Raw genomic sequence first — 144,179 nt, forward strand, 5'->3', positions numbered from 1 at the left:
GATTAACTTCAGCAGTCTGACACCTTTGTCCTCCTTGCACCACCAGTGTGACTAAGTACCAAGAAGTAAGATCTTCTGAAAAGATCAGTATAATCAAAAGATTCATTTATGCAGAGCTTTCAGGAATCTCCAGAACTACTTTGAAGCAGGGGATAGTCAACTCCCTCACATGATACCATTCCCATGAAACTGTCTACCATGATGGTGCCAGCCCTAAAACGCAGGGCAGCACGTTATCCTGACACTTGACCTTTTTAGTAAAGGGCACACAGATCATCAGGTTTGCACCACACAAAAAAGAGAGACGCTGGAAAAAATACCTACCGCTAACCCTATTAATTTCTGCACTGGACAATTCTTGCAACACAGAATAAGAAAGACTGACTCTATAGCCCAGCGATTTTACAGTGTATGGCTAATCACTAAGATAAATGTTTTTATGCAACAGGAATTGCTTTCCTATAAATTTGTTTTTTTCTTCTTTGTAAAGTTAATTTTCAAAAGCAGATATAAAGACAGAGGTATGCTAAAATCAACAAATCAATCAAGTAAATAAAGGAGTGACTAGTTCATCTAGGTTTGGGTGAGATATTGTCAAGGAAGCAGATAAAAAAAGATAATTTATGAGTTTGGGATTATTTAAGCTGAGGATATGTGTGCTTTCTAAAATAAAATTAAGTAAAGAAAGGATATCAGAGAAAAGGAGAGAATAAGGAAAAGATTAGAAAAAATAAGTAGAGAAGTAGGAAAATACAGAGAAAAGAGTCCAGAGAAAGTCAGAGGAGAAAAAAAGAGAAAGAAAAGAAAAGAATGAGTTCTACCAGGATAAAATCAGCAGCTTTTAATTGAAATACCTTGGTTCTGAAATTCCCGGGAGAAGATGACTATTAATGAGGCCAACTCGGGCTGCTGAAGTTCATACATTCTTTTAACACTCTGAGCAACTATTTTTTAATGGATTTCTAAAATTTAGAAACAATTGTTCAGCATACACTTATTGGTAATAAACATAAAATGCTTTTATATTTGGAATCGTTTTCCAATTCATCAGAGTGTTCTCCTTTGTGCCATTGCATCATATTGAGGTCCCACCCTCTCACCTCACCCCTATTTTTTCCTCTCTTTTCTCAGTCTCGGTAAATAACACCATCAATTACTCAGTTACTCATGCCAGAAACCAGCCCCGTCTTTATCTCCTCCTTCTATCTAACACTTGATATCAATTGTTGTACATTCTTGAAAGTGCCCTTTCCTAACTACCCCCACTGCGTCTGCCATAGTTGAGTAGGAGCACCATCATCTGTCCCCCAGGTGTCTGCATACCCTCAAGGGCAATCCTGTGCTCTGTTCTTTCTCTTCAGTCCTCACCTGCAGCCATGGTGATTTTGTTGTCGTTAATGCAAATATGATTATGATGTTCCCAAGTTTTATAGTCTTCAAAAAGTTTGCATTGCCTGGGAAATGAAAGCGAAGTCGTTGGCATGATGCACAGGTGCGCCATCAGCTGGTCCCATTTCTCTCTCCAGACATCTCTTTCCTCTGTTTTTGCCTCTCCCAGCCACACTGAGTTCAATTCCTTGAGAATGCCATGTTCTGTTCTCCACTGTGTGTATGTAAAGGCAACAGTAGACTCTGTCCACTTCACTTTGCCTAGCTCATTTCTATTCATTATTCCAGTGTCAGCTTAATGGTCATTTGGTCAGGGAGGACTTTACTGATACTGTCATTCATTTGTATATTATCCTTTACTTCTTTCTCATAGTGCCTTTATCTATGTGTGATTCCTTAATCAGTTAGTGTTAAATACATCATGCATGTTCTTCCTGCTAGTCAACAAACTACATAAAGGCAAGAATTACCTCTTTCTTGTTTACCAAAATAACTAAGTAACTGGAGCATGATATATTTCAATAAATATTTCTTTCCAAACTGACTTATAAAAACTACCAGATGTGAGAGAGATACATAAGAATATAACAAAACGAATAGATAAAATATGTCTGGTTTCCTTTAGGAAACTTGCAAAGCAACCCTGGGAACTTGATGGTGAGAGTACATGCCTCCCTGGTTTTGCTGGTTAGAGCACATACTACTAATAGAAATGAGAATGATCCCATTTATGTTTCAAAAATAAAAGTGACAAAGTATAAACAAATAAATACAAGTTGACGTGCAAATTTTCCTTGGCCAAAAAAAAATCTCAACTCTAGCCAGAGGTCTTAGAAATATCATGCAATAATCATAAGGAAAATGAAAAAAATAGGCTGGGCACAGTGGCTCACACCTGTAATCCCAGCACTTTGGGAGGCCGAGGCGGGTGGATCACGAGGTCAGGAGATCGAGACCATCCTGGCAGTGTGGTTAAACCCCACCTCTACTAAAAATACAAAAAGTAGCTGGGTGTGGTGACACGCACCTGTAATCCCAGCTACTCAGGAGGCTGAGGCAGGAGAATCACTTGAACCAGGGAGGCGAAGGTTGGCAAAGGTTGCGGTGAGCCAAGATCGCGCCACTGCACTCCAGCCTGGCAACAGGGTGAGACTCTGTCGCAAAGCAAACAAACAAACAAAAAACAAACAAACAAAAAATAAACAAACATAATTGGGTAACTTTAAAAACAACCATTATGTGCCAAAGTAAAATAGCTAATTGTGAGCCATATTCTATTACATATTGAATTGTTTGGCAGTTAACTACTATCTAAAGGCAGGTATCACACAATGACATGTGCTGCTGATTTACTATCCAGTGATTAACACATATTAGACTTGGTTAAATAATCATTAATTAAGAGTATGTTAACTTTAGCTCTAAATAACCAGGCTGAAGAATATCCTTCTAAAGCATTGTTTCTAATAAGCTTCAATTTCCTTGTGAAAGTTAATATCGATAATATTTTTCCTTAGCCTCATAAAAGTTTACTATATTGCTATTAAAAGCACCACAATTAATTCACTGCTTTTAAAAATTAAATGATGTCAGATTTAGTTACATAATGTTTGAATGAAATTTAGACATTTTACCAAGTGGCAAAGTATTGTGAATATCAATCGGAGACAAAATTTGACAGTAGATATGGATATTGATTTAGATGTACAGGTGGGTCAGTATATACAAAATTTTACACAGTATGTGAGATGCCAGATTATTTCTAAATGATCAAGTCTTGGAGATTCTAGTAAAAACTTTCAAATTTTATCTTTTTTCCTGAGGCTATGCTCAGCAAAACCAAATATTCTTAGTTGAAAACCTCTTACCAATTTAAAAATTCTTCAGATACTTAGAAATAATCAAGAAATAAGATTTCTTATTTTCTGTCCTAAGTAAAGAACATTTTTAAAAATTATGTTAAAAAACAGAAGTTTGTTATCGCAATTAACAAATTATCTAAACTGGAAGTATGAAGTATGATTTTATAACCAGGATCAGTGCTTGATTATCCAGTAGTCCAACTAAGTGTGTGTGTGATGCACCAGCAAAACAATGACAAGTAAAATAAGTTTAGTGTTTGTATGAGTTATATATTTTTTTAAAAATATCATAAATGGGGACATGACCACTGCCCTCTAAGCAATTGGTAGAGCTGCCAGACAGGAAATTATCAAAGATATAGAAGAACTGAACATTACCATCAACCAGTAAAAGGTGTAAAATGTAATTGGCATTTATGAAACAGTCCATGCAACAATAACAGAATACACATTCTTTTTAAGTTCCCATAAAACTTTTACCAAGAGAAATTGTCCTGGTCATGAAACAAACTCAACAACTATAAAGGAATTAAAGTCATTTAGTGTATATTCTCTGACTGCAATGTAATCAAACCAAGAGACAATAACTAAAAGAAAGCAATAAAATCTTCAAATACTTGGAAATTAAACAACACACTTATAAACCACTCTCAGATCAATAAACAAGCCTCAGAGGAAATGCAAAAATACACATAGCTAAATTAAAATAAAAACACAATATATTAAAATCTGTGGAATGCTGTTAAAATAGTGCTGACAGAGAAATTTATGTACCAAATACTTACATTAAAGAGTAAAGGTCTCAATTCAAAACCTACATTCTTATTTCAAGAAACAAGAAAAAGAAGAGAAAAATAAGCCCAAAGCAAGCAGAAGAAAAAAAAAAATAACAGTAATAAGAGCAAAAAAATCAATGAAGCTGAAAATCAATTGCAAATGATATTACAGTTTTAATTTTGGTTTATGTGTGCTTATTTTTAAACAACAGAGAATACCAAAAAAAACCAATAGCAGATTATTTGAAAAATATCACTAAAATTGATAGACATCTAGCAAGACTGATAAAGATTAAAACAGAAAGCAGAAAAAGACACAAATTATCAATATCAAGAATGAATCAGGGAATGTCACTACAGTCTTCCAGTACTTAAATGAATGATGGAGAATCCTACAAACAACTTGACGGTCATAAATTAAGTAAGTTAGAAAAAGTTAATCAATTCTTTGAAAATTACAATTTACCAAACTCAACCAAAAGAATTAAACAATCTGAATGATCTTATAACCATTAAAGAAACTGAATTAGTAATTGAAAAGTTTCCATAAATGAAACATTCATGCTAAAATGACTATACTGGAGAATTTTTCCAAATAGTTAAAGAAGAATCGACAATAGTTTTGCACAATCTCTCCCAGAAGAAGAAACGTGTGCCAACTCACTTTATGAGTATTACCAAATTCAGACAAAAATATTACCAGAAAAGGAAACTACAGATGAATGTCTTTCATGAACATAGATGCAAAAATCTTCAACAAAATATTAGCCAATTTTATCCAATATTGAATAAACAAAAATATACAGATAACCAAGTGTGATTTATCTCAGGTATGCAAGGCTGTTTGAACATTTGAAAATCAGTTAACATAATCTGTCACCTGAACAGGCCAAAGAAGGAAAATCACATGATTATATCAATAGATGCAGAAAAAGCATGGACAAAATCCAATATCTATACCAGCTGAAATAAATGAAAGACTCTCATCAAACTGGGAATAAAGGAAAATCTCCTCTCCTTGATAAACAATATCTACAAAAAACCTACATTTAATATCTTAATGATGAGAAACTAGAAGTTTTCTCACTAATATCAGAAAGAAGATAGAAATGTCCCCTCACCACTCATTTTCTACATTGTACTGGACTCCTAGCTAATGCAGTAACATAAGAAAATGATGTAAAAGGTCTACTGAATGAGAAGGAAGAAATAAAACTGTCTTTGCGGCTGCATGATGGCCTGTGTAGAAAATGCAAAAGAATAAAAAAAAAAAAAAAAAAAAACTACTGGAACTCAAAAGTGATTAAAGAAAGGTTGCAGGATACAAGGCTATTACACAAAAGCCTATTGTTTTCCTATATACCACTGATTAATAAGTGGAATTTGTACTTAAAAACACATTATCATTTACAATAGCACCCACAAAATAAATGAAATATTTAGGTCTAAATGCAACAAAAAGTGTAGAAGAGGCCGGGTGTGTTGTCTCACGCCTGTAATCCCAGGACTTTGGGAGGCTGAGGCAGGCAGATCACGAGGTCAGGAGTTGAAGACCAGCCTAACCAACATGGGGAAACCCCGCCTCTACCAAAAATACAAAAATTAGCCTGGCGTGGTGGCAGGCGCCTGTAATCCCAGCTACTCGGGAGGCTGAGGCAGGAGAATGGTTTGAACCCAGGAGGCGGAGGTTGCAGTGAGCCTAGATCGTGCCACTGCACTCCAGCCTGGGCAACAGAGTGAGACTCCATCTCAAAAAAAAAAAAAAAAAAAAAAAAAAAAAGAAAAGAAAAGAAAAAAAAGGGATAGAAGCTTTATATGAGGAAAACAAAAGAGTTCTGATGAAAGAAATCAAAGAAGAGCTAAGTAAATGGAGAGATAAAGATGTTAGTTTTTCCCAACTTGATCTGTAGATTCAGAACCATCCCAATCCAAATCCCAGCAAGTTATCTTGTGGGTATTGGCAAACTGATTCTAAAGTTTATATGGAGAGGCAAAAGATCAAGATTAGTGAACTAAATATTGAAGAATAATAGTCAGAGGACTGATATTATCTTACTTCTAGACTCACTAGAAAGCTACTGTAGTCAAGATGGTGTGTATTGGCAAAATAGATCAACGGAACAGAACAGAGAGCCCAGAAATAGACCCACAGAAATATAGTCAACGAACCTTTGACAAAGGTGCAAAACAACAGAGTGGAGCAATGATAGTCTTTTCCACAAGTGGTGCTGGCACTGGATATCCATATGAAACAAAAAAAGAATATTGACACAGACCTTATACCTTTCACAAAAATTATCTCACAATGGATCATAGGCTTAAATGTGCAATACAAAACTATAAAGCTCTTTGAATATACTATAAGAGAAAATCTAAGTGACCTTCAGTATGGTGATTTTTTTTTTTTTTTTTTTGAGACAGAGTCTCTCTGTCACCCAGGCTGGAGTGCAGTGGCATGATCTTGGCTCACTGCAACCTCCACCTCCCGTGTTCAAGTAATTCTCCTGCCTCAGCCTCCCAAGTAGCTGGGACTACAGGTGCGTGCCAACACACCCGGCTAAGTTTTTGTATTTTTAGTAGAGATGGGGTTTCACCGTGTCAGCCAGGATGAGTATGGTGATATTTTTTAGAGATAAAACGAAGGCACCTCCATGAAAAAATTTGACAAACTGGACTTTATTAAGAGTAAAATTTTCTACTCTTCAAAAGACACTGTCCAGAGGATAAAGATACCAGACACAGACTGGGAGAAAATGTTTACAAGAGACATATCTGATAAAGGACTATATCCAGAATATACAAAACACTTATAAATCTCAACAGTAAGAAAGTGAACAATTCGATTTTAAAAATTGGCAAAATATCTGAACATCTAACCAAAGAAGATATACAGATGGCAAATATGCATATGAAAAGACGCTCCACATCCTATGTCATTAGAGGAATGCAAATTCCAGCAACAAATGAGATACCATCACACAGCCATTAGAATGGCCAAAATCCAGAACAGTGACAACACCAAATGCTGATGAGGACACGAAGCAAAAGCATTTCTCATAAATACAGTCAATATTCATTGCTGGTGGGAACGCAAAGTGGTACAGCTACTTTGGAAGACAGTTCAGCAGTGTCTTACAAAACTAAGCACACTCTTACCATATAATCCAGAAATTGTGCTCCTTGATATTTACACAAATGAGATGCAAACTCATGTCCACACAAAACCCTGCAGTACACAGATGCTTAGAGCAGCTTTGTTCATAATTGCCTAAACTTGGAAGCAACCAGGATGTCCTTCGGTAGATGAATAAATAAATAAACCATAACGCATCCAGACAATGAAATATTATTAAACGATAAAAAAGAAATGAGCTATCAAGTCACAAAATTCATGGAGAAACCCTAAATGCATATTACTCAATGAAAGAAGCCAATCTGAAAAGGCTGTGATTTCAACTATATGACATTCTGGAAGAACCAAAACTATGAAGACAATAAAAACTTCAGTGTCGCCAAAGGTTGGGGTAGGAGAGGGATAAATAGGCATAGCATAGAGGATTTTTATGGAACGGAAATTATTCTATATGGTACTATGATTATGGAGACATGCCATTGTATATGTGTCAAAATCCATAGCATGTACAGCACCAAGTGAACCCTAATGTAACTATGGACTTTGGATGATAATAGCATATTAATGTTGGTTCCTCAAGTGTAGCAAATGTATCACTCTGGTGTGGAATATTGATGGTGAGGGAGGCTGGGTACTTACAGTTGCAGGAACATATTGGAACTCTGTCCATTCTGCTCAAATTAGTGATGAACCTAAAGCTGCTCAAAAAATAACGCCTATTAATAATTTGAAAAGAAGATATCATTACACGTTTATCAAAAGGCTTAAAATAAAAAATAGTGACAGCACCAAATCCTAACAAGGATGCAGAGAAACTGGATCATTCATACATTGCAGTGGGGATGCAAAATGGTAGTGCTACCCTGGGAAAACAGTTCGGCGGTTTCTTTTTTTTTTTTTTTTTGAGACGGAGTCTTTCTCTGTCCCCCAGGCTGGAGTGCAGTGGCGCGATCTCGGCTCACTGCAAGCTCCGCCTCCTGGGTTCACGCCATTCTCCTGCCTCAGCCTCCTGAGTAGCTGGGACTACAGGCGCCTGCCAACACGCCTGGCTAATTTTTTGTATTTTTAGTAGAGACGGGGTTTCACCATGTTAGCCAGGATGGTCTCGATCTCCTGACCTCGTGATCCGCCCGCCTCGGCCTCCCAAAGTGCTGGGATTACAGGCTTGAGCCACCGCGCCCGGCCTTTGGCAGTTTCTTTATTTAAAAAAAACTAAACGTGCAATTGCCTTATGACCTAGCAATTGCATCCCTTGTTTTCCTGGATAAATGGCAATTTATATTTATATAAAATCCTATACATTAGTATTCTTTTTTTTTTTTTTTTTTTTTTGAGACAGAGTCTTGCTCTGTCACCCAGGCTGGAGTGCAGTGGTGCGATCCCTGCTCACTGCAACCTCTGCCTCCCAGGTTCAAGCGATTCTCCTGCCTCAGCCTCTGAAGTAGCTGGGACTACAGGTGCCCACTACCACGCCTGGCTAATTTTTTGTATTTTTAGTAGAGACAGGGTTTCACTGTGTTAGCCAGGATGGTCTTGATCTCCTGACCTCGTGATCCACCCACCTCGGCCTTACAAAGTGCTAGGATTGCAGGCCTAGCCACCATGCCTGGCCTACATTAATATTCTTAATAGCTTTATTCATAGTAGTGAAAAAAAACTGGAACTGATCCCGATGTTTTTCAATTGACAAATGGTTAAACAAGCTGTGGTATCTTTTTGTCACAGAATATTACTCAATAATGAAAGGGAACACCCTATCGACACAGCACACAACTTGGATGGAGCTCCATAGAGTTATGCTGGATGAAAAAGTCAATTTCAAAAGGTTACATATAAGCCTGGGCAACAAAGCAAGACCTCATCTCTAGTAAAACAAAAAAATTAATTAGCTGGGCATGGCAGTGCACACCTGTCATCTCAGCTGCTTGAGAGACCAAAGTAGGAAGATTGCTTGAGCCCAGGAATCCAAGGCTTCAGTAAGCTATGATTGCACCACTGCACTCCAGGCTGGGTGACAGTGAGACCCCAACTCTGTGATTCCATTTATATAACATTCTTGAAATAAAAAAATAGAAATGGTGATGAGAATAGTGGTTGACAAGAAAAGAGGCAGTGGACATAGTGGCAGGAAGGCAGAGCATATGTGTCATACAAATGAGCCAAGGGTGGCCTCTGTCTATTGACCCCTAAGTTGTTTATTTCTCCATGTTAGGCCAAGACCCATTAGCACGACAGTCCACCGGCACCAAATTTAAATTTTTACACACTCAGCAGCTTTAAACATCATTCAAATAAGCAGATTTTGAGTCATTTACAGCCTGCCTGCTTTTCATACCCCATGAAACTGCATCCAACGTCTGCTAGTCACAGATAAGATAAACCTCTGTGTCATAAAGATCCCAAGCCACTGTGACTTTCAGAGCTCTGTGACCTGCAGACTCCCTCTTTGCTGCTAAGGGACATCAGCTAGACATGCAGCTCCCTTACAATTCCACTTTTCCAATGGAGTTCCCTTGCCCTCCTCCCCTTTTGAGTACTAACCCTCATGTCCTAGCGTCTAGACAGGCTCTTGCTGTGAGGGAGCTGCCCAATGCACAAACTTGCCTAATAAAGTCATTTACCTACTAAAGCTTGTGTGGTCTACTGTCTCGTGGTCATGCCTTTTCCCTGATCAGCCTGCAAATCCCTGGAACCTCCTACAGCGTGATTATAAAAAGGCAATGCAAGGGATCATGGTGGTGATAAACTGTTCTGTATCTTGACTCTGGTGGTGGATGCACAAGTCCACACATGTGATGAAATTGCATAGAACTGAATATGCATACACAGTGGAGTACAAGTAAAACTGGAGAAATCAAAACAAGATCAATGCACTGTATTAATATCAATCTCCCGGCTGTGATAATGTACCATGGTTTCACAAACTATTATCATCAAAGGAAACCAGAAAAATAACATGCAGGGTCTCTCTGTGTTATTCTTATGAGTGCAAGTGAATTAACAATTATGTCGAAAGAATTTAACTGTTAAATATCATCATGAATAAATTTGGGGAGTACTTCTGATAGTTTAGTATTATTTTAATTTTTTTTTTTTTTTTTTTGAGACGGAGTCTCGCTCTGTCGCCCAGGCTGGAGTGCAGTGGTGCAATCTTGGCTCACTGCAAGCTCCGCCTCCTGGGTTCATGCCATTCTCTTGCCTCAGCCTCTCCGAGTAGCTGGGACTACAGGCGCCCGCCACACGCCTGGCTAATTTTTTTGTATTTTTAGTAGAGATGGGGTTTCACCGTGGTCTCGATCTCCTGACCTCGTGATCCGCCCACCTCGGCCTCCCAAAGTGCTGGGATTACAAGCGTGAGCCACTGCGCCTGGCCTAGTATTATTTTAATTTTTGAGGTGCTTATGTTAGGAACACTACAGTTTTTTTTTTTCTGTCTTTTATTAATATACTTTAAGTTCTGGGATACATGTGCAGAACATGCAGGTTCGTTGCATAGGTATACACGTGCCATGGTGGTTTGCTGCACCCATCAACCCATCATCTACATGAGGTATTTCTCCTAACGCATCCATTCCCTAGCCCCCCGCTCCCTGACAGTCCCCAGTGTGTGATGTTCCCCTCCATGTGCCCATGTGTTCTCATTGTTCAACTCCCACTTATGAGTGAGAACATCTGGTGGTTGGTTTTCTGTTCCTGTGTTAGTTTGCTGAGAATGATGGTTTCCAGCTTCATCCATGTACCTGCAGAGGACATGAACTCATCCTTTTTTATGGCTGCATAGTATTCCACAGTGTATGTGTGCCACATTTTCTTTATCTAGTCTATCGCTGATGGGCATTTGGGTTGGTTCCAAGTCTTTGCTACTGTGAACAGTGCTGCAGTAAACATACATGTGCATGTGCCTTTATAGTAGAAAGATTTATAATCCTTTGGGTATATACCCAATAATGGCATTGCTAGGTCAAATGGTATTTCTGGTTCTAGATCCTTGAGGAATCACCACACTGTCTTCCACAATGGTTGAACTAATTTACACTCTCATCAGCAGTGTAAAAGCATTCCTATTTCTCCACATCCTCTCCAGCATCTGTTGTTTCCTGACTTTTTAATGATCGCCATTCTAACTGGTGTGAGATGGTATATCATTGTGGTTTTGATTTGCATTTCTCTAATGACGAGCAATGAGGAGCTTTGTTTTGTATGTTTGTTGGCCACATAAATGTCTTCCTTCGAGAAGTGTCTGTTCGTAGTCTTTGCCCACTTTTTGATGGGGTTATTTGTTTTTTTCTTGTAAATTTGTTCTTTGTAGTGTGGCAGGACAAGCCACAGACAAAAACCCTCAGACACTGAGTTAAAGAAGGAAGGGCTTTATTCGGCTGGGAGCTTCTGCAAGACTCTCATCTCCAACAACTGAGCTGCCCAACTGAGCAATTCCTGTCCCTTTTAAGGGCTTACAACTCTAAGGGGGTCCGCGTGAGAGGGTCGTGATCGATTGAGCAAGCAGGGGGTACATGACTGGGGGCTGCATGCGCCGGTAATCAGAATGGAACAGAACAGGACAGGGATTTTCACAATGCGTTTCCATACAATGTCTGGAATCTGTAGATAACATAACCTGTTAGGTCAGGGGTCAATCTTTAACCAGGCCCAGGGTGTGGCACCAGGCTGTCTGCCTGTGAATTTCATTTCTGCCTTTAGTTTTTACTTCTTTCTTTGGAGGCTGAAATTGGGCATAAGACAATATGAGGGGTGGTCTCCTCCCTTAGCAGATTCTGGATATTAGCCCTTTGTCAGATGCATAGGTTGCAAAAATTTTCTCCCATTCTGTAGGTTTCCTGTTCATTCTGATGATGGTTTCTTTTGCTGTGCAGAAGCTCGTTAGTTTAATTAGATCTCATTTGTCAATTTTGGCTTCTGTTGCCATTGCTTTTGGTGTTTTGGTCATGAAGTCTTTGCCCATGCCTATGTCCTGAATGGTATTGCCTAGGTTTTCTTCTAGAGTTTTTATGGTTTTAGGTCTTACATTTAAGTCTTTAATCCATCTTGAGTTAATTTTTGTTTGTATAAGGTGTAAGGAAGGGGTTCCGTTTCAGTTTTCTGCATATGGCTAGCCAGCTTTCCCAACAGCATTTGTTAAATAGGGAATCCTTTCCCCATTGCTTGTTTTTGTCAGGTTTGTGGAAGATCAGATGGTTGTAGATGTGTGGTGTTATTTCTGAGGCCTCTGCTCTATTCTATTGGTCTATATATCTGTTTTGGTACTAGTACTATGCTGTTTTGGTTACTATTGCCTTGCAGTATGGTTTGAAGTCAGGTAGCATGATGCCTCTAGCTTTGTTCTTTCTGCTTAGGATTGTCTTGGCTATACGAGCTCTTTTTTGGTTCCCTGTGATCTGCCTGCCTCAGCCTCCTAGAGTGCTGGGATTACAGGCATGAGCCACCACGCCCAGCCCACTACAATTATTTCAAGACTTGGGGCTCTCTGAAGGTCCTAATATAGCTCTAGGTTGTCTAGGCAATTTTGTGGGGAAGCAACACACACACACACACACACACTGTGATATTGTGTAGTATATATCCTCCTTCAGTACCACTTTCCTGCATGCATACAACTCCTACAATCCTTAGAACCTCTTAAGTGATGTCTTTTTGTATGCTAATGATTAACTGATGGCTAGCAGCCTCTAGGTAGCTTCAGGATGGGGGCTGGTCACCAGGAAGAACAAGGGCTGATTAGAGGATTGGGACTTCCAGCCCCACTCCCCAAACCAAAGGAGGGGGGGAAGGGCTGAAAGTTGAGTTGATCACCAATGGCCAATGATTTAATCAGTCATGCCTGCTTAATGAGGCTTCCATAAAACCCCAGAAGGTCCGGTTTGGGACAGCTTCCAGACAGCTGAACACGTGGAGGTTCCTAGAGGGCAGCACACCCAGGAAGGCATGGGAGCTCTGCGCCCTTCCCCCATACCTTGCCCTATGCATCTTTTCATCTGCATCCTTTGTAATCTCTTTCATCATAAACTGGTAAACGTTAAGTAAGTGTTTCCCTGAGTTCTGTGAGCCACTGTAGCAAATTAATCAAACCTAAAGAGGAAGTCATGGGGGCCCTAACTTGAAGTCCGTCAGAAGATCCAGAGGCCCCAACTTTTGACGGTGGGGTGAGGGAGGGACAGTCTTGTGGATCCCAGCTCTCAAGCTGTGGGATCTGACGCTATCTCCAGGCAGGTAGCTTCAGAATTGAATTAGAGGATGTCCAGCTGGTGTCTGCTGCAGAAATGATTGCTTGCTTGGTGTATGGGAACCACCTGTTCAACATTTGGTCACAGAAATCTGTGTTTGTTGTTGTGGTGTGAGAGCTGAGGAAAAATAGTTTGAGTTGTTCCACATACACACACACACACAGACACGCACGCACACAGGGTATGCACACACATGCACACACCCCTCACACAATCCCTGAACTCCAGCGCAGATAACATAGCAGGTTGATTTTTGCCCACTAAGCCTCTTGTGTCCCTCTGAGGCACAGGTTACATTTATCACTTCTTTGCTCTGCGGGGCCTCAAGTATTCAGCCACTCTTTTTTTTTTTTCCTATTGTTGTAGCCATCTGTTTCCTTAACTTGGTTATTTCTTCCCATACCCCCTGCTCCTCCTCCCCAGCCCCGCCAAATTCTCTAGAATAGGATGAAGATTCCAAAATTGGCTCTTATCCTGCTATTTTCAAAGCAGGCCCCTTTGTAGTCCCCCTATCCGCCCCCCCACCCCACCCAAGACCAGATCCAGGCAATATTCTCTACATCACCTGCAGCTGAGATGGATTTTGATACGATCACTTACACACTCTTAGTCCCCAAGCCCAGCTCAGGTTCTGGAAGATCACATCCTCAAGCAGCAGGATTGGCACAATCATTTCCATGAAGTCAGTATTCCAATTTGATTCCCAGAGCAGAATCCTTCAATGTTCAGCCCATTTCTTTTCCTCACATTTTGTCAGGAGAACAACAATAACAACCTAAACAAATCTGGGAAACAAGATCATTTCAAATGGTGATAGTTGTTTGAAGGAGACATAGGGGGAAAAAAGAATGCATGGGTGACTCTACACAGCATATGAGTGTGTCTGGGAAGACCTGGGATACGACATTTAGCATTCGAATGCAGGCCTGAAAATTTAGGAGCCAATCAAAAGAAAATGAACAGGGAAAAGGCAATGAGAAAGGAGGAGTAGATCCCCTTTAGCAAATACACAGGGGTAGGATCTGAACCAGGATTACCGTTAATATAAGGTATCAAGGAAACTAAATGTATTTGGTTGGTGCAAAAGTAATTGCGGTTTTGCCATTGAAAGTAATGGTGAAAACCTCAATTACTTTCGCACTAATCTAATAAAAAGTCACTCACCTTGGGGGCTGACCCTGCACTTGCAGGAGCCTAAGAGTGAGCACCTCCTTACACTTTGCACCTGGGCACCCTACTCTTAAGGAGCACTGAGCCCCAGGACTGTGTGAGTGTAGAGCCAGCCCCTGAAAGTAAGCACCTTGGTGCTTTACATTTCGTGCCCTCGGGACCTCATTCTAGTCCCAGCCATGGGCAAGAACAATCAGGTGGCTTTGAGGAACAGATATAAAGCCAACGTTTCTGGAGAAAAACACATTGCTAAAGACTAGGCAGGGGCAAGTTGAGTATGGGTTAATGGACCAGAGAAAAAGTTGCTTTTTACTTTATATGTGATGTGAATTTACTGGAGGGTTTTCAGCAGGGAAATGTCATGATCTAGTTAATATTCTAAAAAGTTTACAGTAACAACCCATCTAAAAACAGACATGTCACCCAAGAAGGTATGCAGATGGCAAATAAGCCCATGAAAACATGCAACAAATCCTATGTCATTAGAGAAATACAGATTAAAACAATGAGATCCCACTACACACATATTAGAATGGCCAAAATCTGGAACACTGACAACACCAAATGCTGGTGGAGAATGTGGAGCAAGAGCAACTCTCATTCATTGCGGATGGGAATGCAAAATCGTACTTTGGAAGACAGTCTGGCAGTTTCTTGCAACACTAAACACCCTCATCATATAATTTAGTCATTGCATTTTTTGATATTTATACAAATGACTTGAAAACTTATGTTTGCACAAAACCCTGCAAATAGAAGTTCATAGCAGCCTTACTCATAAGTGCCAAACCTTGGAAGCAACCAAGATGTTCTTCAGTGGATGAATGGATAAATAGACTGTGACATCCAGACAATGGAATATTATTCAACGATAAGAAGAAATGATCTATCAATCCATGAAAAGACATGGTGCAACCTGAAATGCATATTGCTAAGAGAGTAGGCAATTCAAAAAGGCTGCATATGGTTCAATTTCAGTATATGACATTTTGGAAAAGGCAAAATTATAGAGACAGTAAAAAGATCAGTAGTTCTCAGGGGTTAAGGGGTAGACAGGCAAAACTAGGCAGAGCACAGAGAGTTTTTTAGGTCAACAAAAATACTGGGTAAGATACTAGTGGGGGACAGGTCATTATATTCTTATACAAACCCATATCATGTACAAAACCAAGAATGAACCCTAATGTAAACTATGGACTTTGGATGAAGATGGTGTGTCAAAGTAGGTTCATCAGTGGTAACAAATGTACCACTCTGGTGGGGAATGTTGATAATAGAGGAGGCTCTGCATGTGCAGGGGAAGGGGGTAGGTGGGAAATCTCTCTACCTTCCTCTTAATTTTGCTTTGAACCTAAAACTGCACTGAAAAATGAAGTCTTTAAAAAAAAAGGTTCACACTAAATGTTCTGAGAATTTAAATGGGAAAGTGTAGAAACCAAGAGACCAGTGGGAGGCTACCACTGGAGTCCAGGCAGGAGCCTGGAGGTGGACAGTGTAACAGCAGAAAATGGAGAAAAGTGTACAGGTTAGAAAAAATGTTGGTATCACATGAGAGTGACCACGTGGTTGAAATTGGTGTTGTTCTAGGGAAAGTTGCAGGTGGGGAGTGTGGGGGAGGACTGTGAAATAGTGGATTGTATTTTTATCATGATTTGAGACTCAACCATGGTTCTATGGGGACTATAGTTAGAATATACAGGAAGGCAGACTAAAACAAGTGCAAATATCTGTGAGTTCCCTGTAGACATCTCCTTGTGCCACGAGAAAAATTTAGCTTGGATAGGAAAAAAAAAGCCTGTGTCAGCTGTGTTGTAGTGTTGTTTGCTTCAACTTCACTGGGCACTGAAAATTTGCACTACAGAGATTATACTGACCTTAATGTCCAAAAAGCATTACTAATTGCTTTGTATCAAACATAGTCTTCTATTGGTATCCTTAAAGAAAGGATTCTGGCTGGGTGCGGTGGCTCACGCCTGTAGTCCCAGCATTTTGGGAGGCTGAGGCGGGTGGATCACGAGGTCAGGAGATCGAGACCATCCTGGCTAACACAGTGAAACCCTGTCTCTACTAAAAATACAAAAAAATTAGCTGGGCAAGATGGCGGGCGCCTGTAGTCCCAGCTACTCGGGAGGCTGAGGCAGGAGAATGGCATGAATCCCAGGGGGCAGAGCCTGCAGTGAGCCGAGATCACGCCACTGCACTCCAGCCTGGGCGACAGCAAGACTCTGTCTCAAAAAAAAAAAAAAAAAAAAAAAAAAAGAAAGGATTCTGTAGAAAATGCATTGTCCTCAAGCCTCAGTTGGGCCATTTTTACTTAGGGCAAGTTTGGACTTCTCTCTGCTGCTCCTTTCTGATGGTTTCTCTATTCTCTTGCCCTCTTCTTCCATTTCTCCCCTACTCAGCATACAACCTGCTTATACTTCTTTCTGCACAGTAGACTGACTGGATTTGAATCTTTTTATTTTCACTTACGTGCAGTGGAATCTTAAGTAACTTACCTAACTGGCCAGGTTTTAGTTTTCTCACTTGTAAAATGAAGATAATACTAATATTTACATGTGTCTTTAGGCATGAAGAGTCAATGTGTTAATATATGAGAAGCTCTAACAAAATGATCTGGCACATACTATATGTGGAATAAATTGTTTTAGTTCAGAGTAAAAAGTGAAGTCATTAGATAATAAACTTCCTTTATTTCAGCCTAGAAGCTGTCTGACACATGCTTATGTTTACTTTCTTTACCTCTGGAAGGTGTTGCTCTTCTGATACAGGTTAATCCTCCTACTTGTATCTGAATCCCGACCTTCCATCCTCCTTTGGGACTCTGCTCCCTCAGATATTCTTTCCTTTTCTGCACTATTAGCCTCTCTCAATTAATGTTGCTCCCAGACACAAAAAATATAAACATTCAGTTGCAACCTTCAATTTCTCACCCTCTCTAGCTCTGTCTTCCACTGCAAGAATTATCTCTTCAGCTGTGTCTAATCTGTTATCTTATGTTAGCTACAGTTTTTAATTTAAAGTATTATAATTTTTAAATATTATATTTGGTTATTTTTCAAATATATCTAACTATGTAATATATTGTTGCTTTCTCATACTCCTCTCTCTGATGTCTTTAATCATGTTAAGCATGTTTATTTTATAGCTTCAAATCATTTTATTATTTGAAGTTCTTGGACCTATAAGCCTGCTATTTACTGTGTTTGCTGACTTTTGCTCATGCTATATTATTTATTTATATTTTTAATACCTTCCCATTGTAAGCTCATCTTTAGTAGAATTTTATCTGTGAGATTCTTGGCTGGCCTAACTTGAGGAAGTGAGGTTTACTTTTGGTTTAGGGTTATCATTGACTTGGGATCATGTTTGTATTATTCTCTGCTTTGGAATTCTGAGACAGTGACAAGCGTATAAATTGGAACTCAAAGTTATAGGAGGTCAAGGTAATAGCTACAAATTATCAGGAAAGGATTTTTCCCCACCTGCTACACAGAATAAGATGAGCTTTTGTTCCTTTTCACTATGTATCCGTAAGAAGATTTTTCACACTTTTATATATGCTTTAATCATCTGGTGGTCCTGACTTTGTGTGAGGGTATAATTCCCATCAACTCTTTTCAACATGTGTGGGCCCAAGCCCTTCTCTTCCACCCTATGTGTCTCTTAGGCCTCAAAGACTAGCAAATGTAGCTGGAGTGGTTGCTTTTGTTTTGTTTTTTTATTCCCTTCCCACCCTCATTTCATGCCCCATGAGAATTTATTTATTTTGCGGGGAGCTCAGATAAGGGTTTAAATGGATTTTTAAATATATATATAATAAGTAATTATAGATAGATAGATGATAGATAGATAGATGATAGATAGATAGATAGATAGATAGATAGATAGAGATATATATATCATCCAGAGTTCGTAAGTATTTTAGCTGGAGGTGTTTTGGATGATCTGGTCCCTTGGTACTCAGAGTGCTGTCCTCAGGTTAGCAATACCCCTTGGGTGCTTATTAGAAATGCAGGATCTCAGGCCCCGCCCCAGACCTGCTGAATCACAATGTGCATGTTAAAAAGACCCTTAGATAATTTAAAGTTGAATAAGACATCGCCAAGCAGACACAATATGTTTTTAAGATTAATCATTACTGGATCCTACACAAAAAGCAGCAATGTCCACCCTTCCCAGGTAGTAAAAAGTTTGGATCTGTAACATGTTCTGTCTGTAAACTCTGCTCATGCTGCCCAAGCTGTGTTCTCCTGCTCTCCCCTTGCCTCAGTCTCTAAGATACAGCACAAAGGTTGCTGTCTCTGGGGGCCCTTCCTGCCGCTGCCTGAGGCCTCCTCCATGCTCTCCCACAGCATCCTGCACAAGTTTTCCATGTCCTATCACACATTGTGATGATCCCCTCCCTCCCTAGTCAGCGCAGACTCTATAAGACATGAACTGCCATTCCTCTAGCACAGAGCCTGGAACATTGCAGGCATTTGAGCAACATTTGCTAAATGATTTAATTCATGACTAAAGAAATAACCTATAGGGAATATTAAACAGTAAGTATATATAATAGCCTCAAGTTAGCTAACCCTCTGTGGTTGGTAATATAATAATGTTATGTCAATCCACTTCTGTACCACAGCTATATCCAGGAAGGATAACTTTGAATATAACATATCCTTAGAAAATATTTACTGAAAAACTATTTTTAAAAAGTTTTTGTAGAAGCAGGGTCTTGCTATGTTACCCAGGCTGGTCTCAAACTCCTGGCCTCAAGTGATCCTCCCACCTCAACTTCTCAAAGTGCTGGGATTATAGGTATAAGCCACCATGCCCAGCCTAAAACACTACTTTTAGTATTTTTTCTTTGGTATACATTTGAAAAGGTGTGAAATGAGGATGTGTGTGTCAGTGGGATGGAATAATGCTGCTTCCATGTTACTCTACTTTAATGCAGGTGTACGGGGGGGACTTGGAATCTGCAGTAAGAAAGAAAGGAAAGATGGAAGTTCCTCCCTCACAAATATCCCACCTCGTCTGCATGCATCTCCAAGAAGACCTTCTGTTTCACAAGTCACCCTTCCAGCAATGGGACGAGCAATGGCAAATAATCATTTTTTTCTTTTCTTATATATTTTTTCAACTAGAGCATATTCTAAATCCTTCTAGAAAACCTTTCTAGTATTGCTCTCTAATTTGTATTATTGCTTTGTGTCAGGATATTGATTTTCATTTTCATTTTTACTGAAAGTGAAGTTAGACATTGTGAGCTGTGAGCACTCAATTATAGTTTAATGACTGTTTTGCAATGAGATAATATTCCTGTTTCCCTCCTCTGGGAAAACCAATTCTGTAAGATGTACAGAACTCAGTCCTCACCATGGCTTTGTGTCGTCTCGTTTTCCTCACCCTGTCACTGTATTTGGCTCTGTTGCTCAGCACCCTAACTCCGTGTGCCAAGGTAAATAAATCACACGTCAGGATACACAACTGCTCTAGTTAATAACCATGCAGCCACCTAATTAGAGAAACACTATTTACCAGACATGGCAACTCACTTTTTCTTTTCTTTCTTTAATTTCCTTAAGGTCTTTGGCAGTTCAGTCTGGAAAAGTAAACGCTATTTACCCAAAAGACAGTTAGTAATTTTAAACTCCCCTTTCGGATGGTCTCCAGTGAGAAATGAAGCTGAGGAGGTGGAGAGGCCAGGAGGGGCTCTTCCTCCAGCTGTTGGAAGCAATCTTGGCTTGGAGAAGAATGTCTGATCCAACCATAGCACACTGGAAACGTTGGAGCCGTCGGTATCCGGGGAGCAATTCCAGAGAAGGCCTAACTTCCAACTGCCCAGGCTTTTCGTGAACTATTCTGGTCGTTGTTTCTCTGTTTAGGGAGTTCCCTTTGGCAGGAGCTGCGATTTACACAACAGAAGGTGACACCACTGGCAGCAGAGCCTGCCTCTTCGAATCCCCTACCCAGGCAGTGCTCAGCTCCCTCTTCTGCTTCATGCTCCAAAGCTAGGAACCCACTGAAAACCCCTGCTATGCAAGCCCGTTTATTTAGATTCAGGCGGCTTTATTTTCACTTCCTTCCCTTCGACATGCAGGATACTCTTTCTCAAAGGCAGATTAGATGTTCAACACTCTGACTACATTCAACTAAAACCCCAGGCGATCCCCATTAAAAACCAGTCAGGCTTTGGGGGAGATGCCAGAGGGGGTGTTGTTGTGACTTGTTCTTTCTGGAAGCCTAAGCCAGTGTCTGGTCTCTTCTATGTCTGGTGCGGCCCAGCTGGTGAGGGGGCCTCTGCCAAGCACTGAGAAGTTAGCATATTACGTCCTTATTACCTTCAACTATCTCTCTCTCTGTGTCTCTTTTTTTTTTTCAGTCATGCAACTTGAGTGTGTTTGGGACTGTAAGTCCTTGAGTTTCTGCATTCTGTGTCTTCTATCAGCTGCTTTCACTCTCACATTTGTGACACCCAGCATTGCAACTGGGGCCTCCTGGGTGAGACTGTGCATCCCTAGGAAGCACTGTTGTGATGGAGCCAAAAGGCCTGTGTCTTCCGGGGACATGAACTTCCCAGCCGAGTGTTACCACAGCCAGTAACAGACGTAAAACTCATCTCTTCCCTCTAGGGTCCAACAAAAAAGCAAAAATCCCATAAGCTGAGCTGCCTTTTCACCCAGCTCAGCTAGAATAGACTGCTGTGCTCAAATAGACAGAGGACTCCATGGAAAATGTGTTTCCCAGTCCTTTCTCTCCTAATATCCCTGACAGGAGAGAGATCACACCTCCACATGCATAGAGGCAGAGAGAGAAAAGGAAAGAAAAAAGATGGTATTTTATCTTGCAAGTTCTCCTGCAGCCAAATTGTTCCCCTTTTAAGAAGCTGGGGAAAGCCAGGAAAGTGAGAGTAGAGAAAGAGCATTTACTGAGTGTCAATTATTTATTCATCAATTATTAAGTGTTTGCCCTGTACCAGGTAGCGTGCTTCGTGTATGTTTCAGGGATTTAATGGTGATTATATATCTAATCTTTTTTTTTTTTTTGAGAGAGAGAGTCTCGCTCTGTCGAGACTGGGCAGGCTGGAGTGCAGTGGCGCGATCTCGGGTCACTGCAACCTCTGCCTCCTGGGTTCTCGCCATTCTCCTGCCTCAGCCTCCCGAGTAGCTGGGACTACAGGCGCCCGCCACCACGCCCGGCTAATTTTTTGTATTTTTAGTAGAGACGGGGTTTCACTGTGTTAGCCAGGATGGTCTGGATCTCCTGATCTCGTGATCCGCCCACCTCAGCCTCCCAAAGTGCTGGGATTACAGGCGAGAGCCACCGCACCTGACTTATGTATCTAATCTTTAAAGTAACTATATATTTTTGTCTTGGGGCAAGGCTGATTATAACCTCTACTTTTACAGTTGAGAAAACTGAGGCCTCTTTCAGGCTGCACAACTTGTATGTGGCAGAGCAAAACTCTGAAGCCAGGTGTATTTTGACTCCAGAGCCTGTGCAGTTGGTACCCACTCTGCTCCTCTTACAGGGTCATGTGAAATGATGTGGAATAATTAAGTTTATTATATCATGGCATTGAAATACCAGTTAAGCACTAAAATCATGATGATAATATAATTCCAAAGAAAAACTTGGTGTTAGGGTTACGGGCAGTTTATGTGTTCAACAATTACATACTTTTTGATATTGATATACAAGTAAAATAAAGGAAAAATGGTTTATTAATAATGTTCGCTCTGGATCTGCTTCTGGGAGGGAAAGAACTGCTTTAAGTAGCCTTGGTGCTAAGACAATAAACCAGGGAAAGCCAAGGACACATAGCCTCATGCATAGTCACAAAATCATCTCATCCAAAAGGATGATCAAATCAATAGTGACTATAGGAATATTTCTAAGTTTGGGTGCATGTAATTATGCAATCTTAATAAATGATTTTACAGTCTTTAACAGAGGAAGACATAAAATATGCATTTAAATGACCAAATATTTCATGAGAATGTACTTCATATCAGAAACTATGTTTGGTCCTGGAAATATAGAGATTAAAAATACTCTTCTTACTTCTAAGGAAATTATAACTTATGAAAGGCTTAACAACAAATTTGCTTTAGGTGGTCTTTAGTAATTGGGTCCTGGTTTGTCACAAGCACTGTGACCCTTGGCAGATCAAGATAGCATGGTGGAAATGCTGTCAAAGCCAGGGAAATTAGGGCTTGAACACTGACCTCAATCGTTACTAGCATTCAATAAATGCGACAATTCTAATGGCTGAAAGTAGATCTGTTTATGTGTCAGATCTTCATTTCCTCATCTATAAACCAAGAGGTCTGGTTGATAGAAGAAAACTCTTGTAGCTCTGATATCTTTGACTCTATATTTTGAAAAATCTGATTCCACCATAACGGATATGGGAGATTGTGTCATGGTCAATCACAATATCAGGAAAAGAAAAGTAAGTCAAGACTAATTTTTCTACCACAGCTACTATTTCTCCCAAATATAGAATTCATTTTCCCTTCTCCGCCCATTGTACCTCCACTTGGCTATTAACCAGACTTCAACTTGACAGGTTTAAAATTCTATCTTATCTGTTGCCCACCCCAAGCTCAAGTAGCTAATGAGCAGAAAAATGACCAGAAGATGGGAAAGAGGATAAAACGTAGAGTACTTCGATATTAACAAAGAAAGTGACAGCTGAGAGCTGACTGCAATTTGTTGACCTTCTCAGGGAGCTTCTTGAATAAATACATGTGGTTTAATTTTTTAACAAGGTTTACTTCTCAAGACCCTACCCCACCAGGATAGCAAAAAAAAAAAAAGTAGAACACTATGATTTTATGAAAATAGTGTTAGGAATTCAAAGTCTGAAGAAAGAAAGATGAAAGACAAAGCATTAAAAAAAATCTGGGCACTTTGTCCACAAAGACAACAGATACTAAAGATTGAAAATCTTGAAGTCATGAAACTCCCTAGCATGAGCTCAAGCTGCTGCCCTCTGTGACAGCCCCAGTTCTAGGACCCCCAGGGTGGCACCAGCAGCACTTCTCAGTGTGTGGTCCTGAGTGCAGCCTCCCTGCAGCTGGTGCAGCTCTCAGCAGCTGCCTCTCACCCACGGCGCTCCTCCACGGTGACATCCATGGGTGGCAGTTCCCAGCTCCCCAGCACCTGTCCTTCCACGAACTGACACTTGGTCACCCACTGTCTGAAGCTGGGATGCTGCCCTGTGCAATTGTCTCCACATCTGCACCAACTCTGCAGAAGTGGCTCTTTTTTTTTTTTTTTTTTTTTTTTTGAGACGGAGTCTCACTCTGTCACCCAGGCTGGAGTGCAGTGGCGCGATCTTGGCTCACTGCAAGCTCCGCCTCCCGGGTTCATGCCATTCTCCTGCCTCAGCTTCTCCGAGTAGCTGGGACTACAGGCACCCGCCACCACGCCTGGCTAATTTTTTTTTTTTTTTTTGTATTTTTAGTAGAGACGGGGTTTCTCCGTGGTCTCGATCTCCTGATCTCGTGATCCGCCCGCCTCAGCCTCCCAAAGTGCTGGGATTACAAGCATGAGCCACCGCGCCCGGCCCCAGAAGTGGCTCTTTCAATCAACTTAAGATTTTAGAATGCTAGCCCTGAAAGGAAGCTGAGATCTACTTGTTTCTCACATCCCACTCCCACCACTGCTGCCCTCCGCCTCCCCCACACACACACTAGGAAGCCAAGGGTCAAAGTCCAGGGACTTAAAACATCTGAACTCAGAGCCGACTGCTGAACACATACACCAGCCCCGTAGTGGTCCTTCGGCCATGTGTCTCCCGAGGATGAGGATGGTAATTCAGGATCACATGGTACTGCCCAGCCTCACTCCTCACGCCCCCTTCCCTGTTATTTTGCTGGAAAAAGATTACCCTCACACTTGCCATAGGAAGCCTTCCAAGGAAATGTGGTGACAATTTGGTCACTTCACAATGGCTGTGTCTAAACTTGGGCACTAAAGGACAATGACAAAGGAGCAGTGGAAGGATCGGGGTTTTGGCAACAGCAGATGATGTCCTTGCTACTTACCAATCTCATAACTGTATACAGGTCATGTCAACATCCTCATGTTGCAGGGTTACGCTTGTTAGTGTGTGAAAATGATTGGTCCACAGTGAGTGTGTTAGGACTAGGGGATAAGGGAAAAGCCCCACTTTTCCTCTTGTGGATAATCCCATCCTGAGAAGAAACAAGGAGCGGACGTGAGAACAAGTTCAAGGAACAATCCTGAGGGTTCTACATGCCCAAGCTAACTAATCTTCTAAAGGGACCCTGAACTTTAAAAAAAGAATTTTTTTTTTAATCCTAGCATTTTGTCAAATGGACTTTAGTGATCATTTGGATTTACATTATTCTTTATAGTTTATAAAAAGCTTTTTCTTTAATGAATGACAGTCATAGAATTACTAAGCAGTGAATCTGAGTTTGAACAAAAATCTTCTAACTCATTCTAGTGTCTTTCATCAGTTCATCATTATCTAAAAAGTACTTTCTTAAAGAAGGAAGGGTGTCCATGGACTGTAATGGTTTTGAGAAAACCAAACCAAACAGAACATTAAAGGTAGAAGAGATCTTATACTATTAGGAAGCCAACGCCACATTTTATACACAAGACAGTGGAAAGGCCTGGAGCTTTCTTGAATTCATGAAGCAATCTGATGTCACATCCTTGGCTGGAATTTGGATATCCAGCTGCCCACACTCCATCTACCCAGGACACACGCACACTCTCCTGCAAGCACACAGATCCCTGATTTAATCAGACAACCCATTTTCTCCACGTGGGAGAGCTTTGTTGGCCAACTTACCTTGAAGATCTCATTCCCCTTCTTTCTTTAGCAACAATGAACAAGTGCATTGGTATGTGATGTAATTCAAACCAAGGAAAAGGGAGAGATGTAGTGAGAGGCTTCTGCATGAAATTCCCTTTCAAAGACACAAGAAAGAGGCAGCACGTTCTTTTGCCTCTGGATGTTGTTAGGTGTTGACATGATGCCTTGAACTGCTGCAGCCAGGTTGCAACCCTGAAGAACCAGCCTTAGAATGAACCCAATTTGGAGGAAATGAATTAATTGCCCCTGCCATATTTAAATGTAACATTTTGTCTAAGCAAAATAACATATTCTTATAATTTCAAACCACTTCCAGTTGTAGTATCAGGCATTGTGCTTAAATAAGGAATAATGAATGAAATTTCTGTATGGGTGATGGATATGTGGATTAATATAAGCATACAACTATAATCATCTATTATTTAATCCTTATGATAATCCAGGGTAGAAATTATTATTATGTGTGAATTACAGATAAGGAAACTTAAGCTTAGAGAAGGTAAATGATTTGCCCAAGGTCACACAACCTTGTGAATGGCACAACAGATTCCAACCCTCCTACCTGATTCAAAGCCCAAGAATTCATTTGCTTCCTAATGCCATTTAGAGATGTGGGGAATCTCTGGACAGTAACAAATTGTTTCCATTCCAAAGTCTGACAGTACTCATAGTAATTTAAGAACAGAAGTAATGGTGAAGACCCAGAGAAGGGCTTTGTGAACTCTCTAAACAAAAGCAAAGCTAATGTATCTATTTACCGAGCAGTTTCTCAACAGTCCAATGAGAGAGAGGTGGGATGATAGAGCAGTCTACCCTCTAAATCAGAGCACTTTTGAGAGTGAAAAACATGCCACTAATGATTAAGCCAGGACAACAGGCATCCACTCAGCCTCTTTCGGGTTAAACGAGATGTATGGTCAACCTAGAGATAGCCAAGGAGCATACCCCAAGTCTCCTTCTGTTGGAAACACTATCCTAAAGAAAAATGCTTATGAAATGCTGGAAAATGTCCCATCGTTTTCCTGTGTAACTCTTACCTATTTCTGTACCCTCTCATAATACATTTAATGATTAACAATCTGTTCTGAAATTAAGAGAAACAAATCAAGCTAGGAGTTGGAGAGTAACTTGGGGATTAGAAGCAAATAGCTCCAGATAGGCCTCAAGCTAGACGAGCAGTAATAAGGGTACTTATCATTTTACCAACTGACAGGCAAAGAAGAACAATGTGGGAGAGAGGAAACTGTGCCATGAAAAATTGAAATAAAGGAGAAAACAAAATAGAGAGGAAATACAAAAGAGCTGGTCCTGAAAGAGCGCTGGTATCCAGGAGCGTATTTTACTTGCCCTATTTCACCATAACCCTGGGATACTTTTAATTACTTGGCTCTTTTACAAACAGCGTCTGACTATTTTGTCAGAGGGTCAAGGATAACAGCAGGACCTGCCCTTTCCTTGTGCTTAAAGGGACACCACCCCCATATACTTTCAGGGACACCCAACCTAGAACGGCTCGTCAAGAAGCACACGCATTTTTCCTGAGCGATCTTTCCCCAAAAAAAGCCTCTCCCAGGGGCTGTGCTTGCTAAGCTGGCGAGAAGAAGTCGGCAGCATCAGACACTGTCTAATAACCCAGAATGAGATTTTGTCTGAGGTGCAGCAAATGCTTAGTTGATCTCCTATTTGGTACTCACACTGAGACATGTCCAGATAACGGAATTAGAGGACACAAAAAGAACAACCAATGAATACAATGTTGACAATAAAAAGAAATGAATTTTGGAGAAAAAGAAGGCTTGAGTTTTTCTTTTGCCTTCTTTCCTCTCAGTTTAGGAAACATGCCCTTTTTTCTGAAGCAACATTAATAATGGTTTGCTCATTAACCTATTGGAGCAAAACATTCACTAAATAAATTCCAGTAAGATTTAATCTGATAATTTATTATACACTACAGTTAATTAAACAGATGCTTGTGTGAAAAATCTGGCCTCTTACTACATAAGAAAAAAAATTCATGTCCAGAGTGGGGATAGAAATGATGAACATTTTCATATTTTAACTTGTTAAGTTTCATAATTCGCTTGTCTCCTTAACTGTAAATCTCTAAAATTGCTCAACCCCAATTAAGAAAAATAAAAAGCAAATCAAGAGTCAGTATTCATAGAGGAATGCTGTTGGCTAAGGCCCCAGATATTTTTTGTATCTCTGGTGAATTGCTTGTAAAATTTCCAGGAAGTTTGGGAAAACTTTGCATTGACATCACTCAGAAAAACTTGGAAAAGATTTACCAGGGGAAAGACTGGAGGTCAAACTGACTGTCTGGGGTACTGATCCTGTGATATTTGTAGACTCACTTAATGCTGATGAATTTTGCAGAAGTTTCCCTTTTCCCCTTCCTCCTTGCAGTTGCAGCCACTTTACTGTAGAATATCTTAATAATTTAACCACATTTGATTTTATCTTAGCTCTGGGCTTTCTCCCTTCTCAGGGTTTCTTTGTTTATCTTTATTAAAATAAATATTTGTTAAAATAAATACTTTCGAGGTATGATATGAAAAAGCAAGAAAAGTAGGCCGGGCGCGGTGGCTCACGCTTGTAATCCCAGCACTTTGGGAGGCCGAGGCGGGCAGATCACGAGGTCAGGAGATCGAGACCACGGTGAAACCCCGTCTCTACTAAAAATACAAAAAAGGTGGCAGGCGCCTGTAGTCCCAGCTACTCGGAGAGGCTGAGGCAGGAGAATGGTGTGAACCGGGGAGGCGGAGCTTGCAGTCAGCCGAGATCGTGCCACTGCACTCCAGCCTGGGTGACAGAGGGAGACTCCATCTCAAAAAAAAAATAAATAAATAAAGCAAGAAAACTAAATTTTAGTTTTAAAAAACTAAAATTTTTAGTTAAAAAACATATTTTCAGCCAACACACTTAATAGATTCGTACATTAAAATACTATAAATTGTTTTTTATATTTAAATTTACCATGATTTAGGGGGTTGCCTGTCTGACTTTAGTTTAAAAACAGTCACTTCAAAAAGCCCTTTTCACTGGATGGGAATTTCCGATTCCTGTATCTCCCTTTTAATGCATACAGATAAATTTATATATTTATATATATAAATTTAAATACATAAATTTATATATTTCCTGTTATATTTCACAGGAAATTTTTAGAAATTTATAATAATCAGCTGGACGCGGTGGCTCACGCCTGTAATCCCAGCACTTCGGGAGGCCGAGGCGGGTGGATCAGGAGGTCAGGAGATCGAGACCATCCTGGCTAACACAGTGAAACCCCGTCTCTACTAAAAATACAAAAAATTAGCTGGGCAAGGTGGGGGGCGCCTGTAGTCCCAGCTACTCGGGAGGCTGAGGCAGGAGAATGGCGTGAACCCCGGGGGGCGGAGTCTGCAGTGAGCCGAGATCGCGCCACTGCACTCCAGCCTGGGCGACAGCAAGACTCTGTCTCAAAAAAAAAAAAAAAAAAAAAAAGAAATTTATAATAATCTTATAAATTAATCCAAAATGATAAAGTATTAAAATAGTAGATTAAACTCAGAAAAATATATTTTCTTAGAGAAAAAAGTTGTCTCCTTTAAAATACTGCTTTTAAATGTGAATCCCACAGACACATGCTGTATTTGTAGGAATATATATTTAAGAAGAAACGTGGGGCTGGGCACGGTGGTGCATGCCTATTGTCATAGCTACTTGGGAGGCTGAGGCAGGAGGATCACTTGAGCCTGGGAAGTTGAGGCTCCAGTGAGCTGAGATTGCACTACTGCACTCCAGCCTGGGTGACAAAGTGAGACCCTGTTTCAAAAAAGGAAGGAAAAGGAGAGAGAGAGAGAGAGAGAAAGAGAGAGAAAAAGAAAGGAAGTGTTCACTACATTGTACACTTAGCTGAACACTTTTTTGGTCACATCTTTATTGAGATAGAAGTCACATATCATACAATTCTACCATGTGAAATGTGCAGTTCACTGCCTTTTACTATACGTGCCCATATGCACAGACACATTCAGCTATCACCAAAGGCAAATTTTCATGACCTCAGAAAGAAATCAAATAATATCTGGATTTAGATACTTTGTATTCCTTTTTATTAAATGGTTTAAAATGAGATTCTGATAAACATCTTTTCATCTTGCTGTACAATAACTCCTAAAAAATTGCTTTTAAATTATTAACCTTGAAATTATTCTGTACCTTGTGAACACTTTCTTTACAACAGATAATGTATCGGTCAGGTAAGATATCTTCTCATTCTAAAATCAATGATCAAAGAACTAAGAGTTCAGTAAGAATATGCATGACTATTCATTCAATATAATTATTATTTTTTAGGAAGAATGAATCAGGGAAGATTTATTGCAGATATTCTGGTAGAAAACTTTTACAACTGATAAGGACTCCAGGCATGTTCTCCGTCATTTCATGGTAGTTACTGTTTACTGAAGACTCACTGTACAGCATTTGTGTGTAAGGTGCTTAGTAATGGGTCTCACAGACAATGAGAAGAGTTCTTTATGTATTCATGTTTAATTAACTCTCATGTTTATTTATTCCACAGTTTATAGATTAGATGTCAATATCTCTTCCAGTTTTCAAATGGAAGCACTGAGGTTTGAGAACATTCTTGAAGTTTCCCCAGATCACACAACTAGGGAGTTTCAAACCACTAGCCTACTTTTAAAGTTAGTTTCAAGACTCCAGAGCTTAAACATTTGTTCTCCAAGATTTTACCATAAAAAAACTTTAGAGGGAATCTTAGCCATCTGGATTCTCCAATTATATGGTATTTGGTTTATCACATATCTACCCATTATCCTTCCCTCTATCCATTCATTAGCCCGTATCATTTTTAAAATTTATTCCAAAGTAACAGACATCAGTACACTTCCCCAGTGTATTCTGCATAGCCTCAGCGTTTATTATTTGTTTACAATTATTTTGTTTTCTTTTTAGGTAAAATTGACAATCACTGAAATGTATAAATCTTAAGTGTACTAACAAACACATCTCCCTATTTAGACCTAGGACATTACAATCTCTCCATGACTGGACTCTTAAACTTCATGACTCTATAATGCTAGGTGGTGGTTTGTTACTCTAGTTGATAGATAGGGCAATTAGTCTGCTGTCACAAACACAAACTTTGGAACTATCTTCATACCAACCTAAAATGTCAGGGCAGGCATTATTCCATTCATGAGAAGGGAAAATCTCAGGTTAGAAGAGTTCACCTGAATGTAGCACAATTTAGAGAATGATGAAAAAGCATTGTTAATATTGTTAGGGAGAGGCAGAAGAGCAGACCCGAGGTTCTGACGTCAGGCAGCTCAAACAGTAAGTCCTGGCTCACATACTTTACAGTCTTTCAGCCTATGCTCCCGTGTCTTCATCTATAAAGTGGAAGTAATAATAGTATGATGGAAGATGATTTGTGAAAATGAGCACAATAGTCTTCCTAGATCTATGTCTTGTTGTAATGTGACTTCACAACTCCTCCATCACAAGGTGCAGTCTACTTTCCCTTTCCTGAATCTGGGCTGTCCTGTGACTTGTGACTTGCTATAGGCAACAGAAATGCAACAGAAATCATGGCCAATTCTGAACCCAGACCTCAAGGATCTCGTGTGCTTCCACTCCTGCTTTTAGAAAGCTTAAGATGGAATGTTACCAAGGAGACACCACAGGGAACCAAAAAAGCTAATATAGCTGAGGCCACTCTAGACCAGCCAGCACCCCACCTGGATAGCAGCTGTCCACGGACTCATGAGGGAGTCTGGATGAAGCCTCCTCCCCACAATGAACTCAAGCTTGAATTGCCAACCCACAGAGAATCAGGCACTAAATAATTGGTGGTTGTTTTAAGCCACCAAGTTTTGGGATATACAGCAATAAAAAACTGTCACAAGTCTCTATTTCACAGAGGTATTGTGAGGATTTTTAAAAGGTAATACATGTGAAATGCTTTGAGCTGTGCATGCCCATATAGGAAGGAAGTGACCAGTAAACATTAACTATCACAGTCATCATCACAGTCCTCATCAGTGTTCTTAAGGCAAAACTGCTCTAGCTTCTTAATGGTGACACTGAGATCCACTTCCTCCTCCCTACAGTGTATTTTCCTTACCTTCTTTCCTTAGAAATGTCTAATCATTTAGCTTACATGTTATATGCTTGGAAGAGTCTCCTTTGGGTTACTTACCAAAGTAGCTTTGTCTTCTTGTAAGCGCTTTATACATTTCAGTCATCCCATACTGTACTGTATATATCAATATCAGTGTCTCTCCCCACCCCACACTGTATGAATCCAAGGTGTATCTCATTCATGTTTGCACATAGCACAGTACTCAGCTAACATTTATTGAATAAACAGTCAAAAATAAAAGGCACATGACATTTTATTCCAGGAGCTCAAGGACCATGTTTATTTTGGTGTCCTCATTTTATTCATATTGTGTATCAGCTTCATCAGCTCATTTCTACTTATTTTCAGGCCATATACCTTCTTCAAAATAATGACATGTAAATTTCACATCTATTCCTGGAACCCTGCATTATAAAAATATCACAGCCTCTCTAAAATCTCTTCATCAGAGCCCATCCATACTTTAAATTGCTTTAAGTTACTTTTCTATGAGATTTATGCCATAAAACCTAACACTCATAATTGAAGGCCTTTAATTATGGGAGGAGCATATTCATGTGTTGTTAAATGAAGCTGTCCACTCAGATCTAGGCAAATATTAATTTATTTACAGTTAGATTCAGAGTCCCCTCTCTGTAGAAAGAGACAACTTGGTTATTTGGGAAGTATGTAGTGATAAAATAATTAGGAAATAAAAAATATGGCCCAGGTCACTAAGGCCCCAGGAGAAAATATTATAATTACAAATCACACAAAACTCAGGGATTTTCTGACTTGTCCATTCATCCATGATTATTGGTCTTTGCTTCCTTCTTCTTTTCCTACTCTGCTTGGTCACATTTAACCAGGTGGCCCTGCAAATCACAGAAAGCACAGGTAGAGCAGGAATTAAATGAGGAGGAGGGAGGGTGAAGGGCAGGCTCTGTTGTCGATTTTAATTAACAACTTTTGAAGGTAAATTTTGCAATGCTCTTATATGGAATGTGTGCTCAGTAGCTGTGTTTCATCAGGCTACTCAAAAGAGATGTTTGATGAAACATGGGTATAGTGGAAAGCAGAAATGTGGAGGCGAGACGTGTACTTCCAGCTCCTAGGCTGGCTTTTCCCATGGGCCCGGAGAACCATGACTTTTCTATGGCTTCATTTCATTGCCCTCCCTTGTCTGGCTCCTTTTACTCTTCTTTTGGGAGCCATTTGGGAAGTATATCCCCCAAGAAAACTATTACTCAAATATTCTAGATTGAACAAGTCTCTCCAGTTCATATTTGTCCCTACTCAAGGATCAATAGGACTGTAACTGTTTGTCTCTGCCAGTAAAGTAAGGGATGTTGTTTTGGCTTTGGTAATAATTTTTCATTTTTGGTTTTGTACCCTGCATCCAACGCCTCAAACAGAAAAATTATTCAGTAAAGTGTGGGGGAATGAACACGTAAGGAATATGTCACTATGATGAGCTTTGTGAGGGATGCAGAGTGCTGCCATGTGCCCCCTCAGGACTGTCACTGTCACCTTGGGGAGATATGGCATGCACATACCTAGAATCAACTCGTTTCATATATGCAAGTCTTCTCTAGCTTGATGTCTACCTATAATGTTGTCGAGGATCTAATTGTTTCGACAATTGTGATAGGGAGATAATAGTAACAGAATATAAAGTTTTAGGAGACAGACTTAATTGGTTCTAAAATTGTAGTCAAAATCTGCAGTCTACGTTTAAGTGTGCAAATTAATTATTTAACTGGACCTACTTTATTTTTAATGTAGGTTATTGACTGTTAAGTGAGTCAATACAGTCAATATGGTTACAGCAGGTAGCCTAGTCTCATGGTCAATATGCAGCTCCAATCCCCAACTCACAACAATAAAAACTGAATCGATAAGCATGAGCTGCCAAAGCAAGAAAAAACAAATGTCTCCAAAAAATGTCCTGTGTATCCTTTCTTACATTTTAGAAAGTCTTTTTGATACCTTTTAAATTATCCAATCCAGTGGCATTCATCAATCTCCAGAACTTTCTCATCATCTCAAACTGAAATTTTGTACCCATTAAACAACAGCTCCTCATTTTCTCCTCTCCCTCAGCCGCTGGCAACCACCACTCTGCTTTGCTTCTATGAATTTGCCTCTTCTAGGTACATTATATAACTGAAATCACACAATATTTTTCCTTTTGTGTCTGGCTTATGTCACTTAGTATAATGTCTCCAGGGGTCATCCATGTGGCAACGTATGTCAGCATTTTATTCCCTTTTAAGGCTGAATAACATTCTATTGTACGTTTATGTATTTTTGTCATCTGTAGATAGACATTTGGGTTGTTTCCACCTTTTGGCTGTTGTGAATAATGCTGCTGTAAACACTGGTGTTTAAGTATCTGTTTTAATCCCTGCTTTCCAATATTTGGGACATATGGCTAATAGTGGAATTGCTGGACCCTCTAGTATTTCTATGTTTAACATTTTGAAGAAGTGCCATATTGTTTTTTACAGTGGCTGAAATATTTTACACTCCCCCCATCAATATACAAGAGTTTTAATATCCCCACATCCCCACCAACACTTTTTATTTCCAATCTTTTTTAACATAGCCATCCTTATAGATGTCAAGATGGGTATCATTGTGATTTTGATTTGCATTTCACTTGTGGCCAGTGATATTGAATACATTTTCATGTACATATTGGCCATTTTTATATCTTCTTTTTTATTTTTGTTTTTTAATTTTTTATTCTTTTTAGAGATGGGAGGTTTCCCTATGTTGCCCAGGATGGTCTCAAAATCCTTCCCTCAGGTGATTCTTCCACCTCAGTTTCCTGAGTAGCTGCAATTACAGGTGCAAGCCACTGCACCTGACCATTTTTATATCTTCTTTGGAGAAACATGTATTCAGATAGTTTGCCCATTTTTTCAATGGAGTTATTTGTTTTATTGTTGCTGTTGAGTTGTAGAAGTTCTTTATGTATGCTGGATATTAATATCTTACTATATATATGATTTGAAAATATTATCTTCCATTCTGTGGATTGTCTTTTCATCCTCTTGATAGTGATCTTTGATACACAAAATTTTAAATTAAGTTCAGTTGGTTTTGCTGTGTCCCTACCCAAATCTTAACTTGAATTGTATCTCCCAGAATTCCCATGTGCTGCGGGAGGGACTCAAGGGGAGGTAATTGAATCATGGGGGATGGTCCTTCCCATGCTATTCTCATGATAGTGAATAAGTCTCATGAGATCTGATGGGTTTATCAAAGGTTTCTGCTTTTGCTTCCTCCACATTTTTCTCTTGCCACCGTCATGTACGAAGTGCCTTTTGCCTCCTGCCATGATTCTGAGGTCTCCCCAGCCATGTGGAACTGTAAGTCCAATTAAACCTCTTTTTCTTCCAAGTCTTGGGTATGTCTTTATCAGCAGTGTGAAAAAAGACTACTATATCAGTACATTTATTTTTTTGTTGTTGTTACACGTACTTTTGTTGCCATAACAAAGAAATGATTGCCAAATCCAATGTCATAAAGATTTTCTTCTATGTCTTCTTCTAAGAGTTTTATAGATTTAGGTTTAGATTTGTTGCCATAACAAAGAAATGATTGCCAAATCCAATGTCATAAAGATTTTCTTCTATGTCTTCTTCTAAGAGTTTTATAGTTTTAGGTTTAGATTTGTTGCCTATGTTGAGCTAATTTTTATATATAATGTATGGTAACAGTGCAACTTTATTCTTTGCACTTTGATATCCAGTTTTCTCAGTACCATTTGCTGAAATGACTATCCTTGCCTCATTGAAAGGTCTTGGCACCCTCATTGAAAAACATTTGCAATTACAACAGGGTTTATTTCTGGGCTGTCTGTTCTACCTGTATCCTTTTTGACTATTTTTCATGCACTCAGAAACTGTATATGCTGGTACTATATACTATGCAAGAAAAAAAAAAATCAGAGAGGAAAATTAGAACCTTTAAAAGATGTAGACCCAGAAAAGTAGTGAGAAGATGGTATCTGTTACTTCTTGCTGAATAGTATACCCACAACAGGATGAGCAGCTACTTTAAGAACTAGAAGCAAAAAAGTGACTCTCACTTAAAATGAATGATTCTTTAAGAATGTATTGAGCATTGCCAAGTATCCGACCCTTAGTGTTGAACTGATTGCGCTTCCTACATTACTTTTTGATTTTCTCTCATGGACAGTTATCCATAAAAAAAGTTCCCAAAATTTTCTCTTTTATACCATTTCCTTACTATATTGGTTGGCATCATAAGAAATCTTGTGCTGATTGATTATTAAGATTTCCAATAAAAATAAAATACATACGAAAGAAGCTGCACATTTATATGTATATGGATATGGATTTATTTCTCTCCCCACCATTGAAATGTTTATCCATTATATATTTTAAACAGTTGTGATTGCAGAGAGAAGAAAAGGCAAATTTTATTCAGCCTAATATAGCATATTTCCTCTAAAATCCTCAACGTTATAATTTGGGAAGAAAGTGATTTCTCAGAGTTCCCTTTTGTAGAGAAATGTTGACTCTTAACATATTCACTAATGTCCTGCACCACCCACCAGATTGGGAGCCGTAGCCTGGTTCATCGAAGCCAGCCCTCATGAGGTTTCTGCTGAAGATCTGCATTGTTATCCACAGAATCTCTTTCTCAATGTCTGAAGAACATCTTACTATTTAATCAGCACTTGTACAACATTAACAACAACTTCATCCTTGTGTACTGATCATAAGTGCACACACATCACAACTGTTGTCCTTCAAGTCTTACCATCAACTTTCCAACCTTTCAGAAGAATTTCTCCAATACTTCCCAGCCAAAGCCATTGTTCCAAACCCGCAGGTGGCTTGGCACTCAGCACCCAGTGGAATTCTAGATTCTTCAGCTCACTTCCTTCCCTTGGCCGCACTCTTGACCCAAGCCTAAGCAGAAAGCACCTCGAGGCAGAGATTGTATTCATCTTTGGCACAATTTCATCCATTGTGCTTGGCCCTAGATGTCTCTTCCCTTAGATAAATATTAAATAATAACAAGACAATGACTGTTCTTTCCTCTGGAGGGAAGGGGATGTTTTCCACTATTTACTTTCACCTTCCTCTTTTTTCATTTGGACATATCAACCGAAACCTTAAATTTAAAAAATAACTTTAACAGTGCATATACAAACTAAACTTAATTTTCTGTACATTGTTGTAGTGCCTTAAAGAAAATTTCTGATTTCTATTGCACTCTAGCAGATTATTAATGCTGCTTTGGATACTTAGGAAAAAATTATTAGAAAAAAAGGAAAGAAAACTTTAAAAATGAAATGAAGCGTGTTCTAACTGCACTCCATGAGCACTCCATTTATTCTCAAAAGCCCTGCACATAGGCTATGGCAAGTAGGGTAAATGTAAAATTATGAGGTGTAGTGTTCACTTTGTTAACTATCAAGAAAAAAAAAAAGCAGGTCCAAATTCAGGGAGGAAAATATGAGCACTGTGAAATGCCATGTCTTCCTGCCCCTGGGAGATGTATTTATTGGAAATTATATTGCAAGGAAAAGGTCTAAATAAATTAAGGCCATAGTTATTATGTCACATGTAACTGCATTGTAGAATATAGCCACAATTTTGCAGTTATGTAAACGAAGCTGTCAAGCACTTGTTATTTTAAAGCTGGATCCAGGCAGCTCCCCTGACAGCCCTGTGGTCCCAGCTCCCAGCCTGATTCATGGCCGGCGCTGAGACACAGGAAGTTCATGTCTGCTCTAATCTAAACATGGTGAAAATGGAACATAAGAAGCAGTGCAGAAAGGTAAAAATAGGCTAAACCCCATAACCCAGACAAGAACCATACAACACACTTGGAGGAAAGAGAAGAGAAAATGTAAGCCTGTGAGCCACAGCACCAGCTTATGTACAATTAGGGATACCCAGGACAGGCCCCAGTGAAAAATGAAAATGAAGGGCTCCTTGTCCGAAAATTAAAAGAATTCCAAGACAGTGACAGCAGAGCATCAAACCAAGTGCAGGGACAAAGTGTGGGGCCCCGAGTGACTGTACAAGTCACAGCCCATGAAGCTGGTCTTGGAGGTATCTTTTAAGCAACTGAATAGTTATACAGCAATGAAACATCAATTGCTTCAAATAGAAGGAAACTGCGTTCCTCATCTGTACTATTTCTTAACAGCATTGGGCATTTAAGTTGTAAATGTGTAAAGATATTTTGTTTTTACACTTTAAAAGGTTTTGTTTTTAATGTGTGGTTTTATAGCAAATGCTTGTGGTCATTGTAATTCTTTCCATATTTTTCTACTGAGACATAGTAATCTGAATTGTGTCCAGCAATGAAATCTGGACTCATTGTTTAGCTGGGACTATGACAGTCTTGACTGCTCCAGGGACAGCCACGGGGGAAAAGGAATATTTAAAATATACCACTATAACTGTTTGTTTAGGGGCAGGGGAGGAGTTTGACCATTCCTACCCTAAATAAAGATAAGCTATGATTTATCTCCTATAACAAAAAAAGTAAATTTAGCTGTTCATATTTCTCATTTTAGAGGAAATTACACTTTAGCCTTATTATTACTCTGTATAAACAAAGAAAAGGCACAAAACCTTGTCTTCCATCAAAAGCAATAATTTACAATAGAGAAGAGTCTACAGAGGCTGCAGATTTGAGCAGCAAATCTGGCTCTCAGAGTGCCTTCCTTTTTAGCAAGAGGATGAGTGTTTGTCAGGAGACCCAGAGCCACTCCCTCTGGGCCCTCTTTGTAGCTCAGCTCAGAGCAGAGACCTGGGTGTACCTCAGGAAGCTCTTTGGACCCGTAACATTATCTGCCATAATTGGCCTGCACCAGAGCCCTGTCAATAGGCAATGGTAGGCCATTCTGCTTAAACTGAATTAAATCTCTCTGCTCTCATAAAAATAAAGTAAAATAAAAATACAACTGCCTGCTGCCGGTCAGTGGAATTACAATGAGTGGAGGTAAATTTTAATTTCGTGGTGCAAGTGTTAAATTATTGCCCTCTAAGCTGACTGCCAATTCTGCATGAAATCTCACCACATTTTAATAATTCGCCTTTTGTTTATAATGGAAAGAGACTTAGAAATAGCACATGTGTTATGATTTGGAAGGAGATTTTATGTGCAATTAGGGTCCTGAGAACCACAACAACATAACCACGTTCAGGTTCCCTAATTGGGCCAAGAGGAAACCATCATTTCTGAAATGATTTGGGAGCCTTAACCTTTGTTCAACTTCTCTAAAATACTTGGAATTATTTTAGTAGTGTCTGCTTATTCTCAACATTTCCATTTAATTTTAAAGCTATGCACTTTAGAGATGTGTATCTCTGTTATGCGAACACTGTTAATGACCAACCACTTTCATTACATTATGAAACTGTCAAAAAAAATTGCCATTTATAAGTGATTCTATGTGACAGTTTTTAAAAATTGTTTTTAATGTAATCTTAACAGAATTCCACTCTCTGCCAAGGATCAGAGCCAAATAACTATCAATAGGGAAATTATTTCTGTACAACCCATCAATAGAAAGCTGAACTTCTAGAAAAAGTCAATTTTGAAATAATAGTAAGTCTCTTAGGTTCTTACTGATGGTCATTGGATGATCTCTAAATAGTCTCAAATATTCCTCATATTTATTGCATACCACTACTAACTAGTAAAATCTAAATGTTAAATAAAATACCTTTAAATAAAGTAGAGAAAAATCACTTTAGTTTGTTTTAATCAATATTTTATTTCTTGCAAAGTACTATGACTGCTGTGTTCAAAATCAATGATTCAATGCATCCCTTGTAGTTCAATTGACTTGCTGCTCTTACACATTCTGCATTGCTATTAACGTAAAATGGAATTAAAATAGAGTGCTGTGCAGTCAAACCTGAATAATCCATACACAGTTTATCCCACACCCCAGGGTATCTGCAAACACTGCTTAGGGACTGAAACAGCTTGACATTGTCCATATGCTATTGACTTGTTGAATCCCAAATTCTTCAATCTGAATAAAAATAGCATTTTCAAACTGACTCACATTGGAGTAGCCCAGCTACATCCAAATCAATAATTCCTTAGAGATGGAAGAATGCATACTAACCCAATAGCACATGGTACATAGGCAGAGCTGAAGATAGATAGATAGATAGATAGACAGACAGCAAGGTTTATATATATTGCAAGAAATACATATTCCAATTGCAAGGTTTCAGCTCTGCCTGCATGGTACATACATATATATGCCAAGAATAAAAATCCAGATAACCAGAATTAAATTTATAGAAAATCTGCAATTGGAATCAGAAGATGAGAAGAAAATATGATAAGAATGAGGAGTGGAACAGTAGGTGAAACCTGGTAAATCAATTCAGAGTAAAATTCTTCAACTGTATGATGGGTTTATTCAGAATTTTAAATTTTCAAGCAAAGAATCATAACTTGTACTTATTTCAGATATTCAAACTGTATCTGGAAAGCAGTTTCCATTTTTATATATACTCACTTAAATAATTTTCTTTTTTACTGTGAGATTTTGTCCGAATTAACTTTGTTGCTTTTTTTTGCCAGTTTTACTGAGAAAAATTGCATATACTTAAGGAATACAGTGTGACGTTTGGATTTATGTGTACACTGTGAAATTATTACCACAATTAAGCTAATAAACATATGTTACCTCACATAGTTATGATTTTTGTGTGCATACGGTGAGAACACTTAAGAACAACTCTTCTGCCAAATTTTAAGTACACAATGTAGTATTATTAACTACAGTTGTCGTGCTATATACTAGATCTCCAAACATTCATCCCACGTAACTGACTTTTTGTGACCTTTTACCAACATCTCCCCTGCGTGGCAACCACCATTCTACTCTCTGCTTTTATGACTTTGACATTTCTAGATTCCACATATAATATAAGTGAGACCTTATAGTATTTATCTTTCTGTGCCTGGCTTATTTCACTTAGCGTAATGTCCTCCAGATTCACTCATGTTGTCACAAATGGCAGGATTTCCTCCTTTTTAAGGCTGGTAACATCCCATTGTATATGTCTGCCACATTTTCTATATCCAATCATCTGCCAATGGGCTCTTAGGTTGAACTGATATCTTGGCTATTGTAAATAGTGCTGTAATAAACATGAGTTCAGATACCTCGTCAAGATACTAGTTTCCATTTCTTTGAATATATACTCAGTAGTGAAATTTCTGTGTCACACTGAATAGGACAAAATATTTGCAAACCGTATATCTGATAAGAAGCTAATATCCAAAATATGTAAGAAACTCGAACAATTCAATAGCAAAAACCCCAAACCCAGTTTTTAAAAGTGGGCTAAGGACTTGAATAGAGATGTCTCAAAAGAAGACTTGTAAGTGGCCCACAGGTATATGAAAAGGTGCTAATGTCACTAATCACCAGGGAAATGCCAATCAAACCCACGGTAAGATATCACATCACACCTATTAGAATAGCTATTCTCGAAAAGACAAAAGACAGCAGGGGTTGGCCAGCACTTGTAGAAAAGGGATCCCTTGTTCACCGCTGGGGGGAATGTAAATGGGGACAGCCATTCAGGAAAACAGTCTGGAAGGTCCTCAAAGTGTTAAAAGTAGAATTATCTTTCCCTGGATGTGATTTTAGGAAATTTAAGAACAAAAGCGCTTAGAATAGTCACAATCTTACATCTAATGTAGCTCCCTGAATCCTCTGTCTAGTCTTCACTTCCTCACAATAAAATTGGCCCCACAGAATGCAAATGCAAACATACACATATGCACACATAGGTATGTATGTGTTTATAAACATGCATCTCCATCTATATCTCTCTCTATATATGCATGCATACCTGTGTGAATGAATACATATACATAGTACTCTGTATATGTATGCATGCATACATATGTGAATGAATACATATATACATATACATTCAATGTTCGCCAAGGTAACAAATTTAAAAATCTTAGATCCAGAAGAAACTTCAAGAAGTCTGCTAATCGTACACTCTGTCTATAAATAGGTCCCATTCTTTGACCATTTCAAAAGATATGGACATCAGACTAATATTAGTAATTATGAAAGCTAGATTAAGTACTTGGGGATAAACTGCTCTATTTTTTCTGCTAATGTGCATGTGTTAAATGTTTGCAATAAAATGTTAAATACAAGAAATTGTGGCCTAGTTTCTATTATAGTTTTTTTCTTCTTTCTTGTTTTGTTTTTGCTAATTATTTTGCTTCATTCACAATAAAAAATACCACAATTTCCAATGCGCATGGATATTCCCTGGCATATAATTTCATAACAATTTGTCAGTTTATACTGTTAATGGTATTATTAACACTATTACCACCAATTCATTCTGCAAAATAATATTATTCTCTGTTGTCATATGACACTCATGAGTTCACTACTCCATACACAAATAAACACAAGAATTGTATATTGCAGATATTTGACCAAATTTTATTCAATCTAAGCTGCTGTCACTACAAGATACACCATTATTTTATGCATTACTAAGAAGGAACCTTTTCCAATTAAACTATTGAAAATGTTCTCTCATCCCTTTATATTTTATTTTATTCTATGTATATTTTATTTCATTAAAAGCTCTTTTAGGATTAGATTTTTTTTATCATATAATGCTTTTTATATAAAAATGAAAATAGAAGCAAAATAAATTGGTGAATGGGTTTGTAACTTCAAAATACTTTGTAAAAATGTATTTCTAAAATTTTTTCACCTTCTACTCTGGTTAAGAGTTGTTGTCTGCCAGGCGTGGTGGCTCATGCCTGTAATCCCAGCACTTTGGGGGGCCGAGGCAGACAGATCATGAGGTCAGGAGATTGGGACCATCCTGGCCAACATGGTGAAACCCTGTCTCTACTAAAAATACAAAAATTAGCTGGGTGTGGTGGCACGTGCCTGTAGTCCCAGCTACTTGGGAGGCTGAGGCAGGAGAATCGCTTGAACTAGGGAGTCGGAAGTTGCAGTGAGCCAAGATTGCACCATTACACTCCAGCCTGGGCGACAGGATCCATAGGTTTGCTTTGACAATTATGAGACAATACATGTAAAATACGTGGATGGGCAACTCCGTCTCAAAAAAAAAAAAAAAAAAGATTAGTTGTCTGTGATTCTACACACAATGCCAAGCCTCACTATCATGAAGAGCTTTGGTGACACAAGAGTGTTCCACCACTGTCTACAAGATTTTCTTTCAAGCTCCTGACAGCATTCAAGTCCATATGCATGTATCTGTGTGTGTGTGTTCTACATGTATAATATTACTTTTCCCCAGCTTTTCATGTTGAAAATTAGCAATCCTACAGGAAAGTTAAGGGAATTATACAATGCACACCCATCAACCTCAGTATGTTGCGTATGTTGCACAGTTGCTTTACCTTTCTCTTTCCACTTAAAGTTTGATGAACCATTTGAAAATACACTTACAGACACCATGGCACATCATTCCTAAATATTTTAGTGTGCATCCTTTATGATGAGAATATTATCCAACATAACCACAACACCATTATCCTCCCTAAGAATATTTACATTAAACCAGTAGTACATGAAATCCATATTAAATCTTCCCCAGTTGTTCCAGAATGGTTTTGGTAGCTTTCTGTTCCCCAATCCAAGTTCCAATCAAGTTGGTTATTATATCTCTGAGTCTTTTCTCATCTGGGGTAGTTTCTCATAGTGTGTGTGTGTGTGTGTGTGTGTGTATGTGTGTGTGTGTATGCCATTGATTTTGTCAGGAAGTCCAGGCCTGTCTTTTTGTAGAATGTCTCACATTATGGGTTTGTTTGAAGGTTTCTCATGGCTATATTTAGGTTAAAGATTTTTGGCAGAATGTTACATAGGTGATGTTGTATATGTCTAATTGCATAACATCAGGAGGCAACTAGTATTAGTTTGTTCCACTATTGATATTGGTAAGCTTAATCTCTTGATTAATTAGATGATTAATCTTTTAATTAACTTATTTATATTAGTCATTTAATATAAATTAATAAGTACCTATTGAGAGATGCTCTAAGACCTTGTCAATGTTCCATTCCTTCATAAACATATTACTCAATGCTTTTAGTACTCACTAATGCCCTCTCTCTAAATCAGCTATTAAGTTAGAAGTTACAAACCCATTCACTAAGTTTTGATACCGATGCTTTCTTAATCTTATCAAAAAAATAAATAAAAGTATATAGTGAACAATGAGTAATCACGTATTTACAATAGTCTTTAAATGGTATATTAAACAGATTATTAGGAGGTTTCAATTTTCCAGTTGGCCATCAGGAGTAACAATTTGTACTTTCATAGTGACAATTACTGTGTAATATAAATTTGGCCAATAGAGATGATAAAATTCCATCAACTATAAGATGTATTCTCAGTTCAAAGATAGTATAATGTGAAAAAAAACAGTTCATCTCAGAATGAATGAAATGGGGCAATTCTGATTTTAGCCAAGCAGTATTAGAGTTGTTTTTGACAGGGTCTTGTTCTGCCACCCAGCCTGGGGTGCAGCAGTGCAATCATAGCTCACTGCGCTTTGAACTGCTGGGCTCAAGCAGTCCTTCTGCTTCAGCCTCCCAAGTGCCTGGGATTGCAGTTGTGCACCACTACACCCAGCCAATTTTTAAATTTTTTGTAGACAGGGAGTCTTGCTATATTGCCCAGGCTGGTGTTGAACTCCTGGCCTCAAGTGATCTTCCTGCCTCAGCCTAATTTTCATTTAAATACCAGGTAAAGTCACAAAAGAAGAGAAGAATTAGTGAATCACGTTTTGTTTAATTCTGTTGGGCACTCACTGATTTCATTTACTTCGAGAACATAAAAATACAATTAAATTAAGCTACAGGTGTAGACAGTCTTCAGTTTTATTTGGTTATTCCGAATGCATTCATTCACTTAAAAAACATTCTCTCAATATACTAATGGGCCATGTAAATGCTAGGGACTGAAGATACAATAAGAACTAAATTAAGAGAGAGAGATCGAGCTTGGCAAAGCAACAATGAAACAAAAAGTTGGATCAGTGCAATGGCACTGGGTGTGTAGAAACACAAAAAGGAAGCATTAAGATCAACCTGGGGGTGGAATGAAAGCTTCCTAAGAAGTTAACATCTTCATTGATTCTTGCAGGAGAGGAGGAGTTAGCCATGAAAAGAATGTGGGAGGGGAGGCAGAGGGAAGAGCACATGGAGAGAATAAGCACTGATGAAGCATTCTCCGTATTTCAGACACCCATCCACGTATTTCACATGTATTATCTCATATTTGTCAAAGCAACTGTATCAATCATATCCTATATTTATCCTTATTTTATAGATGAGAGTACTGAGACTTAGAGAAGGTAAGGCATGAACCCACAGGCACACACAAGAAAGTAGCAGAGCTGGGGTTTTCACCGTGAGGAGATAAAGAGGTATGAAAGGACATTGCAAGAAGACAGTTGCCAGCTTGTTATGTCTGATGGCACAAGAGAGAATGTGGGAGAGGATCAGGAAATAAAATTCAGGAGGGAGTCTGAAACCAAATCACAGGGAATCTTTATGTCAAGTTAATGAGTTTGAACTTTATCCTGAAGAAGAGTGACAAGATTAGATTTGCATTCTAGGAAGATTACTCTGACGTCACTACAGAGAACACATTAAAGTGGTGTGAAGTCTAAGCTGTAAGTGATGAGTGTTGGAAATAAAGCAGTGGCAGACATAAGGAGACAAGGAGGCAGATTTTAAAAATAATTGAGCTCTGAAATCAACACCACTTGGTAGCCAGTTAGCAAAAGAGGGCAAGTTGGAAGGACACAGTCTTCCCGAGCCCCAGCTTCCTGGCTTGGGAAACTGAATGGATGGATGAATTCCCTAGATAACCTAAGCACCAATAGAGCCTGCAAGGGAAATTATTCTTAAAATTTTTAAATGTTATATCCTAAAAATAACAGTCTTTTACCTAGAACATCAATGGTACTACTTCTTGAGATCCTTCTACATCATTTAAATTTGAGCCCAAGTTTTCTATTTTCATTAATATTTTCCCATGCTTCAATGTGTTGCAGATCTTATTTCTTTGGGTTTTTTTCAATCTTTCCCCTTTTTCTATGTTTAATACTATCATGGAATATTGGAGTTGTAAGAACTTTTCTGATAAAACATCTCTCCTTAGGTATCAGTTATCTATTAAAGGGAAACAAATTATTCTGAAACCAGAAACTTACGTAATCATAGACATTTATTATCTTACATAGTTTCTGTAAGTTATGAATTTGGGAGCAGCTTTGCTAAGTGGTCTGGCTGGGCTTCTCTCATGAGGTTTCTGTCAAAATGCTGGCCAGAACTGCAGTCATCTGAAGGCTCAACTAGGGCTGGAGGATCTGCTTCTAGGATGGCTCACTCCCACTGCTGTCAGCAGGAGGCCTCAGTTCTTTGCCAGGTGAATCTCTCCACATGACTGCTTGACATGGTGTCCCCATGACTTGGTTAGTTGGCTTCTCCCCAAAGTGAGTGAGCCAGGAGAATAAGCATGGAGGGAGATACAATGCCTTTTATAACCCAGTCTTTTTTTTTTAAATTATACTTTAAGTTTTAGGATACATGTGCACAATGTGCAGGTTTGTTACATATGTATCCATGTGCCATGTTGGTGTACTGCACCCACTAACTTGTCATTTAACATTAGGTATATCTCCTAATGCTATCCCTCCTCCCTCCCCCCACCCCATGACAGGCTCCAGTGTGGATGTTCCCCTTCCTGTGTCCATGTGTTCTCACTGTTCAATTCCCACCTATGAGTGAAAACATGCGGTGTTTGGTTTTTTGTCCTTGTGATAGTTTGCTGAGAATGATGGTTTCCAGCTTCATTCATGTCCCTACAAAGGACATGAACTCATCCTTTTTCATGGCTGCATAGTATTGCATGGTGTATATGTGCCACATTTTCTTAATCCGGTCTATCAGTGTTGGACATTTGGGTTGGTTCCAAGTCTTTGCTATTGTGAATAGTGCCACAATAAACATACGTGTGCATGTGTCTTTATAGCAGCATGATTTATAATCCTTTGGGTATATACCCAGTAATGGGATTGCTGGGTCAAATGGTATTTCTAATTCAAGATCCCTGAGGAATCACCACACTGACTTCCACAATGGTTGAACTAGTTTACAGTCCCACCAACAGTGTAAAAGTGTTCCTATTTCTCCACATCCTCTCCAGCACCTGTTGTTTCCTGACTTTTTAATGATGGCCATTCTAACTGGTATGAGATGGTGTCTCACTGTGGTTTTGATTTGCATTTCTCTGATGGCCGGTGATGATGAGCATTTTTTCATGTGTCTTTTGGCTGCATCAATGTCTTCTTTTGAGAAGTGTCTATTCATATCCTTCGCCCACTTGTTGATGGGATTGTTTGTTTTTTTCTTGCAAATTTGTTTGAGTTCATTGTAGATTCTAGATATTAGCCCTTTGTCAGATGAGTAGATTGCAAAAACTTTCTCCCATTCTGTAGGTTGCCTGTTCACTCTGATGGTAGTTTCTTTTGCTGTGCAGAAGCTCTTTAGTTTAATTAGATCCCATTTGTGAATTTGGCTTTTGTTGCCATTCCTTTTGGTGTTTTAGACATGAAGTCCTTGCCCATGCCTATGTCCTGAATGGTATTGCCTAGGTTTTCTTCTAGAGTTTTTATGGTTTTAGGTCTAACATGTAAGTCTTTAATGCATCTTGAATTCATTTTTGTACAAGGTGTAAGGAAGGGATCCAGTTTCAGCTTTCCACATATGGCTAGCCAGTTTTTCCAGCACCATTTATTAAATAGGGAATCATTTCCCCATTTCTTCTTTTTGTCAGATTTGTCAAAGATCTGATGGTTGTAGATATGTGGCATTATTTCTGAGGGCTCTGTTCTGTTCCATTGATCTATATCTCTGTTTTGGTACCAGTACCATGCTGTTTTGGTTACTGTAGCCTTGTAGTATAGTTTGAAGTCAGGTAGCATGATGCCTCCAGCTTTGTTCTTTTGCCTTAGGATTGTCTTGCTAATGTGGACTCTTTTTTGGTTCCATATGAACTTTAAAGTAGGTTTTTCCAATTCTGTGAAGAAAGTCATTGGTAGCTTGATGGGGATGGCATTGAATCTATAAATTACGTTGGGCAGTATGGCCATTTTCATGCTATTGATTCTTCCTACCCATGAGCATGGAATGTTCTTCCGTTTGTTTGTATCCTCTTTTATTTCATTGAGCAGTGGTTTGTAGTTCTCCTTGAAGAGGTCCTTCACATCCCTTGTAAGTTGGATTCCTAGGTATTTTATTCTCTTTGAAGCTATTGTGAATGGGAGTTCACTCATGATTTGGCTCTCTGTTATTGGTGTATAAGAATACTTGTGATTTTTGCACATTGATTTTGTATCCTGAGACTTTGCTGAAGTTGCCTATCAGCTTAAGGAGATTTTGGGCTGAGACGATGGGGTTTTCTAGATATACAATCATATCATCTGCAAACAGAGACAATTTGACTTCCTCTTTTCCTAACTGAATACCCTTTATTTCCTTCTCCTGCCTGATTGCCGTGGCCAGAACTTCCAACACTATGTTGAATAGGAGTGGTGAGGGAGGGAATCCCTGTCTTGTGCCAGTTTTCAAAGGGAATGCTTCCAGTTTTTGCCCATTCAGTACGATATTGGCTGTGGGTTTGTCATAGATAGCTCTTATGATTTTGAGATACGTCCCATCAATACCTAATTTGTTGAGAGTTTGTAGCATGAAGTGTTGTTGAATTTTGTCAGAGGCCTTTTCTGCATCTATTGAGATTATCATAAGGTTTTTGTCATTGTTTCTGTTTATATGCTGGATTACGTTTACTGACTTGCGTATGTTGAACCAGCCTTGCATCCCAGGGATGAAGCCCACTTGATCATGTATCCACCAGAATGGTATCATATGGAACAGGCTCACTGCCCTAAAATCTCCTGCACTCAACCTACTTAAGTCTCCCCACTCCATCCACAACACACTGAACCCCTGGAAAACACTGATCTTTTCTCAATCCACTTGATCATGGTGGATAAGCTTTTTGATGTGCTGCTGGATGTGGTTTGCCAATATTTTATTGACGATTTTTGCATCAATGTTCATCAGGGATATTGGTCTAAAATTCTCTTTTTTTGTTGTGTCTCTGCCAGGCTTTGGTATCAGGATGACGCTGGCCTCATAAAATGAGTTAGGGAAGATTCCCTCTTTATTGATTGGAATAGTTTCAGAAGGAATGGGACCAGCTCCTCCTTGTTCCTCTGGTAGAATTCGGCTGTGAATCCATCTGGTCCTGGACTTTTTTTCGTCAGTAAGCTATTAATTATTGCCTCAATTTCAGAGCCTGTATAACCCAGTCTTGGGAGTCACTCACCATTACTTCCACCACATTCTCTTCCCTAGAAATGAGTCACTACATCCAGTCAACACTCAAGGGGAAGAAGAATTAAGGATTACCAAAGCATTGGCGGATATATTTTAAAACTACCACATCTTATAAATAAGTATTTTCATTCTATGCATTCATTCATTAAAAGTAGTTATTAGGAATTAAAGTAATAACTCAAGGAATAGCATTGCAGTGGAAATTTTTCTCCTACATCATTAGCTCAACACAAAGCTCAAGTATTTTGCAATTCACTTGTACCCATTTATGCAACAAGGGGTCCTGGAGACATTATAAATTTTGGAATCAAACAGAACAGATTAAGTACCAGCTTTGTGGGTTGCATCTTTTAAATGTTAGAAAAATCTGCATTGTAGAATTACTGTAACATGTAAGTGAGATAATTCACATAAAATGTCTGGCTTGTATTAGTTATTCAATTGATATCATTTTTTTCTTCTTTCCATTTTCAGTTATTCTTTTTGTGTGGGGGAGAATAAAAACCCAAATAATTTAGAAAATGGATCCCTTTGTGTGGTTATGTATTTATACTATATCAGCTCTAAAAATAATAATATACAGATGTGTTGGATTGACATGGATAGAGGATCATGTTATATTGACTCAAAAAGCAGATCATAAAATATGCTTAGTATGATTTCATTTTTATAAATACATGTTTATGTCCATATTTACATATATACATATATGCATTAGTTTCCTATTGCTACCATAACAAATTAACACAAACTTATTGCCTAAAGAAATACAAATTTAGGCCCAGTGCAGTAGCTCATGCCTGTAATCCCAGTGCTTTGTGAGGCCAAGGCAGGAGGATTTCTTGAGTCCGGAAGCTCATGACCAGCCTGGCCAGCATAGCAAGACCCCATCTCTACAAAAAATACAAAGTTTAGCCAGGCATGTTAGTGTATGCCTATAGTCCCAGGTGCTTGGGTAGCTGTGGTGGGTGGATCTCTTGAGCCAGGGAGGTTGAAGCTGCAGTGAGCCGTGGTCATGCTGCTGCAGTCCAGCCTGGGCAACAGAGCAAGACCCTGTCTCAAAAAATAAAAATAAAAAAGGAAAAAAGAAACACAAATTTATTACCTCACAGTTCCAAAGATCATAAATCCGAAATAAGTCTCATTGCTAAATTGAAGGGATTAGTAGGACTACATTCCTTCTGGAGATTCTAGGGAGGAATCCATTCCTTTGTCTTTTACAACTTCTAGAGGCTGTTCTCAGGCTTTGACTTAAGTTCCCTTCCCTCATCTTCAAAGCCGGCAGCACAATCTTGCCAACTCTCTCTGATCCTGATTCTTCTGCCTCACTCTTTTACTTACAAAGACCCTTGTGATTATATAAGGCCCACCAGATCATCTGGGGAATTCTCCCCATCTCAAAGTTAGCCAGTAGCAACCTTAATTTCTCCTGAAAACTGAATTCCTTCCTGCCAAGTAACATAACATATTTATAAATTTGGGGGACTAGAATGCAGACATCTTGGGGGGCCATTATTGTGCCTACAATGTATATATGTGTTTGTATATCTTATACATACAAATATATTAGATAATATATCAAAATATTATCAATGGCTTTCTCTAGTAGAATTTAGTTTAAAATTAAGTATATATTTTTTTTAATCTGAATTTTCTGTTTTTCTGTTCTATGCAAGAATTAATTTAATGGAATGACAAAGAACAGATTTTTAAGACACTGAAAAGGCAAGCCACATACTGAGAGGAAAAATTTGCAAAACTCGTATCTGATAAAAGATGACCAGTATCCAAAAATATACAAAGAACTGTTAAAGTTCAACAATAAGAAAAAAAGCCCAATTTAAAAATGGACAAAAGATTTGAAGAGATACTTCATTAAGAAGATCTACAGATGGTGGATAAGCACATAATAATGTCCGCTGTGATGTCTGTAGGGAAATGAAAATTAATTCAACAATGGCATTCCACTACACACCTACTAGAATGCCAAAAATCTGGAACCCTGCAACAACCACACGCTGGCGAGGATGTGGAGCAGCAGGAAGTCTCACTCATTGCTGATGGGAATGCAAATGGCACAGCCACTGTGAAAGACAGTTTAGCAGTTTGCTGCAAAACTGACCATTCTCCTGCCATGTGATCCAGTAACTATGTTCTTTGGTATTTACACAAACGAGTTGGAAACTAACATCCACCCAAAACCCTGCACACAAATGTTCATAACATCTTTATTTGTAATTGCCAAATACAAATCTTGGAAGGAGCAAAGATGTCATTCAATATGTGAGTGGATAAGCAAACTATGGTACATCCAGGCAGTGGAATATTATTCAACAATAAAAATAAATGAGCTATCAAGTCACAAGAAGACATAGAGAAAACTTAAGTACATATTGCTAGATAAAGGAAGCCAATTGGAAAAGGCTACATACTGTATGACTCAACTATATGTTATTCTGAAAAAGGCAAACCTGTAGAGATTGAGAAAAGAGCAGTGTCTTCCAGGGGTTCAGTGTGTTGTGGATGGAGTGGGGAGACTTAAGCAGGTTGAGTGTAGGGGATTTTAGGGCAGTGAGCCTGTTCCATATGATACTATTCTGGTGGATACATGTCATTATACATTTGTCAAAACCTGTAGGATGTATGACAGAAACAGCAGGGTTTCTAAGGCCAACTATAAGCTTTAGTGAATGCAACAATATTGGCTTAACAATGTTATCAAATTTACCACGCTAATGCAAACTGTTTAAAATAGGGGAAATTGGTGGGTGGGGGCGATTAAATTTCTAGGTCCACAGTCAAGACTTTTCATTTTAAGATAGAAGATACTAAAAACCCAGGAGCTATGAATTAGTAATGTCTCTCACTACCCCACATAGACCTACTTGGCTTATATTAACTATTTTTACTAATAATACGAAATGCAAAGGCCATTAATGCCTTCATCTAAAATACAACTGGCTAAGTTTCCATCTCTGCACGACTTTTTAAGATACCAGACATGCATCTTACTTTTCTGGAGCACTCAAAAGAGCTTAATAATCCTTTGCAAACTGAGTTGCCAAAGCTGCGCCAGAATTTTGATGTTTCCATTAATAAAAGATATATGCCTGCAGGAGGTACAGATTTGTGATCTCAGGATCCAGAGTTTAGGGGCAAAGGGAAAACGGCTCGCATCTGCACAATGATTAAATGCATGTTCAGGGAGAGGAACTCTGAAGTGTCGCTACAGATCTCACAAGACCTATTTGGACCTGGGGCTTGCCCCTGCGGGATATTTTTGATAGCTTTATCTGTGTCAGACACTGGGGCCCCATCCATTCTCACTTATCAATATGACATAGTAGCTTCAGAGATGAAAATAAGATGAGGGGCCACAGGAAAAAAAATATAAAGGTCGGGTAACCATTTCAGCAAGCCTACACGTGGCCTGACCAAAATGCAGTGTCAGGGAAAGAAAGATAAATCATGACAACCAAGCCCAAAAATAGAATCTATAAATAGTAAAGAACTGAAACTGCTCAAAAGAAAACTAGATGTAAACATACTTAAGGGCCAAATGTTAAGTCCTATAAATATGTCAACTAGATAGGCTGACAGAGAGAGCACTGTGAAAATACAGGTCTGGGCATTTATTAATAAGAAGCTGGAGAAACTGTCAGTCATTCCATGAAGGTTCATTGTGTTTTTAAGAGTCACTTGACAAAAACGTGTCAACTAATACAATCTGGTCTTTAAATGTTTTAATCAATAATTTTTTATTGTCTTTTCTATGCATAAGATACTACACTAGATGTTGCAGTAGAGAAACAAGAATCAATTGAGTACTGAATTTTTTTTTTTGCACATTAAAATAGCTTTATTTTTGTTCTTACAAAAACTCAAGATAATTAAAAATATCTATACAAATATACTAAAAATTAAAATTACTATCTAGAAAAAGCAATTCTTGACATTGCAGGCTATGTCATTCAGTTCTTTAAATATGTATAAAAACATTATGCAGTGTATCTATAATAAACATACAGTCTCGTGCTATATAACAGCATTTCAGTCAATGAAGGATCATATATACAATGGTAGGTCCCATAAGATTGTAATGGAGCTGAAAAATTCCTATCACCTAGTGATGTCCAAGCCATCAGAACATAGTAGCACAACACATTCCTTGTGTGTTTGTGGTGATGCTGGTGTAAATAGTCACCTCCTGTCCTGGTTTGTAGCCTAGGGGGCATAGGCTATGCCATACAGTCTAGGTGTGTAGTGGGCTACAACATCTAGGTTTGCGTAACTGTACTCAATGTTTGCACAGACAAAATCATCACCTAATAACACATTTCTCAGAATATATCTCAGTCAAGTAACTCATGACACATTTATACATACATATGTACACACACACATCCTTAGTACTGGTCTGCTAGGGCTGCCATAACAATACACCACACTGGGTGGCTTAAACAATGGAAACTTATTTTCTCACAATCCTGGAGACTGAAAATCCAAGATCAAGGGGTCTGTATCTTGCTACCAAGATCCAGCAAGTTTGTTTTCTTTTTCTTTTTTCTTTTCTGGATCATATGGTAATTTTATTTTTAACTTGTTGAAGAAATGCCAGACATTTTCCATAGTGCCTGGGCCATTTTACATTCCCACCAGTGATGCACAAGAGTTCTAGTTTCTCTACATCCTTGCCAACACTTCTTGTATCTTAGTAAACGCACTTCTTGTAGCATTCTTCTGAGGCCTCTCTTCCAGGCTTGCACATGGCTGCCTTCTCACTGTGACCACACCTGATCTTTTGTCTGTGCTTGAGTGTTTCTGGTGTCATTTTGTGTGCCCAAATTTATAAGAACACCAGTCAGATTGGATTAGGGCTCACTTTAACAGGCTTATTTAACTAAATCATCTATTTAAAGCAGGGGTGTCCAATCTTTTGGCTTCCCTGGGTCATATTGAAAGAATAATTGTCTTTGGTCACACATAAAATACACTAACACTAACAATAGCTGATGAGCTAAAAAAAAAAAAATGGCAAAAAAACTTCAAAATGTTTTAAGAAAGTTTACACATCTGTGTTGGGCAACATTCAAAGCCATCCTGGGCCATGTGCAGCCCACAGGTTGTGAGTTGGACAAGCTCGCTTTAAAGCCTCCATCTCCAAACATAGTCACATTCAGAGATACTGGGGACTAGAGTTTCAACATGTAAGTTTGGTGGGAGAATACAATTCAGTATATTATATATATATATATTATATATAGTCATATATATAATTTCATATATATAATCTCATATATAATGTCATATATAATGACAAATATAATACATTTGACAGATTTTTTAGTTTTATATAAGGATGGGATCATGTTAGGCATTCTGTTTTATAATCTGTTTGCGGATCCACATCCATTGACTATGTACTAGGTATGAATGTAAGGTAATCTATTTACCAAACTGCTCTTATTGAAATCTTAGATTGTTTATAATTACTTAATATATGTATAAATATTTATCTATATATCTGAACTCTATGGTGAATACCCTACTATACATACTCACACATTTGGGGTTTGGGGTTATTTGCTCCTAGGAGAAACTTACAAGTAGAATTGCTGGATTGAAGGGCATGCATACAATACTATAACTTGCTCTTAGAAAACCTTTATCGGTTTAAAAAAGAAGTTTGCTTGCTTTCCAACATCCTATATATACTATTAGTATTTATTTTAGACTTTGAAAATATAACAGATGGGAAATTCCATCTTGATTTTTAAAGTTCGCATTTCTTTGCTTACTACTGAAACTGAACATCTTCTTTTATCAGTTTATTGTCCACTTTACTCATTTTTTAAAATTTCATGCTATGTTTTCCACTAAGTTATTCCTTTTTTTATTGTTGATTTGTACATATCAGAATTAGTAATTTGCCTATCATATTCACTGGAAGCTTGTTATTTTTTTCAAATTTGTGCTTTGCCTTCTAATACTGTTTGTAGTGGTTTACCGCCATGCTGAATTTTTTCGGTGGCGTGGGGGGGGTCTCCTTCTGTTTTTTATATAAGGTTTTTTTGTTATGGTTGTCAGCAAGCTATGAACATTTTCCCTATAGTTGTATAGTTGGCCATGCATGGAAAGGTCTGCCCCACAGGAAAACTATTACATTTTCACCCACCTCCATCCAGTACTTTACGGATTATTTTGTATTTTGTTTTTAATCACATTATTGTTATTTTAGATATACCTATGACATAACAATCTAATATTGTTTATCAAATATAAATAGCTTGCTGTCCTAACAATATTAAATGAAAAGCTTGCCTTTTATTTAACGGTTTGAGGGGCCACAATGATCATATACTATAGTCTTCTCTATGCTCATCTTCATAGATTTTAGTCTTTTGAGCTGTTTCTTCATTTATAAGAGAGTAAGCACTGAACTATGTCCATTTAATTTTTGAATTTGTCACAGTGGCCATGAATTTTTCCCGTCTATCTCACTAATGTGAGGAATCATGTTACTATATTTGCCAGTGTTTAATAAGATCACATTCTTGGCTCAGTAAACTTTCTTAGATATAATCTTCTTTTGTTTTTTCTCAATTATTTTTAATTAAGATGATATTTGAAACATAAAAAAGAACATAGGTAATATATATAAGTTATAAAACATAATGACAACAAGAACTCTCAAGAAATCTTGATCCAGCTTGGCAATACAAGCATTTTCATTATCTTCCATTCACTACTGTGTATCCCCCCATATTAGTCCGTGCCTATCCCCCACAAAGTTGACCCCTATCCTGACTTTAATGATATGATATTCCTTAAACTCGCTATGTGGTTGAGCATGCTAATGTTTTCTTTTCTTTTTTTTTTTTTTTGAGACGGAGTCTCGCTCTGTCACCCAGGCTGAAGTGCAGTGGTGCAATCTCGGCTCACTGCAAGCTCTGCCTCCTGGGTTCATGCCATTCTCCTGCCTCAGCCTCCTGAGTAGCTGGGACTACAGGTGCCCACCACCACGCCCGGCTAATTTTTTGTATTTTTAGTAGAGACGGGGTTTCACTGTGTTAGCCAGGATGGTCTCGATCTCCTGACCTCGTGATCCACCAGCCTCTGCCTCCCAAAGTGCTGGAATTACAGGCGTGAGCCACCGCGCCCGGCCAAATGTTTTCTAGAAATGTTTTTATCTAATGCATTTGTGAAAATGGTTTATACTTTTCTGCATTATCTTAGTAATGTTTAAAACGCCTTAGGAAATTGAAAAAATTTCAGTATTATCTTAATATCATAGTTCTTATCTGTTCCTTGAAGACTTGATGGAACCCATTCTTAAAGGCAAGGAGGGGCCAGGTGCACGTGGTAGCTCATGCCTGTAATCTCAGCACTTTGGGAGGCCAAGGTGGGTGGATCACCTGAGGTTCAGAGTTGAAGACAAGCCTGGCGAACATGGCTAAACCCTGTCTCTACTAAATATACAAAAATTAGCCAGGCATGGTGGCACATGCCTGTAATCCCAGCTACTCGGGAGGCTGAGGCAAGAGAATCGCTTGAACCTGGGAGGTGGAGGTTGCAGTGAGCCAAGATTGCGCCATTGCACTACAGCCTGGGCAACAGAGTGAGACTCTGTCTCAAAAAACAAAAACAACAACAAAAAACCCAAAAACAAACAAACGAACAAAAAAAGGGCAAGGAGAGTTTGGGGGAATTCTTTCACATCTTTTCCCATTCTTTATAGTTTTTATTCTGTTTAGGAGTGCTTTATTGTGTGATGTTTTGTTTTGTTTGGGGATTTTCATTTTAACTCTATCACTTTATTTTTAATTATGTATATTTTACATATACAATGCACACATGTGCAAATATTTCAGCCCAAAATTTAAATTAACATTTGCTTTTTGTTAATGATCTCTCTATAAAATAATTCCTGATGTTGGAACATGGATTTTTTTGTGGTTTTCTTGCTGAGTACTGAGGTTTTCTTGCTAGGTGCTGAGATTTTTCTAGGTACAGATTTTAGTTATCAACTTCATTATAATCCCCTTTTTAATCAATTACTTTTTTCACCTATAATAATTGTTTTATTTCTTTTTTGAATTAACAAATTGTCATTTCTAAGTTCTGGAGTTGATTTGTAGGAGAGGCCATTTATTCAAACAAATTTGTTATGAAGAACTTTAATATAGAAAAAAAAAAAGGCAGAGATGTGCTGGCAAGAACAAAATGGACCAAATCTAGAACCACACAGACAACACAGACTGAAAGAAAACAAAGGCCAAAGGTTACACTGCACAGTGTCCCAATGCTACGAATTTACAAATGGCTTAGTTATGTTCCAAATGAATCGTTTTGGCAGTTCCAGTGTTAGAGAACACAGTCTGTGCATTTGCGTAGATTGTTCTGTGTGAAGTTGCCGATCTTCAGCTGCATGTGATTTGTGAAAATGGCAGTTTTGCACGTTTCAAACTATACATTGAAAAATGTTTTCATGTTTTCCTTATCAGCAACTTTTGTAAATGTCTCATAAATATTTGAAAATAACATGTGTTTTTTTAATGAAGTAGTCTCTTTGTATGTTTCTTAATGCACTTGGCTGTATTATTCGGATGTTACATAACAGTTATTTTTCAACTTGTGTCCACAAACCCCTTGAAGAAATTTGAATTTTCTTCAAATTATAGGCACTGTTCAATGGCAGATCAAACTGAACAGCGCCTATAATTTGAAGAAAATTATATTTACCATCATTTTTATTTGCCTTAACAACAATTCAACTTATTTAAAATTTTTAGATAACACTTAAAGAACGTATAAAAGTTTAAGTTTATTACATGTGAGCATTTATTTTGAAAATGGCAAGAATTATTATTTTATAATTATTTTTGGTTACTCGATTGGTAATATAAGAGAAGTATCTGCCGGGCGCAGTGGCTCATGCCTGCAATCCTAGCACTTTGGGAGGCTGAGGTGGGCAGATCACGAGATCTAGGAGTTCGAGACCACCCTGGCCAATATGGTGACACCCCGTTTCTACCAAAAATACAAAAATTAGCTGGGCGTGGTGGCTCACGCCTGTAGTCCCAGCTACTTGGGAGGCTGAGGCAGAAGAATCTCTTGAACCCAGGAGATGGAGGTTGCAGTGAGCCAAGATGGTGCCACTGCACTCCAGCCTGGGTGACAGAGCAAGACTCTGTCTCAAAAAAACAAAACAAAACAAAAAACAACAACAAAAAAAACAAAGGCCAGGTGTGGTGGTTCATGCCTGTAATCCCAGCACTTCGGGAGGTCAAGGCAGCTGGATCACCTGAGGTCAGGAGTTCGAGACCAGCCTGGGCAACAAGGTGAAACCCTGTTTCTACTAAAAATACAAAAATTAGCCAGGCGAGGTGGCAGGTGCCTGTAATCCCAGCTACTCAGGAGGCCAAGGCAGGAGAATCACTTGAATCCGGGAGGCAGAGGTTGCAGTGAGCTGAGATAGAGCCATTGCACTCCAGCCTGGGGGACAAGAGTGAGACTTTGTCTCAAAAAAAAAAAAAAAGAAAGAAAGAAAGAAATATATTGTATCTCCTTAATATGAGATCTTGTTTCTGTTAAGATTTATATAAGTTACGGCTGTAAATAGGGTATAACATTTTAGGTTCATAGCAGTACGTGTATTCTCATCTCTATTGTATACATTCATACATTTTATCTTAAGACAATATTCTTTTACTTTGAATTCTTCTTTTATCTTAATATTGCTTATCTGCTTTCTGTTGGTTTTCATTTGCACAGCGTAGCTTGGCCTATCCTATATTTACAGCATTACTCTTTTGCTTTTGTTTTACGAGCTATGTCTTAGAAACAGAATACATCTAAACCATTTTTTCTATCAATCTAGAAGTCTATTTATTTTAATAGAGTAATATATTCTACTTGCATTCATTTTAATAGCTGTATGTTCTTTCATTTAAATCTTTTCCTATTCTCTTTATTAAGAAGTCTTGTTTACGTTCTTGGCTTTTTTTTTTTTTTTTTTTTTTGAGATGCAGTCTCACTCTGTCACCCAGGCTGGAGTGCAGTGGCACCATCACGGCTCACTGCAGTCTCTGCCTTGCAGGTTCAACTGATTCTCATGCCTCAGCCTCCCAAGTAGCTGGGACTACAGGTGTGCACAACCGTGCCTGGGTAATTTTTGTATTTTTGTATTTTTAGTAGAGACGGGGTTTAGCCATGTTGGCCAGGCTGGGTCTTGAACCCCTGACCTCAAGTGATCCACCCACCTCGGCCTCCCAAAGTGCTGGGATTACAGGCATGAGTCACTGTGCCCAGCTGGGCTCTGTCTTTTCTACCACACAGCAGAAACACAATAAACACTTGCGAACATTGTGTGGATGGATAGGCTTCCGATTTACTCACTTGATTTTCTGAAATGTCCAACCTGCTTCTTTGTTGCCTCTCTGGAGTTGCTTAGTCCCTTGATTGTTCTTCATCTCCTATTACTCTTTTATATTTTAGGTTGTTCCATTTGGTTATAGTTAAAGCTGTCGTTTGAATCTCTATGTTTGTCCCATTCCTTGAAGTGAGTGTAGTTCTCTTTTGCTTTGCATGGTCATACTTCTTTACAATATATACCTTATGTACTATCTGAAAACTGTGGCTGTCCAAAAGAACAGTTAAAAATAAAGATGTTCTACCTCTTTCTGACACTTATTAAATCAGGTGGTGTGGGAGGAAATGAGGCGTTTGTATTTTTAATAATACCACCAAGTGATAATGACCTACACTAAAATATTAGAATAATCACTCATATTAAATCATAAATAGAAAATGTTAGAAGGAAGTAAAAATTCAAGCCATTGCTGCTTCTTCTGCTTATAGAATCCGAAGTTTAGGATGACTATAGTTTCAGTTTTTCAGATACAGAAACATTTTGGGGAAAAAATAAAGCAGGATCAGGATACTGTCAGAATCTCACTATCTTCATTCCTTACAATAGCTGTAATTATAGGAGTCTAAAACAGAAACATTTGACAAATGTGTTAAGCCATAGTGAACTGTTTACTTTTCAAAAACCCTTTCAATTTAAGAGGGCATAAATAACGTTTACCATAAATTACAATGTGTAACTAAGATAAATAACATCTTTAAAATGAATCGTCTCCATTCTAGAATAATTTTATGAGAAATAATAAATACTTAGCATTTAATGAAATTTGGTTAACACCATTTATCAATTGTAACATAAAACTATTATATTAACCTAAAGGGATTAGTGGCCCAGTACAGCACACATCCTAGATGCAACAGGAAACTTTAATTGTCCTAGCAGTGAATGCTTACCTTAGCTAGCTTAGCCATTTCATTATATTAGCTTATTTTGCGTCTGCTCCCAGACTTTAATATAATTGATTATTTTATTTTATTTCTACAAGAAATTAGTAAACTGAATGGAAGATCCACTTCCCTCCAAAACCCGTATTACAGATTTGTTTTAAGAAAGACAATTGCTATGAACTGAAAGTTTGTATTTTTCCCCCAAATTCATATGTTGAATCTTCAGTCTCCAGTGTGATAATATTTGGAGGCAGGGCCTTTCAGAGGAAATTAGGTTTAGATGAGGTCATGATGTGGAGCCCCATGATAGAATCAGAGCCCTTATGAAAAGACAAAGACACCAGAGCCCCCTCTCTCTCCCTGCTATGTGAGGACATGGCAAGAAGGCAACCATCTGTTAACCAGAAAGAGAGCCCTCACCAGGAAGCAAATATGTAAGCACCTTGATCTTGGACTTTCCAGCCTCCAGAACAGTAGAAAATAAATGTTTGTTGTTTACACCTCCTAGTTTATGATATTTTGTATAGCAGCCCAAACTTTCTAATATAGCAATCTATTTAGCAACTCGAGTAATGTGAAACTACCTACTATTCTCTGCAAACAGCAATTCAGATCATCACGAAGGAAATATGTGTTCTCATTTGTGGTACTTGGGAGTACTGAGGCAATTCAGGGGCCAATAATGACATATCTTGACTAGTGGATTAGTGCCTTTATGAATATGCCCATAATAGACCACCACAACCATTTAGGTGTGTGAATTAATTATTATAACAAATTAGTGTTTCTACTATTTCTTGAGATTCTGCTATGTGCCTGGCTGCATTCCAGGTGGTAGAACTTCATGAATTCCTTTTAGAGATTAGATTATAATACATGAAACAAAAATGAAATAAAGAAATAAATAATAGACTGATAATCTAAGTATGGACATAGACATACCAGCCATGGCTTGTGTTCTTCATGTGTAGGTTATAAGTAGGGGAGATGCTGCAGGGCCCATAAAATGTGGCCCAGAAGAGCCTGAAGAAGAGACATTCGAACAGAATACTTAATGGTCCTATGAAAGAAAGAACAAAAGTGCACATATGGCCCTGGGGCAGAAGCGAGCTCCATGTGCATGAGGAATGGGAGAGGAGGCCAAAGGAACAGTGGAGGCCAAATCACATAGGACTTTGTAGAATGTGATTTTAACACACAGGAGGTTTGAATGTGACTTTTTTTTACAAGGAAAAGGCAGAGAATGTGATTTTGGAATACGCTGGTGGGAGATGGTGATGATTTGGAGTAGGGTACTGCAGAGAAGGCAATGAGAACTGGTTGAATCCAGGCTATAAGTTGAAAGCAGAGCCTATGAGGTTTTCTATATAGAGAATTATGTAATCTGCAAACTGGAATGGTTAGATTTCCTCTCTTACTATTCTGATGCCTTTTATTTCTTTCTCTTGACTGATTGCTCTGGCTAGGACTTCCAATACTATGTTGAATTAGAGTGGTGAGAGAGGGCATTTTCGTCTTGTGCAGGTTTTCAAGGGGAATACTTTCAGCTTTTGCCCATTCATTAATGTTGGCTGTGGGTTTGTCATATATGGCTCTTATTATTTTGAAATACATTCCTTTGGTGCCTAGTTTATTGGGGGGTTTTAACATGAATGGATGTTAAATTTTATCAAATGCCTTTTCTGTATCTATTGAGATAATCATGTCGTTTTATTAGTTCTGTTTATGTGATGAGTCACACTTATTCATTTACATAAGTTGAACCAGTCTTGCATCTCAGGAATAAAGCTTGGCCTATGTTCATCAAAGATATTGGCCTCAAGTTTTATTTTTTTTTGAGTGTTTGTGTGGTTTTGAGTGATTTTCTTAGTGTTGATTTCTATTTTTATTGCACTGTGGTTCAACAATGTGGTTGGTATAATTTTGGTTTTTTTGGAACTTGCTGAGTATTGTTTTATGTCTGATTATGTGGTCAATTTTGGAGTGTGTGCCATGTGGCAATGAGAAGAATGTACATGTTATTGTTTTGGGGTGGAGAATTCTGTAGATGCCTATTAGGTCTATTTGGTCAAGTGTTGAGTTCAGGCCCTGTATATCTTCATTAATTTTCTGCCTCAATAATCTGTCTAATACTGCCAGTGGGGTATTGAAGTCTCTAAGAACTTGCTTTGTGAATCTGGGTGCTCCTTTGTTGTGTGCATATATATTTAGGATAGTTAGGTCTTCTTGTTGAATTGAACCCTTTACCATTATATAATGCCCTTCTTTATCTTTTTTTATCTTTGTTGGCTTAAAGTCCATTTTGTCTGAAATTAGGATTGCAAACCCTGTTTTTTTTTTCTGTTTGCTGTTTGCTTAGTAGATTTTTCTTAATCCCTTTATGTTGAGTCTGTGGATATCATTGCATGTGAGATGGGTCTCTTGAAAACAGCATACAATTGGGTCTTGCTTCTTTATTCAGCTTACTATTCTGTGTCTTTTATTTAGGGCATCTAGCACATTTACATCCAAGGTTAGTCTTGATATGTGCAGATATGATCTGTCATCATGTTGTTAGTTGGTTATTATGCAGACTTGTTTTTGTGATTGCTTTATAGTACCACTGGCCAGTGTACTTAAGTGTATTTTTGTAGTGGCTGGTAACAGTTTTTCCTTTCCATATTTAGTGCTCCTTTCAGAACCTCTTGTAATGCAGGTCTGGTGGTAAAAAATTTAAAGTCATAAGATTTGGGTAAACATTTGAAAGTATTTGTTTCTATGCAAAGAGAAATGATACTACATGATGGACTGGAAGACCTGGACAAATTATTATTTAAACACTAGCTCTCACTAAGATACCTATAATCTCTTTAAGACAGTGTGACATAGTTTTGTTTAATGAAGCCGCAATAAATGTGTTGATGATGATATAAAAATATTTATCACTTAAATATTAACTATACGATAGCTTTAGATAATTCCATTGTACATAGAAGAAAACACAGAAAAGGGCACTAAATAATCAATTATTTGAGGTGCAGACATTGCTTTCTGCAGTTAGTAACCACACATCATTGCAATCCATCTCAGCACACATATCTTGGGCCACACTCCCCTTACATCACTGATTCACTCACTGTGACCATTGTACTCACCAAGACAATACTCTGTTCTGTTCTGATTTCTCCCAACTCATAAAAAGTAATTTATTGGTTCTTTTTCTCCTCCAACTCAATCACATGTCATTTATATCATTTTCTAATTGTTTCATATGGGTCATAGGAGCTCCATATTGGCCAGAATATTTTTGTTAACTAGACAAAGAATGTGGCCCTTTTAAAATTTCAGGTTAAGTACCCTGTTTGGGGTTGGTACAGAAAGAACAGGCAGGGAAATGCCCTCTTGGCTGGAAGGAGGGGAAAGAATTGAGTACACGTTATATAAAAGTAATTATTCTTTTGCTGTAGAGTATATAGAGAGAAAAGTAAGGCCAAAGAATTACTAAAAAGGAATTTGCTGCTTCAGTGACCCTGTTAGATACCTGTTAAGACCTTTAGCTTCCCCTATCATTTCCAACTAAATCTCAATGACAAAAAAGAGAAATCTAAAGAAACGGTGGGAATTATGTTAGAACTGGGCATTTTCGTCTTCAATGTCACTGTAGCTGTTATTCTCCGGCAGCTTAATTGTAACTAATTAGAATCTAGTTAAATAGAGAGACAGCATTAAAAACTTCTGCTTATTTTTTCTCCCTTGATGGTCACGGTTAGTGTTTATATCTTCTCAGAGAAAAGGAAGTTTGAGTTCTACAATCACTTGGAATTTTACTTTGATTTGTTTATTTTTGCTTCCAAATAATTTAAGCAGATTTTGACATTATGCTGTGGACTCTGCAAACCACTGTCAGTGCTCACTGCCAGGTCAGCCACTGAATCCACTCAAGGCAGGATAAAGCCCATCTATTACCCTGGTAGCTCTAATTGCAGGATCGCCAGAGGGTATCCATTTGGTCTATAATTAGGTCGTTTCTCTCTCATCCCCTGCAAGTGTCTATAATTATAAATTAATTTAAAATCCCACTGTGAGAAAAGAAATTTGCTGTAATATAAAAGGAAAGACAAAAGCTGCAGGAAGTACGTCTTTAAAAACATTTTTTTGGTGTTTCCTTCAAAATTGATCTTGGAAATTAGTTTTTCATTCTACTCTTCATTTTCCTAGCTAGGAGCTTTATCCTTGTATATTTAAATTTTGGTTTGTTTTACAGTTATGCTACAGTCTTAGGGTCTTGATACTTCCTGCAGAATTTATAGTAGAAGATCAAAACTATTCTTTGGGGAAGTAAAACCCATTGAGAGGCTGGCCTTTGAATGATGCTTAAAGGTGTGGTTCTGTGCAGGTCCTGACAGAATGACTTGTTATGTTCCACATTTTTCATTCTCTATAGGTGCCACGCTTGGGCTCTTTTAACACTTGCCTTTCTGTTTTCACAATAAAAAATATTATGTGTTATACCAGGTGAGTAAAACATTAAAAATAAAACAAAACAAAACCTGGCTCACTGTAGATCCTGCAGGAGCTGTTCTTTTCATCTGTTTGGCTGAGCTGCTATCCCATTTTACTTTCATTATTCAAAACTAGAGTTAAATGCATTGCCCTGTGCATTTTTGGAGAGATGCTGCAGGTGAAAACATGCATGTCTGACAACAAAATAACCTCCACCAAGCTTTTGAGGCAATGTTTTGACTTGCTAGACTTCCCATTTCTGTCAGGGAATCCACCTCTTTTGTGAACTCGGGGAAAACATGCCAGGTGTTACCTAAGTAAAAACAGTGCACATAAGAATTAAACTCCATATGTGAGCTTCTTAGGTCCCAAAGTCTGACGAAATGAGAGAGACATACAGAGATGAAGAAAGATATTTTGTCATCAGAAAAAGAGGAGGTGCTGTATTTGACTCATTTCTCTAAGAGTATTCTGAGGCATTCATTACAATTCTTGTAGAAATGTGAAAATTATTTTTTTTCAAAAAGTAAGATTATTTTATTATTTCACTAAGATCCTTCCTAGCTTCCAACATTCCACTTGGAGGATAACACTAGGAACATGTCACGCTTCTAAATTCTTTGTGTTCACCCTCTGAGGTGGTGCTGTTTTGATTCCTTTTTACAGATGAGAAAAGTGAGACCCGAGAGATTAAGCGATATGCGCGAGGCCTGCCTGAGACGTAACTGGAGCCCAGTACCCCTGATGTGGGAGTGTTGCTCTCAAGGCACAGTGTTCTACTATGGAAAGAGGAATAATGGAAGGCGAGGTGGGTGCCACACTTTGTCAGCCTGGGAACCTGACAGGGCAGGAAAGGCCTTGACTAATATTCTGTATGAGCTCACCAACTACTTTGTAGACTGGGTTTAGCAGTATGTTCTTAGATTTGGTGGTGATATATGCTTTAATTTTCCATTCAAAAGGGTATCTGTAACTACAGAAGCTTTAAGGATGTTTCACAGCAGCAAGAAATGTAATGGCTAAAAGCTGAAGAATCAACTTCTGATCAACTAAGTCTAGTTCTTAATTTTTGTTTATTTGGCAACCAAATGAAAGTTGGTAGAAAAGGGAATATTATTGAAATCATTCCCATCATTAAAGGCTTTAACTTAGTAGCAAGATAGCCTGTCATGAAAATAAGTGATAAAGAGAATTTTAACTAACACAGAGAGGAAAAAATCCATAAAACATCAAATTTTGAAAAAATTACATAGCCTTCAATTTTCCACTTTCAAAAAACCATAATTCCTACTTCTATTGTTGAAAACTTTAAAGACGTTTAGATTAAATTCCTAAATAACATCGAACCTTGTATTTTATAAGAAACAAATAAACCTAATGTATTTTCTTGAAATCCCTACCAATCAGGGATTGGCAAATTTCTTATGTAAAGGACCAGATGGCAAATATTTTAGGCTTTGTGGGCCACACAGTCTCTGTCAAACCTTCCCTATCATTGCAGCACAAAAGATGTCACTGGTGGTATGTTAACAAATGAACATAGTTGTGTTCCAATAAAACTTTGTTTACAAAAACAGCTGGTAGGCAAGATCAGGCAGGCAGAATATAGATTGCTAGCCTTGGCTTTACACCATAGAAAAATCAGATACATTTTTTACCTGCCTTCTAGGAAATAAGAATCTATTTATAAATCAAATTATTTCTTCAACATAATACTAACCTTCAATAAGACCATTTCTACTAATAACTCCAAGATTTTATCCAGTGGTATAACAACAGTTTTACAAATTCCCTCTAATTCCAATGTAATCAACATGAATTATATTTCTCTGTTTTAAATATATGTATATATATTCAGACATAACTACCGTTTCAGAAAACTAAGGGATGCTTTCTAGTCTTCTACACAACTGTGAGATCTAAATCATTCTAGATGCTACATTTGACTGCTTAAATGCTTTTATCACTGTGGCCCGTGAACACACTGACCATCACAGGCCAAGACAAAAATCACACCCATTTCACAATAAAGTAAGCTATTAAGAAAATAATAAGAAAGAGAAAAGATAGTTACCATTAATCAAGTGGAAGTGGATCATCATAAAGGTCTTCATCCTCATTGTCTTCTCACTAAGTAGGCTGAGAAGGGGGAGTAAGAGGAAGGGTTGGTCTTGCTGTATCCTGGTGGCAGAAGCAGAAGAAAGTCTGCATATGTGAACCTGTGCAGTTCAAATTTGTGCTGTTCAAGGGTCAACTGTAATTTTAGGTTACTTTAACTTTTGTTATTATGTATTTATTTGAAATGAATTACTTAACCAAATAAATTAATTAACTGGTCAATTCTCTCATTTAAAAATTAAATCACGGGCCGGGTGTGGTGGCTCATGCCTGTAATCCCAGCACTTTGGGAGGCCGAGGCAGGTGGATCACGAGGTCAGGAGATCAAGACCATCTTGGCTAACACAGTGAAACCCCGTCTCTACTAAAAAAAATACAAAAAATTAGCCGGGCACGGTGGCAGGCACCTGTAGTCCCAGCTACTTGGGAGGCTGAGGCAGGAGAATGGCGGCAACCCCGGAGGCGGAGCTTGCAGTGAGCAGAGATCTTGCCACTGCACTCCAGCCTGGGCAAAAGAGCAAGACTTCGTGTCAAAAAAAAAAAAAAAAAAAAAAAATTAAATCGCAGACAGCTGCATGCACAGCATCCAGCACTTCCTTTTCATCTTCCTGCTCCCTCCCTCGTAAAAATATACTCACAGTTAGTATCCAAGCCAAGGTCTAGTTCACACCAAACTAAACAGGCTAAAATGCATCTTATTAAATTATGTCCAGAGAAAGAATGGAGAGGAATGAGGTGGTAAAAGTGTCTGGGTCGAGTGAGCTTGCTCATTTGTCTGTAGCCAGCTTCAGATCTGGGACATCCAGGTTTCATGTCCTCCAAGAATGATTAAGAATTTAATGTCTTCTTAATGAATGGTTTGGAGAGTCCTGAACAAATTTATCAGACATAACACTGCTTTATGTCTAAGACAAATCTTACTAGTAAGTAAAATTCTCCCAGACAACTAGAAAAATCCACTAACGGCTATCAAAAAAACAGTCACAATGAAATATTCTGTTTAGAATGACTGACTGAAGTGCTTCAGTTCTCTTTTAACTAAATGAATTACTAAATAAGCATTTCCGAACATAAACTATTCCAGGTATAATAATGTACCCAATGACTACAACAAATTGGTTATAAAAATGGTTAATTGACCTTAGAATCATGGGGTTTTTTTCCCCCTTTTCTACCAAGCACATAGAATACTATTTTTCTACGGACACCTCAGAAAGTGTCTATTCATCTCAAATCACATCACAAGATTTTTGAAAAAATATCACTAGATTTTCACTTACATAATCAGTAAAGGCACTAAAAATAATGTAAAAACAAGCATAAATCATGACAGCTCCGAAGTGGGTAGGACTTATGCTCTCATATCATTTATGATTTCTTCTGGTGCTGGTCAACAACATATGTGTGCTCAGATTTAGGGCAGTTGTCTCTGGAGGATCATGACAAAAGCTTTGCTGCTGACGCCAAAATCTGCTCTTCCCTTCTTTTCACTCTGCCCTGCTAGACCCAAGCCACAGCAGCTCAAGAGAACCCAATAGGCTTGGAAACTCTGTAAATGTAGCAAGACACTCCTTGGACTGTTGTGAGTAAAAACGATGTCCGGTGCAGGTCAGAATTCTTAGCTTTGCAGCTCAGCAGAGCCAACGTGAAGCAGGGAGAGAGGATTTTAGAGGAAAAGGCTAATTATGCCAGCCTTGGCTCAATTTCCTACTAGATTCCCTGCTAATTAATATTCTCTTCTTCATTTTTATGCATCTAGTTGGTGAATTGGGTACTGTGAGTCACTTTCTGCTTTTCTTCTGTAACTATCAGCAACTTCTGTTGCTCCATTAGCAAACTGTCCTCCTGAGAATCCCTTTACTGAAGGTTGGCTGCCCGGGCCATCTCAGTAGTCTTGACCTGGGGAAGACTTTTCGCAAAAGGGCTCAGGGCAATAAGCTGCCACCAGTTAAAAACAACAAAATGGGGCCATAGTAATGAATAAGATTTCTTTTCTACTTCTTCCGTTTTTCACCCTTATAAGGAAAGAACATTATTTTTCATGACTCTGTTATTTTTTTCTGTTTCCTGAGCAGTTCATGTCAACAAGGCATATATCTAGGAAAAGTGCTCATCAGGGAAGTAAATGCTTGTGAATTTGAAATTAATAACCACACAGAGGGCTCATAGGCAGCACTGCATGATGAGAGGGAGAGTGGAGAAAATTTTAAATACAATTATTTAGATTTTATGAAGATTTATAAAGATATCTTATCTTAAGCAAATGTTAACTCCCTTGAATAGGTAAGAAAATGATGCAGGCTTGTTTCCAGCCATTATTTAATACAGCTAGAGAATTACTCTTTATGAAAATAGTAATAACTATGATACAAGTTTATCATGCCAGAATTAGCAAGGTAAACTTGTATCACAGTAGCACCCCTGAGCAATTTTTTTTTAAAAACTAAAGGGAAGGTTATTGACTGGTTTGTTTCAAAAATGCATTTCTGTGGCATGTGTGATGTGTTTCCTGTGTGTCCCTGCACAACATAAAACTCTACTCTTAGCCTTGTTGTGAACTGAATGTAATGAGTGCTCAGACATATGAGCTTTTCAACCGAAATTACATGGTTTTGAATCCAAGCTGTATTAAATTTACTTTCCAGAGCCAAAGTCTATGAGCCAATACATATCAGTTATGAATTTAGGATTAGAAGAAGTTGGAAAGTGGAGCAAGAAATTAATTAAAATAAGGCTGCAAAAATACAGAGGGGAAAACAAAAAGATGTTTTTAAATGCTAAGTCTTAAATACTGCCTATACAAACAAGCTCTATGGACTGCCCAGGGTAAGCCCTGTATAATGTCAGTAAAACCAGACAGACCGGATGGCACCATGCAGATCATGGATTTGTCCCATCCAGCACCTGGGACAAGGTGAGTGCCTGAAGACCTGCTACTCTGTCTAAAAATCAAAGTCCAGTAGTGGTGGGGGACATTTTCATGGGTTTGCCACAAGTCACTTATTTGGGCTTTAGATTAAATCTTTTTGTTTTTGTTTTGTTTTGTTTTACCATGAATGTCTTCCTCAGTACTCTTACTCCTGGGATCCTTAATACAGACTTCAGAAGGACATGGACATCTTTGGGGAAGTAAATGTGTAAAATTTGCAAGTTTAGGGGGAATTAATATATAAATATTAATGACACAGCTGCAATTAAGACAACAGAGCAAGGTTGTTCAGAACACAGAATGAGACTCTGTTTGGGAGAAAGCAAGGAAAGAGAACACAAGTCTCTGCCTGGTAATCCATAGAATTCTCCTGGATCTTGTCCAAGACCATCAAGGTGCTACTTCTATAAGTCTGCAAGAACCATAGCATTACTAGGTGTGGGGGTATCTCCTAAAGCAGACACAACTTAGATCACAACACCCAAGTCCTTTCAAATATATGGAAAGCCTACTAAAGAGGGACAGATACAAATAAGCCCAGACAGTGAAGACTACAATAAACACCTCACTATTCAATGCCCATGCACCAAAGAACATCAACTAACATCAACACCATCCAGGAAATCATGACCTCACCAAATGAAGTAAATGAGCCACCAGGAACCAATTCTGGAGAAATAGAGATATGTGACATTTCAGACAGAGAATTCAAAATAGATGAGTTGAGGAAACTCAAATAAATTCAAGATAACACAGAGAAGGAATTTAGAATTCCATCAGACACATTTAACAATGAGATTCAAATAATTTTAAAAGAATCAAGCAGAAATTCTGGAACTGAAGAATGCAATTGGCATATTGAAGAATGCATGAGAGTCCTTCAATAGCAGAACTGATCAAGCAGAAGAAAAAACTAGTGAGCTTGAAGACAGCCTATTTGAAAATACACAGTCAGAGGAAACTAAAGAAAAAAAAATGAAGCATGCCTACAGGATCCAGAAAATAGCCTCAAAAGGGCAAATCTAAGAGTTATTGGCCTTAAAGAAAAGGTAGATAAAAAGATATGAGTAGAAAGTTTATTCAAAGGAATAATAATGAGAACTCCCCAAATCTAGAGAAAGATATCAATATCCAAGTACAAGAAGGTTGCAGAATATCAAACAGATTTAATCCAAAGAAGACTAATTCAAAGAACTTAATAATCAAATCCCCAAAGGTCAAGGATAGAGAGAGGATCCTAAAAGCAGGAAGAAAAAGTAAACAAACAATGAAGCTCCAATATGTCTGGCAGTAGATTTTCAATGGAAACCTTATGGACCAGGAGAGAGTGGTATGACATATTTCAAGTGCTGAAGGAAAAAAAAAACAACAACTTTTACCCTAGAATAGAAACTCCAGTGATAATATCCTTCAAACATGAAGGAGAAATAAAAACTTTCCCAGACAAACAAAAGCTGAGGGTTTTCATCAACATCAGACCTGTCCTATAAAAAATGCTGAAGGGAGTACTTCAATCAGAAAGGAAAGAACATTCGTGAGCAATAAATAATGACCTGAAAGTACAAAACATACTGATAATAGTAAGTACACAGAAAGTCACAGAATATTATAACACTGTAACTGTAGTATGTAAACTACTCGTATCTTAAGTATAAAGACTAAAAAGAATAAACAATGAAGCAGTAAAAAATAATAACTGGCCGGGCGCGGTGGCTCACGCTTGTAATCCTAGCACTTTGGGAGGCCGAGGCAGGCGAATCACGAGGTCAGGAGATCGAGACCACGGTGAAACCCCGTCTCTACTAAAAATACAAAAAAAAATTAGCCGGGCGTGGTGGCGGGCGCCTGTAGTCCCAGCTACTCGGAGAGGCTGAGGCAGGAGAATGGCGTGAACCCAGGAGGTGGAGCTTGCAGTGAGCCGAGATGGCGCCACTGCACTCCAGCCTGGGAGACAGAGCGAGACTCCGTCTCAAAAAAAAAAAAAAAAAAAAAAAAAAAAAATAATAACTACAACAATTTTTTAAGACATAGTCAATACAGTAAAATATAAATAGAAACAACAAAAAGTTAAAAAGCCAGGGGATGAAATTAAGGCGTAGAATTTTACTAGTTTCCATTTGGCTTGTTTGTGTGTGTATCTGAACAGTGTTAAGTTGTTATCAGCTTAAAATAATTGGTTATAATGTAGTATTTGCAAGCTTCATGGTAACCTCAAACCAAAAAACATACAATGGAGACATAAAAAATAAAAAAGAAGAAACTAAATCATATCACTAGAGAAATCATCTTCACTTCAGGAAGACAGGAAGGAAAAAAAGAAGAAAGACAAGACCACAAAACAAACAGAAAACAAATGACAAAATGGCAGAAGCAAGTCCTTACTTATCAATAATGACATTGATATAAATGGACAAAACTCTCCAATCAAAAGACATAGAGTGGCTGAATTGATGAAAAGCAAGCCCCATTGATCTGTTGCCTACAGGAAGCACTCTTCACCTATAAAGATACACATAGACTAAAAATAAATGGACGGAAAAAGATATTCCATGCCAATGGAAACCAAAAAGTCACCAGAGTCTCTATACTTACATCAGATAAAATAGATTTCAAGACCAAAACTAGAAGTAGAGACAAATAAGGTCACCGTATAATGATAAAGGGGACAATTCACCAAGAGGATATAATAATTGTAAATATATGTGCACCCAACACTGGCACACCTAGATATATAAAGCAAATATTATTAGAGCCAAAGAGAGAAATAAGTACCAGTACAATGATAGCTGGAGACTTCAACACCCCACATTCAGCATTGGACAGATCTTTCAGACAGAAAATCAGCAAAGAAACATTAGACTTAATTTGCACTATAAACCAAATGAACCTAATATTTACAGAACATTTCATCCAACAGCTGCAGAATACATTCTTTTCCTCAGCACAGGTATCATTCTCAAGGATAGACCATATCTTAGGTCACAAAACAAATCTTAAAACACTCAAGAAACTTGAAATAATATCAAGCATCTTCTCTGACCGCAAAGGAATAAAACCAGGAATCAATAAGGAATTTTGGAAATTATACAAACACATGGAAATTAAACAATCTGCTCCTGAATGAACAGTGGGTCAATGAAGAAATTAAGAAGGAAATTGAAAATTTCATGAAACAAATGATAATGAAAACACAACCTACAAAAACCTATGGGATATAGCAAAAGCAGTACTAAGAGAGAAGTTTATAGCTATCATTGCCTGCCTACATCAAAAAAGAAAAGAAATTTCAAATAAACAACATAATGATGTATCTTTAAGAACTAGAAAAGCAAGAGTAAACCAAACCCAAAATTAGTAGAAGAAAAGAAATAATAAAGATCAGAGAAGAAATGAAATTGAAATAAAAAAATACAAAAGATCAATGAAACAAAAAGTTGTTTTTTTGAAAAGTTAAACAAAATGGACAAACTTTTAGCCAGAGTAACTAAGAAAAAAAAGAGAAAAGCTACAAATAAATAAAATCAGAAATTAAAAAGGAGACATTACGACTGATACTGCAGAAATTCAAAGGATCACTAGTGGCTACTATGAGCAACTATATGCCAATAAATTGGAAAATCTAGAAGAAATAGATGAATTCCTAGACAAATACAACCTACCAAGATTGAACTATTATGAAATCCAAAACCTAAACTGACCAATAACAAGTAATGAGATCAAAGCTGTAATAAAAAGTCTCCCAGTAAAGAAAAGCTCAGCACATAGTGGCTTTACTGCTGAATTCTACCAAACATTTAAAGAATGAATATCAGCCCTATTCTGAAAAATACAGGAGGAGGGAATACTTCCAAACACATTCTATGAGGCCAGTGTTATGCTGATACCAAAACTAGACAAAGACACATCAAAAAAAGAAAACTACAGTCCAATATCTCTGATGGATATTGATGCAAAAATTCACAACAAAATATTAGCAAACCAAATTCAACAATACATTAAGAAGATCATTCATCATGGCCAAGTGGGATTTATCTCTCGGATGCAAGGTTGGTTCAACATACACAAATCAATCAATGTGATACATTATGTTAACATAATGAAGGACAAAAATCATATGATCATTTTTATTGATGATGAAAAAGGATTTGATAAATCCAACATCTCTTCATGATAAAACCCCTAAAAAACTGGGTATAGAAGGGACATACCTCAACATAATAAAAACCATATATGACAGATCCACAGCTAGTATCATACTGAATGGAGAAAAACTGAAAGCCTTTCCTCTAAAACATGGAACATGACAAGGGTGCCCACTGTCACCACTGTTATTCAACATAGCACTGGAAGTCCTAGATAGAGCAATCAGACAACAGAAAGACATAAAGGGCTTCCAAATTGGAAAGGAAAAAGTCAAATTATCCTTGTCTGCAGATGATATGATCTTATATTTGGAAAAACCTAAAGACTCCACAAAAAAAAAAAACTATTAGAACTGATAAATCAATAAAGTTGCAGGATACAAAATCAACATAAAAATTGTAGCATTTCTATATGCCAACAGTGAACAATGTGAAAAAAATCAAAAAAGTAATCTCATTTACAATAGCCACAAATAAAATTAAATGCTTAAGAATTAACCAAAAAGTGAAAGATCTCTATAATGAAAACTATAAAACACTGATGAAGGAAAATGAAGAGGATACACAAAAATATAAAGAAATTCCATGTTCATTGATTGGAAGAATAAATATTGTTAAAATGTCCATTCTACCCAAAGCAATCTACAAATTCAATGCAGTCCTTATCAAAACACCAATGACATTTTTCATATAAATAGAAAAAATAATTATAGCCAAAGCTATCCTAAGCAAAACAGAATAAAAATGGGAGAATCACATTAACTAATTTCAAATTATACTACAGAGCTATACTAACCTAAACAGCATGATACTAGCATAAAAACAGATACATAGACTAAAAGAAAAATAGAGAACTCAGAAACAAATCCACACAGCTACAGTGAACTCTCTTTTGATAAAAGTGTCAAGAAAATATACTGAGGAAAAGACAGTCTCTTCAATAAATGGTGCTGGAAAACTGGGTATTCATATGCAGAAAAATGAAATAGATCTATGTCTTGTTATATATAAAAATAAAATTAAAATGGATTAAAGACTTAAATCTAAGACTTCAAACTATCAAACTACTACAAGAAAACATTGGGAAAATCTCCAGGACATTGGTTAGGGCAAAAATGTCTTGAGCAATACTCCACAAACAAAGGCAACCAAAGCGAAAATGGATAAATGGGATCACAGGAAGTTAAAAAGTTTCTGCACAGCAAAGAAGACAATCAGCAAAGTGAAGAGACAACCCACAGAACAGGAGAAAATACTTGCAAACTGCCCATCTGACAAGGGATTAATAATCAGAATATGTAAGGAGCCCAAACAACTCTATAGGAAAAAATATAATAATTTAGTCCAAAAAATGGGCAAAAGATTTGAAGACATTTCTCAGAAGAAGACATATAAATGGCAAACAGGCATATGAAAAGGTGCTCAACATCATTGATCATCAGAAAAATGTAAATCAAAATTACAATGAGATATCATCTCACACAAGTTAAAATGGGTCATATCCAAAAGACAGGCAATAACAAATGCTGATGAGGATGTGGAGAAAAGGAAACCTCTGTACACTGCTGGTGGGAATGTAAACTAGTACAACCACTAGTGAGAATAGTTTGGAATCTCCTCAAAAAAAAACCTAAAAATTGAACTACCATATGATCCAGCAATCCCACTGCTGGGTGTATTCCCAAAAGAAAGGAAATTAGTATATTGAAGAGATAGCCACACTTTTATGTTTGTTACAACACTGTTTACAATAGCTAAGATTTGGAAGCAACCTAAGTATCCATCAACAGATGAATGGATACAAAAAATGTGGTACATATACACAATGGAATAGTATTCAACCATAAAAAGGAATGAGAACCAGTCGTTTGCAAAAACACGGATGGAACTGGAGATCATTATGTTAAGTGAAATAAGCCAGGAACAGAAAGACAAATATTGCATGTTCTCATTTATTTGTGGGATCTAAAAATCAAAATAATGGAACTCATTGACATAGAAAGTAGAAGGATGGTTGCCAGAGGCTGGGAAGGGTTGTGGGGGCTTGGAGGAGAGGTGGGGATGATTAATAGGTACAAAAAGTAGTTAGAATGAACAAAACTTACTATTTGATAGCATAAGATTGTGACTATAGTCAATAATAACTTAATTGTATGTTTTTAAATAACTTAAAAAGAGTGTATTTGGATTGTTTGTAACTCAAAGGATAAATGCTTGAGGGGACAGATACCCTATTCTCCCTGATGTGCTTATTTTACATTGCATGCCTTTATCAAAACATCTCATGTACTCCATAAATATATACACCTACTAGGAACTTCCCAAAATTAAAAATAACAAAGCAATTTTAAAAAATAAATAAAAAGATTTTTTAAAAAGACAACAGAAACCGTTAGGTTTCATTATCCAGTATACTCTAAAAACAACCAAAATAAGTCATTTTGGAAACAGTAAGCCAGAATATTGACTTACATGAATAATTATAAATAAATATGGTATCATCAAAATAACTGCATATAATGCCATAAAGCCTGTAGATTTGTATAATTATGTTTATTTGACCTTTAAGAACAGGATATTTTCAATGCTATACAAATTACCCAGATTTGTCAATTCAACATAACCTAAAACAATTTGTAATATGTACTGATGGTATTTTGGAAGCTTTTAAATGAAGACACAATAAATGTAATGCAATTTTCATCAAAACATATTTAGAAATACAAATAGCCAATCAAACTCTGGTTTAATGTTCAGAAACCACTCGGTTCTGGCTCAGCTTATGGGAGACAAGCTGGTATTTGGGGATGGGAGTTGGAGGACTTCTGGAAGGCTGGAACAATCCTAAGTTATCTTCAAGGATCACATTTGCCCTGAGAATTTGTTTCAGCATTAAGTGGATCCAGACTGTTTAGGTTATTCAGATACACATGTCAGAAGCTAAGGGGTCTTAGAATGCCTATAGAATACTGGGAACTGAATAAATGCTTGACTCTCCTGAGAGATGACGATGATGATAAGATCCGATATTAATAGCAATAAAAAGCAAAAGCTGAAAAGCAAGTTTGGCAATATACCATGTATCTTGGTTAGTAAAGTATAGTTCACCCAGACTTCTCTGCTGCTAATGAGTCTTAGCATCATTCAGCTAAATGACATTTATCTATGGTCACTTGTAAACCTTTTCATGGTCATTATAAAATATTCCTGGAAAATAGAGATAAGTAATTTTGTCCTCTGTTATTATATAACCAAAAAAGAAAATATTTAGTTCATTGGATGTAGTTGGATCCTTACTTTGACACCTAAGCAAAAGACATGGTCCTACTAGCCTCAGAAATTAAGTAGCACAGGAGTAAGGACATTCTTTAGGACTTTTTTCTTGAAAACCAAAATGACATGGGCACTGAAGTCATGCATGCCTTGCCTTCAATCCCTTCTCATCAATTAAAATCTGTGCCATCATTGGCAACTCACTTTATTTCATGAGCTACAATGTCTTTATCTGAAAAGTAAATACAGTAATGTTTAACTTGCAATGTCTTTGTGAAGATTAAACAGTGTAATGTGTAATATAATGTCTAAGAAATAGTAGCCAAGAAAGGCCACATGTCTTCACATAATGGGAATAGACACCATAAAATTGGGGAAGAATTACATTTATATGTCAGAAAAAGACTTTTCTTACGATATTACTCAAAATATACTACAGAAGTTCTAACAGAGTAAGTTCTTGAAAGTTAATTGCAAGCTGCCCTGAGCTTAAACAAAGAATTTTTCAATAAAAGGGAAAATTTCACTTTGAAATAATGCAGACTAATGACACCATCTTTCCATGATTACTTAAGAACCAACTGAAATAATCAGGAGAAATCATACATGTGGGTGGGTTTATTTTTCAAAAAAAAAAAAAGATGAACATTTGCTTAAAATTGTTTATTTTTTAAATAAAAATATTTATCTCAGTAGTTAGGATATTAATGAGCATACTCAATGTAAGCAATTTTCTCCAGATTTCTATCACTACAAATAAAACTTTATTATTCTTCATTACATTAACTCATTTTTGTCTTACTATTATTCTTATTTTATCACTGCCACTACTGTGATTAATTTAAATAACTTGTAAGAACCTTGGAACACATCCTGAATATAGTTTCTTAATCATTTAATGAAAACATTTTAATAACTAAATATATCTAAAATTTTCATCAAATATGTTGCTCATATTCCTGAATTTTTGAAATGAATCTTCCCTTTGCAGTTCTAATTCTCCCCATTCCAAGCAAGGCTGCCCTTGCCCGTAAGTAGGGTGAGAAGCCATCTCCTCTCTCATGTAATAAGGAAACCTTCCGCCCAGGAAGGTCACTTTTGTCTAAAATTCTCCCCTAATGTTAAACTTTTGACTTGTGTTTTGATGGCGACTATGAAAGGACTAATGTTATCTACAAGGCATTACACATTGAGCCATCATGGGTCCTTTCCTACCAAAGTGTGGGTCCTGAGGGAATGGATTTGGGAGGGAAAGAAAGGCAGAAAGACCAGCACTAGATGCTGCAGGGGGTGGGCAGGGGCAGGTCCTGCTCGGGAGCACAGGAGTTCCTGCAGGAAGAGCACAGTACCACGTGATATGGCTAGAGGGTCTTGAAGCAAACCCAGTCTATTTCACAATTCAGCCTTGGGCCAAGGCAGAGCCACTGACGTCCTTCCTTCCCGCAGCCCAGAGAGCACCTTTAATTCATACACTTGCCTTTTCTCAGGCGGGTGGGAATGTGAATGCTACCTGTGTCTGCCTCCTTTTCCTGAAACGAAGCTCACAGCTTGGTGCTCAGGCTAATTATTTGACTAGGACTGTAAATCCTAACAGTTACTGTGGAGTTAACATCATTGAAAAATTGAGCTATTTAGCTGCAAGAAATCTATAACCTACTTTGTGCTCAGCCTCTAGGCATTAAGAGCCCACTGACAATTCTAAGTAGTAGTGTTGACCCTTTTCTCACAGTTTTAGGTAAGGAGATTTAAAAGCTTCTCTTTTCAGTCTTTTACGTCCTTATTTCCAGGAAAACATTAAAAAAAAAAACAAACAGACAAACAAAAAAAACACACAAAACCCTTCTGGTACAATTTAAACCAATTTCCTTTTGTCTGGCAGCCAGGTGAAACCAGGTGAATTGCTTGAGAGTATAAAGCTTATAGGCTTATGGGATGCTCATAGTATTGGGAAGATCCTTAGAGATCATTTAGTTCATCTCCTTTCTTTTGCAGCTAAGGATTAAAATACAGGGATGTATAGTAACTTGAGCAAACACACACAGTCAATTAATCATAGATCCTATGAGCTTTAATGATATGCAAATATAAATAATTCTAAGCATTAAAAGCTTCTTGGAATTATAAAGCTAGTAAAATAAAGAAAAATAGAGTAAAATAAAGAAAAATAGTAAAATAGAGAAACTCCAACAATCTGAGAAGGTTTGATCAGGACTCAGACTACCTGCGTTCTATTCCTGGCTCTGCCATTTATTAGTGTGATCTTGGGCAAGTTATTTCATCTGCCCTTCAGTTTCCTCATCTGTAAAATGATGTCAATGATAGCACCAACCTTAGAGAATTGTTATAAAGATTAAATGAGCTTACACATGGTAATAATAGCTAATGTGTTTGTATGTGTCCAGCATCATTTCAAATGCTCTGTCTGAACTAAATTTTCACAGCAAATCCTTGACATAGATACTATGGTTCTCCTCATTCTATAGACAAGAAAATGAAGGAACTTATAAAACCACCAGGTGCACAGTGAGTGATCAATAAACCTTAGTTGAGGACATCAACACCATTGCCATTAGCATTATTATTTGGTGATTTACATGAAGAATAGACTTCAAACTTTCTTAAGCAGATGGGTTTGCCCTTATGGTACTTCCAACCAGGGGTTGTTGGCAGCTCAGAAAAGGGAAACAATTGAAAGAAAATCTCACCTAAAAAAAAAAAATCGACTGCCCAAAGAAAAACCACAAACGGCATTCCAAAGCTGTAAATGACAACAACATTACCCATTCTTTGGAATCATCTCCACGATGCCCCCTTTCATTATGTAGATAACAAAGAAAACAAGAAAAAAAAAAACTTTTTCCCACTCACCAGTGAAAATCACAAAAATTTCAATATATTACTGTAGTATTAAAGTTCGTGAAACACAAAATTCACATTTTTTTTTCTGAAATGCTCTTGTGACTCTTGACAGCTCATTAAGGATCCATACATGTCCAGACTGGGCTTACATGACTAGCAAAGAGCTACTTTCACCGGCTGTCTCTCAGAATGCATCAACCACAGGTGTGGACTGGTCAGTCTAGAGGGAGGGTGCATCACCGCGGGGAGAGGACATTTCGTGAGACTTCCTGCCATTCCCGGCTGGCTTTTATTTTGACATATGGGACTGTAACCCAAAGCGCACAAAGATTAGAGATATTATTTTATGTCAATTTTAAGACAGGATACAACAAAAACCCAGAGTAGCTATAGCATCGTTTGTCTGACGTGACACTTAGAAGGGAAGATGCCCCAGTCACATCAAACAATCGCCGTTTCAGGTAGGTTTTACTTTGTCCGCTCAAGCTGGCAGCAGTTCTTACCGGGAATTTCACAAGCTGCAAGACGTATTTCTCGCAAGAGAACAATTATTTCTCACAAATGGGTAACTGCTGCTTGAATGGATGAGTATAACTTAGAAACTACTGGAATACCAGAAAGAGAAAGCCAAGAGGATTAGAATGCATAACACCACCAGCTCAAATCCAGTTTCCAAATGGCTACACCTACCTAGCATTTAATGGGTTATGCTAGAAAGTAGGCAGTGAATTTAATTTTTCAAAGACTGACCAATTTCAAACAATATGCTCATACTAAGAATAAATAGTAAGAAATGTATTGAGTCATAAGCAGAGTATTATAAAGAGGATTCTTGCAGAATACAGAAATTTCACAGCAGTACATTGCTTACATTTATTGAACATCTCCTATATTTCGGGAAAATTGCTTTGTGCTTTATATATGATGGTCCATCCAGTCCTTTAAGCAAAAATAAGAACATTAGGTTGAGAGAGCTAAAGTGTGCTGCCTACATCACATAACAAGAAAGTGTCATACCCAGGATTGAAACTTTTCTTACTTTAGTTCTAAAGATTGCATCCTCCCCTAATGTTCATTCTCACAATGTGGGGAACACATTCTCTAAAAGTATCTACCCATAGGCTAGAGCGCATGCCAACATAGGCTTAATATGGTACAACTTTCCAACAGTTTATGGTAACTATGGGGAGACAGCTTTTTAAGTGTATGAAATTTTAAAATAGTCTCTCAAATGTATTTCTGCAAAATTCCCACTTCTTAGCTCCAGACAATATAAATGTTTGTTTTCTTGTAAACACTGGGAAAACAAAAAGGTTATATATAATGGGAGATTTGAAAAGCTGGTGACTGGTTTATGCAGCTGATACCCAAGTGGAAACATTAGCATTCTGATTTCTTAGAAAGTGAGTGGAGGATCACAAATTAGTAATTAAATATGTCTTTTAATTGTAATCCCTTTTTAGTTTTAGAAAATGACATTAGATGCCACAAACCAGGTCAATCTTAAAATTAATTAACAAAATATATATAGACTATATATATATATATATATATATAGAGAGAGAGAGAGAGAGAGAGAGAGATGGAGTCTCGCTCTGTTGCCCAGGCTGGAGTGCGGTGGCACGATGTGGGCTCACTGAAAGCTCTGCCTCCTGGGTTCATGCCTTTCTCCCACCTCAGCCTCCCGAGTAGCTGGGACTACAGGTGCCCGCCACCACGCCCAGCTAATTTTTTTGTATTTTTAGTAGAAATGGGGTTTCACCATGCTAGCCAGGATGGTCTAGATCTCCTGACCTCGTGATCCACCCACCTTGGCCTCCCAAAGTGCTGGGATTATGGGCATGAACCACTGCACATGGCCATATTGACTATATATTAAGCTTTGTTTCTTCCCACAGGATGATCCTTGATAACTCATACATACTAAAACTTTTAAGGCCTATGATTTTCATGTTATTCTCCACTTGGTATCTTTAAGGTGAAACAATTTTTTAAAACATATTTTCGAATGATAACAAGTTTGGCAGATAAACACTGCAAGTTTTAAGTACAGTATTGATACCAAGAAAAGGCACAGGTGTCTGAATCAGCCCAAGTAAGATACATGGTGCACATGGAATACTATGCAGCCATAAAAAGAATAAAACCACATCCTTCACAGCAACATGGTTGGAGCTGAAGGTCATTATCTTATGGCCTTAATTAATGCAAAACCAGAAAATCAAATACCACATGTTCTCACTTATAAATGGGAGCCAAGCCATGGGAAAATATGGACATAAACATGGAAACAGTAGACACTGGGGACTCCAAAAAGGGACAGGAGAGAGAGAAAAGGGTTGAAAAACTACCTGTTGGGTATTGTCTTTACTATTTGGGTGATGGGTTCAATAGAAGCCCAAACACCAGCCCTACACAATATACCCTTAACAAACTTGTAGATATACTCCCTGAAACTAAATTTTTAAAAAATGACAGATAGATGGCTTGGGTGCTGATTCTCCCACAGTGCACTTGCAGCAGGAAAATGATCCATTGCTTTGGACACCACGACCATGGAAATAGCAAGACATAAGATACACTCTAAATTCGTCGAAAACATGAATCATATTATTCTGAAGATTAGAATGAGTAGACATTTTGACATTTATAATGCAAAAATGGAAAAATAAATTACTCTGGGCAATAATTCTATGAAATTGTCATTCTTGCAGCAAGTTTAAAACAAATCATAGATATTCGAAGGGGAAATCAACAGATTATTTACAGTTAAAAAAGAGAGAGGTCTTAGCTAGGGTGAAGACAAAGAAGAACACATCAAACTAAACACTGTAAAATGCTAAAGGTCTGTTTGATGACCATTTTCAGAATCACCTTGAAAGATGACACAAAATAAGAGAAAAATACATGAAGTTCTATCCTTTAGATAGCAAAAAAACTTCTCCTTTTGGCGAAAATAAAAGCAAAACTAAAGAAAAAAATTACTTGCCTCACACAACATTGCCAAATAATGCAGTTTCAAATGTCCAAGAGTACAATTGAATTGGTTGATTTTAGGCTCTTAAGTAAATTAATGTTTTTTTATTTGTTTACTACATTTACAATAATTTTATCTATGAAGATATGTTAATTGAAAATGTTTACAGTTTTTTTTTAGCAAGATACACACTTATGTGAGTTTTTTTTTTTCAATGTAGTACAATTCACTAGAATGTACAGATGTCTGCAGAGATAGGGAAAAATCTACCAGTGGTTAAAACTCTGTGAGTTATTGCTTACATTAAGGCCATAGGGAACTCTGCTATGGCCAGTGACTACTGCAATCACTCACCAAGAGCACTTCTCACAAATGGTTTTGTTCATGATATTTCTCAGTTTGTTCTTTGAGGTGGTAAAACTTTGCCACAATAAAAAATACTAGTTTGAATATGTGTTTGTTAGAAAATTTGAATTAGAATGGAAATGTACTTCGGAAGCTTTCCCTACTACATATTTTCTGGTAGAGTCAGGAGGAGGTGTTGAACAGAATATTTGAACTGAGATTTATTCATTATTTGTCTTTGTGGAGTGTAAGAAAGATAAGAAAATTAAAAAAAAAAATGAAATCTTGGAAAATGTGTTTGTTGACCCAGAGCTGGCTTGTTTACCACATATATATACATATACACACACACACACACACACACACATATATATACACACATATATAGACACACTCACATATATATACACACACATATACACATATATATATATATTTTTTGATGGAGTCTTGCTCTGTCACCCAGGCTGGAGTGCAGTAGTGCCATCTCTTTTCACTGCAAGCTCTGCCTCCCGGGTTCACACCATTCTCTCACCTCAGCCTCCTGAGTAGCTGGGACTACAGGCGCCCGCCACCATGCCCAGCTAATTTTTTGTATTTTTAGTAGAGACGGGGTTTCACCATATTAGCCAGGATGGTCTCGATCTCCTGACCTTGTGATCTGCCCGCCTCGGCCTCCCAAAGTGTTGGGATTACAGGCGTGAGCCACCGTGCCTGGGACGTTTACCAGATATATTCTTAAGGCTGAATGCCTTGAATCAAGATATACTCCAACTGTCCATAGCTAGATTGCTGTAGGGATGAAAAATTGGATGAAGAAATTTGACCTCGGAGATTATGAACCATTGGAGACTCTTAATTTGATGCATGTTAAAGTGTTTGTGATAAAACTTAAAAAATGAAACAAAGCATATTTCATGAATGAAAAGAATGTGAATGAGCTATCTGCAAGACATAGTAGTAAAACCTGCTGAACGTATTAGAGATTCTTGTAGTAAAGGCCCCTGCAGTTGGCTGTATAATACAAGTGACCTAAGAGACACAGCTAATGAATTTCTTCAGCAGTGACCTTAAAACACCAAAAGGCACGAAACTCAAATGCCCTCAGAGAGACATAAATTAGTGAGCCTGAGGACATAAGAATGAACACCGTCTAAAGGCCTTTACCTTTCTTGGAAGGTTGTGAGCAGCTGAATTTTGTCCTAAGGTCACCAGTTTGTAACCCTGCATTCCAACGTGCCCTTTGCCTGCCAGCTTTCTGGGCATCCCTCCTCAGTCATTATTCTGACTTAGCTTAGAAACTCACAGAAAACGTTTGCTGATCCTTGGTGTCACACGTTTTGAGAACCCTAATTTGCATAATAGGCAATTCATATTACCTATTATGTGAATTAGAATCCTCAAAACGCGTGACACCAAGATGGAACAGACTAAGTGTGGATCAGTGACTTGTTACTCAGAATTAGCTCTGTGTATAAAGGTATGATTTTCTGAAATTGCAAGTACAACTTGCACTGAAATGCATTGTCTTTGAAAAATGACTTTTGATGAAATCAACCACTGTTCATCTGTTATCCAACAAAAAAAATTCAGTTTTGATTTATTTTGTTCTTTCTGAAGATACATAATGTAAAATGTTATTTCAATGAATAACACTTTTCAGTGGGATGCAAAGTGCCTGTGTTTTAAACAATCGAGTATCTTCAATGACATGTGAATTTGTGTGACCTTAGTGATCTTTTTCCCTTCATTCCTGTTATAGTGCCTCAGAGGAAATATCTGAGAACGCAGCAGGACTCCATACTGATGTAAAGACCTGTGGTAGGAGAAACACAGCCCAGCCGTGAGTCAGACTAAACATGGGAATATTTCTCATGGAATGGGGACAGAGCAGAGGACAAGGTGATAAAGAAATAATATTTCCTGGCCTGGCGCGTTGGCTCATGCCTGTAATCCCAGCACTTTGAGAGGCCGAGGCAGGTGGATCACTTGAGGTCAGGAATTCGACACCAGCCTGGCCAACATGGCAAAAACTTGTTTATACTAAAAATACAAAAGCCAGGCGTGGGGGCACATGCCTGTAATCTCTGCTACTCAGAAGGTCTGAGGCATGAGAATTACTTGAACCCAGGAGGCAGAGGTTGCAGTGAGCTGAGATCGCACCACTGCACTCCAGCCTGGGCAACAGAGCAAGCCTCTGTCTCAAAATAAAAAATAAAATAAAATAAATAAAATAAAATAAAGTAAAATAAAATAAAGAAATAATACCTTTCATAATTCATGTGATCCTTCGTATACATTAGAATCCTGTAATAAAACCCGATGCTACTTGTTTCAAAGAATAAATCAAAGTGTATTTAATGTCATTTAGTCAATATTAAGGGAACATCTCATTAGGGACCCATGATTTTTTTTCTGATAAGCTGCCATCACAGAATGACTTCAAGTCTATGGCCTTTACTGAAATAATTTCTAATATGTATTTTATACAATTCAATCTTAGCTCACTCCATGCTTTATAGATATAAATATATCTGTAATCTGATTATGTCTTTTTCACCCACTTTCTTTCTGTATTTTACACCCTCATGGCTAAAGTAACATCAACTTTAAAAATATGGGCCACAGCTTCATCCAACATTAAGGTTTTAATTGTTTTTCTTGCCCTCTTTATATGAGTGGTATTGATTTCATGTGATTTTAAAAAATTGCTACTTTATCCGGTGTGTATGTGTGTGTGTGGGTGTGGCTGTGTGTGTGTTAATATCTTATATGGGCATCATCTGTCAATCTCAAATTTTATTAGACAGTCATGAAAGGGTGTGCTGTTTTGTTTAAAAGTTTATATGTTTAGTTATTGGTTATTGGATTTAAAGAAATCTTAAGATTTCTTTAAATTGAAGAAAAGTTAGGTAAAATGATTAACATTAAAATGATGATTAATGATGATTAATTGTTTAACTGGTCCTATTTACCCAGTTGCAGAATCACTACATACTATTCTGAATGTAATGTTCGATTAAAGAGGTTAGTCAAACCCTCTTATTTAGTGGTGTAGTTAGAGCAATCACTATTGACTGCTTATCACTTCTAGGCAGTCCTACCCATGAAGAAGAACTGAGAGCTCCTCAATTCAGAGCTTCCAGTGGGTTTTATGGACACTACCCTTTCCTTTCTTCAAAGCTATTTCTTATATAAATGCTTTTCATTTAATGTTTACTTATTTATTTACTAGACCTCATGAATTGGATTGGTCATAATCCTTCATTCACAACACATCATCATCCTCTTGGATGTAGGACCTTTCTTTATATAGTTTGTGGGTTTATATGTTTTCTAATGTACTTATTCTTAATTCTATAATCAACAACCCCCAAAGTACTATCTAATCCAAGAGTTAGAATATTCTACCAAAAATACTTTTTCCTAAGCACTTCTCCCAATCCCACATCCCTGCCTTTTCTCCAAAAATAACCAATACCAGAATTTTATATCTATTTCCTCCTTGTTCTTTATGTAGGTAAGTTACTGCATACATTTGATGCCTAAAAAATATGATTTAGTTTTACCTGGTTGTGAGTTTCAAAACAAGAATATCATACTGTATGTTGTCTTTTGAGACTTACTTTATTGATCAGCAAAATAATACTAATGTTTATCCATGTTGTTGCATGTAGCTAAATATACTCTATTGTGAAAAGATACCATAATTTATATATTTTCTGTCTATATGTCTTTGTATTATTTCCATTTTTTCCCTTTATGATCAGTGCTATTGTGTACATGTTTTGGGGGACACATGTACTAAGCTTTTCCTTGAATTGAACTTGAAGTAGAATTGTTAGATTTTAAAGAATGCAAATGTCAGCTGTATATTGTTTTCCAAAGTAGCTGTACCAGTTTATATTTCTACCATTGAAGTAAAAGAAAATCCTGGATACACACTCCATCCAACACTTGATATGGCCAGTCTGCTTTATTTTGCTATTGAAAAGTCAAGTTGATATTGTCTTCTTAATTTGCATTTCTTTCACTATCAATAAAGAGGAAGTCATACTGTCGCTGTTTGCTGATGACATGATTGTATACCTAGAAAACCTTAAAGACTCATCTAAAAATTTCCTAGAACTGGTAAATTAATTCAGCAAAGATTCAGGATACAAAATTAAGTACACAAATTGGTAGTTCTGCTATACACCAACAGCATCCAAGCTGAGAATCAAATCAAGAATTCAACCCCTTTTACAATAGCTGCAAAAAAAGTAAAATAAAATACTTAGGAATATACCTAATGAAAGAGGTGGAAGACCCCTACAAGGAAAACTAGAAAACACTGCTGAAATGAATCACAGATGACACGAACAAATGGAAACACATCCCATGCTCATGGATGGGTAGAATCAATATTGTGAAAATGACCATACTTCCAAAAGCAATCTGTAAATTCAATGCAATTCCTATTAAAATACCAACATCATTCTTCACAGATCTAGAAAAAACAATCATAGAATTCATATGGAGCCAAAAAAAAAAAAGAGCTTGCATAGCCAAAGTAAGACTAAGCAAAAAGATCAAATCTAGAGGCATCACATTACCTGACTTCAAACTATACTATAAAGCCATAGTCACCAAAACAGCATGGTACTGGTATAAAAATAGGCATATAGATCAATGGAAAAGAATAGAGAACCCAGAAATTAAGCCAAATACTTACAGTCAACTGATCTTCAACAAAGCAAACAAAAAACATAAAGGAAGGAAGGACACCCTATTCAACAAATGTTGCTGGGATAGTTGGCAAGCCACATGTAGAAGAATAAAACTGGATCCTCATCTCTCAACTTATACAAAAATTAATTCAAGATGGATCAAAGACTTAAATCTAAGGCCTGAAACCGCAAACATTTTAGAAGATAACATTGAAAAAACCCTTCTAGACATTGACATAAGCAGACTTCATGACCAAGAACCCAGAAGAAAATGCAACATAAACAAAGATAAATAGATGGGACTTAATTAAACTAAAAAGCTTCTGCACAGCAAAATATATAATCAGAAGAGCAAATAGACAACCAACAGAATAGGAGAAAATCTTCACAGTCTATTCTTCTCACAAAGGACTAATATCCAGAATCTACAGAGAACTCAAACAAATTAGCAAAAAAAAACCAAAACTAAAACAAAAAAAACACACACAAAAAACAAACAAAACAAAAAAAAACCCAAAACAAACAAAAAAACCAAGCAATTCCATCGAAAAGCGGGCTAAGGACATGAATAGACAATTTTCAAAAGAGGATATACAAATGGCCAACAAACGTATGAAAAAATGCTAAATATCACTAATGATCAAGGAAATGCAAATCAAAACCACAATGCGATGCCACCTTACTCTTGCAAGAATGGCCATAATCAAACAATTAAAAAAAAATAGATGTTGCAATGGATGTGGTGAAAGGAAACACGTTTGCACTGTTGGTGGGAATGTAAACTAGACAACCCTATGAAAAATAGTGTGGAAATTCCTTAAAGAACTACTATAAAAGTGGGTCTACCATTTGATCCAGCAACTCCACCCCTGGGTATCTACCCAGAGGAAAGGAAGTCATTATACAAAGAGGATACTTGCACAAGCATGTTTACAGCAGCACAATTCACCATTGCAAAAATATAGAACCAGCCCAAATGCCCATCAATCACCAAGTGGATAAAGAAAAAGTATATGTATATATACACAGTGGAATACTACTCAGCCATAAAAGAAACAAAATAATGCGGCAAGATGGAATTGGAGACCATTATTCTAAGTAACTCAGGAATAGAAAGCCAAACAGCATGTGTTCTCACTCATAAGTGGGAGCTAAGCTATAAGGACCCAAAGGCATAAGAATGACACAATGGACTTTGAGGACTCAGGGGTAGGGATGAGTGAGGGATAAAAGACTACACATTGGGTAGAGTGTACACAGATCAGAAATCACCAATACAGAACTTAATCATGTAACCAAACACCACCTGTTCCCCAAAAGTCTATTGAAATAAAAATTTAATTTAATTAACATGTATGTACTGATTCTAGAATGCATATGAAAAGAAAAAACCAAAAGAGCCAAGGCAACCAAGAAAAAGAAGAAGAGGATGAGTAGGAAGAGGAGGAAGAGAAGAGAGGAAGAGAAGGACAAGAAAGTGGAGAAATTAAAAGAAGAAAAAGAAGAGTAAGAAAAAGGGAGGCCATGTGTGGTGGCTCATGCCTGTAATCCCAGCACTTTGGGAGGCTGAGGCGGGTGGATCACCTGAGGTCAGGAGTTCAAGACCAGCCTGGTCAACATAGTGAAACCCTGTCTCTACTAAAGATACAAAAAAATTAGCTGGACGTAGTGGTGCTCGCCTGTAATCCCAGCTACTCAGGAGGTTGAGGCAGGAGAATTGATTGAACCCAGGAGGTGGAGGTTGCTGTGAGCCGAGATCATGCCATTGCACTCCAGACTGGACGACAAGTGCAAGACTCCATCTCAAAAAAAAAAAAAAAAAAAAAAAAAGGATAGGGAGATAGGGAGAAGGAGAAGGAAAAGTTGGCATTACCATTCATATTAGATATCAAGAATTACTATTAAGCTACAGTAATTCATATAACATCAGTCTACAGGTAGATAAATCACCAATTGAACAGAATAGGGATGTCAAAAAAAATGCATGCATATAAGAAAATGTGACATGGGACATCTGTGGCACTATAAGTCAGTGGGGAATAAATGAATTATTGAATAAAGAGTACTGGGGCATGTGCCCATACAAATGAAAACAAAATCCACAAAAATCACCCAACACACAAAAATTTGTTCTGGATGGATGAAAGTTTAATATGGAAGTCAAATTATTAAAGAAGAAAATGTACTTATTTATTATTTCATGATAGACAAACATTTCTTAAATACAAAGGAAAAAGCACAAATCATAAGGAAAAACTTTAATACATTTGACCACATTAAAATCTATTGATCAAAGATGACATTAATAAAGTAGAAAAGGAAAGTCATGAATTGAAAGAAGATAATTGCAGTGCCTGTTACTGACAAATAATTAGTGACCATAAGTATCAATAATTCCTATAAATTACAAGAGTAACAAATGAGATAAGTAGGTATGTAACAGAAAAGGAAACATGGTTGGCAAAAACTTACAATTAATAGTAAAAATAAAAAAGCACAGTAAAACCACAGTGGGATACTGTTTTCCTCCACACCAAATTGTCAAAAATCAGGAAGTCTGATAATACCAAGTGCTACTGAGCCTAAGAAAAGTAATTTGGAATGTATTTTGGCATTATCAAACAAAGCTTGAGATGTATCTAACTTTTAATCTAGGGATTACATTCTGAAAGTTCTTCCCCATAAACATGTACACAAGGAAATGGACAAAAATTTTCATATAATCAAGTTCGATATATTTTTACAATGAAATATCACAGCCCATTGAAAATGAATTGACATCCAGGTTCATCAACATGAGTGAGTCTCAAGATAGAATGGAGAGGGGAAAAAAGCACATGTATTTTGTGGTTCATTTTCTATGAAGTTCAAAACTTTGCAAAGCTAAATAACACATTATTTAAGGATTCAATCATACTAGGTAACATATTTTTTAAAAACCAAGGAAAGATAAATACAGAAGTCAGTTTGGGAGTACAGATAAGGATCTTTTTAAGGATGGGAACACAAGGAGACTTTAAAATTACTGGTAATATTTTAAGTTGATCAGTGGATACAACAGTGCAGCAGTGTCTTCATGGACTGGATTCGTCACCCTCATGTGTCCTTAGGATCTTAGACGCTCCTACCTTATGAAGAAATGTTTTAAAAGATGACCTTTTCTTTCTTTTGCATAGTCAGAATTTCATGCCCTTGTTCCATATGCTTGGGATTGTGAAATATAAAGACGAAGTCTTCTAGCGTTTGTAGCCCTGAAAATACTGTGAAAGTTACTAGAGATGCTGCATTAATCATGTGTTTTGTTTTCTGTATTTTGTGAAACCTTGACATCTTAAAAGCCTTCCTGGCAGGAGAGAGATTGCCTCTCCCAGGGCTAACCCTTTCTTTGAGCAAAAGCCTGGGCTGGGAGCATGTCTGTCATATACAAACCAGCCAGTCCTGAGTTTTTTAGACTCCACCAACCCCTTATCTAACTCTCACACACAAAGCCAATAATGTATTCCCTGCCCTGAATCCTCCCAGAGCCTGGTACAAGGCAACTAGAGACACCCCTCTAGCCAAAACCCCAGTACTATTTAAACTAGTCAATTCTAATCCCTTTACCTTGCCCGGTCTTGCCTTTTCCATGGAAATCCCAGTAAAGAGTCCAGGCTAGCTTTGCCCTTGCTCCTGTCTTCTGACACTGACCAAAATCTGGTGCCCTGTGGCCCTGCCTGGGATGCAGTGATGGCCTTGCTGTAACCCGTGGGTAGAATAAACTGCTTCATGCCAGGCCTCGCTTTCTTTCTGCCGCAACACTGACTTTACGCCCAACATTAACATAGCCAACATTTACAAATGATGCCCCATAATCATTTTCATACTCTTGCATTGCCCAACAAATAAATCCAAGTTCTTGAAGCCACAATGTCTCAGTAGTAGCTTTTGTAGAGTTTCAATATTTTATGCACAGTGCATATCATATATATAGGTCTCTTTATATTGGAATTAGAAATATGTATTTTTCACAGTGAAAGCAACATTTTAGCTTGTTTTTCTTATTTGACTTGTTTCCACATTGGGCCAGGTTGTTTAGGTGACTTGTTGCAAAAAAAAAAAAAAAAAAAGCCAATTACTACACATGAGCCAAAGCATTTACATAGAGAAGCTGAATCTCTCTATGGAAATTCATGGCTTTTGTAAAACCTATTCTGGAAACAAATTGCAAAATCAGTTCAGGATTATTTTCAGTTGGATTAAGAAGCAACTTGTGATCCTGGTGAATCCAAAATCAATGTTATTTTGTTAGAACAAAGGCAGTGCCTGTGGGGAGAGGGAGACAAAGTTTTTCTTTTAACCTTTGACTTAGGTTAAGTTTTACCAAAATAATGTTAAGGAATAAGCAGTGACCTAGTTTACTTTGATTTAATAAAAATTTGGCAAAAGTGTCTAATATGGTTTCTGGCCTGATTTAATTGTGTCTGGGAAGCTGCTAATATCCATCCACATAAAAATCCCTTCCTAGCTGCCAGAATGTCCCGGCTGACTTATTTGGCAGAAAGTAGTTGCTGTGGCCTCAGACATGAACCAGCGAGAAGTTGGACTCTCTGAGTTTATGCAGACCTGACATGTGCCCTCTGGGACAGCCCCTTTGATGGTTATAGTCATCATGGCACATTTCCCATGGGCAAAAAATGTTGTCATAAAAAACACTACAATGATATTTGATGTTAGGGGTGCTATAGTACCCGAGGATGGATTCTAAACTCTAAGTTTCTATGTACCTGTAAGAGAAGGACACAGTTCAGTTTCAAGAAAGTCAGTTACCTGAGTGGTAACGGAAGTGTTACTTTCATGGTAAGCCGTGTGATATCAAAGCATATACAGTTGTCCCTACGTATCTGTGAGGGATTGCTTCCAGGACGTCGGGAGATATGAAAATCTGCAAATGCTCAAGTCTTGGATATAAAATGATGTAGTATTTGCATGTAACCTACACACATCCTCCTGTATACTTTCGATCATCTCTAGATTACTTATACTACCTAATACAATGTAAATGGTATGTAAATAGTTGTTATACTACATTGTTTAGAGAATAATGACAATAAAGACAAAAAGTCTGTATATGTTTAGTACACATGCAATTCCTTTTCGGAATATTTTTTATCATAGTTTGGTTCAATCCATAGATGCAGACCCCAGGAATACAGAAGGCCAACTGTATTATCCAATAAACACAAAACTTCAAGGTATATCTTGTACTATGTTTCTAAAAATGATCAAAACCGTGGAACAAACTAAAACGTTTGCATAACTTCAATGGCAAGCATTTTAAAACCCAAATCTAAAACTTTAAGTGCAGATAGGCTTTGTTTAAGATGAGAAATAGAATGAGGGGTTCTGTGTAAGACGAAGGGAAAAGAAGGATCTCCAGCATCCCTTTCTCACACGCCCACCCTTGGCCTTTACCACAAACCATAAAAAGGAGCTGCCCTGACTCCCCACTGCAAATGAACTCTGGCTTTCACCCGCAAAGAGAATTCTACTCCAGGGCTCATGGGACGGAGGAGCATAAGGCTAAATGCAACTCAGGTTTATGCATTTGAGCCAAATAATTGGTGAGTTTGGCCAAGATTCAAGTTCATTCTGAAGCATTAAATCAAAGTGTTAGAGGGTTGGTTCCAACAGTTTGGAACGCCTCTAGTAGTGAATTACGAATCGGTTAAAGCCCCACTCCCACCCCATAATCAATCTAGTCGAGGTGACAGAGCAAAGTGGTGCCAGGACCTGGCCTGTGTGGCAAAAATAAGCAGAAGAATCAGAACAGTAAATTTCATTGTTAGCAGCTCTTCTGAGCAAACAGGAGGGAACGAAGAAGGAAAGGAATAATCTAACAAAGCAGAGACTTGGAAGAGGAAGGATACAGTTATTCCCAAGCGGAGTTGCAGAGAAAGGGTGGGAAACAAAAAGAGGAGGGAATCTCAGCACACCCCAAACTTAGGCTAAATGGTAACAGACATTTGATAGAAGGCTCTAAATTTAGAAACCAACCAACCAATAAACAAACAAACAGAAATAAAAACAAACAACAACAACAAAAACCCTTAATGTAGGAAGAGAAAACAGAAGAGATAAGAAACCAGTTGGAGCAAAGTTACATTCCCCCAAATTCATCGGAAGTGGAAACTCCCAGGAAGAGATCCGTGAGTACCATGGACTACACTGGCTGGGACGGGGGTGTGGCAAGGAGGAGAAGAAAGGGCTGAGAGGCTAAGATCTTAACTCTTCAGGTTTAAAACAATGAAGATAACAAAGTTGCTACTTAGAGGAAACCAACATTTTAATTAACTAAATACAAAGCTTTTAATTCACCAGACATAGCATTAAAATATATCATGGGGAAATAAATGTATAAATGTAAATTATACTTTCCAGATCAAGCTAATCTTGATAAACAAAATTCCAGTCTCACAGCTGACAGAACGAGGAGAATATTCAATTAAACCTCAGAATCTTTAGAAATGAAAGCGCAGATGTGAGGAAACCCTAACAAGCACATGCATTGCACCTTCTTTCTGTAAAACATAAATTGGAATGCCTTGATTAACAGTGATGTCAGCTTCTACTTAGTGCCTGCAAAGAAAGTTTCCTTCGTGTGAGAAGTTTACGACGGCTGCCCCAGGATGCTAAATGGGTTTTTATCTCAGGGACAGGGAGGGGTGGCTGGGGAACTAAAGAGTGGTGGATGATCTTAACAAATGAAAAAGGATAATGATACCAATTCAGGCTTCCCAAACAAAGATGACTAACCATACTAAGAGAAAGCTAGCAGTGTGCAAGCACGTGATATACTAAATGTTGTTGTTGTGTGTGTAAAATGACATTTCTAAAAACATTTTGCCTCTGTGAGAAAACAAAATATAAATCCGTTCTTTCCTCCTTTCCCTGTGGAAAAGTCCGTACTACTATTAAATAAGGCCAGAACATCTTATCTTTTTATTTGACAGATTCTCCCGTTCTCCTTATTGAAAATAACTTAACTCCAGGAACTGCACAGCCTCTCCACAGATTCTAAATAATCATGACTCCATAGATTATCCACCAGCAGCTGTGAGGGGCACAAAGATTTTCCTAGAACAAAGTGGGGAGCATTCTGCAGCAGCCTAGAGGCAGCTTTTCCCCAGCCCTCAAGTGATTTTTAAGAGCCAGCCGGTCTGGAAAATGTCGAATTTGTTTGTAGGAAAGGTAAACACTGCCAAAATCAACAAGTTCCTTCCTTAGGGGGCTGTAGAGCAAATTGGTCTACAGATTAAGACAGTTGAGACAACTTAGGTTGGAGAAGTGAACCCCTTTGGCACTGGGGTTTTCCCCCAGAACTGTATTAGAAAGCTGATAAATTTCTGCTGGAGGAATTACGAACTGTGTACTCAAGAGGTAAAGGAAATTAGAATGGATCTCTTCTATAAATATCTTAGACAAAGTGATTTTTTTAAGTGAAAAAGTAGGCCAGGAGGTTTAGTGAATTGGGTTAAATGTCTCAGCCACAAGGGCTAGATTGCTTGTTCTGTGTGACTTCACTGTGATTAGAACTATATGAAATGGTTTCATAGGTGATTGGTTACAAGTCAAGTAAAATGCTTCGATTAAAGTGGAATTGGTAAAAATTTCCTGCATGTCCTGTAATTAGAGCTGCCAAATAAATGCAGGATGCCAGCTAAATTTGAATTTCAGATACACGATAAATATTTTTTAGTACAAGCATGCCTTAAGCATTGCACGTGACATACTTATACTAAAAAATTATTCAATGTTTATCTGAAATTCAAATCAAACTGCGCATTCTCTATTTTTATTTGCTAAATCTGGCAAGCTCACCAGTAACACATACAAAATAGGCCCATGTTTTTCACACTCCCTCTCTAAAACTCACACTGAATTCATATTTGAATAAGTATGGCCAGTCTCTATGTCTAGAACCATTAAGATTAAGTATTATTTATGAGATGAAAATCCAGGCAGGGTTTTCTATGTAGTTAATTCTAAGAGTTACTTTGTGGAACTGAGTTTCTTAAGGTTTCTTCTAGGTTGTATTTTATAACTATCCAGGGAATTTTTAAAAATCCCTATGTCCCGGATTCAGCTCAAACTAATGAAACTAGAACTCCTGAATAGGACCCAGGCCTCTTCCCTTTTTAAAGCTTCCTGGCAACACCAAAGTGTTGCCAAAGTGAGAATCACTGCTCTAGATGGGTTGGTACCAACCTGCCAATCTGTGATCACAAAAACAAAAACAAAAAGGTGACTATTGCTTGCATTGCTGAATGTCATTTCAGTTAGCAGAAAATGTAGTAGTTTTTTTTTTCTCCTTCCATGTCTGTAATTCAAAAGAACATACACAGCCACTGAAGGGAGCTAAATGGAGGTGTGAAGAATAGTGAAGAGAAGAAGGTCTGTAAAAAAATTCTAAACAATATCTTCCAATATAGCAGGCATATAAAGACTATCCGGCTGGGTTTTATGGGCATAGCTGTTAGGTTAAACATCCATAAATCTATGCTCTTATCAAGGGATTAAAACTATATAGAAACATACATGTTTACTTTCACAGTGCATAGAGAGTCATAAAGTATATATTTCAAGGACATAGTACTCCACTGTTTGATTTCGTTTTTTTCTAAAAATATTTCCTATCAGTGTCAGTTATAGAACTCTGAAAAATGACAGAAACACCCAGCCAAATTTACTATTTTTTATTCAGATCATGGGTTCCTTCCAATTCCAGTGTGCTGTTAAAACTACTACATGTTGCAAAGATCACTAAGGTTGGTTTATTTCAGCAAATGTAACTGACAGCTGAGGCAAACGTAATGCCTGAAGACTAATATAGGAAAATTCTTTCTGGGTTTGTCCTGGAAGTGGACTGATAAGCCTGCTGCAGTGATGCATGCTTTCAAGCATTCCTTGTCAGAAAGCCCCAAGAATTGTTATGTTATTAAAACCCCAGTCCCATTACTTGCAAGGAGAGTTCCAAAGCAAGCTTCCATATCTTATCACATACTACTGGCCCCACAGTGCATTTTGACACAAAGTATATTTACTTTCAACACTGACACATTCCCATTGCTCTACTCATGCCTCTCCTGGATTTAAGAATGCCATATACACTTTTCAACAAGTTGTTTTGTAATTTCAGTCCTCAAAAGGCTAAAGAGTTCTAAAAAGAATAGAGTTAACCAAATCTTTCATTAATACTAGAGAACTGATTGTCTCTATACACAGCGCTGATAGAATTTTTGGTTTGCCTGGTATAGAAATCATGAAATTATTTCATGTTTTATTTCATCTCGACTCCCTTATGATACTAAATACTGTCTATATTTAAATTCAAGGTATTTTCCTTTGCTGGAATTGTGCCTTATATATTAGGGGGCACACATTTGTTAAGTGAAAAAAGGAGTTGCCTGTCATCAGATTCACCCCAAAATGCATATGATTCCTATGATTCTGTCCTTCTATACTTCTTTCTTCCTCTATGTGTTCTCAAACAATGCTCTCATCCACCTCAAACTCTTACATCTTCTCCTATGTATTACCCCCAAATGTGTATTTCCATCTCTAAAATATCTTCTAAGTTAAAATCTCATTTTCCAGTTGTCCACGGAACATATCTCAGCTCCCTAGGCTCAAACACTTTGACACATCAACCTTCAACTAGTCAACTAGTTTACTCACCCACCCTTCTTCCATAAGAGGTTCCGTATCTGTCTCTTCATATACATTCCTGCTTCCAACTTCCTGTATCAGCAGCCTTCATTAACTCATATCCAGACTATTACTATAACCTCCTATTTGAGCTCCCTAAATCTCCTCCATATATAGTCCTGATCATGACACTCCCAAGGGTAAAAGCTTCTTTTTTTAAAAAAAAAAGCTTAGTGTATTTTTATTCTCTACTGACTAAACAGACCATGCTAAAGATATGGAAATTAGAGCCTGGGAATATCAGTGAAGAGGGATTCTAGCAAATACTTCAGGATCTCAGTGGGAATCCTAGAAGTCTACACCCTAGGAGTATGGGACAACCAGAGGTAATTGCAACCAGCATTGAGTTGCACTCCCTGATCAGACTCCTATCATCTGATGCAACTCTATGTTTCTAATACAGGCCAGGGTAAATCTCTTGAAAAAAATATATCATCCAGAGTCTACACAATGTCTGTCATTCAGTAAAAATTTACTAGGTATGCCATGAAACGTGACCAAGGAAAAGCAGTAGAAACAAACCCTCGATTTAACCAAGTTATTGAAGTGATTAGAGATGGGCTTTAAAACAGCTGTATTTAATATTTTTCCAGAAGTAGATGACATAATAGAGCATTTTACTAGAGAATTGGTATCTATTAAAAAGAATGAAATAAAAGTTCTAGAGTTGAAAATGTGACACACTGAAATTTAGACTTGATAGACAAGTTTAACAGCAGATTGATACAACAACAGAATTAGTGAGCTATTCAGGAGAAAAATACAGGCTGAAGCATAGAAACCAAAATAAAGGGATAAAGTAATATAGGAAAAATATGCATGGATGTATGTACAGATTATAGAAGTATACATATACATATGTGTATGTGATATACAATATGTGTATATGAGACATGGAGAAAAATTGCAACATATATATAATTCAAGTCTCAGAAGAATGGAGAGAGAACAAGGCAGAGAAAATATTGGACAAGATAGTGGTTTTCAAAATATGGCCAAAAAATCAAATTAAGATGCCAATCTTAGAAAAATTGCAGATCACCAGGAGGATAAAACACACATACGTACGTGCACACACACACACACATGCACACACCCCTGGTTGAATTATAGAAATTCTTCTGAAACTAGGGACAAAAGAAAATATTAAAAACGTCTGAAGAAAAACATTCTCTAAAGAAGCAACAAAGATTTACAGCTGATGTCTTAATAGAAATGATGAAATCAAGAAGACAAGGGGTGACATCTTTAAAGTGCTGAAAGAAAAAAACAGCCAAACTATAATTCTATACCTGGAGAAAATATTCCTCAAAAGTGAAAGAGAAATAGATATTACCATACATACAAAAACTGAGAGAATTTGTTGCCAGCAGACAAGAATACACAAAAAAGGTCGGGTGCGGTGGCTCAAGCCTGTAATCCCAGCACTTTGGGAGGCCGAGGCGGGCGGATCACAAGGTCAGGAGATTGAGACCATCCTGGCTAACATGGTGAAACCCCGTCTCTACTAAAAATACTAAAAATTAGCCGGGCGTGATGGCGGGCGCCTGTAGTCCCAGCTACTCAGAGAGGCTGAGGCAGGAGAATGGCGTGAACCCGGGAGGCGGAGCTTGCAGTGAGCCGAGATCGTGCCACTGCACTCCAGCCTGGGTGACAGAGCAAGACTCCGTCTCAAAAAAAAAAAAAAAAAGAATATACAAAAAAATTCTTTTTTTCCAAATTTATTTATTTTTAAAATCGACATATAAAATTGCATGTATTTATCATATGCAACATGATGTTTTGAAGTACATATACATTGTGGCATGGTATAATTTAGCTAATTAACAAATGCATTACCTCACGTAGTTATCCTTTTCTGGCAAGAACACTTAACATCCACTTTCTCGGCATTTTTCAAGAATACAATATATCGTCATGAACTGTGGTCACCATGCTGTATGATGGATTTGACATGGCAGGAGGAAAATGATCTCAGATAGCAACACAAAAATGCAGGAAGAAATTAAAAACAACAGACAGTATCTGAGTGATTGGAATCTAGTAGATGGATTGGATTTTGTGAGCCAATAGAAATGGACAGCTGTTCATTAAGAGTACTCCAGTGTTGGCCTCTCCAGTGACTCTTAACTCCATCAGTGCAGGACGTTTTTCTTATTCCCTGTTGTTACATTAGTGCCTAAAACTGTGATTGGCATATAGTAGGCACTCAACAAACTTTGTTTAATTGAATGAATGAGTGAATGAATATTGTCTTCCAGTTTGCACCGTATTTAAAATTTGGGGGCAATAATAGACATGACCTTAATTACCTAGACACAGTGTTAAGGAGATTACGGACTGAGATGAAAATCTATGCTTATTTTTGGGGAAGGAAAGACTGGGAGAAAAGAGAGAGGAAACGAAAAGATGCAAACTCATAATATTGTGGTGCCAATGCAGAAAAGGATAAGGGTGAGAGCTCAATCCAGTTGCACTCTGTGCTCCTAATATGTTGGAAGGAAAATCTTGTAGCAGTGGTGCAGAAAAGGCAGCCAAGTTTCTTTTTGGAAATATTTAGTCATTTATCATTTGTAGGTCAATACCATATCAAAGGTCTTAGTAGCAATTTTAAGAGCAACACAATAAGGCTAAATATGTCCACAATGAGGATTATCCTAAAGGAAAGGAAACGAAGGGTGATGCATATGTTAGCAGTTTTCTAATCAGTGAAACTCACTGCTGTTCTCCCCGTTAAGCTGAGATGGAATGGCTGCTACCGCAAATGAATAAGGTGACTCCCTGCTACCATCACCTCAGCATGCCAACAGCACAGCACTGCCATTATCATCCCAGAGTGGTCAGGAGCTCATGCTATTTTTTCTGTGAGTCTGGGGAAAGATACGTTGGTTTCACAGCAGGGGAATAGTAGACAAGTGTCACAGTACCACACAGGCAGAGAAAGGGAAACAGACTGGGGTCTTTAAAAAACTAGCTACAGGCATCAATTACTAAGATTTAAAACTAAAACCAAATTATAAGAAAAAGGCATATATGTTGGAGGTAGGATGGGGAACATTTGTAGATGAAACAAATAAGATGACTAAAACGTAATTTTCTATATTTAATTAGATGTTAAAACTATAGAATTTATTTTCTAGTTGATGAAAACTAAGAAAATTAACTAATCTATAATTTTATAAGTATTAACCACCTACTTTTATAATAATTTTATTAGCACATATTGATAGATGTTTCTATTAATAGATAGCATTACCCAGGTTTTTGTAAAAGATATATTGTATAAAATAGATATTTTAAATCATCTTTCTTGAAGAAAATTAATACCTTTAAGAGAAACCAAAAGCTCCATTAATTAATATTAAATTATTTTTAAATGAATTAAAATGGGCTATTTCTATACTCACAAAGGCAGAGATAACATAAAGTTTTTAGAGGTATTTTCCAAGTGCTTATTCAGGGGGAATTATTTCTTTCTGTCCTTTTTACCAGAAATGATTAGTATACAGATCCCTTTGGGGAGTAGAGTTACCTATAAATATTTCCAGGTATAAAGCCAGAGTTTCTAGGCACTTTGGCTCTCTTTAAGCTACTTCCAAATAACTCAAGTTTTAGCACTAGTCATTATGGAAGACAAATAGGAATGAGGTTCTCTCCTACCACTGAGAATGAGTTCAGAATACTGGAAGAGGTAGAAGAAGTTTATTACAATCCTGATGGCATTTGTAGTCACCTAGAACCTCAGTGATAAGTTTCCAAAATAAAAGCTTGGCGATTAAGAACTTAAAAAATTTTCAGACCTCTCATTTCACCGGGCCTTGCATACTTGTCTTGGTGTTCAAATGACTAAGAAAGATTATATAAACTGCATGTCACAGGATTGGACAGACAATAAGCTTCCGATAAGTGTTATTTCCTTTACCCCATTGAAATTTATAGTTGGTACTTCTCATCTACATGCATCAATTATTGTCATACAAAACAACTACCTAACTGTTGCTAATACTGATGGTTTATGTTTGCGTTATTTGAGAATTTCACATTAGTATAGAATTAAATGAGCTCAAGATCGATCAGTTCTTTAATATCTTACTATTGGCTTTGTATTTCTCTAAACAAGTTTTAGAAGTACACACACACACACACACAGACATGTACACACATATAATATCCTGCTGCTGCTTGGTTTTAATAAACAGAAAGCACCAAAGCAAACCAAAATTACAACTATAAAATCCCTATCATTAATGGACAAGATCCTTCTCATTAGAAATTGTCATGCTTTCATAATTCTTCCTCAACCAGTGAATTTGGTATGTTAGTCATTTCAGGCTGGCTTCTGTCCTTGTTTGTCATGTCTATGTCACAAGGGTGTTGGAAGGATTAATTAGTTAACATGCAAGTTTCTTTGAAGATGAAAGTACCCTGAAATTGCTAAATGGTGCTAATATTCCTTCATAGTACATATTCTTCCTTTTATATCTGTAAAGATTTATCCACTTTTCTATTAACCCTTTTGACTAAAATTATTTACTCAGATTTTTTTAAATAATCAACTAGCTTGTCTTTTCCTCCACGGGCCTCAAATAATTGTTTTAACCGATGTCCTCATTTCTCTTCTCAGTTTTTTCTTATGAGTATTTTTTCTCTCACTGAGAGGACCTGATATCCTTTTTCAAATCCTTCTGCTTATTTTCTTCTAGTTACATTTTTGTATCTGCTGGAATTGTGGACTGGTATACCAAAAGATCACTAAAGAGAAAAGTCACTGTTATGAAATATTAGAAGCTTAGGCCATGAGCATTATTAATTTGGATCAATTATCCTAGTCCAAAGGGCAGACAAATCTATCTGTGCAGTTCAGTGGTGCCGTGGGCGAACAGCTGAGCAAAAAAGAACAAGTGCCTTACTCCAAGGGTCTGAATTTTCACATGCAGTTATCTAAAAAGGCTTTTATGAGACTGAGTGTACACTGAAAGAAATCTGATGAGGTTCCCTCAAGTATTCCAACATCTTACCCTGGGTACAGCTAATGGTATCCAGCCCCATGGGCTATGGCTCCACAAGCCAGAGGAAGGAGTTCCTCCAGCAGACCCAAGCTGTGAGGAGGAGGCTCATTTCCAACAAGATCTGAAACACAGGGATGCTTACTACAGACTTGTCACAATTATTTTAGCTACTTAAACTGCAAAGCACAGCTGGTTTCCCACAATGAAATCCTGGGGTTTTCTTCAGAGTTCCGACTATGAAGTATCCCTCAAATATTTTCCACTATGCTTTCAGCATTTTCCATTCTGATTGTAAGTGGGACCATGAAATGTTTAAAAAAATCATTTTTAAAAACAGGTGCCTGTTTTATTATACATAAATATATATTTGTATTTAAGATGTACAATATAATGATTTGATATACACATACATCATGAAATGGTTACCACAATTAAGCTAATTAACACTTCATGTTATTTTAAAAATATATTCTCCCCAAGAGACAATGGTGCGACCAATATCTTTTCATTAAAGAGTTGACAAAAACATAATTACATGCAAATGCTTCTGTCTTTGCATTTTGTCATTCTACTAACATTTAGATATATTAAAATATATTTTCGTGGTTTCTAACTCAAATAGAATGAGCAGAAACCTGTAAAACATTGATAAAATAAAATGAAAAATGATCTTGCCACAATGTATTTATTATAATTGCATACAACACATACTCACACATAGATATACCTGTATATGAATATATCTACATTAGAAATCTTTAATTATAATCTTCATATACAAAGGCACATTTCAAAAAATACCCATTTCTTTAACATACTGAGGAGAAAAACTAACAATACATCCAAACTCTTAAAACACAAATGACTTTTACCTTATAAGGAGAAAACGAACAATAAATCCAAACTCTTAAAACCCAAATTACCTTTACTCTATAAGTTTCCACATAACTATGGTTAGAATTTATCCCTAGAAAGAATAATCTCAATTCTTTGGGGTTTTGTAAAAGGTAAAGAATTAAATTTGTTATGCTCAACAACTTTTACTTATAATTTATAAATATATATATTTTATCTGTCAAATATTATATTTATTGTTTCTATATTAGGTTTTAGGTGAAAGTGTCTATATACAATTCTAATTAGCATTTTAAAATATTTTCTTCTCCCAAGACATTTGAAAAAAAATGAAGTAATTTATTCTTAGAATTGAGAAATTAGTTCTTATTTTCAAAAAAAGGAATAAATAATAATATATCTGTGAGAGTATTTTGTATTTTTCAATACATTACTTTTTTGATGACCATAATGCCCTATAAAATAGGTTGAGAAGCTAGTATTTCCTTTATTTTAAAGCTAAAGAGAAATAAAGACATGGAACTAAAACATTAAGCAAGGTGGGAAAAGAGTCAGAGTCAAGTCATTCAACTGGTGACCAAGCACCCTAGAGGAACAAGTCAACCAGACTGACCAGACTGGAGGAAACTCATTCTAGCCCTGGGCTCCAGTTCAAATCTTCTCATCAAAAATTGTGGGTATTTTTTCAAAAGAAGACATACGAGTGGACAAGAAACACATGACAAAATGAAGGGTGGGTGGAGCCAAGATGGCCGAATAGGAACAGCTCCGGTCTACAGCTCCCAGCCTGAGTGACACAGAAGACAGGTGATTTCTGCATTTCCGTTTGAGGTACCGGGTTCATCTCACTACGGAGTGCCAAACAGTGGGTGCAAGACAGTCGGTGCAGCGCACTGTGCGTGAGCCTAAGCAGGGCGAGGCATTGCCTCACTCGGGAAGCGCAAGGGGTGAGGGAGTTCCCTTTCCTAGTCAAAGAAAGGGATAACAGACGGCACCTGGAAAATCGGGTCAGTCCCACACTAATACTGCGCTTTTCCAACGGGCCTGGAAAACAGCACATCAGGAGATTGTGTCTTGCACCTGGCTCAGAGGGTCCTATGCCCACGGAGTCTCACTGATTGCTAGCACAGTAGTCTGAGATCAAACTGCGAGGCGGCAGCGAGGCTGGGGGAGGGGCGCCCGCCATTGCCCAGGCTTGCTTAGGTAAACAAAGCAGCCAGGAAGCTCGAAATGGGTGGAGCCCACCACAGCTCAAGGAGGCCTGCCTGCCTCTGTAGGCTCCACCTCTGGGGGCAGGGCACAGACAAACAAAAAGTCAGCAGGAACCTCTGCACACTTAAATGTCCCTGTCTGACAGCTTTGAAGAGAGTAGTGGTTCTCTCAGCATGCAGCTGGAGATCTGAGAACGGACAGACTGCCTCCTAAAGTGGGTCCCAGACCCCCGAGCAGCCTAACTGGGAGGCACCCCCCAGTAGGGACAGACTGACACCTCACTCGGCCAGGTACTCCTCTGAGACAAAACATCCAGAGGAACTATCAGACAGCTGAATTTGTGGTCTCACGAAAATCCGCTGTTCTGCAGCCATCGCTGCTAGCACCCAGCCAAACAGGGTCTGGAGTGGACCTCTAGCAAACTCCAACAGACCTGCAGCTGAGGGTCCTGTCTGGTAGAAGGAAAACTAACAAACAGAAAGGACATCCACACCAAAAACCCATCTGTACATCACCATCATCAAAGACCAAAAGTAGATAAAACCACAAAGATGGGGAAAAAACAGAGCAGAAAAACTGGAAACTCTAAAAAGCAGAGCACCTCTCCTCCTCCAAAGGAACGCAGTTCCTCACCAGCAGCTGGACGGAGAATGACTTTGACAAGTTGAGAGAAGAAGGCTTCAGACGATCAAACTAGTCCGAACTACGGGAGGAAATTCAAAACAACAGCAAAGAAGTTAAAAACTTTGAAAAAAAATTAGACGAATGGATAACTAGAACAACCAATGAAGAGAAGGGCTTAAAGGAGCTGATGGAGCTGAAAGCCAAGTTTTGAGAACTACGCGAAGATTGCAGAAGCCTCGGTAGCCGATGCGATCAACTGGAAGAAAGGGTATCAGTGATGGAAGATGAAATGAATGAAATGAAGCGAGAAGGGAAGTTTAGAGAAAAAAGAATAAAAAGAAACGAACAAAGCCTCCAAGAAATTTGGGACTATGTGAAAAGACCAAACCTACATCTGATTGGTGTACCTGAAAATGATGGGGAGAATGGAACCAAGTTGGAAAACACTCCGCAAGATATTATCCAGGAGAACTTCCCCAGTCTAGCAAGGCAGGCCAACATTCAGATTCAGGAAATACAGAGAACGCCACAAAGATACTCCTCAAGAAGAGCAACTCCAAGACACAAAATTGTCAGATTCACCAAAGTTGAAATGAAGGAAAAAATGTTAAGGGAGGCCAGAGAGAAAGGTCGGGTTACCCACAAAGGGAAGCCCATCAGACTAACAGCTGATCTCTCCGCAGAAACTCTACAAGCCAGAAGAGAGTGGGGGCCAATATTCAACATTCTTAAAGAAAAGAATTTTCAAACCAGAATTTCATATCCCGCCAAACTAAGCTTCATAAGTGAAGGAGAAATAAAATACTTTACAGACAAGCAAATGCTGAGTGATTTTGTCACCACCAGGCCTGCCCTAAAAGAGCCCCTGAAGGAAGCACTAAACATGGAAAGGAACAACCGGTACCAGCCACTGCAAAAAGATGCCAAATTGTAAAGACCATCGAGGCTAGGAAGAAACTGCATCAACTAACGAGCAAAATAACCAACTAACATCATAATGACAGGATCAAATTCACACATAACAATATTAACTTTAAATGTAAATGGGCTAAATGCTCCAATTAAAAGACACAGACTGGCAAACTGGATAAGGAGTCAAGACCCATCAGTGTGTTGTATTCAGGAAACCCATCTCACGTGCAGAGACACACATAGACTCAAAATAAAGGGATGGAGGAAGATCTATCAAGCAAATGGAAAACAAAAAAAGGCAGGGGTTGCAATCCTAGTCTCTGATAAAATAGACCTTAAACCAACAAAGATCAAAAGAGACAAAGAAGGCCATTACATAATGGTAAAGGGATCAATTCAACAAGAAGAGCTAACTATCCTAAATATATATGCACCCAACACAGGAGCACCCAGATTCATAAAGCAAGTCCTGAGTGACCTACAAAGGGACTTAAACTCCCACACAATAATAATGGGAGATTTTAACATCCCACTGTCAACATTAGACAGATCAACGAGACAGAAAGTTGACAAGGATATCCAGGAATTGAACTCAGCTCTGCACAAAGTGGACCTAATAGACATCTACAAAACTCTCCACCCCAAATCAACAGAATATACATTTTTTTCAGCACCACACCACACCTATTCCAAAATTCACCACATAGTTGGAAGTAAAGCTCTCCTCAGCAAATGTAAAAGAACAGAAATTATAACAAACTGTCTCTCAGACCACAGTGCAATCAAACTAGAACTCAGGATTAAGAAACTCACTCAAAACTGCTCAACTACATGGAAACTGAACAACCTGCTCCTGAATGACTACTGGGTACATAATGAAATGAAGGCAGAAATAAAGATGTTCTTTGAAACCAACGAGAACAAAGACACAACATACCAGAATCTCTGGGACACATTCAAAGCAGTGTGTAGAGGGAAATTTATAGCACTAAATGCCCACAAGAGAAAACAGGAAAGATCCAAAATTGGCACCCTAACATCACAATTAAAAGAACTAGAAAAGCAAGAGCAAACACATTCAAAAACTAGCAGAAGGCTAGAAATAACTAAAATCAGAGTAGAACTGAAGGAAATAGAGACACAAAAAACCCTTCAAAAAATTAATGAATCCAGGAGCTGGTTTTTTGAAAAGATCAACAAAATTGATAGACCGCTAGCAAGACTAATAAAGAAGAAAAGAGAGAAGAATCAAATAGATACAATAAAAAATGAAAAAGGGGATATCACCACCAATCCCACAGAAATACAATCTACCATCAGAGAATACTACAAACAACTCTACGCAAATAAACTAGAAAATCTAGAAGAAGTGGATAAATTCCTCGACAAATACACCCTCCCAAGACTAAACCAGGAAGAAGTTGAATCTCTGAATAGACCAATAACAGGCTCTGAAATTGTGGCAATAATCAATAGCTTACCAACCAAAAACAGTCCAGGACCTGATGGATTCACAGCCGAATTCTACCAGAGGTACAAGGAGGAACTGGTACCATTCCTTCTGAAATTATTCCAATCGATAGAAAAAGAGGGAATCCTCCCTAACACATTTTATGAGGCCAGCATCATCCTGATACCAAAGCCTGGCAGGGACATAACCAAAAAAGAGAATTTCAGACCAATATCCTTGATGAACATTCATGCAAAAATCCTCAATAAAATACTGGTAAACCGAATCCAGCAGCACATCAAAAAGCTTATCCACCATGATCAACTGGGCTTCATCCCTGGGATGCAAGGCTGGTTCAACATACGCAAATCAATAAATGTAATCCAGCATATAAACAGAACCAAAGACAAAAACCACGTGATTATCTCAATAGATGCAGAAAAGGCCTTGGACAAAATTCAACAATGCTTCATGCTAAAAACTCTCAATAAATTAGGTATTGATGGGACGTATCTTGAAATAATAAGAGCTATCTATGATAAACCCACAGCCAATATCATACTGAATGGGCAAAAATTAGAAGCATTCCCTTTGAAAACTGGCACAAGACAGGGATGCCCTCTCTCACCACTCCTATTCAACATAGTGTTGGAAGTTCTGGCCAGGGCAATCAGGCAGGAGAAGGAAATAAAGGGTATTCCATTAGGAAAAGAGGAAGTCAAATTGTCCCTGTTTGCAGATGACATGATTGTATATCTAGAAAACCCCATTGTCTCAGCCCAAAATGTCCTTAAGCTGATTAGCAACTTCAGCAAAGTCTCAGGATACAAAATCAATGTACAAAAATCACAAACATTCTTGTACACCAATCACAGACAAACAGAGAGCCAAATCATGAGTGAATTCCCATTCAAAATTGCTTCAAAGAGAATAAAATACCTAGGAATCCAACTTACAAGGAAAGTAAAGGACCTCTTCAAGGAGAACTACAAACCACTGCTCAATGAAATAAAAGAGGATACAAACAAATGGAAGAACATTCCATGCTCATGGGTTGGAAGAATCAATATCGTGAAAATGGCCATACTACCCAAGGTAATTTATAGATTCAATGCCATCCCCATCAAGCTACCAATGACTTTCTTCACAGAATTGGAAAAAACTACTTTAAAGTTCATATGGAACCAAAAAAGAGCCCGCATCACCAAGTCAATCTTAAGCCAAAAGAACAAACCTGGAGGCATCACGCTACCTGACTTCAAACTATACTACAAGGCTACAGTAACCAAAACAGCATGGTACTGGTACCACAACAGAGACATAGATCAATGGATCAGAACAGAGCCCTCAGAAATAATGCCGCATATCTACAACTATCTGATCTTTGACAAATCTGACAAAAACAAGAAATGGGGAAAGGATTCCCTATTTAATAAATGGTGCTGGGAAAACTGGCTAGCCATATGTAGAAAGCTGAAACTGGATCCCTTCCTTATACCTTATACAAAAATTAATTCAAGATGGATTAAAGACTAACATGTTAGACCTAAAACCATAAAAACCCTAGAAGAAAACCTAGGCAATACCATTCAGGACATAGGCATGGGCAAGGACTTCATGTCTAAAACACCAAAAGCAATGGCAACAAAAGCTAAAATTGACAAATGGGATCTAATTAAACTAAAGAGCTTCTGCACAGCAAAAGAAACTACCATCAGAGTGAACAGGCAACCTACAGAATGGGAGAAAATTTTTGCAACCTACTCATCTGACAAAAGGCTAATATCCAGAATCTACAATGAACTCAAACAAATTTACAAGAAAAAAACAAACAACCCCATCAAAAAGTGGGCAAAGGACAGGCAAAGAAGCATCCAGGCAAAGAAGCGTCTGTACGCTTCTCAAAAGAAGACATTTATGCAGCCAAAAAACACATGAAAAAATGCTCACATCACTGGTCATCAGAGAAATGCAAATCAAAACCACAATGAGATACCATCTCATACCAGTTAGAATGGCCATCATTAAAAAGTCAGGAAACAACAGGTGCTGGAGGGGATGTGGAGAAATAGGAACACTTTTACACTGTTGGTGGGACTGTAAACTAGTTCAACCATTGTGGAAGTCAGTGTGGTGATTCCTCGGGGATCTAGAACTAGAAATACCATTTGACCCAGCCACCCCATTACTGGGTGTACACCCAAAGGACTATAAATCATGCTGCTATAAAGGCACATGCACACGTATGTTTATTGCAGCACTATTCACAATAGCAAAGACTTGGAACCAACCCAAATGTCCAACAACGATAGACTGGATTAAGAAAGTGTGGCACATATACACCATGGACTACTATGCAGCCATAAAAAATGATGAGTTCGTGTCCTTTGTAGGGACATGGATGAAACTGGAAAACATCATTCTCAGTAAACTATCGCAAGGACAAACAACCAAACACTGCATGTTCTCACTCATAGGTGGGAATTGAACAATGAGAACTCATGGACACAGGAAGGGGAACATCACACTCCGGGGACTGTTGTGGGGTGGGGAGAGAGGGGAGGGACAGCATTAGGAGATATACCTAATGCTAAATGACGAGTTAATGGGTGCAGCACACCAACATGGCACATGTATACATATGTAACAAACCTGCACATTGTGCACATGTACCCTAAAACCTAAAGTATAATAATAAAATAAAAAAAACACAAAAAAACCAAAATGCTCGACATCACTAATCATCAGAGCAATGCAAATTAAAACCAAGATAAAATGTCATCTTACATCAGTGAGAATGGCTATCATGAAAAAGTCAAAAAATAACGGATGTTGGTGAGGATACCAAGAAAAGGGAACACTTGTGTACTGTGGGTGAGAATGTAAATGAGTAGAACCTCTACAGAGAACAGTATGGAGATGTTTCAATGAAGCAAAGATAGATCTACTGTTTGATACAGCAATCCCACTACTGGGTATATCCCCAAAATAAAATAAATAGGTATATCAGAGAGACACCTGCAGTTGTGTGTTCATTGCTGCAGTATTCAAAATAGCAAAGATATAGAATCAACCTAAATGTCCATCCATGCATGACTGGATAATGAAAATGTGATTTTATAAAATGTACATATATATATATACACACACATATATATACTTTATATGTATATACACACTTTATAGAAAGTGTGTGTGTGTGTATATATATATATATAGTATTCCATACATACTGGATAAAGAAAATGTATGTAAAAATGTGATTGTGTACACACACACATATATATATATATATGATTCCATACATATTATGGAATGCCACTCAGCCATAAAAAAGAATGAAATTATGTCTTTTACAGCAACATGGATGGAACTGGAGGCCATTATCCTAAGTGAAACAACTCAGAAACAGAAAGCCAACTACCACATGTTCTCACTTGCAAGAGGGAGCTAAACAACGGGTACACATAGACATACAGATGGAATAATAGACATTGGAGATGCCAGAAGGCAGAAGGGTGGAAGAGACGCTGATGGAAGAAATACTACCTATTGGGTACAATGTACACTCTTCAGGTATCGGGTACACTAAAAGCCCAGACTTCACCACTACGCAATATATTCATGTAAGTCAACTGCACTTGTATCGCCTAAATCTATTTTAAAATTTTAACTTTTAAATTTAAAAAAATTAAAATTAAACAAAAAATTAAAAAATTATGTCTATACGCCTTGATAGGCTACATAGCATTTTAAAAACCATAATTCAATCCAACTTGTATGAATTTTTTAAGATCACTGTAAGAGTTATTTATAAACTATAAGGTGCATTTCAAACATAAGGCATTTTTAAAAGATTAGTTAATTTGGCTAAATATGAAATTTGAAGCTACCATAAATCAAAACTTTAAAACAGGGCAGCTGACAAAATTAATTGCAACACATAATTTTGTTTCTTTTTGAGATGGAGTATCACTTTGTCACACAGGATGGAGTGCAGTGGCGCGATCTCGGCTCACTGCAACCTTTGCCTCCCGGGTTCCAGCAATTCTCCTGCCTCAGCCTCCCGAGTAGCTGGGACTACAGGCTCCCGCCACCACGCCTGGCTAATTTTTGTATTTTTTTAGTAGAGACGGGGTTTCACCATATTGGCCAGGCTGATCTTGAACTCCTGACTTCGTGATCTGCCCGCCTCTGCCTCCCAAAGTGCTAGATTACAGGTGTGAACCACCATGCCTGGCCCAACACATAATAATTTAACAGCTAATATTTTTAATGTTTAATAATAATTTACATACCCATAGTAGAAATATAAATGTTATTAAAAAAATGAACACAAGACCAAAAACGTATTGCACAAATATAAATTGCCACTAACATTTGAGAATAATTTCATTCTCACTAGTTCTCAAAAATGCAAATGAAAATAACAAAAAAAAACAATTTTATCTAATTGGCAAAATACTTTTAGAGTACCTATTAGTGTGTGGTAAATTAAGCCCTCATACTCTTGAATGAACATACACAATCCTAACTCTATGGAAGTCAGGTTAGGGATGTCAATCAAAACCTGAAGTAAGGTGCATTTGCTTTCATCTAGCAATTCTTCTATAATTAACTCAGTGCATCCAAATATGTATTTATTGAGGATTTAACAAATGAATAAATATTGGATAAAATATTGAATAACATAAATGTTCAACAATAGAATGGTAAAACATTATCATGCTACACAATTATTAAAACTGATGATAAGAGAACTTAATGTAAAAAGACGTTCCTAAATATAGTTATAGGATTAAAAACGTTATCTATAATATTATCTATTTTTGTAATGTACATTCATATACATAAAATATGGAAGGATAGGAATTGAATTTACATTATATTACTTATATTATCTAATTTTTAATGAATAGGTATGAGTTTTACACCCAGAAATAAAAAAGTTGTTTCAATAGCGAAAAGGAAAATAGCTTAAAAATAAGATTTCAAAACATTTTAATATACCAAATCACCAGTGTTTCTCTTCAATTATTGTACTTAACTAAACATAAATACATTAAATCTTTCAAAGCTGGATAAATGAGGTACACCAAAAATCCTAAATTTCATTTTTTCCGTCATTTTAATCGTCCTTTAATAGTCAACTTTATATCAGTATCATTAATGTCTCATATATTAAGTTTATTTCTCTTTCTTTTGTGGTATATAGCACTATTATTACCAACTGTTCACTTTCCTCTCTGAAGGAGAAACTATATATCTGTGCCCATTCCAATGTGACTTACAGAGATAAGTCCTCCTGCGGGATATTATTTGGCCCATGAAATATGAATGCAAGTAATATCCAACTGGAGGTTTTAAGAGCCATTTCTCCTTCCCTCTGCCATATAAAGTGCATGTCATAGATGGGGGATGGGACTTTAACCCAGATCATACAATGAGGAAATGTGTGGGATCCAGAACAAAGCTGTCATTGAATCATAAACAACATGTAACTTGAGTGAGAAGTAAACCAAAAAATCTGTTTGTCACATCAGACATCTTACCCAAGATCCAGCCTTTACAAACAATTTCCGTAATACAATTGAGAGGCATAGACAAAAAAGAGAGAGGCTTTGGACTTCCTGATTGACTCTCCAGGAGAGTCTTCTGCTGAAGAAAAGCTCTCTGTTATCAGTGTGGTCACCTCACAGAGCCAGGACAAATTTGGTTATAAAACATCTCTACCTTATACTCTAGAAAATTGTACAGCCAATAAGATATTTTTCAGAGGCAGATGCATTATTAGGGTTTTTTTTTTTTTTTTTTTTTTGCCATAAACAACCCTAAGCCAGGGACATCCTGCAAAGAGCTCTCTATAGGTAAGAACGCTCTAGTCATAGCAGTTGTCACTGGTTTTCAGCACATTTGCTGAAAATTCAATCATGCCACCTAATTTCTTTCTTTGGTAGTATCCCCTTGGTAACCGGAAAAGAAATGAATCATAGGCCAGTTGCTTTGCATCCTTCCTCCGCAAGAGCAAACAATTTGGCCATAGGATTAAAAAATAATACAACTAGTAAGTAGTGGCAGTATTAATATTCATGTTGAAATGTATTCATCACTTGTCACATGCCAAGTAGATAAGAACCTAGCATACATTAGCTCCTTAGAGCCCCACCACTATGAGATACATATCGCTACCATCCAGTTTTGAGGTGATTGAATTAAGAATTAAGCAGAATAAAGTGAATACATGCAAAATGTAAGGGTCACCAAAAATTTCACTAATCAAGATAGATGATATGTTAATGCAATATTTTTAATAATCCACAGTAATGCAAAAAATCATAATAAACTAAGTATCAAAATATTTTAAAAGACAATATGATTATTATCTGTGTTTTCTTTTGCTTCAGTATTGCTCAGCATAGCATTGATGTTGACACTGATCTTGTCTTTACATAAAATGTTGATATTTTGTTCATCATGAACTTTTTCATAATTTTTTCATAATTTTTAATAATTATTTTTAAAATATTGCATTAAAATATTATTTATCTTGGTTACTGAGCTTTTTTAGTCAATAAACTTTATTTGAGCAGTTTTAGCCTCACAACAAAATTGGGTGGAAAGTACAGAGAGTTCCCTTATCCCTATCCCCACACACACAACCTCCCTCACTATCAACATCCCCTGCCAGATTGGTATATTTGTTATAACTGATGAACCTACATCAACACATCACTGTCACCCAAAGTCTATAATTTACATTAGGGTTCACTCAGTGTTGTGCATTCTGTGGGTTTTGACAAACATGTAATGACATGTATCCACCACTGTAGTATTGTATAAAATAGTTTCACTGTACTATGTCCTAATAATGATGTGTGTTCTGCCTATTCATCCCACCTTTCTCCCTAACTCATTGCAACCACTAATCTTTTTACTTCCTCCATAGTTTTGCCTTTCCAGATTGCCATTTATTTGGAATCATACCGTGTGTAGCATTTTCAGATTGGCTTCTTTTACTTATTAATATGTATTTAAGTTTCCTCCATGTCTTTTCATGACTTGATAGCTCATTTCTTTTTAGCGCTGCATAATATTCCATTGTCTGAATGCACCACAGATTATTTAGTCAATCAACTACTGAAGGATAACTTGGTTGGTTCCAAGTTTTGGCGATTACTACTTAAGCTGCTGTAAACATCCATTTGCAGATTTTTGTGTAAACATAGGAGCATGATTGCTGGATCCGATGGTAAGAGTAGGTTTAGTTTTGTTTTTAAATTAATGCAAGAACCTGCCAAACTATCTTCCAAAGTTAATGTTGTCAGTGTTTTGAATTTTTGCCGTTCTCATAAGTGTTCAGTGGTATCTCATTCTTGTTTAAATTCACAACTCCCTAATGAGATATAATGTTGATTATCTTTTCATATGCTTATTTGACATCTGTATTTCAACTTGGGTGAAGTGTCTGTTGAGATTCTGTTTTAATCATATCATCTCTTTGTCTTTATTTCACCAATAACACACTCTCTTGATTAATGTAGCTTTATAGTAAATCTTGAAGTCAGGTAATGTCAGTCCTCCAACTTTTTTCTTCTCCTTCAATATCAAGTTAGTTATTCTGGGTCTTTTACCTCTCCATATAACCTTTAGAAATCAATTTATCAATATCCTAAAAATTATATGCAGAGGTTTTGACTGAGATTGTGCTGAATCTACAGGTCTAGTTGGAAAGAACTGACATCTTGATAATACTGAGTGTTGATATACATGAGCACAGAATATCTCTCCATTCATTTAATTCTTTTTTGATATCTTTTATCAGAATTTTGTAGTTTCCTTCATGTAGATCTTATATGTATTTTTTTATTTATACTGAAGTATTTAAATTTGGAAGATGCTAATGTAAATGGTAATGTGTTTTTAATTTCAAATTCCATTTGTTCATTGCTGGTGTATAGGAAAGTGGTTGACTTTTGTATATTAACCTTGTGTGTTGCAAACTTGCTATAATCACTTATGAGCATCAGGAGCTTTTTTGTTGATTCTTTCAATTTTCTACGTAGATGATCATGTTGTCTCGGAGCATAAACAGTTTCATTTCTTCCTATATGCATTTTATTTCCTATTCTTTTCTTATTGTATGACCTGGGACTTCCATTATAATATTGAAAAGAAGTGTTGAGAGAGGACGTCTTGCCTTGTTCTTGATCTTAGGAGAAAAGCCTAAATTTCTCACCATGATGTATGATATTAGCTGTAGGTTTTTTGTAGATGTTCTTTATCAAGTCGAGGAAGTTTCTGTGTGTTCCTAGTGTGCTGAGAGCTTTTATCATAAATGAGTGTTAGATTTTGTCAAATGCTTCTTTTGCATGTATTGATATAATCATGTGGTTTTTTTCTTTAGCCTGTTAATGTTATGAATTACACTAGTTGTTTTTAGAATGTTGAACCAGCCTTTGAATACTTTGGAGAAATCCCCAATGATATAGGGTATAATTGTTTTTCATACCTTGTTGAATTTAACTTACTAACAATGTTTTGAGACTCTTTGCATCTGTGTTCATGAGAGACATTTTTCTGTGATGTTCCCTTCTTATTATGTCTTTGTCTGGTTTTGGCATTAGAGTAATGCTCATCTGATAAAATGAGTTAGTAGGTATTCTCTCTGTGGTTATCTTATGAAAGAGATTGTTGAGTACTGATGTAACTTCTTCCTTCAAAGTTAATTGACTAGTGAACCCATCTGCACCTGGAACTTTCTGTGTTGGAAGGTTAGTAGTTATTGATTCTATTTCTTTAATAGATATGGGCCTATTCAAAATCTGTTTCTTCTAGCATGAGTTTTGGAAGATTTTCTTTCAGGGAAATGACCCACCTCATCCAGGTTACTAAACTTGTGGACATAGAGTTCTTCGCAGTATTTCTTTATTAATCTATTAATGGCCTAGGGATCTATAGTGATGGCTCTCTTTTATTTCTGACATTTGTAATTTGTATCATCTCTCTTTTTTCTTAGTTAGCATAGCTAGAGAATTATCATTTCTATTGTTCTTTTCAAAGATCCAGCTTTTGGTTTCACTGATTTCCTCTTTTCAATTTTGTTGATCTCTACTCTAGCTTTTATTATTTATTTTCCTCTTTGAATTTAATTTGCTCTCTTTTATCTAGTTTCCTATGGTGTAAGCTTAGATAATTAATTTTAGGTCTTTCTTCTTTTTTAATGTAATAATTCAATGCTCTAAATTTCCTCTAAACATTACTTATGTTGCATCCCACAAATTTTGGTAAGTTGCATTTCCGTTTTCATTTAGTTTAAAATATCTTTAAATTTTGCTTGCGTTTCTTCTTTGAGTCATATGTTACTTAGAAGTATGTTGTTTAATCTCCATGTACTCTGGTATTTTTCAGCTCTCTTTATGTTACTGACTTCTAGTTTAATTCCACTGTGGTCTGAGAGCAGACATTGTATAATTTCTATTCTTTTAAATTTATCAAGGTGTGTTTTATGGCCCAGAATGTGGTCTATCTTGGTGAATGCTCCATGTGACCTTGAAGAATGTGTATTCTGCTGTTGTTGGATAACGTAATTAATATATGTCAATTATATCCAGTTGATTGATGGTGCTGTTGTGTTCAACTTTGTCCTCTCTAATTGTCTGCCTGCTGGATCTGTCTATTTCTGACAACAGAGGAGTGTTGAAATCTCCAACTATAATAGTGGATTATCTGTTTCTCCTTGTAGTTCTGTCCAGTTTGCCTCACATGTTTTGATGTGCTGTTGTAAGGCATATACACTTAAGGATTTTTATGTTTTCTTGAAGAATTGATCCCTTTATCATTATGTACTGTCTTGCTTTATCCCTGATAACTTCCCTTTTCTGAAGTCCCCTTTCCCGAAATTAATATAGCTACTCCTACTTTCTTTTAAATAGTGTTATCATAGTATATCTTTCTTTATCCTGTTACTTGTAATCTATATGTGTCGTTGAAGTATGCTTCTTCTAGACAACATATAGTTGAGTTTTGTTTTTTGATCCACTGTGACAATCCCTGTCTTTTAATTGGGGCATTTTGACCATTGACCTTTACATAGTCTCGATATAGCAGGATTAATATATACCATATTTGTTGCTATTTTCTCTGCATTTTTTCCATGTTTCCATTTTTGTTTTCCACTCTTTTCTGCTTTTAATTGAGCATTTTATATGATTCAATTTTCTCTTTTTTTCTTAGCATATAAATTATACATTTTTAAAACTCTCTTTAACATTTGCCCTAGAGCATGCAATATATATTTACAACTAGCCCAAGTCTACATTCAAATAAAACTATAGCAGTTCACAGGTGGTACAACTACCTTATAATAAGTGAATATTTACTATTTTGTTCCTCCTGTCCCTTATATCATTGCTGTAATTCATTTCACTTATATAGGAACATACATAAGTATGCTTAGGTGAAGTGTCTGTCTATACACACACACTTAAGCATACATAATCTAATACATTGTCTTAATACATCGTTGCTACCATTATTTTGGACAAACTGTTATCTATTAGATTAAGATTGGAAAGATAAAAGTTTTTATTTTACCATCACTTATTCATTCTCTGATGTTCTTCCTTTCTTTATTTAGGTAGATCTGAGTATCTGACCTGTATCATTTTCCTTCTCCTTGAAAAATTTCATTTAACATTTCATGCAAAGCTGGTCTACTGGCAACAGACTTCCTCAATTTTTGTTTGTCTAAGAAAATTTTTATTTTTTATTCACTTTTGAAGAATAATATTACAAGGTACAGAATTCTAAGTTGGTGCATTTCTCCCTCAACACTTTAAACATTTCACGCAACTCTCTGCTTCCTTACATTGTTTCTGTGGAGAGGTTGGATGTAATTTTTATCTTTGCTCCTCCCTAGGTAAGATTTTTTTTCTCCTGACTTCTTTCAAGTTTTTCCTTAATCTTTGAATTTCTCCAGTGTGGGTATGATATGTCTAAGTGTGATGTTTTGGCATTTGTTCTGATTGGTGTTTTTGGAGCTTCCTATATCTGTAGTTTTGGTTTGACATTGATTAGAGGAAAATCTCAGCCATTATTACTTCAAATATTGCGTCTGTTCCTTTCTCTTTTTCTTTTCCTTCTGGTATTCCCATTATGTGTATGTTACATCTTTTGTAATCGTCTCACAGTTCTGTTTTGTCTTTTAAAGACTTTTTTCATCCTTTTGCCTTTAAGATTTATAAATTTGTATTTTCATATCTTCAAGCTCAGAATTATTTCTTCAGTCATGTCCCATCTGCTAATAATTCTATCAAAAATATTCTTCACTTCTGTTATAGTATTTTTATCTCTAATATTTTCACATAGTTGTTTCCTAGAATCCTTATGTCTTTGCTTACATTTTTGTGGCCTTGTATGATGTACTTTTTTTTTTTTTTTTTTTTTGAGACAGAGTCTCACTCTGTCGCCCAGGCTGGAGTGCAGTGGCGTGATCTCAGCTCACTGCAAGCTCTGCCTCCTGGCTTCACGCCATTCTCCCGCCTCAGTCTCCCGATTAGCTGGGACTACAGGTGCCCCCCACCATGCCTGGCTAATTTTTTGTATTTTTTAGTAGAGACAGGGTTTCACCGTGTTAGCCAGGATGGTCTTGATCTCCTGACCTCGTGATATGCCCGACTCAGCCTCCCAAAGTGCTGGGATTACAGGCATGAGCCACTGCACCCAGCCGATGTACTTTTTTCTTTAAAGCCCTTAATATGTTAATTTTAGTTTGTTTTAATTCCTGGTTTGATAATCCCAACATTTTTGCCATATCTAACGCTGGTTCTGATGCTTGTTGAGTGTTCAAACTGATCTACTTATTTTAGTATGCCTTATAATTTTGTGTTGAAAGGCAGACATGACATACTGGGTAAGAGGAACTGTGCTAAATGGGCCTTTAGCGACAGGGTGGGAAGGTGTGGGTAGGGGAGGGTTCCATAGTCCTGTAATTAGGTCTCAGTCTTTGGTGAGCCTGTGCCTCTGGACTGTGAACTTCATCAGTGCTACTCAGGTTTCTTTCCTCTCCCTTAAGTGGGACAGGGTGGCTGGATGGGGTTAGAGTCATGTCTGCCTTTATCTAGGTTGGTTAGGCTCTGATATAACTTCAGCATGTTAGGCTGTGGTAAAATAATTTCTCCTGAGGGCAGGCCTTGTTAAGAACAGAATGTTCTGAGGTATTTCAAACTGCTTCCTTTTCCCCTATCCCTGCCAAAATATATAAATAATTCCCTAAAATTAATAAGGGAAAGGCAAACAAGACCTACAAATAGGCAATTTGGAAAAAAAAAATGGCCAATGAACCCATGAAAAGAAATCCTCACTAATAACTGGGGAAATGCAAAATAAAACAATAATGAGAACTATTTTACACAATAAGATTGGCAAAAAAATAACAAACTTGACTATACCAACTGTACGTAAGGACAAGGAACACGGGAGTGTTTATAAAGTGCTGAGTGGTTTAAAATGATCTTAGCTATTTAGGAGAGCTATTTGGCATTATCTATTAAAACTGAAGGAGCAAGCTCCATGACTCATTGATTTTATTTCCAGGTGTAAACACTATTAAAAAAACTCTCATCTTTGTGTGCAGAGAGACATGTAATAAAATTCTTACAGCAGTATGTTTATAGCTTAATGTTGAGTACAGTCAGCCCTCCAAATCCAGTGAGTTCCACATTAATGGATTCAACCACCTGTGGATTGAAAATATTTGGAGGAAAAAATAAAAAATAAAAATACAAAACTAAAAACAATACAAATTAAAAAACAAAGTCATATAAAAACTATTAACATAGCATTTACATTGTATTAAGTCTTATAAGTAATCTAGAGATGTTTCAAATATAGTCGTGTGGCACATAGCAACATTTCAGCCAACAGTGAACTGCATGTATGATGATGGTCCCATAAGATTATAATGGAGCTACGAAATCCCTATCACCTACTGATGTCATAATGTAGCACAATGCATTACTGCCTGGTTTGTGGTGATGCTGGTGTAAACAAACCTACTGTGTTTCCACTCTCATAAATGCATAATATATACAAGTATGTATAGTATATAATACTTGATAACAAACAAACATCTTACTACTGATTTTTGTATTTACTGTATTTTTTCTCATTGTTTGAGAGAGTTCTCCTTCTACTTATAAAAAAAAGTTAACTATAAAACAGCCTCAGGCAGGTCCTTCAGGAGGTATTCCAGAAAAAGGCATTTTTATCATAGGAGCTGACAGCTTCATGTGTGTTATTTCCCCTAAAGAGCTTCCAATGGAACAAGATGTGGAGGTGAAAGACAGTGATATTCATGGTCCTGACCCTGTGTAGACCTAGGTTAATGTGTGTATTTGTGTCTTAATTTTTAACAAAAAGTTTAAAGAGTAGTAAAATAAAATGAAAAAAAATAGAAAAACCTTATAGAATAAGTATATAAAAAAATTTTGTACAGCTGTACAATGTGTTTGTGTTTTAAGCTGTTTAAAGTTAAACATTTATAAAGTTAAGAAGTTACAGTAAGCTGTTAATTATTTTAAAAAGAAAAATTAGAAATTCAGTATAGCCTAAGGGTACAGTGTCCATCAAGTCTATAGTAGTGTACAGTAATGTCTTAGGCCTTCACACTCACTTACCACTCACTGACTCACCCAGAGCCACTTCCAGTCCTGCAAGCTCCATTCATGGTAAGTTCCCCATAAAGATGTATCATTTTTTATTTTCATACAATATTTTCACTGTCCTTTTTGGGTGTTTAGACACATAAATGTTTACCATTATGTTTCAATTACCTTCAATATTCAGTACAGTCAGATAGCATTCAGGTTTATGATAAATAAATACATTGTGAATATAGATTACACAATAGAATATTTATAACAATAAAATGAGTTAGTACTACATGCATTAGAAATCTCAAAAATCCATTGATGGGGAAAAGCAAGGTTTACAAGAAAATATGCAGCATGGTGCAATTGTATAAAGTTTAAAACATATAATGTATTGGTTAGAAATGTAATAATATAGAGTAAATCTGTAAATACTTCATGGGAATAATAACTGAAAATTTTCTAGAATTTACCTTTAATGGGCAGCGAGAAAAATGTGATCAAAAAACAGTTTATCAATGGTTCAAGTGGTATTTGTAAAATTTCTCACATGGGGTTTTATGTACATTCATATGTGTTATATTCAATACCTGAAAAAATCTGAATGCCTTAAAGTTTTGAAAAAGGAAATAAAATATAATCAACTTGTTTTTAAAAAGACATTAATGCTAAGAGGAAAATTATAAAGGTATAAAATATAATCATTGCATACAAGCATGGATATATGCCTCAGCCTTCCACAATATCTGTATTGTCATAAAAACTGAATATTTAACCAAAACATTCATCACTTTCTTATTGGGACGATGGAGAATGAATATAATTTTGTAGTGTAGAGTTTGTGTAAAAGAACTAAATCCTTTTCCTTCACAATGGCAAGTTAAATGAGAATGTCCAAACCTAATATTTATTTAGGAATATTGAGGTACAAAAAGAATCAGATAAATGATGGAATCCAGTTGCCTCTAGAGAGGAAGACTTGGGAATGTCCATTTTCATACTGCTATAAAGAACTACCTGAGACTGGATAACTTATAAAGAAAAGAGGCTTAATTGGCTCCCAATTCCACAGGCCAGGAAGGCCTCAGGAAACTTACAATCATGGTGGAAGGTGAAGGGGAAGCAGGCACATCTTACATGGCTGGAGCAGGAAGAAGAGTGTGAAGCGGGGAGGCTACACACTTTTTTGTTGTATTTATTAAGTTCTGGGGTACATGTGTGGATGCGTAGGTTTGTTATATAGGTAAATGTGTGCCATGGTGGTTTGCTGCACATATCAACCTATCACCTAAGTATTAAGCCCAGCATGCATTAACTGTTTTTCCTGATGCTCTCCCTCCCCTCACCCCTGCTCCTCAATAGACCCCAGTGTGTATCATTCACCTCCCTGTGTCCATGTATTCTCATTGTTCGGGTCCCACTTATGAGTGAGAACATGCAGTGTTTAGTTTTCTGTTCCTGCATTAATTTGCTGAGGATAATGGCTTCCAGCTCCATCCATGTCTCTGCAAAGGACACAGTCTTATTCCTTTTTATGGCTGCATAGTATTCCATGTTGTATCTGTACCACATTTTCTTTATCCAGTCTATCATTGATGAGCACTTGGGTTGATTCCATGCCTTTGCTATTGTGAATAGTGCTGCAGTGAACATATGCATGCATGTATCTTTATGATAAAATGATTTATATTCCTTTGGGTATATGCCTAGTAATAGGATTACTGGGTCAAATGGTATTTCTGGTTCTAGGTCTTTGAGAAATCACCATACTGTCTTCCACAATGGTTAAACTAAAATACACTCTTTTAAATAAACAAATCTTGTGAGAACTCATTCACTATCACGAGAACAGCAAGGGGGAAATCCTCCCCCATGATCGAATCACCCCCCTCCAGTCGCCTCCTCCAACACTGGGGAATACAATTCAACATGAGATTTGGGTGGGGACATGAATCCAAACTGTATCAGGGAGTTTAATGGCAAAGAATGAAGACTTTTTTGAATTAAAAATTTTTAAACCATATTTAAACCATAAATATTTAACCATATTTAAACCATATTTTAAACCATAAATGTATAGTATTTCAATAAAAATAAATTTTAACCTAAAAATTAAATTAAGAATTGACTTCACTTTGAGCAGGGTCTGTAATTTTAAACTGGAGCTACACCCAACATTGACATATAGCTACCTATACGTGAGGCTTGAGTCTCCTTCCACTTTCTGGCATGCTTTGTTAATATCATTCAGAGCCATCCAGAAAATATTGTATCTGTCAGAAGAACTCAGCCTCAAAATCTCAAAACATCAAAAAAATTTTTTTAAAAAACTATCACTCTAACTACCTGAGAAATCCAAACCAAACACCAAATATGTTATGGAAAAATATGAACTCCATCATTGCGACTCCTCATGTTACCGGCTGTTCACGGAAAAGCAGAAAATAGAGATGCAGCACATGATGAGGTAATCTTGTTTCCTACAGGATTTATTCTCCAGAGCGTTATACAGTCACTCGTGTTTTGAATTACTCAAGTACACGAGTCACTCAGCACTGCTACCCCGGGAAATCTATCCTGTGCTAGCAACAGAGCACCTGCAGTGATGCTATCGCGCAGATGTGCCAGATGGGCTGAGAAACAGGAACGACTCTTGAGGGAAAAAGAGAGACAGGGAAACAAAAGTCTCTGAACAAGTATCCATTGACACCAGCATATCATGTAATTTCCCAGGAAGGAAAGACAGAATCACACAAGGAAAATATTTTTCAATTGTAAATTCAGTGCCATTTCACCTATATTAAAGTTGGTCATGGCAAGAAAAATCAGTGAGACCCTTAACCGAAGATAATTTTGGGGGGTATAGAGCAAGATGAGAAAATGACCTGTCCTGCAATAATCACAGGAAATATTTTTGTTCTACTCATCCACATAGTGAGCTGCAAGGCAGAACAATGTGTCCTAAATCATCATGTTTTGTTCAACTTCTGCTTCTTCTGTCCTAGAATGATCCTTTCCCCAAGTTACACTTCCTCTTGTAATTTAGCAGCAAGGATATAATGAATAATAAACTCATCTCTTCTGCTTTCCCTCCACCAACTTGAGACCTTTGCATGGTTTATAATTCATTTATTGGGTACTATGCTAAGCTCTGAGTAAATTCATAAGAATAAGATCACCATAGAAGCTATGATTACTACACTAACGATGATAGCTAACATTTTTGAATATTTACTATGATCTAGGCATTAAACAAATTATCTCTTTTAATTCTCACAATGAAAATTATGCCTCAATCTTCTAATGTATAAAAATGAGGCCGATTGTAGTTAAACTATAGTTCTAACTCAAGCAATTGTTATAAAAAAGATCGGTCAATGTACGCAAATTCTTTACAGTTGTGTCTGATGTATAGAAAATGCTACCAAAGTTGCTATTATGACAGGTGAGTTCATCCAGACCCATGGTTCTACATGCCATTTATATGCCAATGACTTCCAAATCTTGGTCCCTAGCCCTTAACTCTGTAGAACTTCAGATTCATAGGTACAATTGCCTGATTTCATCTTCACATAGACATCTAATGTGGCCAACTCAAATTAACATAGTCAGCAGGACTCTATTTCCTCCCCTACCCCCAAGGAAAAGTTCAGCTCTTCAGCCAGTAGACCGAGTAAATCAGGGGTCCCTAACCTAACAGATGATACAGGTCTGTGGCCTGTTAGGAACTGGGCCACACAGTAGGAGGTGAGCGGCAGACTAGTGAATGAAACTTCCTCTGTATTTACAGCCACCCCCCATCACTCACATTACTGCCTGAGCTCTGCCTCCTGTCAGATCAGCAGCAGCATTAGATTCTCATAGGATCACAAACCCTATTGTGTTCTGTGCATATAAGTAACCTAGATTGTGCGCTCCCTATGAGAATCTAATGCCTGAGGATCTGTCACTGTCTCACATCCCATCACCCCCAGATAGGACAGTCTCATTGCAGGAAAACAAGCTCGAGGTTCCCACTGATTCTACATTATGGTAAGCTATATAATTATTTCATTATATATTATGATGTAATAATAAAATAAAGTGTACAATAAATGTAATATGCAGCCAGGCATGGTGGCTCACACCTGTAATCCCAGCAATTTGGGAGGCTCGGGCGGGTGGATCACCTGAGGTCAGGAGTTTGAGACCAGCCTGACCAAAATGGTGAAAACCCGTCTCTACTAAAAAAAAAAATACAAAAGTTCGCTGGGCATGGTGGCAGTTACCTGTAATCCCAGCTACTCAGGAGGCTGACGCAGGAGAATCCCCTGAACCCAGGAGGCAGAGGTTGCAATGAGCCGAGATCACGCCACTGCACTCCAGCCTGGGTGACAGAGTGAGACTCCGTCTCAAAAAAAAAAAGAAAAAATAAAAAAAAAAAATAATATGCTTGAATCATCCTGAAATCATCGCCTCCCACCCCCTGCCACTGGTCTGTGAAAAAATTGGCTTCCACAAAACTGGTTCCTGGTGCCAAAAGATCGGGGACCAGTGCAGCAAATGATAGCAAATTAGAGTTTGCATCAGACAGCATTTACACAGATTGCACAGCCAACACAGTATAGATTCAAACTTGGTTCAAGTCCATCAGTTATGTGACTTTGGGCAAATTGCTTACTCTCTTATTACCACCACTTCCTCATTTGTAAAGATGGGAGATAATTATAGTACCTACTTGCTAGGGTTGTGATGAGGAGTCCGTGAGATAGTACAGATCCAAATGCTTAGAACAGTGCCTGATGCGTACAGTGAACACTCTACGAATGTTATAGGTTATCACCATGATCATAGTTAATCATCAGCATATTTTTAATTATTTAAGTCAAACAGCTAGAAGTTGTCTTTGATTCTTTCCTATACCCTTCACTCTGACTCTATCAATAAGTCCTATGGGTTGTCTCAAAACATATCCCAAATGTAGTCGACTATGTACACCACACCCATGTTTCCACAGTAAGATCAGCCGCCATAACCTCATGCCTGGCTGACTGCAATGGCCCGACAAGCAGTCTCCCTGTTTCCATACATGTCTACGCCCCACCATCCATCTCCAAATCATAGTCAGATTGACCATTTTAAAGGTAAGGCAGGTCAAATCGCCCTCCTGGTGAAACCCACAAGTACAGCACTCTCTTCATACCTAGAAAGGTATCCAAACTCATTACTTAGTGGAGTGTATGAAGACCAATCGCCCTTATGTGACCTGAGACAAGCTATATATATATTGCCCCCCCATATATATATATATATATATATATATATATATATATATATTGCTCTATGTCTTGGTTTCTTTATCTACAAAATGAAGAGAATGCAAGAAACCACCTCGCGGGCTATTACAAAGATGAAATGGGTTTATAGATGCAAAGTGCTTGGCATAGCTCCTGACACACAGTTCACAGTGTTAGTGCGATTAATGTTTTCATTCACTTCTCCCTCCCTCTCCTCTTCTCCTTCTGTCTCTCTATCACCTGCTACTCTCCAGCTACTAAACAGCTTTTCATCTGTTCTTTGAATAAGCCAAGTTCATTCCTGCCTTGGAATTTTTGAACAGGCTATTCTCCCCACCCAGAATGTTCCTGTACCAGATCCACCCAATGCTTGACTCCTTCTTGTCTGAATAAATTTAAATATCTCTACAAAAGCCTCTTCCCTGAATACTTGACTAATCCAAAGTACACACCCATTCCTCCCTGTCACATGACCCGATTTCAATTTTCTGGATAATTCTTGTCACTAATTTTATACATAAGTGTTTATTTATCTGTTTACTGACTGTCACCCCCTCAACACACATTTAAACACACAGAGACCTCCAAACTCCATGAAAGCAAAGATTCTGATTGTCTGGTAACCTGTTGTCTCTTCAAAGTCTAGATTCTTGCTTGCTCTATACTGAGTGTAAAATAAATATTTATATTTTATTGTCATGACAATTTATTTGAGGATCTCTTTAACTACTGACATCAGCTGACACTAATAACATTTATCCCCCTGTGTTCACAAAGTTCATATCACAATGACATAGGGTACTTAATAAATATATGAATGGTAAAAGTATTTCTATTACGTGTATGTCCAAGGTGAGTATATCCTAACAGTATAAATGTTAAGTATGCATAATTTTTCTACTAGATGCTTTTTAGCACAAGATTCATTTTAATTCATTAGCTGTATAGACTCTATAAGCATGTCAGACAAACCCAAAAACATGTAGCATGTTGCATTTGCGTATTATACCACATCTACATCTCTTGAGACAAAGTCTGGGTTTGCCAGCAGCCTCCAGATTGGTTGATGGGGAGAATTTGCTAGGATGGTATTAGTGAGGCTGGATTCAGTTGCAAATTGTTTTCTCTCTTTGCAGATGTGAATTAGCTGAGGTGTGAAGTCACCCTCATCTTTTGGCACATTATTGTGGTACTTGGATGGAAGATTTCTAAAAAAAAAAAATAAGCAAAGAATTAAACTGTGGGAGAGCTTGCAGTGCAGCTGGAAATAGCAGTCTCTGATGAGCAAGCTGAGCCAACAACCAAAATTAAATAAGGCTCTGAAAGCAAACCTACCATGGCTCTGCTGTTCTGACATCCCCTGGCTAAGGTCAGCAGCTGGGACAGGCTCCGGTCTTTTGAATACTGCCCTTCAAGACTGACATGGAGCCAAATTTAAAACCAGATGCCTGCATGGAAAGGAAATTAAGAGGCAGCCTGAAACATGTTACATGAGAGTATTATTTATTTGATCATGTATAACTGAAACTACAACAATTTCAGTCTCAGAACTATATTGGGTAATCAGGAATCATGCTCTGAATGTACCCCAATGTAATGAAGTGAAGTTTTAGGTCTTAATAAAAGACCAATAACTATGTTGCAAAAGCACATGCAGGAACTGAGACCTAATAAGCTACTAACCAAAAATAGTTTTCACTCTGAATGCTTTATGGATATTTATAGAGACATTAATGCTTTATAGTTCTCAGAATGTGTCCACATGTTCTGCAAAGGAGATATTTCCTTATTTTCTAGGGGTTAAACATCTTTCTTCAACCAACGACCATACTTTGAGCTTCTCAATAACTTTATTTAAAACCAACCAATTAAAGAAACCAGCCAAGGAAGCTCCATTACTGAAGCTAGAGAGTCACACATTCACTCGTCCTGGCACCGAAAGTGGTGAACACGAAAATATGTTTTTAAAGAATATCACAAGGAGATCCCTTCTTACATTTTTGTAATATACATGGTAAGAATGTGAGCAATTCAGAGTTTTACCAAGGCAGGAAAAGCCTTCTGGGTACTCACATAACACTGAAACTTGGTGAATAGTATTTTTTCAGCCATAAAACTTGCAATCGTGACAGGAGGGATATTTCCTTTTCTCCGAAATTCATTTTCTCATTTCTAACATTCAGAAATACGTTCTCATTTTTCTGAAATACCACCAACATTTTCCTGGAACTTTACTTCGGCCTCTTTCCCTGTAATGTGAGCCAGTCTGATACATCTGCAGTGCCCTTGCTGTATGTAAGTAGAGAAAAAGTGGTTACAATTTTCCCACTGATTCTGGGTGGGTGGAGGGAGGGAGAAGGCCCATGCAACAAGTACTGACTGATGATTCCCTGTGCTCTGCTATGTTCTTAGGCATCACACGCTCTGACTAGGCACCAGGCTGGGTCAACTCTATGCCAAGGTTATATTCAGGGTCGTACACTTGATTGAAACACTCTTCATTCTGGACATTTCTGTTCTCTAGAATGTAAATTTCATTACTTCAGAGACAGCATAACCTTGAACAATAATATAAATGGACAATAATTGGCAAAATGAGGTGAGTAACAAAAGTAACAATTCTCCATAAGGCTCTGTGATCATAAGAAATATTAAAAATGTGTTTCTACGTGTAGAAATTAATGTGGAGGCGAGAGTGGAGGACATTGTAGGTCTTCTTTGAATTCATAACATTTTTAAGCTATTGAGTTTTGACTAGAAATTCAAATAAAGTAAAAACCCAAAAACTCACTAAATAATTTATTTCTAATTATTTTCACAGTACAGCACTTAAATTATTATGTTTGAAGTTTATGACATACAAGCAAATGACATTTTACCATCTATAGAAATATACAATTTTCGGCTGGGCGCAGTGGCTCATGCCTGTAATCCCAGCACTTTGGGAGGCCAAGGTGGGCAGATCACGAGGTCAGGAGATCAAGACCATCCTGGCCAACGTGGTGAAACCCCGTCTCTACTAAAAATACAAAAATTAGCCGGCTGTGGTAGTGGGTGCCTGCAGTCCCAGCTACTTGGGAGGCTGAGGTGGGAGAATTGCTTGAACCAAGGAGGTGGAGGCTGCAGTGAGCCGAGATCGTGCCACTGCACTCCAGCCTGGGCAACAGAGCAAGACTCTGTGTCCAAAAAAAAAAAAGAAAAGAAAAGAAAAAGAAAGAAAATAAATGTACAATTTTCTTCTGAAACATAAAATTCACAAAAATTATTTGTCACAGTGGAAGGTGAGTACTGGCCGGGATGACTGATGAAAGTGAGCAAAGATATTGGTGAAGTCCAGTGAGTAAACAAGTGCGTCCCTGCTGTCCAGAATCACCTGCAAATGTTCTCAAATGTGCTGGTCCTCGCACTCAGACGTTGCTTTTTCCTCTTTTTGAATTAAGAATTCGTATGACCTGGTTAAGCAAATACTCAGTGGAAGGATAGCATATATTTCATGATGAAACGCAAGAGAAAATAATGCACACCTTGTCTTTCTATGACTAATGCAAAATCTGATCATTCATTCCATTCCATGGCCCACGCTGGGTTGAAACAGCCATAGCCTGTCTGCCAGGTAAAAAGACTTAATGTCCCTCTTGAGAAGAAACTAACTGCTAACGCAGACGGAGGTGAAATGGAGTCTGTCTTCTGTCCTCAATGCAGCCATTTTTCTCTTTTAATCTCTCTCTTCCGTTCAAGCAGAATGAAAACTTGGATCTTTGCCTTGAGCAAATTTCACTTCCAAGGCTCCAAATCTGGAACCCTGTTGAATTTCAGAGGCTAGCTTCTCTTGTAGCAATTTTAAAATCAGTCAAGGCCAGCACTCACAAGGGTAGGAACGAGGCAAGGTGGTGGTCCACTTCCCAAGTCTCACATTGCTCATGTGGGAACCCTGCTCCTGTTTTACTTATTCAGAAAAACCTTGCTGGATTAGCTGATACTGAAAATTAACATAGCCCAGAAGGGCAATGGCAGCAAACCAAAATATACTCAGGTGTATGACTCAGGCTTCCCCAGCCTGCATGGCTGTGGCTTTCTATCCTAAGATATCAGGTAGGAGAGGGATGAGGGGGGTTGTGGTCCAGTTGTAGACTCAGCCGTTTGACCAGAAAGAATCCCCTTCTGCCCCGATGACGTTTCTCTTCCACAAAGTGGCAATGTATGTTTACAGAACAGAAAACTAAAAGGAAACTTGATTTACTAGTCAGGGTTCCCCAGAGAAACAGAATTGATAGGATGTGTATATGTATAAAGAGAGAGATTATAAAGAATTGGCACAAGGAATTATGGAGGCTGGCAAGCGCCAAGGTCTGCAGGGTTAGCTGGCAAGTTGGAGATTCAGGAAAGCAGATGGTCTGGTTCCAATCCAAGTCTGAAGGCCTAAGAAGCCAGAGAGCCCAAGGCAGGGAAAAGCTGATGTCCTGCTTTGAAGGTCAACACAGAGGAAGAATTCTTTCTTACTTAGGGAACGTCACCTTTTTATTCTATTCAGGCCTTCTGCTGATTGGACGAGGTCACTCTGCGTAGTTCAGTCTACAGACTTAAATGTTAATCTCATCCAAACACAGCCACAGAGAAACACCCATATTAATGTTTGACCAAATATACGGGCACCCTGTGGCCCAGTCGAGTTGACACATAAATTAACCTTCACATGCTAGTTCATCTGATGTGCAGCCCCAGTACAGACAGCCTGACCTCACATCTACTCCAAGTCCACTCTTAACTCCAGCTCACAATAAATGTGTAGAGTATTAGGATGCTTCCTTTCTTTGGTCTTCTTAAGTTGGTATAGGATCAAGCCACTTTTATTCCATAAACTTAGTGTAGAGCCAGATATGATACCAGTTTACTTCATTCTTTATTAATATCTCTTTTCTTATTCCTCCTCACCCTTTCATTTTAATCAGTGCTAAAACAAATGTTCTAATTACCTAACAAAAGTTCATTATACATTATCAATTAGCCTATAATCCATGAAAGCAATAATTGGTATTTCTTCATGTAACTTCTCAATCAAAGGAAAAAATCAACTGATTTTTGACAAAGGAGCAAAGATAATTTAGTGGAAAAGGGTAGTCACTTCAAAAAATGTTGCAGCAACAATTGTACAAAAAAAAATAGCCTACACTCAAATCCTGTATGTTTCATAAAAAAAAAAACTCAAATGAATTACAAAGCTAAAAGTATGATCCGAAACCGCAAAAGTTCCAGGAAAAAAGCATAAAATATCTCATAAAATACCTATATGATCTTGGTTTTGGTGATGAGTGTATTGATATAATATCAAAGGTATAATCCATGAAAGAAAAAATTGACAAATTGAACTCCATTAAAATAAAAAACTTCTGCTCTGCCAAAGAGGCTGCTAAGATAATAGAAAGACAAGCTACACACTGGAAGACCATATCTGCAAAACATGCATCAAATAAAGAATTCGTATCCAAAAATACAAAGAACCCTTGAAACTCAAAAATAACAAAATGAAAACCCAGTTAGAAAATGGTCAAAAAGTCTGAACAGACACCTTATCAAAGAACATATAAACATTACAGAAGAAAAAACAGGAAGAAAACATGTTCAGCAGCGTTAGTCATTAGAGACTTGCAAGTTAAAATAAAAATGAGATACCATCATAAGCCCTACTACCATTTAGAAGGACTAAAATTTAAAAATCAGACAATACTAAATGGTGGCCAGAATGCAGAATAACAGGAACTCTCATTTATTGCTGGTGGAAATGAAAATGGTACACTCACTTTGGAAAAGAGCTTGGCAGTTTTTTTACAAAGCTAAGCACAGTTTTATCACATGATCCAACAATCACACTCTTAGATATTTATCCAACTGATTTGAAAATTGATGTCCACACAATCAGATGCACACAAATGTTTACAGAAACTTTACTCATAATCATCCAAACTAAAAGCAACCAAGATGTCCTTTAATAGGTGAATGGGTGAACTCATTGTGGTGCCTTCATACAATAGAATATTATTCAGCAATAAAAATAAATGAACTATCAAGTCATGAAAACTCATGGAGGAATTTCACTCAAAAAACAGCCAGTATGAAAACGCTACAGATTGTATGAGTCTAATTAAATTGCATTCTGGAAAAGGCAAAGCTATAGTAATAACCATTTGAAAGATCAGCAGTTGCCAGGACAGAAGAGGTGGAGTGTTGAAAAGTTGCCCTATTATTAAATACCTTCATTGAGTGCAGATATTTTTAAAGTTGTTTAGGAGTTTGGTGGATATCAGGACAGAATGTAGCCTGGAGAGAAAAGAAAAAGAATGTAATTGTATTACAAATGCATGAAATCACTGCACTGAAGGGAGTGGGAGGGGGAAAAGGTGCTGACCTTAGTAACTCTGGAAATGTGTGGACTCTATAAGCCTGAAGGCAAAAAGAGTTTCACATGAACAGTGAACTGTAGTTAATACAGTTGTTTCCCACAGGGTCTGGGTTAACAATTCTGCTACTGGTAAATATGTATACTAGAATTGTACAGCTGAGTAAATGAATGGTGGTTAAGGAAGTCATGGGAGTGTGGGTTTACAGGTAGGCTAGGAAAGGAGGCTGTAATAATCTATATGGTAATGGGCTAGAGTTGGAGACATCGGTATGAACCCATATTTAGCTTAACACAGATAGAGATGGGCTCATGTAGAAATATATAGAGACAAGTGTATTTAAGCAGTTAATGTACATCTAGTGCATATATTTCCTTCTTCTTAGCTCAGTGGGCTGAGAAGAACAACACCCAGTAGCAATGGGCATACTTGGCACCCAGATCTTGGTTTCTAGTATTATCCTCCAATAAAAGGAACCACAGCTGCTTGGATAAACTGCTGTTTGTAGGACTGAAGCAGAAAATATACAAGATGAGTGTGGAGCATCTTGTAGTCCCAGAAGGTAAGAAGGAGTGTTTAGAAAAAACGAATGGAGGAAGGGCCAATATTGCTGAATGGAAGCAGCTGTGGTTCATGGCGCTCACAGAGAGGAACGAAGGGGGCGAATGGATACAGCACCTTCAACTGGAATATCCAGGCACTGGCCTTGGGACTGATAGTGAAACAACTGAACCCTTGGAGGATGAAGAAAATCAGGGTAGAGCGATAGCCCACTTGTGAGTGACATGGAGCCTCTATCCCAGCCAAGGAAAATGGTGAGCGAATGTGAGGCCCCAGGAAACCACGCTTCTCCCATGGATCTCTGCAACCCTCAGAGCAGGAGATCCCCTCGTGAGCCCACACCAGCAGGGCGTTGAGTCTGACACAAAGACTTGTGTAGTCTCAGCAGAGCAGCTGCCCAGGCACACAGACAGCTTGACATACTCTGCCCCAGGATCCCCGCCAAGGTGGGAGGTCTGTACATACCCCTAGGAAGGGGGGAGAATCCAGGGAGCCGAGCAGCGTTGGTCTGTGGGCTCCGCTTCTACTACACATGACGAAATAAGACCCACTGACTCAGAATTCCAGCCAGCCACAAGCCGCAGGGTGGAGCCTGCCTGAGATGGGACAGAGCCCCTAAAAAGGGGTGGGCTGCTATCTCTGCTGTTTGGTCAACTCAATGATTCCAGCCTGCGGGCTTTGGAGACTCCAAATGGTCCTGTTGAGGAAAGGTCCCCCCAGTGCAGCACAGCTGCTTTGCCTGAACCTGGTCAGACTGCTTTTTTCTTTTCTCTTTTTTTTTTTTTAGAGGATGTCTCACTCTGTTGCCCAGGCTGGAGTGCGAATGGCGCCATCTAGGTTCACTGCAACCTCTGCCTCCTGAGTTCAAGTGATTCTTCTGTCTCAGCCTCCCAAGTAGCTGGGATTACAGGTGCCCGCCACCATGCCCAGGTAATTTTTGTATTTTTAGTAGAGACGTAGTTTCGCCATGTTGGCCAGGCTGGTCTCAAACTCCTGACCTCAGGAGATCCGCCCATCTCAGCCTCCCAAAGTAGACTGCTTCTTTAAGTGGGACCTCAACCCACTCCCCCTCACTGGGTGGGACCTCCCAGCCAGAGCCTCCAGCTACCCTTGCCTACCCATATTCTATGGACAGAGCTCTGATCTCTCCCTGGGACAGTGCCTGCGGGGAGGGGAGGCCCCATCACCTTGGTTATTTGGGCAACTCAGCCATTCCAGCCTGTGGGTTCTCCAAGCTGATCAGGGCAGAAGCAGTTCCCCAGCATGGCTATTTTGTCAAGGCATGATCAGACTCCTTTTTTAAATGGGGCCCACATCCACTTCTCCTCACTGGTTGGGTCTTCCCAGCCAGGGCCTCTGGCCATCCCCACCCATGTTCTACCGCTGACTGAGTTCTAATTTCTCCCTGGGACAGAGTGCCCAGGGGGCAGGGCAGGCCACCACCTTGAGTGTTTGGGTATCTCAACCAGTCCAGCCTATGGGCCTTGGAGAGACCAAACTGATTGGGGGCTGAAGAGACCCAGTGAAGGATTTCCCCAACACAGCACAGCTGCTCTACCAAAAAGCAGTCAGATTGCTTCTTTGAGTCCCTGATCTCCTTTCACCTGGCTGGGTGAGAACTCCCAACTGGGGTCCTCCAGCCACCTCATACAGGTGTGTTCAGGCTGGCAAGAGGTCAGTACACCCCTCAGATGGATCTTCCAGAGGAAGGGGCAGGCTACCAACTATGCTGTTTCAGAGCCTCCACTGGTGATACCTCCAGGTACTTGAAGAACCGAGGTGACTAGGTCTGGAGTGGATTCCCAGAAAACAGCAGCAGCCCTATGAAAGAGTGGCTAGACTTTAAAAAACAAACAAACAAACAAACAAACAAACAACAGCAACAACAAAACCAAAAACCCCATCCAAAGGTCAGCAACCTCAAAGATCAAAGGTAGATAGGCCCACAAAGATGAGAAAGAATCAGCACAAAGATGCTGAAAACTCAGAAATCCAGAGGGCCCCCTCTCCTGCAAATAACTGCAACAACTCTCTAGCAAGGGCTCAGAACTGGGCTGAGGCTGAGATGGCTGAAATGACAGAAGTAGGCTTCAGAATGTGGATAAAAACAAACTTTGCTGAGCTAAAGGAGATATTGTACCCCAATTCAAAGAAACTAAGAATCAAGATAAAACAATGCAGGAGCTGACAGAAAAATAGCCAGTACGGAGAGCAACATAACCAACCTGTTGGAGGTGAAAAACCCACCACAAGAACTTCACAATGCAGTCACAAGTATTAAAAGCAGAATATACCAAGTGGAGGAAAGAATCTTAGAGCTTAAAGACTATCTTTCTGAAATAAGACAGGCAGACAAGAATAGAGAAAAAAAAGAATGAGAAGGAATGAATAAAACTTCTGAGAAATATAGGATTATGTAGAGAGACCAAATCTACAACTAACTGGAGTACTTGAAAGAGACAGGGAGAATGGAGCCAATTTAGAAAACATATTTCAGGATATCATCCAGGAAAACTTTTCCAAGACAGGCCAAAATTCAAAATCAAGAAATGCAGACAACTCCAGTAAGATACTCCATGAGAAGATCAACCACCAGACACATAATCATCAGATTCTCCAAGATCGAAATGAAAGAAAAAATGTTAAGGGAAGCCAGAGAGAAGGGCCACATCACCTACAAAAGGAACATCAGACTAACAGCAGACCTCAGTAGAAACCCTACAAGCCAGAAAAGACTGGAGCCAATATTCAACATTCTTAAAGAAAAGAATTTCCAACCCAGAATTTCATGTCCTGCCAAACTAAGCTTCATAAGCAAAGGAGAAATAAGATCCTTTTCAGACAAGCAAATGCTGAAGAAATTTGTTACCACCAGACCTGCCTTACAAAGGCTCCTGAAGGAAGAACTAAATACCGAAAGGAAAAACTGTTACCACGCCACTACAAAAACACACTGAAGTAGACAGACCAGTGACATTATGGAGCAGCCACATAAACAAGTCTGCAAAATTACCAGCTAGCATCATGATGATGGAATCAAATTCACATATAACAATACTGACCTTAAATATAAATGGGTTAAATGCCCCAATTAAAAGACATAGAATGCAAGCAAGATAAAGAGTCAAGCCACATCAGTCTGCTGTCTTCAAGAGAGCCATCTCAGGTGCAAAGATACACTTAGGCTCAAAATACAGGGATGGAGGAAAATTTACCAAGTAAATGGAAAATAGAAAAAAGCAGGAATTACAATCCTAGTTTCTGACAAAACACTTAAACCAACAAAGATCAAAAAAGACAAAGAAGGGCATTACATGATGGCAAAGGGTTCAATTCAACAGGAAGAGCTAACTATCCTATATGCACCCAATACAGGAGCACCCAGATTCATATAGCAAATTCTTAGAGACCTACAAAGAGACTTAGACTCCTACACAATAATAGTGGAAGACTTTAATACCCCACTGTCAATAGTAGACATCATCAAGACAGAAATTTAACAAAGAAATTCAAGACATAAACTAAGCTCTGAATCAAGTGGACCTGATAGACATCTACAGAACTCTCCACCAAAAAACAAAAGAATATACATTCTTCTCATTGCCACGTGGCCTTACTCTAAAATTATCACATAATTGGAAGTAAAAGAGTCCTCAGCAAATGCAGAAGAACTGAAATCATAACAAGCAGTCTCTCAGACCACAGAGCAATCAAATTAGAATTCAAGATTAAGAAATTAACTAAAAACCATACAACTACGTGGAAATTGAACAACCTGCTACTGAATGACTTTTGGGGAAATAATGAAATTAAGTCAGAAGTCAAGACGTTATTTGAAACTAATGAGAAGAAAGATACAATGTACTAGAATCTCTGGGAGGCAGCCAAAGCAGTGTTATGAGGCAAATTTACAACACTAAATGCCTACATTGAAAAGCTAGAAAGATCTCAAGTTAACAACCTAACATCATAACTAAAAGACCTAGAGAACCAAAAGCAAACAAGCCCCAAAGCTAGCAGAAGACAAGAAATAATTAAGATCAGAGCTGAACTGGAAGAAAATAGAGACACAAAAAATACCTTCAAAAATCAACAAATCCAGGAGTTGTTTTTCTGAAAAATTAATAAAATAGACCACTAGCTAAACTAATAAAGAAAAAAAGAGACAAGATTCAAATAAACATAATCAGAAATGATAAGGGGGATATCACCACTGACCCCACAGAAATACAAACAACCATCAGAGAATACTATAAACACCTCTATGCACATACATTAGAAAATATAGAAGCAATAGTTAAATTCCTGGACACACATACCCTCCCAAGATAGAATCAGGAAGAAATTGAATACGTGAACAGACCAATAACAATTCTGGCCGGGCGCGGTGGCTCACGCTTGTAATCCCAGCACTTTGGGAGGCCGAGGCGGGCGGATCACGAGGTCAGGAGATCGAGACCACGGTGAAACCCGTCTTTACTAAAAATACAAAAAATTAGCCGGGCGTGGTGGCGGGTGCCTGTAGTCCCAGCTACTTGGAGAGGCTGAGGCAGGAGAATGGCGTGAACCCGGGAGGCGGAGCTTGCAGTGAGCCGAGATCGCGCCACTGCACTCCAGCCTGGGTGACAGAGGAGACTCCGTCTCAAAAAAAAAAAAAAAAACCAAAAAACAATTCTGACACTGAGGCAGTAATAAATAGTCCACCAACCCAAAAAAGCCCAGGACCAGGCAGATTCACAGCTGAATTCTACCAGAGTTACAAAGAAGAGCTGGTACCATTCCTACTGAAACTATTCCAAAAAATTGAAAAGAAGGGACTCGTCCATAACTCGTTCTATGAGGCCAGCATCATCCTGATAACAAAACCTGGCAGAGATACAATAAAAAAGAAAGCTTCAGGCCAATATTCTTGATGAACATCGACGCAAAAGTTCTTAACAAAATACTGGCAAACCAAATGAAGCAGCACATCAAAAAGCTTCTCCACAACGATCAAGTAGGCTTCATCCCTGGGATACAAGGCTTATTCAAAATATGCAAATCAATAAATGTGATTCATTGCATAAACAGAACTAAGGGCACAAACCACATAATTATCTCAATAGATGCAGAAAACGCCTTCAATAAAATTCAACATCACTTCCTGTTAAAAACTCTCAATAAACTAGGTATCGAAGGAATATACCTCAAAATAATAAGAGCCATCTATGACAAACTCACAGCCAATATCATACTGAATGGGCAAACGCTGGAAGCATTCCCCTTGAAAACTGGCACAAGACAAGTTTGCCCTCTCTCACCACTCCTATTCAACATAATATTGGAAGTTCTGACTAGGGCAATCAGGCAAGAGAAAGAAGTAAAGGATATTCAAATAGGAAGAGAGAAAGTTGAACTATCTTTGCTTGCAGATGACATAATCCTATATCTAGAAAACCCCATCATCTCAATTGAAAAGCTTCTTAAGCTGATAAACAACTTCAGCAAAGTCTCAGGATACAAAATCAATGTGCAAAAATCACTAGCATTTCTATACAACAATAACAGGCAAGCCAAGAGCCAAATCATGAATGAACTCCCATTAACAACTGTCACAAAAAAAATAAAATACCTAGGAATACAGTTAACAAGGGAAGTGAAAGATCTCTTCAAAGAGAACTACAAACAACTGCTCAAGTAAATTAGAGATGACACAAACAAATGGAAAAACATCCATGCTCACGGATAGGAAGAATCAATGTCATGAAAATGGCCGTAGTGCTCAAAGAAATTTATAGATTCAGTGCTATTCCCATTAAACTATCATTGACATTCTTCACAGTATTAGAAAAACATGTATTTTAAAATTTGTGTGGAACCAAAAAAGAGCCCGAATAGCCAAGGCAATCTGAAGCAAAAAGAACAAAGCTGGAAGCATCATGCTTCCCAACTTCAAACTATACTACAGGGCTACAGTAAACAAAACAGCATGGTACTGGTATAAGAACAGACACATAGACCAACGGAACAGAATAGTGAACCAGTAACAAGACCACACACCTACAACCACCTTATCTTTGACAAACCTGACAAAAACAAGCAATGGGGAAAGAATTTCCTATTTAATAAGTGGTGCTGGGAGAACTGGCCAGCCATATGCAGAAAATTAAAACTGGACCTCTTCCTCACACTATATACAAAAATCAACTCAATTTGGATTGAAGACTTAAATATAAAGTCCAAAGCTATGAAAACCCTAGAATAAAACTGAGGCAATACTATTCAGGATACAGGCACAGGCAAATATGTCATGATGAAGATGCCAAAAGCAATTGCAACAAAAGCAAAAATTGAAAACTGGTATCTAATTAAAGAACCTCTGCACAGCAAAAGAAGCTATCAACAGAGTAAAAAGACAACCTACAGAATGCAGGAAAATATTTGCAAACTACCCATCTGACAAAGTTCTAATATCCAGCATCTGTAAGGAACTTAAACAAATTTACAAGAAAAAAACAACCCCATTAAAAATTGGGCAAAGGACACGAACAACAGACACTTCTGAAAAGAAGACACATAGCAGCCAACAAACATGAAAAAAAGCTCAACATCACTTATCATTAGAGAAATGCAAATCAAAACCACAATGAGATACCGTTTCACATATTAGTAAACAATCAAAAAACAACAGATGCTGGTGAGGTTGTTGAGAAAAAGGAACAATTTTACACTGTGGGTGGGAGTATAAATTAGTTCAGCCATTGTGGAAGACAGTAGGGCAATTCCTTAAAGACCTAGAGGCAGAAATATCACTTGACCCAGCAATCCCATGACTGGGTATATGCCCAAAGGAATATAAATCATTCTATTATAAAGACACATGAACTCATATATTCATCACAGCAGTACTCACAATGGCAAAGACAAAAAAAACAGCCTAGGTGCCCATCAATGATAAACTGGATACAGAAAATGTGGTACCTGTACACCATGGAATATTATGCAGCCATAAAAAGAATGAGATCACGTCCTTTACAGGGACATGGATGCAGCTGGAGTGCATTATCCTTAGCAAACTAACACAGAAATGGAAAACCAAATACCACATGTTCTCACTTATAAGTGGGAGCTAAATGATGAGAACACATGGACACATGGGTGGGAACAACACAAACTTGGGCCTGTCAGATGGTGGAGCATGGGAGGAAGGAGAGGATCAAGAAGACTAGCTAATGGTGGCTGGGCTTAATACCTGGGACGATCTGTGCAGCAAACCACCATGGCACACATTTACCTATGTAATACACCTGCACATCCTGCACATGTACTCCTGCACTTAAAAGTTGGAAAAGAAAAAACTAACGGTGGGGCAGTTCAAAAAAGCACCAGGGTCAACTTAAAGAGTGCCGATAACCAAAGCTAGAACCACCTGAGCAACAAGTAAATAAAATAGTATTGGATTATTGCCCAAAGCACAAAATAAATATCTATGAATCCAGAGTGATATAAATATGTGATTCCATGAATGAATGAGAAAGAAGAAATGTCTCCTATGCAGAAGAATTACAGACAATTTGCATAGGTGCTCGGCCCTCCATGAGGTGGATTCTAACTCCCCACTCCTGAAGTGTAGGCTGGGCACTGTAACTTCCTTCCAAAGAGTACAGTATGGAAGAGAGAGGGAAAAAGAGTAACTTTGCAGTGGGGAAAACTGACAACAACCTCAGCCAGGCAATCAGGTTTGTCATCACTAGCGGTAAGTCATGTTGATTGTATGTGCTCTCAATGAAGTGATGGAAATGGCACGTTACTTCAATGGTCTTCCTCCCAAGAAACCACAACGCCAGGCTAATCATGACAAAAAACAGCAGGCACCCCGATGTGAGGGACATTCTACAAGATACCTGACTAGTACTCCTCAGATTTGTCAAGGTTATCAAAAACAAGGGAAGTCATCTGAGAAACTCACAGCCAAGAACTCCTAAGGAGGCAGGAGACCAAATGTACTGTATTCTGGATGGGATCTTAGAATAGAAAAAAAAGATGTTAGACAAAAACTTGTGAAAATTTAGTAAAGTGTGTCCTTTAGACAATAATATCAATACTGGTTCATTAATTGTTACAAATATACCAAACAAATGTAAATATTAATCGTAGGATAAACTGGGTGTGGAGCCTATAGGCACTCTGTACTGTTCTCACAATTTTTCTGCAAATTTAAAATTGTTCTTTAAAAAAAGTTATTTACAAAAGGATAATTGTCTCATCTAGTTTCCTGTTACCTTTAAGTTTTATTCCAAGCATTCCACTACAGTTAGAAAAGCTATTATCCAAAAATTCTACTTTGAAATTTGTTATATAAATATCACCATAAGTAAGTTTATATTATTTGCTGTAAGGAGTCAATCACACTGATTAATTAATCTTTTCTCCCAATTTTTAAGAGTTTTTTTAAAAAAACTCATTTCAAATAAAAATATAAAAATGACATATATCCTCTATCTCAGAGGTTACTTTGACTCCTATAAAATAAAGAGAATGTTTCAGACCAGCCATATATTCAAGGATATTTTTAAATTGTTCTGGATGACAATTTACTCCTTATGCTCTGATGCTTTTCAGTACTATGTTCAATAGCTTTACATGCCAAAATGCATAAGACAAAATATCAGAAACCTGAATAAATGTTTTAATTTGATCTCATTGCCATCAGGCAAGACCATATCTAAAAAGACAAGTGGACAACAGCCTCACCTACTTCTGTGTAACCACTGGAGAAAACATTCTGTCTGTCTCCCACATTTGTACTAATCCCCCTGTCAAGGTCCTTCCTTAAGCCTGAGTTGAATCCTATGTGCTGCTGCCTAATTCTATTTCTTCCTATTATCTTTTCAAATAAAGATGGGAAATACTTACTGGCCAATTTCTGTGCAGCAACCATGCATGGTATATCAAAATCATCATTAAATAACCATTCTTTTCAGATGAAATGTGCATAGTCCTTTAATCTTTTCAATTCAAGGCTGAGCCTTTTGTCTTCTTGTAGGTGGTTATCTGAACACTTTTTTAATTGCTACAGTCTTGTCTTTAGCACAGCACCGAAGAGTTAAACTTGACATTCAAGACAAATATTTGAAAATCCCTGTGTGATCGTGGAAGAAAAAAATAGTCTATGCAAAGAATAAGGTTACCTAATTTTATCATTGAGAATGGATTTTAACTGAAAACATTCTCCATTAGAATTTCAACCTTCCTTTTGTGCATTTGGATACAAAAGAGAGTGCAGAATCTGATAGACTATAACTTTTTAAAGCACATCCCTCCCATGCGAATATTAAAACACAGGCTATTTATTGAAATATTAGGGTGAGATGGATTGCTGGGCAAATTTTTGTCCAATACTAAGTAGTCATAGAAAAAAGTGCTTGACACTTTGCCATCCCTGGCAGCTCTCATCTCAGGCAGCAAGGCTCCTTGAACTGTGAAAAGGCTGTCCTGCTGTTCACAGTGTCTGCAGCCATACAGCTTTTGGAACACAATTTAACTGATTTTGTCCAATGAGCCTAGAGAGACATAACCACCTTCTCCCCTGGACGCTGCAGGAGATCGTCTCCCATATGAAGGCCTGGTCACTTGGGCCTGCAAGAATAGGATTAATTCATTTCTTTCATAAGTGCAACGAATTACTTATGTGAACACAAAGGAATATGTACCTAACACACGTAGCACCGGCCTGCCATCTAACAAGGTCTCAGAAGAAAAGCTAGTTCTTTTTTGAAAAAAAAGGAATTTACAGATTACAAATTTGAGACCTTGTAACTATGGTAGAAAGGTTGTTTTTCCCCATAATTTTGTTAATGAGAATTGTGTGTGTGTGTGTGTGTGTGTGTGTGTGTATGTGTGTGTGTGAGTGAGAGAGAGAGAGATATTTACTCTGTTTGCTTGGTTATATGGAATTTATTTCACCTGCTCTCTTCCCTACAGCACTCACATCCTCAGAGGTTTAGCAGAGGTCAAGTTGACACTCCTCATCTCAGCTCTGAATGGTGTCACACACTAAAGCCAGTGTGCGAAACCAAATTTTAAGCTGCTGATGAGGAAATTAAGTGCCCTGACACCTGACTATGCCTTTCTCTTCTCCACCTCTCACCACAGGCTTCAGTTCTGGAGACCCCTACACGTGAGCCCCCCCTGGCTTCACTCTTCTCTCTTCACTCTCCTCCCTGTTTCTTTTCCATCCCTATCTCAAAAGCCATAGAACGAAGCATCCCCTTCTCCCACATACAAAATCCCAGCAACCTCATCCTTCAAACTTAACAAGTTCCTATCTGGTTCATGATATACCAAGA

Source organism: Nomascus leucogenys, chromosome 18 (genome assembly GCF_006542625.1).
Source record: "Nomascus leucogenys isolate Asia chromosome 18, Asia_NLE_v1, whole genome shotgun sequence".
Taxonomy (NCBI): domain Eukaryota; kingdom Metazoa; phylum Chordata; class Mammalia; order Primates; family Hylobatidae; genus Nomascus; species Nomascus leucogenys.